The sequence below is a fragment of the Labrus mixtus genome, chromosome 11 (genome assembly GCF_963584025.1).
Source record: "Labrus mixtus chromosome 11, fLabMix1.1, whole genome shotgun sequence".
NCBI lineage: Eukaryota > Metazoa > Chordata > Actinopteri > Labriformes > Labridae > Labrus > Labrus mixtus.
In genome coordinates, this window is record NC_083622.1 from 24,162,153 (window position 1) to 24,306,331 (window position 144,179).

The following is a 144,179-nucleotide window of genomic DNA, read 5'->3' on the forward strand; positions in this document are numbered from 1 at the left end:
AAACACAAGCAGGCCATACTGTAGTAACCATTGGGAATACATGGCTTCTTCCAATTCTCAGTTTGTCTATAGTTTATCTATATCTTCCCAAGTCCAAATGTAAGATGTAACACTGAAATGATTTAATTCAAACGGAGTAAACCAAAACTGTGTTCAATGACACATCCAGCACACCTTAAACAGAAAGTATATTGCATTGCAGAAAACATAATCCACATTCACTCCATAGAGTAAGATTTTTTTGTTTGCTTACCAATAGCACTGTATGTGTAAAGTATTGTCACATATTTCATTAGTTGCCTGTATCAAACAATCCTACAAACCAACATAACAGTGGACCTACTGCTACTTGTATTTCAATGCAGACTCCACAGAAGTGCAGATGGTAGTTTTGTTGGACTTTATTACCTCACAGACGTCCACACAATACATCTTATTGCAAAGAGAAGAAGTGAATGTGTCTAAGATGTTTTATTCTGACATTTCTCTCTACCTACACAGACTGTACCTCAGTGTATCTGTGAGCAGATAACAAATGAGGGTGCCAACTGGGCCACAAAATGCCGCAGAGATAATCTGCTATCAGTGAGCCTCACTGATCCCGGGGAAAAGAAATAGGGCTTAGAGGGCGAAGTGTCAACACCTTAGATATCTGTACATACTTAGCCCTGGAATCAAAGCTAAGGTGGCAGGGCCTGCTCACTGCTTAGCCTCATATCTCCACAACGGTGACATCCCTGCGCAACAAACCAAAGTGTCTCTTGACTTTCAACCCTGGGAAGACAGTGAATACTGTTTATACAACTGAGGTGTCTCTGAGATGCAATATCTTCATATTAATTTACAAATTAAGATCAAGAAAATGTTTTTTTTCCACACACTATGTCATTACTGTGTTGCTTTTAAATTGAGTTTACACTCAAATGATGACCAGACTGGTTTGGCTTTTGACCCAATCCTCCATCTCTGTGACCTTGTTACTCTTGTTATTCCTTTGATGAGGCCAAAATCTGGTGACAAAAAAAAACCACAATGTTTTATACCTTCACTTCATTGTGAAAGAAACACAAACACTTTGCATAATTAGTGTCTAATTATGCATAGTCTGCTTACTGAAGTGCCTCACATGAGAAGAGATCAGGAAAAACCTTGAACTTTATATCCACTCCACAATAAAGGGAACATTTTACAAAGACAGTAAGGATTGTCGCTTGGGAGAAATCCAATGCAATACATTTCTCCCATAATCCCTCTCTTTGAAAGCCTGTTGCAGTGCCCATTTTCTACAAATCATTTCCTCTTTACATTTTTTGTAAAAATGTTTCTAATCCATGCTGTTGTGTATAACTGGATTCTTTTATGAAGGTGTTTGATGTGAGATAAATTTTAACATGTGATGTTCAGCACGGCACATTTCTGTCACTTTACATACTTTACAATACAGTACAGTTTAAATTGTAATATTGCTGTCAGCTGCAATCCTAATGCATCAACAACAACTACAAAAACTAGCACAACTGGAATTTATGTGTGAAAGAAAGATATATAAATACATTGTTAGTTTAATTCATGTATAATGCAGTCTGTTAAGGTAAACTCTAGTTCATGGATACAGTAAAAAGATTTATTCTAAAGCCTCTAGAAATTGGTTTGATAAGAGTAGAAAATAAATGCATGAGTCATATCAAAGTTTGATGTATTCAGTAAACATAGCCATAGCAATGGTATGTCTCAAGACATTGGATGGAGGGCACAGAGTTTTAGCATCATGTTTTAATAGACATCTCGCTCACATCAGACACACCATTGGCACAACATACAAACAACATAGTAAAGGTTATAAGGTTTGATCAATGAGATTAACATTCAAAGATGACAGCCCATGATCTGCCATCCGATTATAGTTACTTTCACTTGGCCATTGAAAGGTGAACTGCAAAATGCTTTGCTAACCATGTGTCTCCCGAGTTAGCTGGCATACACCTGCAGCCTACCTACCAACTGATGTACCTATTTGTTCTAAAAGATGTCACTAATGCAAAACTTGGCTCTATTGCGTTAGCTATAGTATTGTTGAAGTAAACGCCCCATCAATATTCAACACCTGATGCTATGATCACTCACCAGGAGGTGGCGCTCACACTGATTGTAAAGTGGAGTACTGTATTCCAGTCTTATGATTGTTGCACAAACTTAGCTGCATATCTATTGGAATGCATTTGCAGGCATGTACAATTCAAACCAAATAGCAGAGGGTTTAGATATATTTTAAAGACAATATTTCAAATTAAGATTGAAAAAAAATCTGCATGGCTTTTAAACTCTTTCTAGGATGATCAAAAAGCATTACATTTACAATTCCTATTTAAAGGGAAATTTATTTTTTCCAATGTTTTCAAGCAGCTTTTAATGTTTTGTTTTGTGTGTTGCTTGCTCTACTCCTGGATGCTGGATGTTTGGTAGGAATGGTTTCTGAATATATCATGTGATTCCCTGTATAGGCTTATTTTTGCTTTATTCTAAAATGCATCCATTTGAAAAAGTTAACGATACAAATGTGTGTTTTTGAACATCAAAACACATTAATTAGTTATTGTGTTGGACATTGTTCTCACCAAAGACAAACATGTGTTGATAAAAACATTTAAAGAGTCAGGGTTTGTAATCAGTTGATAAAATCCCCAATACATGTAAGGAAGAGTGATGGTACACTCTACATCATAAACAACTAGTTCCTTTTTTGTATGAATACTTATTTCCAACATGAATCAGTCATATCCTTAGTAATATCAGTGATGTGCTTGATATCTGCAGAATTATGTTGGACAGCACAGATTGAATATGTATCCATATACACCTGTAAAATGACTATGGCCAAATGTTTAATTTCATTTTTTTATGCCTCTAAGGTTTGAAGACTGTATAAGTGTATGCCTCTTCACCCATGAGCTTTGACTGTTCATTCATTATGACTCATTAAGCTTCATAAGGTTTTCATGAGATCTTATGTCCTTCTCTCCTATATTGAGATCCATGCAAATTCCAATTCCACTTGCTGCAGACATCCCAAGCTAGTGGAGGTCCCTGTGGTCTTTCTTTCCCTATGACTGGGTTTCCTATTGGCCATTAACATATTTTTTTTTCCTCTTCTCCCTTAAGGAAATGGAAGTATACCCTTATTCATAACTTCCCATTATGCTACTGCCTTAACATGAAGATACACTAGAGCACGTCTTTATGGATGTGCATAACTGTGTAGTTTTGTTTTTTTAAGATTTAGACAAAAATATGTCAATATATCAAGCATGAGTTTTCCTTTAACCAGCTCTACATTTTCTATTGATATGAGTTCAGTCAGTTTAAAAGGCCCAGAGAAACCCAGGTGAACAAAGCAGGACTCAACCCCTCCTTTATATCTGAGGGACAGCATTGGCCCCAGATGGAATATCTCTCTCAACTTGACTCTGACAGACCGGCCTGGCTTTATTACCTGCTGGTTTGAACTTGTACAGCACAGAAGGACACAAAATATCAAATTGCCATGGGCATGAAACTTTTTGGCCATACCTCACATCGGTGTCAGTGTCTGTCTTTTCCACTTTGTCATTCTCTTTTTAATTCTACCAGTGTGTGTCATGTAAAGCCTTAAAAAAAGTGATTGCAGAAGCAGCCATCTTGAAAGCTATTTAGTCTCAACCATGATGAAACCTCTTGGAATAACTGCCAATTATTTAGGGCTACACATGTAACAAGCATTATTCAGTTCATTGTTCACTTCAGTTCAGTTCTAGGCCAACACCTCCTGTTTCAAGCACTCATCAATGTTCAAAAGTTCAACTATAGCAACCAGTTGGAAGACGATGTCCACAATGTTTTTTAGAGATTAATGAAAGGCTAAATTGGTGCCAGACACTAGCTGATGGGCTGGTAGTGTATTTTACTCTAAATTGACTGTTTTTTCTGCATGCAGCCAAAATTGTCTGAAACAGTATTAACCAATACTAAAATCCATAAATTACATAAAATCTACCCTGCACATTCTGTTTGTTTGTTTTTGTAGAATCTGCAATTGCAGTTTACAGTTAAAATGAATATAGAGTATCTTTATTCCAACTCATCTCCCTTGTTACCTCAACCTTAAGTTGGGCTTTTTGACCAATGCCACTGCTACACAGTAATAAAGGATTCATATCGCTCTGTTCCCCATGCAGCTTTGGGACTCTCTGACCACTGTCTGATTCACCCCATCCCGACCTACAAGCAGAAGTTAAAAACTGCTAAGCCTGTAGTAAGGACTGTTCAGAAATGGACAGAGGAGTCAAAGCAGGAGTTACAGGCATGCTTTGATTGCACTGATTGGAGTGTTTTTGAAGCTGCATCAGCAAACCTCGACGAACTCACTGACACTGTGACATCTTACATCAGCTTCTGTGAGGACATGTATGTGCAGACTAGGACCTTCTGCACATACAACAACAACAAGCCCTGGTTTACACCTCAACTTAGGAAGCTGCGTCAGGCCAAGGTGGAGGCCTACAGGAGTGGGGACCGGGACCTGTTCAAGCAGGCCAGGAACAAGCTGACGAGGGGGACCCGGACAATCAGCACTGGCGCCCCCCAGGTGTGTGTTCTCTCCCCACTGCTCTTCTCCCTCTACACCAATGATTGCACCTCAGGAGACTGAAACTCCTGAAATTTGCAGACGACACCACCGTCATCGGTCAGATCGAGGACGGAGACGAGTCTGCTTACAGACGGGAGGTGGAACAGCTGGCTCTCTGGTGCAGTCAGAACCATCTGGAGCTGAACCCGCTCAAGACTGTGAAGATGACAGTGGACTTCAGGAGAAGCCCCCCTAGGATAGCTTAAGAGAGAGGAAATGTTGAGGATAGAGTGGGGGATGATGTGTAGCGAGGGGCCGAGGTAGGGTTCGAACACACAGTGACAAAGAGTAAAGCCTCCATGGGGTGCGCAACATAACCGCTAGGCTATCCAGGGCCCTTAGATTACATAAGTATTCACGAAGACTTTGAGACAAAATTAATCCAGATATATACATTTACATTTTCACCAAGCATTTGCTCATAGATAATACTGTATGTACCTTCACGGAACTGCTCACTATCAGCCATTTTCACTCACAGACACCACAAATAAACTCACTGCTACCTCCACACACGTCCTCCACCACCTTCAAATTGCAGCCCAGCAGCTCGATCTTTAGAAGTTCTCTTAATCAAAGTGCAGCTGTGAGGCTAATCAAAGGGCCCTAAATAACTCCATCTCCCAACACAGGCCATAGGAGGATTAAAAATCCACTAGCCAGAACTGGGTTTCTTCGATCTTGGGGCTGCTAACGCCTAATGAGAACTCCCCAAAGCCCGAGATCACAGCTGAGCTGCTGGGCGCAGCATGCTGAGGCCCCTCTTTAAATCCTAAAGAGATCCTATCAGGACCAGATGAAAATAGATATTGCCCTCTCTGGGTGTCAGATGATTAAAAGAATGGCAGAGGATTATAGAGTCCAGTTTGGACGTTAGTTCTGGGAGGGGGAAAAAAGAAACTCAGAGTGCTCCTGTATTAGTGTGTTTTCTTTAACATGGCATTACGGCCCTCACAGATAAGACTTGTCTAAGACCAAGGGTGAATGTAAAGGCAGTACTTTATTATGCGGACTTAGAAGCCCTACATTTGTTTACTTAGATCTCATAGGGATTACAGAAGTGTTTGCTGTGACTCCATTAAACAGACAGCCTCTTTGTTCTGATGTGAGGCTTGCTGACAGTTGAAGTACGTTTGTCTTCAGAGAACTGCTATCGCTACATAACTGTTTGCCTCGTCCCTCAGATGAGTGGATTTTCTCATTGGTATGCTTTCGACATAGGATAGTTTGGAATCATACGCTGTGATAAATCATTTGAAAAGTTCACAAATAAAGAGAGTAACCCCTTTATATATACATGTATATGTATATATATATATATATATATAGATGTGGATTCTCTTTGATTTGAATCTCACCAAAAGGTTGCCATGGATTTGAGAGTAGAGTTTACATGCGCTTATTCATTTAGCGGATAGCTAAACTTATGACAAACAGCAGGCAATTTTTTTCCTTAGACATACTAACAAAGTAATACAACTGATTCAAAAAACCACTTGTTTTTTTCTTCCATTCACTTTGTAATAAAATCAAACATGTTTGTTGATCCATCAGAATATTTTTTTTGAGAAATGTTTTATTTTCATGATACACAATGTGTAGGAAGTACATCCACCAAAACACTGTCAGCTCTAGGTATGACAAACCTATCCTTTACTACCACGCAATACCCCCTTAAAAACTGCATGCAGGAGTGCAGATGGCCAAGCGGTTATAGGTTGCACCCCATGTACAGAGACTATAATCCTCCAAGCGGACGGCCTGGGTTCAACTCTGGCCTGTGGCCCCTTTCCTGCATGTCATTCCCCAATCCCACCCTGGTTTCCTCCTCCATCCACTGTCCTATCCAAAAAAAGGCAAAAAGCCCAAAAATAAATCTTACAAAAACTGCATGTAAAACCTTTCTCCTTCTGAGTTAATTGGGACCTTCATATCCCTAGTAAAGACAGCTTCTAGAGAACAAGCAATCTTAAATATTAGCATGTTGAAAAACTAGAACCCCTTTGATTGCAAATATGCATACACATTCATATTTACATATTTAGTTAATTAGTCAGCCATTCCCTTCTCTTTTTCTGTTACGCACACGCTGCAACCTATCTTCCTGTCGCTCTCTTCAGCATGGAGGACCTGTATGCTCTAACTAGACCAACACAGATCTGACAAGGTTGTGTGCACCTGTCATGTCCCGCTCTCCTATAACTTTAACATGTTCATGTCTGGGCCTGGCAGGTCATTAGAATAAATGAGGTGGGCTTAGTGGACAGCCATGCCTCGTTCCTCTCCCCTAATGGGAGCGGAGAAATCTGCAAACCAGTACTTTACATTGACTGATGCTGAAGGCTCAAGAAACTAGTTAAAGTGGACAATTAGAAGCGCCGGGGGGGTTGGGGGTATATCTCTCCCTGCCCAGTCACATGAAATGTCCCTTGTTATTTTAATAATTCAGACAGCGGCTAATTTTCTACAGCTCGACTGTGTCAAGGTAATGTGCAGCTCACATGTCCTAGATGTGTCACTTTGAACTTAGTCACTACAGCTTTGAAAGTAATGCAGACAGGTTCCATGCAGGGGAGACGGTGTGGACTTTCAATTAAATCAAGAATAGAGGACTATAGGGAAGGGGGACAAATGCAAGAGGAAGAGCTAAAAAAAAAAAAAAAAAACGCCTTGTCTTTTTTTCCTGATGTGAAAGCAACCGCTCAGCACCACCCTCCACCAATAATACGTAGCATTGAACACATATAAGGCATAACTTGTATGAAATGTTCTCCCCTCCTGGGCCATATCCTGCCCTCAGTGCTTACACAGTTCAACAACAGACCTACACACATACCTTGATGCTCCAGTCTAAGGCTGTTAGACCCTCCACTCACATCTGAAGTGGCTTAGCACAAGTGCAAATCTCTCCAAACCAGACCCTGAGGACTCTATTTCATACTCGCAGCCCTGCTCTGCCTCTTCCTCTCCAATATGCCTGACCCAGACATCTGCGCTTCTTTCATCCACATTCCCATGGAAACTCATTTAGCCTAGCTAGAGGGAGAAGGCAGCCCTGGGTTCAATTGGCTGGATTTACACTTGAGATATTATTCATTACATTAGCTGCCATGCTGATCTCTTGCTCGGTTGTTCTCGCTCTCTCTCTTCCCTCTCTCTCTTTCTTTCTCTCTCATTGTCTGCTGCCAGGCTTCTCAATATATTCCCTGTCTTAAAATTCATGGACTTCTACTCAATACATACCTACATTTGTTTTTTTTCTGCTATCGTTACCCAGGCCATCTCATCGCCACATGGAAATTGCATTCTTGAATGTCAAGAGCAATATTCTCAAGGACAAATTAAAGCGACGGCACAAAGCTGCCGCATAACAAAGTAAACTTGTCTTGGATTTATTTGAACGTGTGCCGACGATTTTTAACAACATGCAAATACAGAGATTTCTCTTTTGTCTTTAAAAAAACAAATAAATAAAGAAAATAAGAATAATTGAATTGTCGACGCTTGTTAAGACAATTCAACATGGTGTACAGACAATGTAACAGTGAGAGGATTTTTTTATCTTCAAACGCCAATGTGTGGCTATCAGTACCGTGGAATGTAATGGCTAATTGTCCTTGCTACTGCAGATTTTATGGTCTTTAAGCTTATTATACAACTGCTTGCCAAACCCTTCTTCCTGCAGTGAGCTGATCCATAATGAGCGCGCGTGTGTGTATGTGTGTGTGAGCATATTAAAAGAATTGCAGGATAGCTCTTACTCAAATTTGCACTCAATTCTCATCCACATTTCTTTTGCTCATTCTCCACTCGTTCCATATTTAATAATGTGACCGGTGTGTTGTACAGCAACTGTCAGGAAACAGCATGTGGCAAATGAGTGGACATTAAGCAACTGAAAACGAAGCTATTGTTCAAGAGTTAGCATTAATAGCTTTAACTGCAGACAGCCACAGGACAAGTAACATTACAATACATTAAACCTAAGTCTTGGTATCACAGGAACATGTGTGGACCTACACATAACATATACTGTCATTTTAAAAAAAAAGACTCATCCTCACTCGTACCTGACAATATTTTTTGACTTTTTGTTTTCTGGTCAGACTTGTTTGTGTGCTTGCATCTAACATGTGCATGTTTGTATTTCTGTGTATGTCTTTGCTGCTTTAAGATACTATGTACAGTATACATATACATTTTTTATCTGTGCTTGATGTCATAGTCATACAGTATCTCACATGCACACAGGTCTATCTCTGCCTATGTGTGCTCCTACATGTCTCACTGTGCACATCCACATATACTGTGTGTGTGCACACATGACTCTTTGTCAAAGAGAGAAGGGGGTGTATCCATCTTTCTCGGTCCATTTTTTTGGAGATAATGACGGCCATTTCTTCTTCTCAGTGACTGATGACAGGCAGAACTAACCGCTAATGGCATGCCAGTGCTGGAGCGTGCCACTTATGTTATTTTTCCTGACAAGGCTCAGGGGAAGGCTTCATTTTTTTGACATTTGACCATGCAAATTCACTCCTGCTACATTATTCCACATTTACATCCATCTCTCTCACCCCCCTCCTCTGTCTCCATCCACCTTAACCAACCCCAACGCTCACCCGCTCTCCCTTTTTTTCCCTTCAGAATCTGCCAGTGGTTGCAGACAGCAAAAGCTGGTGCTAATAAAGTGCCGTGAAAAAAAGTCACTTAAATAGCAACACAAAAGGAATTCTGAATAAAGAGCCCAACCTTTTCTATTCCATTTCTTTCCATCTCAAGACCTTTTTTCAAAGCAAATGAGGCACTCAAACAGAAAGCTGGTAAATGCAAAGTGATGTGGTAAATATGAGCTGTGCAGAGAGTAGTCAAGGTGAATATGAGCGCCACCAAATTATTCATCGACACAGGAAATTTCAATTTGTGTCTCCGTGTATTGTTCATTTTTTAAGAAAAATCTCAGGTTTTAACAAAGCCTTGCGCTGCTGTACATCACAGATGGAACTCATGACGTTGGAAACCACTCAGATGATTTGCAAGATTTATTATCAAACTTTTAAAAGGAGGTGAATTATGAGGACAGCTTGGTAGAAAAGAGCCACGTTAGGTTAGATTGGAAACAACATGTGAGGGCGAAAACAAAGAGGCACAAAGTTGAGACTAATGCACAGGCTGAAAGAGTGCAAAAGTTTACAGATGTTTTGATCCCTGGACAGAATGAACCTCTAGATCCAGCCATCAGATTTGTATTTTGAAGCCGCAGATTTGTTTTTAATGACACAGTTTAGCTCTTTCAGAGTTTTCTTCAAGTATTTTTAAAGATTTAATCTCTTGACTTTTTGTCCTTGTAAATCACTGCTGTAAATCTACCTGGTTATGTTTAGGAGCTGATTGTTCTCCTAACATGTTCAAACTTCAGAATATACATTCAAGCACCAAACATCAATATTCAAAACTCCTTAATTACAAAAAAATATCAGGTGTGACCGCATCCACTGATAAGTTAGTCCTGTATTCCATCATTTTCCAATGAGTTAGATTCAAGACTGCACTCTTATTAATGCAACAACTTTATCTTCCCATGATTTAAGCAGCCATCTTCTCCATGGGTGGTATAGTTTTTGTGTGAGTGTGTGCATGTTTTATTGTTTATACGTGCATATATGTTTGCATATATGCATGCAGTCAGAAATTGCGTGTGTTTGTGCTGTCCCAGCGGAGACATAAATCTCTATGTGTGGGTGTGTGCAGGCGTGTGTGTGTGTGTGTGTGTGTGTGTGTGTGTGTGTGTGTGTGTGTGTGTGTGTGTGTGTGTGTGAGACAGTGAAAGAAGCAGGGGGTTGATGGGTCTTGGTGGGTCAGCACACCTGCTGCGGCTACAAGCACTCTGGGACAGCTAATGTTCTCTGAGCTGACAGGAATCTCCCCCTCCACCACTCCGACGCCTGGCCCCCTTCCTTCTCCTTCCCCCTCTAGTTTGAGCTCGGATAGATTGCCCTTGTAACGGGGGGCTAATAATGTGCCACAGAAGGCTTTTTAATGGGGGGAACTTTGATAGGTTTTCAGGACGCCCAAAGAGCCACACAAGAAGAAGACATATGCATGGCATGCACATGAAGACAAGAGAGCGGGGACACACACACACATTGATGCACACATGCATGCTTGTGAACTCACAAACTTGACTGTCCATGCACACATCCACAGACACACACACACACACACACACACACACACTACCTGTCGGCTTGTTTTACCACATTATTATGGCTGGCAGGGGGTCTCTGGCCCTCTGCTGTTCTCCAAATGCAGCCTGTAATGTGTCAAGAGAGGGAAAATGAGGAAGGAGAGAACAGAGGGAGGAAAAGAAAGAGGAAGAGGAGGAGGAGGTAGACTGCCAGCTGACAATGAAATAAAGCCCATTAGAGAGAAGTGAAAGAACGCAGAGAAGGAAGTGACAGCAGGCCTGTTACACTCACAGCTTTACTGTCTTTAACTACTGTCAGCCCCACTGTGTGACAGCAGCTGCCATCCCTCACACAGACACACACACACAAACTGTAAAGGCAGGCATATACACATGCACAACATAAGCATTCACACAACAGAAGGCTTGCAATCATACATTTTCTACTTGTAATCATCCATATGCAGGCATGTGCAAATAAAGGGACACACAAACACAAACATTAAGTATAGAAACAGAATGCTTGAAACAGAGCTGTCCTGACATGCACAATGTGACTCACAATCACATAGAAGATAGTTTTTGAATTATATTTCTCTACTGTATAAAAAGACAACATTGTATCCTGTTTGCGTTACCCAGTCTTGGACCTTTAACCTGAATGTTTTTTTTTTTTTACTTTTAAAAGACCTCTGAAAACATGCATGAACTTTGAAAGGAAATATATGAACAGCCTGTTGTTAACCTGTTGACATACAGGAGCTTCAAAATAGCTTCACCTGACTGCTTGATGACATGTTTTGCTTGTCTTGACATATTCATCCTGTGATAAATTAGAAGTTATTGAAAAAGCCTTCATGTAAATTTCCATGGGAACACATGTTGGCCCCAGCAGCAGTTGGTAGCTGAGCAGCTCCAGCTGCTTGAGGATGATGAGATTGGATTTGCCAATGGTGTATTTGACATGGCAGGGATTGTTCTCCATTGCCACGCATTCACCTCGACATAGTCGCCCAATGCCCTGAGGGCCTGGAGGCCCTGAGAGCCTCCATCACACAGAGGAAAGATGTGGTAAGAGAGGAAGGGAATAAAAAACGTGTACCAGGGATCTAATAGGTGTGTGGTGGTGCATACCAAAGTGAAATCAAAAACTAAAAAGCGTGTTTACACTTGTTTCTGATGTTTGTTAAACTAAATAAAATATGAATATAATATGACCCATTGTTTCATGATCGAATCAGTCACCTAAGAGATGAACCCCTCTCACCCTGCACTAAACACAGATGTTATGGTTCCAGAAGAAGTGGGCATAACCAGACAACAAAATTAGCACAAGTTTAACATGGGTTGTTTGTTTTGCAAAGGAGAATATTATTTTCTTAATTAATGTTATTTCAGTTAAAGAAATGTGCTGATCTTTATTTGTTTAAGAATCTGTCTTTAGGAAACAGCCACTGCGATCAGTGGGTATCTCCGTTTTTACCTGTTTGTCAGAGGCCATTGAAATAGGTGATCATAGTGATATGATGCCAATCCTTTGGAAATGAAATGGATGTCATGTAAAAGCAGATTTCACTAATGTTCCAGGCGCTGTGGTCATCATTCAAATGCATGTTTTAAATTGACATGAGGCTGACCTGTCAGGAAAAATGGACTTCTAAATGATATGGGCCGAAGACTTGTAAAGCCAGGTCTCACTAATATTCTAAAATATTTATGTGTATTCCATCAATGCATGAGTGAGGCATATTCTAATAGATACTCAATTATTCATATACATAAATAAAACCTGCTTACCTAGATTAGGACTAAAAACCCAACTCTGGTGGTTTATGAGGACAGGCTAATAATGTATGTATGCAAAGGTTTCTGATGTTCTGCTGTATCTGCTGCATTCACTTCAGCCCACAGTTTGAGAGAAAACGCTACGTCGAAAGTATAGCCATTAGATATATGCTTATTGCATATTCAGGGAACACCACTTTCAAGACCTTTACAGCACTATTTGCAAAAGGCAAGACACCTCACGTACGTACAGTATGCACAGTAAATGTATGGTGAAGGCCAGTTTGTTCAACTGTCACACCAGTACATCAGAAGTTTGACGAGAGAACCATGTTGCCTTCAGGTACACTCGCTGCAGCAGATCCATGCAGCCAAGTTTAGCCTTCAGAAAGCCATGCATGATGATACTATGATATTCAAAGGTATGCATCATAAGATTTCAACCAAGCAATCAAGGTGCAGTAGGACATGACTAAGAGAGCTTCAGATTCAATGTTTGCGATGTAAAATGAGTTTTAGCATTTCACTTAAATTTACTTATAATTACAGCAAAATGTACTCAAGTAATAAAATGAAAACAATGAGAGCTTTAAAATGTAGATATATTTAATAACATGTAATCATATCTGCAGAAAAATGTAGTCATGCCACCATTAAAATGTTCTCCTACAGTAAAATGTATCCATACTTCAGTAAAATGTATCCATACTTCAGTCAAATGGATCCATACTACAGTAACATGTATCCATACAACAGTAACATGTATCCATACCTCAGTAAAATGTATCCATACTACAGTAACATGTATCCATACTTCAGTCAAATGTATCCATACTACAGTAACATGTATCCATACTACAGTAACATGTATCCATACTACAGTAACATGTATCCATACTTCAGTAACATGTATCCATACTACAGTAAAATGTATCCATACTACAGTAACATGTATCCATACTACAGTAAAATATATCCATACTTCAGTAACATGTATCCATACTTCAGTAACATGTATCCATACTTCAGTAACATGTATCCATACTACAGTAACATGTATCCATACTACAGTAACATGTATCCATACTACAGTAAAATGTATCCATACTTCAGTAACATGTATCCATACTTCAGTAACATGTATCCATACTTCAGTAACATGTATCCATACTACAGTAACATGTATCCATACTTCAGTAACATGTATCCATACTACAGTAACATGTATCCATACTACAGTAAAATATATCCATACTTCAGTAACATGTATCCATACTTCAGTAACATGTATCCATACTTCAGTAACATGTATCCATACTACAGTAACATGTATCCATACTACAGTAAAATGTATCCATACTACAGTAACATGTATCCATACTACAGTAAAATGGATCCATACTACAGTAAAATGTATCCATACTACAGTAACATGTATCCATACTACAGTAACATGTATCCATACTACAGTAAAATGTATCCATACTACAGTAACATGGATCCATACTACAGTAAAATGGATCCATACTACAGTAAAATGTATCCATACTACAGTAACATGTATCCATACTACAGTAACATGTATCCATACTACAGTAAAATGTATCCATACTACAGTAACATGTATCCATACTACAGTAACATGTATCCATACTTCAGTAACATGTATCCATACTACAGTAACATGTATCCATACTACAGTAACATGTATCCATACTACAGTAAAATGGATCCATACTACAGTAACATGTATCCATACTACAGTAACATGTATCCATACTACAGTAAAATGTATCCATACTACAGTAACATGTATCCATACTACAGTAACATGTATCCATACTTCAGTAACATGTATCCATACTACAGTAAAATGTATCCATACTTCAGTAACATGTATCCATACTACAGTAAAATGTATCCATACTTCAGTAACATGTATCCATACTACAGTAAAATATATCCATACTTCAGTAACATGTATCCATACTACAGTAACATGTATCCATACTTCAGTAACATGTATCCATACTACAGTAAAATGTATCCATACTTCAGTAACATGTATCCATACTACAGTAACATGTATCCATACTTCAGTAACATGTATCCATACTTCAGTAACATGTATCCATACTTCAGTAACATGTATCCATACTACAGTAAAATGTATCCATACTACATTCAAATGGATCCATACTACAGTAAAATGTATCCATACTACAGTAACATGTACTTGTGTAGATAGTAGTATAAGTATGCCCATAAAGACAGCTATATGTGCTAACAGTATTCATGCATACAGTTAAATGTATTCATTTACTCAGTGAACAGTACTTTACCTGCTGTAAAATGCTTCCAAATGAACAGAGAAATATACTTACTTAATACCATAAACAGTTATAATAGGTAATCATATCATGTACATATATTCAGTCAAATGTACTCTTAAACCTCAAACAAAGTCTTTATACAATGAATAAGAAAATGAAGGATTATATATTATAAGGAAACGAGTGCACTCTCTCCATTCAATCACACTAAAGTAGTAACTTTCCTTTTTTCAACAAGAGGTTTTTTTTTTTTCTTTTCTCGACTGACACGTCGTCTTTGTTTTATCCTCCAGATCTGTTGGACCACTTGTGAGAAAGAATTAACTGCTAATCACTTTTTAGTCGCAGGCTGTTAATATTTAATTGAATAAACAAACAGACACAAACAACTTAATGGGGAGTGTTATAATAATGTTTTGCATCTTGGCTTACTTAAAATTCTGTCATGAAAAATGTAATTATTGTTGACTAAATTAATCACATTATAATTAAGCTGAGGCAGAACACAAGAGTAGAAAAGTAGGTTAAACATGAAACACTTTTCTTGAAGTTATAACTCAAACTTGTTTTCTTTTCCTGTGTGAACAGTTGACGACCAAAGCCCAGGATCCGTGTTGAATTTGCGTATACTATTTGAAAGTTACGCGTGCCATTGTTAAAACTTGATGCATCTGCTGCAATTGAAGCATCTTCATGATACTTAACATCATACTACAGTAAAAGATTCCCCCACACTCTCTCTCTCTTTCTCGCTGAGACTTTGGCTAAAAGAAAACTCCTAAAAAACCTTTGAACCCTGTTTTTTTTTATTTTCCTACTGACTTTTTTCGGCAATATCATGATCATGACAATAAAGAAACAACATAACATTTAAAAAGGTCATTTAAAAGTGGATATATTCAAAGATCTTTTTTTTAAAGCAGCACTGTCTGCTTGAGATGATGATGTGAGTTCTTTAAAACCACAGTTACAAGTGTATGAATCAATCAGTTTTAGCTGCTGTTCATTTGTGTCTGATCAGTTTTGACACATAACCAACATCTATAAATCATCAATAAAAACTACTCAGTATAACTAAAAAGCATTGTATTCACTTTGTTCAATATAATGGAGGTGAATACTTTCCTTGGCTGTGTAACCTTTTGTTTTGGGCACGGAGCATTTTTAGAACAATTTAAAGGTTGAATAAAATAAAAATGTTTCCATGGGTTGTCATAGCGATTTTACCATAATGAGATGTAAATACAATACATGCAGAAAGGCTTTAGTAAAACATGGTTGTAGGTCTCAAAGTATATGACCAAACTCATGTACGATGGAGGACATATTGTTATCAGAACTATTCTTTCCTTTCATTTACTAAAGCAGCTTTGCCATGATGCTGTTGATTCAAAGTGGATGCTCTAATAATCAGTGATTACTTGCAGAAAAAAAAGCAGGTTGATTTGATAGAATAGACTGTGACTGACTTCCAATGAGGCGTGCACAGTACGCCTGTGGAGAATCTGAGAGGAAGAATCCACAGATAATGACGTCCTTAGCTGCTGTTATGGAACACAACAGCGTGTGTATGTCTGTGTATAATGACCCCAAATTGTGTAATTAATTATGAACATGTCTGAGTAGAGGAGAGACTTCAATAAAGGCTTGGGATTCATTCAGAATGAAGGGGAAAGAGATAAGATTGTTCATTCTTTTGAGTCGTTTCTATCTTAATAAAGAAGCAGCAGGGTGAGAGATGAGCCTGCTGTGCCCTCCTGTGGCCACAGCTGTGAAATATCTCTCTGTCCCACTTCTCTGTCAACGCCTAATTGGAGTCACTCTGGATTCTATTATCTAATAATAGGGCTGAATCATGATGTTATAGAAATTAGTGGGTTATTTTCTTTTATCTATATAGGACAAAAACTTTTCAATCAGTGTATAGTCTCACAAATCAGTAAAATAGGGTGGATAGGAAAACTTCCAAAGCGATGCACATTCAAAATTCACCATTAATTTGTGTTTAAAAATGTGATGACAAGAAAACAAGGAATCAACTGTGTATTAAATCGTGGTCACTTCCATGTTAAAGAAGATTGTTTGCTTGATGAAAAATAATTTGCTATCTACAAAATCTATCACATAAATATTAATAATAAATATCAGTAGTGGTGCTGCATCCCACATGAGGGAAAACTCCTGGGGTATTGTGGGATAAACAAAAACAGAATAAAGAAAGGCTGTTAAATCACTGGTTCTTAAGAGTTACCCAGGCCAATATCAAATCTTCTTTAAAAAGAAAACAAGTAATGCTTACTGTATGACCTGCACATTTTGAGTAAATCTGATTCATTTTAGGTTAATCTTATCCATTAAGAACAATAAGCAGTTGGTTTCCTCTTCAGTGTTTTGCCGCTGAATTGGGCTCTGCGAGCCGGCGAAACGACGAGTAAACAAGCCAGCCACAAACAAGGTTTTTGTATTTGGGAGACAAACAACCATCAATCCAGTTTGTCAGACGGTCGACCAACAAGCCACCCAGACAGACGTCTGAGCAGTCAGTCAGAGTGACAGTCAGTCCACCAACAAGTCCATCAGACACTAAGCTTATCCTTCAGGCAGTCAACAAACCAGTCAGCCCTCCATCAGTTACCAAGTCAACATGCCAACACGTCTACCAGCCGTTTAATTTACCCGCTCACAAAACAGTCCAAACTTCACATAACCAGTCCGTCAGCCAGACAGGAAAACAGTTAACCTCTGCCGATGAGTCAAGCGCTCCATCAGTTTAAACCAGCACCCTACCTGTCAGCGTAGCACAGTGTATATTTAGTAAGGCTGCACAGCACACATGACCTTTCTCACTTCTACTGGGGAAGGAGACGAATCATTAATATCACGATGGCAAACCCCAGGGCAGAGACACAAACTGGGGATAAATAAATAAGGCTGAACCATTTAAGGATGGCCTGGTTGCACAAACATATGTGCAGTCGCATATGCACAAGGACATGCAAAAACACACATACACACAGTATGGGAGCTGACATGTGCCCGTCTCTTCTGTTCTGCCCTTGGAGAATCTAAATGCTAAATGTATGTGCATATTTTTTCATAGCTAGAGACATATTAGAATTTTTTCCAGCGACCCCCACTTTCTCCATCCCCATCCGCCGTCTCCCATACGGAGGACATGAAAGAGTCTGAAGCGCATAATGCTGCAGGAATTAAGGGATTCCTTGGTGGCCCTGAGTACCAGGGGCCATCGTAATGACGAGGAGGCTTAAGCGCTTTGTATCCTCCCTTTTACCCTGCTCTGTCTCTGCCTTTCAAGAAGATTCCATTTTTCAGATTTTTTAAGGGCATGTGCGTGCGTCATTAAAAATTAATCACGAGGTAAAGTAATGATCATGTGTTTGTTATTGAAAGAGGCACATATATTAGAACACAGAGGAGGAGATTTGTTGAAATTATTTTCCATATTTTTCTGTTTTTCTTTATAATAAATGGGCTATCATATACACAAAGGGGCCGACTGCCAAAAAGACACAATTTCTGCACATTCCCCTGTGAGTTTACAGCAGATGAGCTCACTCATCTCTTTTATCTCTTCTTCTCCAATGATGGCTATTGATCGGGGTCAGAGGGAGCAGAGGGAAATTGATTGAGAAACTCTAGCATGGTGAAAGAGGAAGGATTCCCAGCAGACCTTCTGGTTGGTGTTGTATGCTGCGTATGGATCTTTGTCTCCATCAGGGGCCACTTACCATCTCACCACCACTGTCAAACATTATAACTTAGACAGACGGATACCCTCTTCCATGTATAGTTATCCAAAGAGTAAACTGACATTCTCCAAGAAAGGGGGTGACAATATAAGAGTGTTTTGGTTTCTGACAGGATATATCTTTCCGCTAAAGGAAGGTATCAAAAATGGATAGATGACAAAGAAATGTGTTGTGACAAAAATAAATTGAATTAGCAATAAATGTTTTTCTTGCAAAACACTATATGAAAAATGCTGACAACATGTATGCATTCATTAGTAAGTCTCCAGTCATGTTTCTTCCTTCAAGCTGAGAATTCATTTACAGCAAAGATCCACTAGAGGGCGGGATTGGACCTTTGTTACAAAACATAAATCTCAGATTTTGGATTAACATTCATTAGAGAGATGATTGATGACGTTTTGCCTTTTGATTGACTTCAGACTCTCTTTATACAACGTTTGAAAATTAATTTGTTATTGCCTACCTTTCTTTATACTTTTAATTACTGCTTAAACACAATTTACTCTTGCTCTTACATGTTTCATCCATAGAGCCTGCTGTGAGTTGTCAGTGTGTTTCACCTTTTAAGGCTTTTTGTTTCATGTTGTAAAAGCCCATAGGCTATTACTCTCTGATGAACATGAGAGTCACATTTTTACCTTAAAAGGATCTTTGCCTGTCTATTAGTGTGATTTAATAAGTTAAGTTAATCTCTATCGGTAAATTCTAAAGTTTGACAGTACTGGTTCTTCTGGAAAAACTGCACTTCTGTGACCGTATAAAAAACTGAGAAAGTAAAACTGATTCTAAAGAAGACAAAAAAATCAATATTTTATCATTTGAAAACATTGATCATCACACTATGGGGGTACTGTACCTATTAACACTTATTAATTAATTTTGAATCAGTTTTCATCCTCACACTTTCCTCCCCCTGCAATGCGTGTCCAATTCCTTAAAATGAAGCAATACTAATTTGAAATAAAAACAGGTGTAATTGTCCCTTTTTTTTGTTAGAGGCAAGAGAAGGTTCAGTAGGATAAAATCTCAGTATTCTTTTTGTATGTGATTATCAAGTTTTCTTTTGGTCAGCTTTTTCATTTGAGCAAAAGTAAATTAAACCATAGCTCAAATCTTTATCGTGGGACAGTCTGAAGAATCCAGTAAATTCAAACATGAATCTGGCCATTAGGGATGGTTAGTCCTGTAAACTCAGTATAGAATGGCAGGTCAGATTTTTTGTTGAGTTAGTTTTGGTGTTGTGTGGAGAAAAGTGAACCTCTGTCCAAGTGTCACATTCAGACGACACTTGTCTTGATCAAAGCTGGCAGCCGACTGACCCAGATTGATCCAACACAAGCGCACACACACGCACACGCACACACACGTTGAGAGCATGTAAACACAAGTACAGTACACACACATACAACAGGCAGGGACTTTCACACAAGTTCAACAAAGCACATGCACAGAGAAAAAAAATAGGGGCTGACACACGCTCACTGTATAGGCCACACACGTTTTAATGCACACACTCACACAGAGCAGGAGAGGAATACCTTTTGAGGGAGAATAAGGGAAGCCTCGGGGAAGAGTGTTAATCCCCTTTGTTGTTATCGATGTTAATTGAAAGAATGAGCTCTATAATACCGTCCCCTGCTGAGCGATTACTTAGACAGAGTGAAGCCCGGCACGTCTCAAAAACACTTCCAGGAAAGACTAATTTACAGTCATTCTCTGAACTATTTCTTTTAATAAGGTGGCAAACCCCTCACTTCTGGAGTTGGACAATGTTTACTTGAAGACAGTGATCTGCTCAGCTGTGGGTGTTTCTTTGTCATTTGAGAAACGAGAGATGAGAGGAGAGGAAACACAGCGACTCACCTTTCATTACTGTACTTTCATTAGCTTCAGGGTCAAGTAGAGTTCAGTGACAGTTCAAAGACAGTGTCAGGTGACCTCTGAAGTCATCCAAGGTCTCTGTCTTTTTTATTGTCTTAACCCCCCCATTAAAGTCTTGTGGGGACTATGACTGTAACTATAGGCAATGTTCACATCACCAAGGTTTCAGGGTCTACTTTAAGATCAAGAGTTTTTTCATGGAGATCAATGAAATCAGTAAATCTGGTGAAAAGAATAATTAACTCTCCAGAATACATTTTATTGTAGATCTTTTTTCTTTTTTTAAATGCAGCCATTTTCATTTAAAGTAAAATAAGGCTGAAACTGAAAAATGAATATAAATACTTTATCTATACTCCACACTTCATCTTTCTTTCAAGAGAGACTGGTGTGCAAATAATCAATAAAAACAGTTTAAAATATAGGCCAAGATAATACTACTCCACTAATAATAATAATAATAATAATAATAATAATAATAATAATATGTATATGTATATGGTCCTTTACAAAACAAGAAAAGTGCTTTACAATTAATTGGAGCCCGAACTGCAAAGGTTTGGTCACCTTGTCACAATTTATACACATCCATCATGCATTTCCAAATTCAGAAAAATTAGAGATGGAGGGGCATGTATTGATCCAAAATTGCAAATGTATAAATGAAAAAGTATAAAATACTCAAGAAAAGTTAAATAGTTCTAAACTATAAACTTTTGGAGCTCATTCTTCGTGTATGCAGCAAAGTATTTGGAACTACTTTTTTTCAAGTTTAGTGTGAATAAGAGGTTACATGTCCTGTGAGCTGCCACCTGACTTTTTAGTTCTTAATAATTAAATTAAAAAAAAAAATGTATTCCTGGCATGAGATGATTGACGTTCAAAAAGTGTCAGTGCAAATGTCCACATATTTCATACTTTAATGACCTGAGGAAAATTGGCCTGATATCCGTTCTCTGGCTTATATTTCTGTGGATGAAGCTTTATGTGCCTCCACAGGGAATCTTATGTGGCTCCAGGGGGCTCGCAATGTAAGAACAGCCCCTGACCAGCTGTTCACCAGATCTATAGCAGAAATGGGAAGTATCTTCCCTGGCAATTTTCACCTCATGGAGCAGGCATGTGTTGCACGGAGGGAGAACGGTGCAGGGAATTCCCCCCAATCAGCTTTAATGGTTTTGTGGATTTCATCTGCTTTCTTTGGGGTTGTTTTAAATTACCAACACAAAAAGCCCCCCTTCCCCTCTATAAATATAGGAAATGATTGCGCCCTTACCAAACCAATCAAATAAAAAAAACAAATAAAACTTAAGTATGCTCAGCTTAAGTTAACCTTAAAACCTTAAATTAGGGAATAATTGAAAAAGCAAAGGGATAATGTAAAATGTAAATATTTACGCCCTCTGGTGGTCAGAGGTATACATGACTTCACTAGAGTGATCACAAATGAGCACATAAACACGTGCAAAAATACAGCACAGCATGCACACTGTCAATAATTGACCGATGATCAGCAGTCAGCAGGCGTCGACTTGCCCTGGCTTTTGCTCAGACATGAAAACCCCTCATCTAAACCACATTACCCAGACTGCATTTACATGTCAAAGTGGAAATGTTTCAGCTGATGAGTTTACACCAAGGGCATGTATCAAGCATTATCAGTGATCTCCAAATTGCACATGCAAATGATATGCATACACTGTGCACGCATGCATAACATCTAAGCAGGTGCCAGTCATTCATCTTGTCAGTCTTTTTAAAGTACAGCAGCTTTAATTAGCCAACAATCACAGAATAATATTTTCTTCTTTGAAAGCTAAATTAGAACCCCCGCTCTTTTTTTTAGACATTTTGGAATGCTGCCTTGGCTCAATGTGTGTGTGTGTGTGTGTGTGTGTGTGTGTGTGTGTGTGTGTGTGTGTGTGTGTGTGTGTGTGTTTGTTTAAGTCTGTGCGTGTGTGCATTAAATTGTAAAATCAAGCAAACAAAGAGTCTGTCAGTCTTCAAACATTTGGCGCAGGCCCTAGATATGTTACCGTCTTAATTAGGTTGATTGAAATGCACTCTTGGATTATCACGTAAAGGTTTCCACTCATTAGGCAGGGGTTCCTTGTTGCAGATTGAAAAGCATGAATGTGGTTCTTCCATCCTAGTTTCCATTCAGTCTCGCTAAAGCAGAGAGGAAATCTATCTGCAAGAAAACATCCAAATACTGTAAACAAGAAGATATAGCTGAGCATTATTTCAATAAACTAAACTAGCAGCAAGTCACTGAATTGTGTACAACAACGTTTGGTAAATGCTTTACAATGAGCCTAATTACTAAATTAAGAAATTCTACCCGGCGACACTGTAGGCCTTTAATTTGAAACAGACACAGGAAGTGTTCCCATAATGAAGTAACACACAACTAAGCAATCAGATTTAAGGCATCTTCATATTGTAACGGATCAGATTTCATGTTTTGTTAGTTAAGATAACGACTGTTATGGCAGTTACTGAGTTCTCCCTAATGTCAGTCAATGTGTTAGATTGACAGCAGAGTTCAGAGAGGTCGTAAGCCTGTCAGTTATTTCAAGTGCCTATGACCGTGTCTATGCAGGTTGTCAAGTGGGTGATTGGTCGAGAGCTTGAGGAAAGGTGGGACTGCGGTGTGTGTGTGTGTGTGCGTCTGTTGTGACTAGGAGAGAGGCTGTAGGTTTGTTATTTTTGGCGTTGGCTACGGCCTACAGTAGCCTGTTTTAAGTTTGGAAATAAACCCCCCATGCAAGCTGAATAAGGTCTCCTAACATCATTGAGCAGAACGCTACAATATGATGATGACCAGATATCGATAGAGAGTGAATAACATAAAGTCATGCCTGTTACAGAGCTCTGCTTCAGATAAGGGCCAGGTTCTCTCTGCAGTGTAGATAATAAAGGTTAAACTGTATTTTATTTTGCTGTGTTGTACACTGAAAAATGTCAGAGCGAAGAAATCACACTCGCAAAATAATACACAAATAATCACAATATGGAGGATAACCAGGGGCATGCTGTACCGCATTGAAGCTCCTACATTGCATAGCAGCTTGGGCTTCAGCCTTCTATATTATAATGGTATCAGCTGTAGAGCGCATAGAGGGAAAGTTTAGCACAAGATGCAAGGTGTCACGTCTGACTGATATTCCCACTTTGAGTTAACAGATGAACAAATGTGTTTATTCCTGATGACACTTGGCTATTGCAACTGTACAAAAAAGAAAAGATACGTATTAAAAGTAAAAGGCTTAAATGAAAATGATGAAGTAAATTGGTGAAGAATGGAAATAGAAAACTTTCAATAGCAGCTGTATGTAGAATTATAGAGTCAAGTGAGAGTATGATCAATGGCATGTTGAACATCCTGACATGTGGCAGCACATTACAAAGCTCAGTGTGTTTTGGGGTAAACATGTTCGTTTCAGAATCCTAACAATATGATGATAGATCAGAGGCAATAACAGGGGTAGAAGCAAGACTAGGGGTGCAGAAATGGCAGACGTTTGAGTAAGTGCAGAGATTTGAGATGTCTGTTCGTGCTGTCTGATGAATGAATGATGGGTGGCAGCAGCTTTACCCCTGATGTCTTGCTTAAAATTGATATGGGTTCAAGAGCAGGGTCTGGCTGGTGTCCAAATCTCCCACTGTTTTATAGCAACCAATCATCTCTAAAACATCTGAAATTATCATTGATGTTTCTGAGAAAAATCAACATCTGACATCTCTAATACATTTCCATTCCTGATAAATCAAGTCCTCAGCATCAACAGGAACAAGGGCGGATATGATAAACAAAGGATTGTCTTATATGTACATACATGGTGGTCATCACAACAGTGGCCTTACTTCAAGCCCATGTGATCTGTTCTGTTGCTCTCTCAAATCACAAAACAATGTTGATTTTGGACACAGCTGTTGAGAATATTCACATCATTTGGTGAGTGATGTCGGAAGCTTTAAACGCTCAAACCCATTCCTCCGTCACAACATCTGTTAAACTAATCCCCATATCAAATACATTTACAACCAAAGATGGAACAATCTACTTTGTAGTGACAACTTCAAAAATTAACATAAAACAGGATGCCTAAAAGGAAAAAAAAGGGAAAATCACCTAAATTTAATCAATTTAAAATGACAGTCTTGAAAGAAACATTTCAAAATTTGTAACATTATGCTTAGAATACCAATTATTTCACCCTGCTTTTTGCAGTGGAGATACAAGAGTGCAGTGAAGTGCTATTTAAATGTATCTGTATAAAAACACAAAGTTAAGGATGCTGATGGCCTTACGGTTTGGTTGCGCCCCATGTAACAAGGACAGTCCTCCAAGCTGCGGTGGCCCGGGTTCAAGTCTTACCTGTGGCTTATTATTCACATGTCAATCCCCACTTTTGCTCTGGATTTTCTATTCTATCCACTGTCCTCTCTAATTAAGCCCCAAAAAACATCTTTAAAAAAAACACAGTAATTTGTAAAGGGTTTACAACTTGTAAAACCACTCCAGATACTTGTATCATGACAGGCCGTGTCCCGAATGAATCTGCACACTTTGGGACTGAAACCGATTTGTCAGTAATATGGCCACTTTATCTATCATGCCTCTGCTGCAAAGCAGTCAGGGCAGCTGCTACCAAGGGAGGCTGTTTCCAATGAAAGGGATTAGTGAAAACCAGTTGCCAGTGGATAAATGAGAGCCATGGGAGCACAGGGGTCTCCCAGAAACAGTAACGCACACACATGCATAACTTCACATAGCCTACAATTTACATTGGCACATGTTGGCCGAATGAAACAGAAGCACACACTTGTCCTTGTCTCTACATGAGACCATGTATGCAGAGAGAGCACATAAACTTTATTCTTTTTCATTCTTTTTAATTCTCTCACTCCTCATATGGACTTGCTTTATTTTAATTTCAATTAGCAATTTCCGAACAACAATACAGAGTGCTGTGCAAGAAGGACACTTTCATCCTTTACAGAAAACAGGTGTGGTCATTGTTCCGTTTTTTTGTTGTTAGAAAATTAATCGTAAAAATATGATGACAAAATTGTAACTTCTAAAGGAGGTACTGTTAGCGATCTAGAATTATGTTATCTGAACTTAATCCAAATCATGATACACATGCAGCTGTATGACAACAGAACGGAAAAATGTCCATGACAATGCTGTGCACCTCATTGAAAGGCAACATTCGTTATCACTCAGTCTTGGAACAGTACAGTTGGCCCATGATTACGCCCAATGATGGAAACTGATTCATATCACGCAGACGAGATTAAAGACAGGTACAACTGTCATGTTCAGGATAAAAGTTTTTGACCGGAAATATGATAACAGAAATTAGGCCACAGATGTTTCTGGGGGGACAATGTGATCACATCCCACTAAAAGCAGTTTAATGCATGCAGTGTGTGGGCCTATGTGTGCATGTTTAAGGATGGCTGGTGATGGCAGAGAGCAGAAAATTCCACTTATTTGCTGGAACATTTTAGCAACACTGGGGTTTGTCACCGAACACAGGACAGATGTACTCTCTGTCTTTCTTCCCTCCCTGACTCCTCCTTTTTTTCCCAGCCATGTTAAAGGTCTAATTTTTCTCCCCTCTCCCATTGCTGAATCCACAGAGACAGACTATTCATGCCAAGAGACTGACATTTTCAGATAATAGCCTTTAAGTGGTCTGGAAGACATAGACAACATGAAAAGTAGTTTGGGAGTGCCCACATGAACATACTTTGTGGCTTCACATGAGGACTGACTTAAAGATTCCGCTTTGGTTGACTGACTGATTGTCTGGGTTTTGTCTGGTTTGACTCTTGATGTTTTCATTATGGCCCTTTGAGTAAATTAACTATTGGATGAGACCAACAATTTCTTAACCATGACTACAAACAAAAAAAACCTAAGCCTGAAGCCTTATAAAAACTTAATGTACAAATGTTTTCTAGTGAGACTCTTTAAGGTCTGGTTTATATTTAGAGGCTTAGCTGACAAACGCTGGTCTAAATGAAGTGCTGTTACTAGTTTGATTACTTGTAGTGGCGAGAGCTTGTGATGGTCCTAATGCTGAGTAAAAAAAGAGTTAGGTAGACATTGGGATAAGGTTGCAAAGATAGAAAGGCACATCAGCCTTGTTTGACAGAATGACAGGAACAGCCAGCCAATAAACCAGCTGACAGAACATTTTGCAAAGAAACCTCAAGAAGGACAAACAACAGACCCCATTATAAACAAATAGATACGAGAAGTTTCCAAAGCATGGTTTCCATTTAAAAGATTAAAATCGACAAGTTTAAAGAAATAAGATGTACATCAGCCTTGCTTCACAGAAGGATGGTGAAACTAACCGCTAGTCCAACTAACAAAATGACTGACAAACATTGCTTGTTCGCCTGTGTCCATCTGTGGACTTTTGTGAGACTACATGCAGTTTTGTTGCTCGATCTATCACTGGTACTGTGTGGATTTAGTTTGTGGCAGTCCCATTGGTTAGGCATAAGAGTGGGTACAGGCTTTGAGTCCCCACAGATAGATAAGCCAGGAGGCCATGTAAGAGAGAAAGAAAGAATACCAACCAACAGATAAATCAACACTCTGTTTTTTTTATTCAGGTTTTGCAGGTCTCAGTACAGCACAAATAAAAACTTGTATTCAGATATATCTTGTGAAAATCACACATTTTCTCTCCCTCCTCCCCTCTCAGGATCAGCTCACAGACCTGATTGGTAAGTACAGCAGGTATTTCTTTCTACAAACTGATCTCTTACCCTGACCCTCTGGGGATTTTAATCATGCCTCTCTCTCTACAACCCCCCCGACTTTTCACCAATTTGTCATGTGCCCTACCAGAGACAATAAAACATTGGATTTACTGTATGCAAACATACAGGATGCATACAGATCCACAGCCCTCCCTCCCCTTGGTAGGTCAGACCATAACCTGGTTCTGCTTAGTCCCACCTACTCACCCATTGTTCAGCGGCAACCGGTAACCACGAGGACAGTCAGGAGGTGGTCTCAGGAAACCAATGAGCTCCTGCAAGGGTGTTTTGAGGCTACAGACTGGGATGTGCTCTGCGAACCCCATGGGAATAACATTAACTCCATGACGGAGTGTATAACTGACTACATCTCCTTCTGTGTCAATAATGTGGTACCTACTAGGGAGGTGAGGTGCTTTGCAAACAATAAACCCTGGATCACCAGTGATTTAAAATGTCTGCTAAATAAAAAGAAGAAGGCATTCAGGGACGGTGACAGTGAGTTGCTGAAGAGTGTACAGAGGGAGTTGAGGGTGAGGCTGAGAGAAAACAAGGAGGCATACAGGAGGAAGCTGGAGAGCAAGCTCCAGCAGAACAACATAAGGGATGTGTGGCACGGTATGAAAACCATAACCGGCTTCAAGGTGAAAGGAAATCAGGCAGAAGGTAGTCAGGAAAGGGCCAATGAGATGAACGTGTTCTTCAATAGGTTCAGCACGAGGCCTTTGGCTACCTCCCCGGCCCCTGATAGCCACACAGACCCTACATTGGCAAGTTACCTGGATGGCACCCACTGCCCCCCCAACATGCTCTGACCCCCACCGTGCCCCACCCCTACCCCACACTTCTCTGGCCTGGTCTGTCTGTCTCCAGTAGCCAGGTGAGAATGCAGCTCGAGAGACTCGGCCAGAACAAGGCAGCAGGTCCAGATCAGAGAGGCTGAATGAGGGAAGCAGCAGCTCTTTGTAGGCCAGGGTGCTCCAGGCCCTGGTGCATGTGATCCTGCTGATGAGGACACACCTCCTGCAACAAACACACACACAGACAAACAGCAGCCAGCCTAAGACTACTCGCAGCTATGCCACAGGGTCGTCACACCATTTCAATTACGTCATGACTGAAATTGAATCCCAGAAAGTACAGGGATCAAATAAATATTCTTCCAATAGTGTTGAAAATGTTAAAATCACAAACCATTTCTTTCAGATTTTTGAGATCAAGTCAGTATTTGTCACAGTTAACCAAAGAAAATGACCCATTTATCGACTCTCCCTGTCTCTAGATGTTTTTATTGTTAGATTCTCAAAATGTCCACTAAATGTGGCAGGTCAATTTTGTCCTTACAGGCCATTTCTGTATGGGCCAGTCCATAATTAAATACTTTAGTCAATTTATGATAATGTTAATTAATATATGAAGTAAATAGTTTGAATGCTTAAACACAGTGGATAAGCTTTCTTTCTCTGTATTAATTCATCTTTTGTACATTTGTCCACCTGCAAAAAAACATTAAAAATCAAAGTGCACAGATCAACATGTATAAAAAAAGATTCTACATTATCCTTCCATTTCTTTATTGTGCTGTCTGACTTTGACTTTTGTTAATAGAGGAATTAGTTATGACACATATCATTGAATAGACCGTTTTTTAGGTGTTGAAATAAGAGTTTTCTCCTCTTTACTTCAGATCAGAAGAGGTTCCTTTCTTTTAACGGTTTGATACTGCTGACTTATTTTACACGATCAGTTACTGCATCAGCTCGTCCTAATATGTCTAAAGGATCAGATTAGCCAAGACTGTCTCAGTGTTTTCTGAAAGACTGATTTAAGATACTCTCTGTGTAAATTGTATTACAGAGTTTCTTTAAAATCAAAAACTATTTCCTGAAAGGAGGACAGGACTTCAGATCTATAAGTCATCAGTTACAGTAGCTCAGTGGTTGACAACAGGGTTATTTGTGGACACCCAGAAACAGCAGGAAGATGCTTCCAGCACTTCTGTTAATGAAGACTCTCCTAAATCAAACCAGTGCAATGCTAAGATTAACAACCAGCACTCTCATTTTGTTTCAGTTCCCAACAGAAAAGGCAGTTTAGGCAAAAGTAATGTGACAGATTGATTTGCAATAGGTCAGAAATGTCACACGAGGATCCATTATTAATTTCGTTCTACTTTTAGGAAGCCCGGATGAAAAGTAGCTGCAGTAAATTATTTGACACATTTCTGTCATGATGAAAAATGGAAAATATGTGAAAATATTCTAATTTTACAGTTTTTGTTTTGTTTCTCAGCTCTTCTGAACGTCAGATGTGTCTCGCCTGTCAGCATCAGATCTCTGTCTGTTTCATCTGTGACCCAGATCGAAGGTAGGAATGTAGTTTTTACTAGTGGAGTCATGGATATGTAAACTCCCTGCACTACAGGGTCAGAGGGCTCGCCACATTCCAAAGGAGGCCCTTTTTTTGAAAAGTCATAGTAGTGACAGGAGTAATAAAAAATTGACTGTTTATGGGTGCTGGTTTTATCGCTCATCACTTAACAGAACAAATTGATTCTTGAAATGAAGTAATTCAAAAGTTGGACTTTTCAAGATTTCAAAGTTTGTTAAAAGATAGAAACAGATTGAATATTTAAGTATTTATGAGATGTAATGGTTGTTCACTTATGGGGGGGGGGCAAACATACTCTGATAATAGAAAGATACAAGTAAATTCAGCACAACATGTTTGAAATTGGCCAAAAGAATATGTACTCTACACCACACTTTAATCGTTACGTTAAAAGGTTTATGTTTTTTTAATTCACCACAGCGTTTCAGTTTTCACCCGTGGGTTTCTCTCAGTGTTGGACGCTTCCAAACAAATATTTTCAGGTTCACTGACACAGCCACTCAAGCGGCCATGACAGCTTCTGTCGACCGGCGTCTCAGGACCTTTGAACCTCACAACCAAAATAAGGCTTTGCTCCTTCTACAGATTTTCACCTTTCCTGTCACTAATGGGGACTCATGCTGACGGAGGTGGTGACCTGTGATCATTGTCCTTTTTCACGCAGAGTGTTGTTGTTGTTGTTGTTTCTCTTAAATTTGAGTGTGTGAGCGTGTGAGCGTGTGAGCGTGTGAGCATGTGAGCGTGTGAGAGATATGTGACCCATAGGGGGATGCTGTTATACTGGGTGAACAACTGGGAAGAGGGTGTGTCCAGCTAAAGGCCTTTTGTCCTGCATGTTACTTGCACATATAAATTGACACCTTTTTTTAACCTTAAAAGAACATGTTATATGCTCTCTTTGCCCACCTTCACACCTGGAAGCTACTCACTTCAGCAGACTGGGATTATATTGTTAGGGTCACCTATATCACCTTCATATATCATTGGGTCAAGGTTACCTAAGTGCTGCTTGTGTACTTCTCTGATGTCGATTTATCCTTCCAGTTTGAGGATCAAACTCGTGACCTCTCCATTGCAAAACCTTTGTGTGGCCACCTCATGTTTCGGATAAGAGTCTTAAAAGTTTCTGAAGAGTCCCTAAAATTCATATTTAAGTAAAGCTAAGGCTTGTTCAACTGTCCTACATGCAAATACAGTATGTAAGCAAGTTGTGTCAGTGGAGCTTTGCTACACTTAGTGTTTTAGACAAAACACCATGCCTGTATTTAAAATGACATAAATACTCATTACTGTTCTTAAATATTTATACTTCAAAAGATGACTGTGTGGGGCCTGAAATATGCAAACGTTACTAAATATTTAACCTAACAATAGGTCTTACATAGATGCCCACATTGTTTCACTTTTTAGAGGTTACTGTCAGTAACACATGGGATATTGAAACACATGTATCTTAATTTTTCTTCCTTTTTTATCCACAGTTATTTCCTCATACATCACCTGCTAGGTCCCTTTCAGGCTCCTTTATGTAGAGTAGTTTGTTGTTAAACCCTTACTATGATTGCATATGAGTATACGGTTGGTGGATGTGTCTGCACTGGCTCCTAAAGTGGGAAGCTATAGGGTTCCTTCAATCCTGCAAGACTTTCTCTACAATCATGGCTTCAGATGCTGTCTATAGAATCAATGGCCTAGTAGTTTAAAAACATTAAGGCTTTGTGAGGTTGAGGATAAAAGTAATTTAGATCATTGCATCAACATATTTTTGTTGTAACGTTCAGTGAAGATGCTTTAGTTTTGAGATTTCACTAATTTCATAATAATAGGTGAAAAGAAAAACAACTGCAAATTCTGCACCATGCTAAAGTAGATTACACTGTGGTGTGTGTGTGTGTGTGTGTGTGTGTGTGTGTGTGTGTGTGTGTGTGTGTGTGTGTGTGTGTGTGTGTGTGTGTGTCTGTGTGTGTGTGTGTGTGTGTGTGTGTGTGTGTGTGTGTGTGTGTGTGTGTGTGTGTGTGAGAGAGAGAGAGCGAGAGAGAGAGAGAGAGAGAGAGAGAGAGAGAGAGAGAGAGAATGAATGTGTGTATTCCTGGGTGGTCTGTGAGATTTCCATACTTTGATTACCCTTGGGAGGTGAAGCAGCAGGTTGTTTGTTTAATGTGTCTGGTGGCAAATTTTAAGTTTGTCAGCATTCTGCGGCAACAAAGGACTTTTTAATCCATATCAGCACCATTTCTCAGTTCAGATTTGAATATTGCTGCTGGTAAAATTGTTAAAATTCTTGATGCACAAATACTTTGAGGTAATGTCATCACTTAGATAATATGAGTAACAAGTGTAAAGTATATCAGCACAATGTAATTAGTATTAGAAATGTGATCAATTTGGCCATCAATAGGGACATAATGCAAGCGATGGGTGGTCAAACTGAATAAATACTGTTCACTTAGGTCTGTAATCCTCAAACTTAAGAACACAGTGTCTCAATAGGCAAAAGGCACTTCTCAAACTTTCCCTGACCCACATGAGTATATCAGAAACTGCAGCGGTTACAGTGAATTTACTACAGTGAGTTATTCCTCATGTACTCAATGCTACATTTTCAGGTAGTCTCTCACTGTTAAGTAGCAGTGGTTAAAATAGAGATGTTATATTCATTAATCCATCTGAAGAGAGGTTAGAGGTCAGGTTATATGCTTCATTCTAATCCCATTAAAACAGTGTCATGGACCACCTGCAACGCATTGCTTTGCTTTAATACAATAAAGAAGCTACATTGAGCTACACTGACCGATTTTGTGAATTCAGTTTGACTCAGCAATACTTTTGAACATCCACTCATTGCCTGCAGGTAACTGAGGACTGTTGTACTTTTCCTCTTTGCCCTGCCAGCAGGTCCACTTCCACACCACAGTATGGACACTGGTGGGTTGTGTGGGTCAGAGACTCTTGGCCAGACATCACTTTACCACTGGGTGAAAACTCCACCACCAGTTTGCAGACATGCAAATGTTTGAGTGCTGAGACAGGAACACTTTCCTATTGGTCTGGCAGTGTAGAAAAGAGCTACTGTACAGGTAGGCTGCACTTGTGTTGAAACTGGCATCACACTGATGCTACATTTGAGCAAGGCTTACACTCAAGGAGATACAGGCCTCAAATGCAAATTTACTGCACAAACGATACAGTTTATGACTTTTTTAAATAAATGGAAGGTTTTTTTTTCTTTCATTCATTCCTCCATTTAAAATCCCTACCTCCGTATGGGCTAGTTTTCTTTCAGTTACAGTCTCTCTCCAGGCCAACATGAAGGCAGTTATTATAACAGCGCTGCTTACACAATAGAGGGGTTGTGAACTTTAGCAGGCTCTCACCCCTGCAGAGTGTCATAAGACTAGCCACTTTGTTTTTAGGTTTCACCCCTCCAGAGATGCTCTTTCTGCCCCAGCGCCCACATACAGCTGACTACCAATAATTAGCGCAATTCCTCAGCCCTTCATTTTCAAGGGCTCCCATACCCAAGAGAAAAAGAGAGAGAGAGAGAGAGAGAGAGAGAGAGAGAGAGAGAGAGAAAGAGAGAGAGATATGTTGTATTAGAAAGAAGTTAAAAATGTCTCTTTGACTATAAGGAGTAAAAATCCATGTATTGGAGTTGAAATGTGTTTCAGTGGTTAATCTCTTAAAATCAAAGTAGAATAAAACATGTTATCTTTATTACTCACAATGTGGGAATCAATGACCTTGACCGTTCACTTTTTTGTGTTGTAATTCAAGAACTTCATGCACTCAAAGCTTCATCAGTGTTTTCACAGGACACTTGTTGAGGAAATCAATAATACACACCTGATTAGATAAATAGCTTGGTCAGCAATAGATCAACATGATGATTACCACTATAAATCAGATTAATCAGCAATGTGTCAGCTTCATGCAGTATTGTGTCCCAATGTGAACTATCACTGCTCACATGATCAAACAGGATAAGCACAAGACCTCCCACACTGCAACACTTGTCGGGCCAGCCGATGCAGAGCATTGACATCAACACAATAACTCCACGTATCAGGGGTTTTAATGAAGACTAATGCCGGGGTCGCTCAGCCATGCCCAATATATTATCTAGTTCAGTGGATGCGGCACAGTAACAGAGTCCACGTGCAACTTTCCACTGGAGTGCTGTTGAACCTGCAGAAGCAATAATTTGCTGTTTTGTGCCAGAAAACAGAAACTACCATGCCTCCATGATTTGGCTCAGGCTGATGTTATTGTAACCCACAAAAAGAACTGACCTATTTCTTTTTGGGGTTTTTTTTTCAAAAAGTGTGTTGGATTGTTTCAGAAGGATTAGCTTATCAAGGAGTAATAAGAGAGGAGACACGGTGGAAGCCACAGCAACATGCGCAAAGATGTGTTGTTGAAAATGTATATGCATTCACTTTCAAAGGAAAACTGTTAACATCTTTTACAGACTTATAAATTCTGCTATAGAAAAACACCGGAATATTTTTGTTTCATCAAAATAATCATCCCTGGACAAAAGTTGTTGCACCTTCTTCCCTGTTGCAAACGCTACAGATCTTTAAAAGAAATGGAAACTGGCAGTTCCTTGTGAAAGTCTTTACATGTAAACATGTATCTATCTATTATTCTGGGTCTCGAATTGTGTTGTATTTGGCCAATAGGTCTGACCCTAAAGAAAAAAGCTCCCCTGTTATTTGCTTCTTTCCACATCTGACTTTGTTTTATAGCTACCCCCTGATCCTGCTCAGCTTCAGTCACACTGAAGATAAACCATGTGTAGCACACTGCTCTGTTTGGACAATGCAGACGGTAGCTTTGCTGACAGTAGATGATCATTTGTCAAATTGAATTTGATTGATATTGAACCTTTATCCAAAGTTTACTCTTGAAACTTGTGATCGAAACCAACATGATAGGGATCATTAAGTGGTTTGTCAAACTGAGGTTTGAGAGACTTGCATCCTCGATAATGTGACAATTTATTCAAAATAACATGTGTTTCTGCTTTCTAACCAGAGGTTCTGTGCAAGACTTGTACATATGCAAAACCAGTGAGGCTGCTGGTAAGAAGCTGATCTTTAGATTATTTGACACTTTTTTTTAGTTTTTTCAAGCTGCTACCAACTCAGTGTGGATTCATTCTCGTTTCACATGACAGCAGTTTGGAGGCTCCACAACTTTTATCTTTAGTTTTTTAACCATACAAGACTTTTATTTTCTATGCTCTGTTGATATAAATGTATTTTCAAGACGGATGATGTTTTATGAGTGATAATAAGAAGTGTTAGGAGTTTATGTATTGGATTTGACATGATGAAATAATGTCATAAAAGAAATATGAATAGTACAATAATCAGATAGGCTTTTAACTGCAGTGAGGATAATGGTGGCTTGAAAATAGTATTTAAAAGGACTAGGTTATTTGATGTTAGTTTGAATAAAAATAAAAAAAAGGAATACAATCCTATGACCTGTTGTCAATCTGAGATTTTGACAGTGGTGGGCAGCGACTGCATTTGCATCTGAAATAATCATAAATTAGGATTTAATAAGAAGTCTATGCTGAACTAGTAACTAAAGATAAATGGAGAGGGAGTGGGATAAGATAACTTCAAGCTTCTTCCAACTCCTTTTTCGAACACGTATTTAGAAGTGTCTGTTGTCTTTTGCACAATTCTTTTGTGGGTTTTTTGTTTGTTGTCTTGGTGGGAAAAAAAGTACATGTTCAAAAAAAGACTTCAATCAATCAATCCAAATAGATTATACATTTAATGAGACAAGGCACAGATTATTGTTGTAGTTTTGCACATATTGCAAAAGTCTTCCCTTTATTTGCAATGTATTGTTACGCCACATCATGAGGTGGTCCTATGGGGCTAACAACAAACCCACAAATTGACCCAATAAAACCCATCATACACCTTACCAAAATCAAAATGAAGGGATTTCTTGTTTACAGACAAATGTAATCATTAAATGAAGATCAACTCAAATACTAATCTAAGTAGAGACAACAACAGCCAATCCCTGGCTGGTACACCTCAATCAGCAGCTTCACCTGGGCTGGAGACAACAGACAACAGGAGGGGAGAAGGGACAAACAGCACAGAAAACATACAACCGTAACATGTATGTAAACGTTCTTACTAAAGTGCCAAATTAATATCCTAAATGCACCAAAATAAAAATAGAACAATTGTTTTGTCATTGATTGAAATCTAAAGCCTGTAGAGCATCAATCTCTTTTTTAGTAAACCGGCTGCATATATTCACACATTAACATGAACATTCAATAAAAAAGATTTATAGAAGATAGAATAGAATAGAATAGAATAGAATAGAATAGAAGATTTGATGAAGTAATGCATTCTAGGGTATAATAGTTTCAAGCTGAAACTAAATAAACCATTTTCTTCAATATAGTTATATAGACAAACGGATAGCTGGGAAAAGGTCCAGCAGTGGCTGAAAGCAAGACTTCAGCCCCAGCTGTAGATACTTAAAGGAAGCAGTTCTTTCACCCTGAGCTGATACATCCAAGGTGTATGGGTTACATTGGATAAGGTCAGGATAATAACCATAAAGACATAGTTATTCTTCGACAGCAGCTCTGATTTTCTGCAAAGCCAGACCAAACCTTCGATCATCAAGCTAGCTGCCAACCAGCGTCTCCCCCTGCTCCTCACTCACCTTCATCTTCCTCTCCCACCTCCTTTCACTCTCGCTCCCTGTCAGCTCCTATCAGCCTCCCCTCTGTGATGCTCAGAGAGGAATTTTACAGCTGCTGTCAGCTTACCAGTCACACACACGATCATAAGGACCAATACAAATCACACAATCACAGGGATCCGTGCATGTCCAGGTTCACCCTCGTTATTATTATGCACAAAGACACAGAATTACATTGATCACATCAGAGAGCATACAAGTTGAATCTATGCGCACCACAAGTTGTGTTAAAGCTCATAAAATGAGGAAGCAAGGCCATATAGACTGCATCAAAGATTTCAATTCCGAGAAATGTGTTGCTTCTTCAGAAACCAAACAAGCTCAAAACACATACAAAAGTCTAAACACACACATATACATAACCTTTATTATAACAATTCCTCCTTTGTAAATATTTGATCTATCAATATCACATCTATAGGAAGCTACTGCCAGCACTGCATAAAGACAATTGCTAAAAATCTATCACTAAATCAACAAATAAAAGGTGATCTGGGTCTCTCCAGAGGTAAGAAACCAGCCTGACAGCACACGTCTCAAAACAGCATTTAGTTATTTTACATCATGTGTCAAAGATGGGATGGTTTTGGGGATGTGTTTACACTTTTGGGACACATGAAAACAAATAAGAATTAAATCTTTAGCAGTGCCAGTAGGCAGATTTCCATTACCTTTGCAAATAGCCAGGCTATAGCTATTAACCATATGTTACAGTATTTGTGCAAAGCATATCCAACTACTGGTAATTGCTACATATACTGTATATGAACACACACCTGAGTTAAACCAATCTGAGTATGATAGTGAGTAAGCTCAATCACCAAAATGTTGAACTCCACCATCTTCTTCTTTCAACAAAGCCACACATTTGCACATAGATTAAACATTACGCAGATGAATGTTGAAGGTGCACTATGGGAGTTTTGGTTGAGAAATGTGAAAGTTGGAGAAGTTTACAGATTCTGTGGTATATGTTCATAAAATGGGTCCAGTGTCCCAGGGAACCATTTTTTCCTTTGAATAAAGTTTGCGTATTTAGTTCAGAAAATTTAGCGTTAAATTGTTGCACTTTCAAATTCCACTACCAAATCTACATAGTGCACCTTTAAAAAGGGGGGGAGAGGTATTTGTTGCATTTCTTCCTTATTTCAAACTAGTTCAAGGATCAAACTGTTCCTGTAATGAAAAGTAGAAAGAAGAATGTTTGCAGCTTGTGAACTAATGCACTGTTCGTGTGAGACTGCATGCGTCAGTGTGAGTGGAAATAACATGCGAAAGATCCCTTTATGTGCCGGCTCTTTGTCTTTGTGTATCCCCAGATGATACTGAAGACAGGCAAACAGTGAAAGAGAGTCAGGAAAGCAGGCAGTCAGGTAGACAGGCAGATAGACAGGTAGACAGACAGACAGAAAGAAAGGCAGACTACAGGAGCTCAGAGGTACAAAGGTCAAATCACTCACGGCATCCAGTTCAGTTCAGACCACAGGGGGGTTTTCTTTCTGCTCAACTTCTTCAAACAATACAGCGACTTCTCTTTATTCCTAAACTGCTGTACCTGCTCACCCCCTTCTCCCTGACTGACTCACACACTCACACACACACACACACACACACACACACACACACAATAAAGCACATAACTGTCAGGGTGTTTGATGGTCTGACAACACAACACTGTCACAGTGTTTCGAAGTTCAAAGCTTTGGAAACGTTCCAAATCAGCTGTGTGCGCTTCAAATTGCTGACCAAACATACTGACCCATGCATGCTAGTGCAGTGTGTTGTGGTTCACAGACAGCTAGGTGCATGTGAGCATTGTGTTGTATTGCAGTGCACGCAAACATGTGTGCAAAATGTAAGGGAAGAGGGGGCGATATAACCCCAGCAGCAGCTGACACTGTAAAGATTTACCGAGTCTCCAAACATATGGTAGGAATTGTCTTCATGATGGTGTTTTATCACTGATTAAATCCAGAATTGGCAAACTTAGGCAGGAATCTGGAAGAAAGTTTTGTATATGTATCAGTTTTAAAGGCGTAGAGCATATTACTCTAAGGATGCTTACATTCACATTCTTATCTGCAGGAGTTGCATAAGGAATTATTTGGTTGTTTGGTTTTGATTCTGCAAAGTTATCTCATCTTTTCTCCTCAAATAGGCTAACGCATCCTTCTTTGTGACACTATTGCTAATCCAACATGACACATAGAGTTTGGAAGATGCATCAAACACCTTGCACAAACCCTCAGGACTGTCATAGAGAGCCCATGTCCTGCCCCATTTTTAGGTTTAGTTTCTGTTCTTTTGGCATCCATCACTCACTTGAATTTGTCATTAAGGTCTTCACTCTTCACTTTTTCTAAATTGCTGAAGCATGATTCTGTTTTTTTTCCCTTCGATATCTCTGGCTTAATGGCTGTGTACTACTTTTCTGGACACTTGAACATCAAATACACGTTCACTTTTTGTTTGCCTTCAATCAGAATAGATGTCACACTTCAAACCCCATCAGACGTGCTGTTGATAATTTGTAGTCAGATGGTCATGTTTAATTAAATTAACCTTATGATTAAGACAGAAAATCATACATTTTCTAAAACTTTTATCTTGGTAGGAATCAAAGAACTCTTTAAAAGGAGTTGAATAATTTGACGTACTGACACAGAGGCTATGATACAACAACAAAAAGGTAGAACTCCATTGAACCATCTCACTCTCTATCACCTCTGATTCCTCTGACTCTCTGCTGAGAAAGTTCACACCGTAAACCATCACACGTACATTTCTGCAGCAGCACAGCAGAAAACTCATCTGGTTTTCTTTTGGGGGAGGATGAAATGCTCCAGAATATGAAACAAGCGCTCCCTATCCTCTGGCTCCCACACTGCTAAAGCACTTCCATGAATGATTGTGGGGAGTTTAAAAATGTTGGCAACATGCCTATCAGTGCAGCTGCAGAATACAGGAGAGATGGGGAGAATGAAGAGTGGAGTAAACGGGGGTCAGGGGTTACATTTCAGCCCCTGATCCATCACAAATTACTGATTACCTGCTTCAGGGTGTAATCTCCAAGTCCCGTTTGGGTTACAGAGTCCAGACTACTGGATGCAATCAAATATTATTTCCTGTGATTTATACTTTAAAATGCATCATTCATTTAAAGTGACCGGATGTGGAACAAACACAGCAAACAGTTCACTCACTTTACAGTGTATTTGAGGATTAGGGTTTCCCTGCAAGAAAATCAAATATACAACCTGTTTTCTTCATTTTCACACACTGATTCTTCCTCCCAAACATCCTCCTGAAACCTGAGAGATGGACCAACACAAACCCCATCTCTCAGCACAGGTGTCAAATGTGATTGGCTACAGGCTGTACTTAACCCCCCCTCCCCACCCACACACCCCTCCTCAAAACACAAACGTACACACACACAATCCTCGGCAGCCAATGTGTTCAGTGCTCCCTCGTCGGACTCCAGTGGGGGGGAACAGATTCGTACTCTGTGCGTCTTTCATAGAAGTCTGTTTCTGCCAAGACGAGACGCAGCCTATTTAAGACAATCACATGATTTCACTGGGAGTCAAAATGGTCCGCGGGGGTCACTGGGGAGAGAGAGCGCGGTAGAGTGAGAGAGATTTTTTTTTTTTTGGTTCTGGTCGGTCTGTCTGAATGGAAAAGGGGAAAATGCTGACCGGGAGAGAGAACTGGAGTTCAAGAGATTTTACGCGTTGGGATACTGCGCACGGAAATGAATGGAAACCAAAGGAAAGAGAGTGAAGAAGAAACCTGCATCTGAAACTGATTGATGCTTCTTTCAGCTGTAGATCTGCTGCTGCTGGACTGGGGTTTAAAACTATTTGGACTTTTAGATTGCAGCTGGGTGATTGAAGCTTCAGGTCGTGCGTAAAGGTGATCTACGGAGATGGCTTTCTTACCGGTTTGTGCAAAGTCGAGACGGTGGACCCTGTTGCTCGTATTGTATCTTTTTTGCTTTTTCAAACTGAGCAAAGTAAGTCAGTTGTATTATCTCACAAGCATGCAAAGCTTTTGAAGTGGTCATCGTTGAATGATGATTTAAGTGGCTTTATTTATCTCTGCATTCAATCATATTTGCATGTTTTTTTTTCCTTTGCAGAGCATACTTTTGAATAATGGTGCTGATAGTGTTGAATCTCAGCAAGAAGTATCGGCCCTGCTGCGATCTCTTAATTTACCTCAACATACAGGTAGGCTCATAGTATGACACAAACGTGTGTTTCAGATTCATCAGTGTTTTTTGTGAGTTTGATATTTTCATTATGTTGGACACAGTGGTTTATGACTTACCTGGCTATTTCTTGCCACCAGTTACAAAAAAAAAAAAATGAAACGAAAAGCCACTCACTGTATCTCTCAAAAGTCCAGTGGCATCAAACATTGCTCACCTGCGCTGTGTATTTTCTCTCTTCACCGCTAGGGAGCGACCTTCACCCTGACAGAGCAATCAGTGTCTGCTGCAGAAAGTGGAGCTTAGATTGAGTCCACAGAATTATTTCTAAAAGACATTTAGTAACTCTAAATTTACTAAACTTTGTGAGTTGATTGACAAATAGTCTGTTTACAGATCAAAAATATCATCATAAGTAAAGGCCTATATAGCATTGCTGAGAAAATAGTTCTTTCATTTTAATACACTTAGATTTTTAGAACCCCCTGGGGAGTCACTAAATCTTTCAATAAAGATAAACTGAGCTTCTCAGAGTCAATACACTAATTAGTGCAAGCATCTTGTGTGACACTTTCATCTGTTCTTTGTTTTGTAGATGTAACCCCATGTGGTGCTGAGTCAGCAACTGCTCTGGCTGCGCACTCTCCCTTTGTTTTAGTTTTTTTTTTTTCTGAGTTACCATGAAAAGCACACATACAAACAAATAAACAAACATCAAAACTCCCTTTTTCTGTGCACATGTGGGGATGATATGAAGCTGAAAAAAGGGGAAGCCCTTTCTGTTTCAGATCATCTCACAGCCAGAGCTTTAACAGCTATTTCTCAGGCTTAATGTGTTTAACATTCATACAGGCTGAGATAGAATGGGGTGAGGAAAGAGTTCACAGTGTTCAGTCTTTTGTTAAGTTTAAGCCTATAGGCACCCACAGGTTGGACCCCCTATCAGTGCTAATGGCACTCAGGAGCCACTAAACCAACAAACTACCCACTGCAAGATCTTGTCTCAGTCCATCAGAGCAGCCATGTGTGTGTGCGTGCACTCTGTTCCCGCAGACTCTTGTTTGTATACTGTCAGACACGGGTCACTGCAGCTGGGTTTTGACTTAAGGCGGAACAAACATAGTGGACTAGGTGTAACTTTGTGTGTGTGTGTGTGTGTGTGTGTGTGTGTGTGTGTGTGTGTGTGTGTGTGTGTGTGTGTGTGTGTGTGTGTGTGTGTGTGTGTGTGTGTGTGTGTTGGGGGCAGGTGGACAAAATGACAAAGAATGAGAAGACCATTTTCTGTCTACACAGAAAGTACTTGAGACTTGTGTGTTTGCTCTTTGCAGTCCTATAAAACTTCAAGGATTTTAGGTTTTTCTCCACCCTTCACCACCCAAGCTTAAAAACATGCAGTCGTAGTAATGCAAGGTGCTTTAAATAAATGCATCCATACGTATATGTCATGCTGTGAGAAGGGGCTATTACCCAGCATCAAGATTCATCAAATATCCAAGTTCCGACCTCAGCCATTCACACTGCCAGTGATGACACACTGTCTGTCACCCTGCATGTTTCTCCCTGCTCTGGCAAAACATGTCTGTCTCTGTGCTATATTTACTCATTATTCAGTCTTGCTAAAGCAGGTCATGTACAGTAACTGACACTGGCTCTTGTTGACTGTAAGTCCAAGGTTGCTTTTATTTCTGTGTGCTCTAAGCTGATATGATGGTCATGCATCATTGGCAAGGCTGATAACTGTTTCAATGGGCCATTTCAACACTACTGCAAGGATATGAATTACTTTGTTTGCTTAGAGGTTACTGGATCTAAATGGAACCCAACAGATCACATCAGCTGAATCCCAGAAGCTAATAAATATCCCTCAACCACTATTTATGCTTTTTTTTAAGATTCTCTTTAACAGATACATGCATAGGTGCAGCCAACAATCTGGTTGTAGACATAATCTCCACTGCAGCTTTATTATCAAGTATCAATTAGCTAGATGGTCAAAAATCACCAGTGCACATGAAGTAAGTTTGTGTCATGAGCTGTGGCTCGTAGAGGCTTTATCACCACCAGACTATGCTGATGGTGTCCTAGATTATATTGTGAATAATGTGTAAAGGTGTGTGATCACCTTCATGACCACTAAGATGACACTACAGTGACTTTTAAACAATTTTTTCCTCCTGGCATCAGTTGGAAAAAATACATGTTATATATTACTGCATGCAAGGGGCCAAACAGTGCTACTCAAAAGATTAAAAAGACATCAATAACTGTTGTGATTTTCTCTGAAAAACCATTTTGAGTGAAACTCAAGGACTCAGCTTTTCTTTTCTTTGGACCTTTTGTAGAAAGCCTATCAGTTTCTGTGGCCAGAGTGCCATTAGTCCTTGAACAAATCGTAGAGGCCAGGACAGTGACCTGCCACCATCGCCTTTTATGACCTGCAGTTATCCAGCCTGCAGCTGGAGCTAAAAAAACTGTAGTAAAACACTGAGGTCAAACATGATTCACTCTCCACGGAAGGGCCTGTGGTGGAATCGTCTAAAAGCCTTCCTTTTCTTGTAACTCTTTCTTGACCCTGCCAGCAAAAGTATATGAGGCAGGTCAAGGAAAACTTACAAAGGAAGGCTGGGGGTTGTAGTTTTTATTCATTCAGTCATTCATTCAATGGTAATGCGCTCAAGGTAAGAGCTGACTCAGCATGCAATATATCACAGTAACTGATCTTGGCAGATTGAATTAGCAATGAGGGACTACAATGACTACAAGGACAATGTGTCTTACTTTTGCCAAGTTGAAAATTGTCCATGAGAGAAGCAACTTTTTCTTTGCAATGTCTCCCATAGATGTTATTCTATTTATTCGGTGTATCCAAAGTGTAGAATATGTTTTTGGTTCTCTCTATCATTTCTGTTTACATTTAGATTTAGCGTCTTAATTAGCACAGATTTTACAAAATGTTCCCGGTTATCTCCTCATATTTAACATTTTCTCTCTCTTCTTCCCCTTGTCTTTCTTCATCCCTCATCCAGAATATGAGATTGTGTCTCCATATGAGGTCAACCACCAAGGTGTTTACATCTCTCATGAAGTCGCCCACCACCAGCGCAGGAGGCGACGAAGATCTCTGAACCCAGACGCAGACTCACCAAACACCGGCAGCAGTAGTGAAACAGTTCACTTCCGGCTGAGTGGTTTGGGGCAGGACTTCCACATGGAGTTGAAGGAGGCCTCGGAGAGCCTAATCGCACCTGGCTTCACCATCCAGGTCCTGGGAAAGAATGGCACCAAGAGCCTGAGGGCCTACCACAAGGACGACCTGTGCTTTTACCAGGGGTCACTGAGGTCAAGGATCAACTCCTCCGTGGCACTGTCCACGTGCATGGGGATGGTGAGTCTGAGCATGCTGGGAGTTGTGGGAGGGTTTGGATAATAAAAAAGGAGTAGTCTTATTAGGATTGACGTGTGTGTAGGACTCAGAGGTCGGTTAATTAGAAAGGGCATATCCTGGACATTTTATATTTTATTCGAATGTTGGCAGCGCTGGGGCTGCACCACCAAGAGAGTACTGTAATTACACTCTATGACAGAGAACAAATGTTGAGCCTGGGAGCCAAATTTAAGAAAATTGGCTCATCCTGGGACCCATGATAATATAAACATAGCACGAGTGTTTTTGTCATGCTCAATCTGAGAGAAAGAATACGAAAAAAATAGGTCATGGTCATTTTGGATTTTAACTGGTCATTGAAAAAACACTGAACAAGGGATGTGTGAAAGGAGAAGCAGGAGGAAAATCAGATAACAGCAGTCCAGTTAATCTAGATATAATAATATTTTTATAGACGTGGCACTCATTAATTGACACCTAAACATTAATCAACTAGCCCTTTGGTTTGCTAGTGTGAAACTGCCTTTCAAACACAGTCAGAGCATTGGCTGTCTGATCTGGTCAGAATATTGTTGTGCTTGACTTAATTAAGTTGACTTAAAAGGCTACTGGGTAGTTAAGTAACTTCTTCCTTCATTCTGTTGTGCATCATTTGCTCTGGCTCATCCCTCATGGAATGCACTTTGCCTAAATCAGCTAATGAATAGCTAATGAATGGAAAAGTCAAGTCTCGGAGCAGTTCGGAATGTTTGGTTAATTAGCCAGGAAAATCCCCAATATGAATTCATGCCAGAAAGCAATGTTTTGTAGGTAATTCATCACTTTCATGGATTGCTGTATACTGTTCGACCAGCTCTCATCACAGTCAAATGAAGTACAGATCAGGGATATCATTTTGGATTTCATATTTCCGATCCCTGCATTGCATTCCTTTTGCATAGATTTTATTATTCTCAGATCGAACACAGCTGTCACCAAAAAAAGGGAACTTATTATGCAAACAGCAAAATAAAATTTACAGAAGATGCAATTGACCTAAATTGTCATGGAATTGAGTGGATGGGATGTAACTTGTCAGCAAAGCTGACTTGTAAATTATGTTCATATTAGTATGATGTAATACATTATAAAAGTTATTAAACTTATTTGGATGATACCATAATCCAAAGTGAGCTGATTTTTTTTTTTTTTACGTTTAAAGGGACAGATTGATGATTTTTGTGTGGGATGGAAATGTATGAACCAAACCTCTGTTGTTGATGTTTGTCTTTTTTGGAAATGTTCCTTTTTTTTTTATCTCTTAAACATTTAAACTGTCCTAACAAAACTATTTTATTGTTACATTTTGGCAAAAATTGCAAAATGTAGTCTTTTCTGTGGACAGTTTTGGCTCCAATCTAGGTCTTGCCTTGGTGGTCCCTCCTCTTCTGCATGAATATAAAGGAAACATTACTGTAAGATTGACACTAAGTAAGCCTAAGTGCTCCACCCCAGTAAAACCCCAACTTCATACAAGCCCTCTAAGCAGTCTGGACAAAACAAAAGACTTTATGAATGCACAATAATCCTTTTAGCTCTGGACTAAAATGGACACATTTTCATTTAAGATTCAACAATCACTGGAGATGGAGAGCAGCAGGGCAGGAGGAAGAGAAACACTGAGATCTTGCTTATTTACTTTAGTATGAGTCTAGCAGTTCATAGTTCAAAAAAGGTCTTGAGAACATTAAAACTTGTGGTCATATAAACTTTTTTTTATTTGGAAGACCTTGTTGTAGCAGAAAGAAAATGATTGAATCTTTCAAATTTACCCTCTTTCATCATTTCATCAAAAGAAATGCCTTGAAAACCAATAGGAGCCCATTTCATTTTTTTGCTTTTTAGCGTTTTTAATCATATTACATTTCAGACCTGTCTTTGTTGGTTCACTGTTTGTGTTTTATTGTGGAGGACCACTGCTGTGTCTGAGAATTCCCCCTTTAAATGCAGACAGAGAATGGCACATCTCCAGGGATGCTTCTTCTTTTGTGTGTGTGTGTGTGTGTGTGTGTGTGTGTGTGTGTGTGTGTGTGTGTGTGTGTGTGTGTGTGTGTCTTTGTGTGTGCATGTCTGCATCTCAGACCAGATCCCAATAAAACATTCAGCCAAAAGGTCCAGGGTTGCAGAGACTGTAAATGTGGTTCTCACGACTGAGGCTGGCTAGGATGGACTGGGTCAGTGCATCAATGAGAATCTGAGGTTTTTTTATGGAAATTAGGGAAAACAAAGCTGGTTTATCAGCAGACAGCAGACTCCTTAGGAAAGCTAAACATAGTTAGATTTTTTTTTTAAAACGTCCTTAATCACATGCTGAATTGCTCTTTATACATTTTCGCTGCTTGACCTCAATACTCCTTAAAAGATGAATTTTTACATTGGTCTTCTGATTGTGTTAGTGTATGTATGTTGCATGAACTCATATACACATACTATTATTTGTGTACTTCAGATCTTTCACATTATTTGTCTATGACTGGTCAAAATTGGGAACAAAGTGCAGTAGGCCACCGTGGAGCTTGTAGGAAACCTTGTACTTTGGTCAGGTTTCTCTTTGGCTAGAGGCAGGTAAATATTGACCCGGGGGTGAAACCAGATCAATAGCTGTATCAGGGAGAGGACTGGGCCTCCAACTGCAGCCAGACACTGCCTAGTTGAAATCTTTTTTTTCTGCAAACTCATTGTTTGAGAAAGTATTTATTTGATATATTATTTATATTTTCAGAATGGAGCCTGGCCACAAATCACATACAGCAAAGTGCTATGTGCATGAAGTAAATGGGTAGTTTATGGTAGGTTAAGTACACTTCTGTGTACACAATAGATAGTTTTTTGTTACAGTATACTATAAAAGTTTCTTCAATTTCCTTGTTGCTATTTTTGGCCCAATATAATCTCTAAGTGGATTAGTTATGTTTAAATGTTAAACCCTCAATAGTTAAGAATTGTTTTTAATAGCATCTGTTTGTGAAAAGCTTGAAACCTTTGTAGCTGTGGCCAAAGTCTATTTTTGGAGAGTCATATTTGGCCTCTATGTTACTATTTCTTCTCAGGCTGAATGATGAATGCAGAAAGAAAGAAGTAGAGATGAAGGCTATAAGGGTCATTGTTTCCTCACTGGCATTTTGAAGTGCTGAAAACCCCCCTTGTAAATTGTGTTACATTGTAAAGCTTAGGCATAAGTTGCCTTTTCAACTCCCCTCATCTGGCAGCCCATATAGTGGTTATCCCCCTTTTAATGACAGTAAGAAGTTCAACCATAAAAATCTCCTACTTTCAAGCAGGGATAGAAGAAGCCGGCCAATCACTCTGACTCTGTTCACCTGCCAAAGGGTTTGAAATCTGCACAGTGACACACATGTGGAAGAGGGGATCATAAAGCAGCTCCTTCTCTGTGTCGACTTTATGCTGCAGCGTAATCCTCTTTAGTCTGGCTTTGATGGGGGTGAGGGAGTTGAGGGGTGAGGAGAGTGCCATACAGGCATTGAACTCTGGCAACATGAATAGTTTTTTTTTTCCCATATAGGACATCTTGTTTGATTTTTAGCCAACTTTAGCAATGACTTTGTTGGGCTGATAAGTCCACCATCTTGGTCCTGACTTAAATATACAGTATAGACGTACAGGATGGTTCAGCACTAGCCTAAGTTTTGTACAGATATTGAAAGTCCCAAGAGGATAGAGTCCATTAACTAGGCTGATCCTGTAACTATTTAGCGGGATCTGTACAATACTTTGATCTGACTCAATACTATATGGCCAAGCAGGTACTGAACTCTGAAGACATAAATTATAATATTTTCCATGTATAGAAAAGATTGTTTTAGCAATAATTCAAACTTTCCAACAAATTGGTCTCCACATATTGTATTTTTTACAAAGTTTGGTTCAAACATTTTAAGTCTCTTGAAGGTAAAGTCAATCAACGTTTTCTTATTTAACCCATGAAAAGAAACATTTTGATTTCATTACTTTCAAGTGACTATATACAAATTAGGCTACTCCTGGAAATTCCCATTAGCAACAGCTGAACTTTTTGTTTATAAAGTATCATAAAATGTTAGACTGCTAACAAGCTTAACTCTAAAAACATTTTAGCCACCTCCTTCACAGGCTAGCATAGTTGTGAGTAGCATTCTGACAGGTTGACACATCAATGTGCTCTGTGCGTTCTGCTAGCCTGTCATGCTAGCCCAACAGAAATAGTTGGGCTTTCAAAGCTCACTTCAGTAATAGATGGGTGACGTCACTCTGACTTCGTACATTAATATTTACAGTCTATGGCTTTATCTAATTTCACCCAGACGTTTAATGCACCTGTCTCTTTTGTACAAAAGGGAAGTGCTGTATGTCCTCCCTCTACAAATCACCAGAGATCATGTGTTTTCCTCTTGTAAAAGGTTGGGTGTGTTTCTCGCCTCAGGGCTGTGTAGTAGTAGTAATAATAGAATGAACACACTCGTCCCACCTCTGGGATTTCCAAGAATATATGAAGGATGGTTCATTGATGTGATGAAGCTTTGAAAAGCAGGCTGTGTGGTCCTGGCAGGTTGCTAAGATCAATTTTCAAAACATATAGTTAGATCAGTCAAACGATCTTTAAGGATTGTTAGTGTTATCATGCACTTACATTACTCAAACGATTTTCATTCAGACAAAGAAGAGTTGGTTTTAAGTCATGTGCATATGTGAGACTTTGGAAAATGTGTTGTTTCTGATATACATCCAGTTTGTGTAATGTGTGCACAAACTGCCAACAGATGACTAAAGTACAGCTTGAAGTGAAACAACTAATTGATTAAGGATTGGTGTCTAGCCGTGAGGTTCAATGTCAAAGTATCATTTCCAATTTTCCAATAAGTCCTGTCAACACTAAGTCCGAGTTTGAACTCCTGTCTTCAGTTGCTTCAAACGTGTCCATCAGAGAGCCAGTTTCCATGATGCAAAGTAAAGTATCACGGCTGTCAAAAAAAATATTGTTTGGGATAATTCTGAGATCAAGTTGCAAAGCTGTAAGATAGATTTGTGGTGCAAATTCTCCAGCTGTTATTTTACTTACATTCTTGTGGAGCTGCTTTTTTTTTTCAGCAAACATTTAACTTTAAATGGTTAAACAGTAAAATCTGATTTTTTTTATTTTTTTCTGAAGGACACTACACTCTCAAACTTACTGTGCTTCTTTGTTGCAAACAATTTAAAGAAGACAAATGAAACTGTAATATCAGGTTTGTTATCTCTTTTGGTTGCCACTGGAGAGACCACTTAAAAACAAAAAGAAAGAGAACAGTTACACAGTCAGGTGCAGCTTGTAATGCACTGGTTGCTTCCCCCCTCAGTTCCGTTTTCCTACCGTTTCTTTCCCGCCCCCCCTGCCCCCCTTCATGTCACTGCCTGCCTGGATGCGTCTGACTCCAGAGAGTCCAGCTGTTTGCACCCTCCCAAGTAGTGTTTCAGCATTTTATGACTGCTATTTGCACCTCGTAGAGCGCACTGTGTAATCTGATGACTTTGGCTATTTAGGAAAGGCTCTAGCTGACCTAATCTCCTAACATAGGGGCTTGCATGCACACAAACTCCTGGGTATAGTGAATGCTTGTTGTTTTATGTTAGGCCGGGTTGAAGCTTGAAGACTTGAAGATCTGTGGTGTTTGAAGGCTGGTTAGGGAGAAAGATGCATGTTTCTTTGTTTAGGAAGTCATATACATTCTGTGACAACATGTGGTTTTCTGTACAAATTCTGTCTGGGTTTGGTCTATGAGGAAAGACTTTTTCTGCACACTAATCAGAAAATGTGCATGCTTTAGAAGAGCACCACATGTACCAGCACAAGTAAAACTATACAACATCTTTATTTAATATCTGATTGAAGGGACAAGAGACATAAAGACAAAATACCTAAACCAGAAAAGTCATTTCAGTTTCTGTGACAGCAGATGCAGATGAGAAGAAACAAAAGGATGTTTAGAGAGTTACTTGTGCTTCTTGTTAAGATGGAGCCTCAAACATGAACCAAATCAGCTCATCCTTTTCTTCACTTTGCAACAAACATGGTTTTGATTTACTTATGGTCACCTCACATGAAGTGTTCAGAAATCATGAAAACCTTAAATTTGACAACAACTTTGAAAAGGAAACAATGTTTTAAAAGAAGTAGGAAAGAATTAGCAGTTGTAAAGAAACAGAGACAGTTGTTATACTGTAAGGAATAACTTACATTTCCTATACATGCTTAAGAACAATGCAGCTATGTGTAGTATATACATAGTTGGCAGTATGCAGATGGAAAAACACATACACAGTCATCTCAATGAATCCTGTATTTTGTTAAGGGACCATGGTATTGGAACCTCATCAAAGACTGCTGAAGATCTCCAGAACCCTTTCTGGTTACAAACCAAACATTTGTACATACAGTACAGCAGAACCACAATTAATCTATTTTAATTGTGAACATGATAACATGAAAAAACAAGAACTTCAGCAACAATTGCTAAAAGATAGACCAGACTAGGTATAGAAACTGTGGAATGTAACTCATGCAAGCTGTGCTTAAGAAGAGGAGACACAAACGTGGCAGTCAGAAAGCGAACATCATCATAAAGAAACAGTATCCATCATGATACTCAGGCATGTTGAAATACCTCAAGAAAGACGGTAACTGCCATATTTTAAAGAACTGAATTTTCTACTTGAATTTGTTTGCTTTATACATTTATACATTTTACATATAGCTCTAAATAGTTGTGCATCCTTGGGAGTTATATAACTTCACTGAAAGCAAAACTATGTATTTCCTACAACATGAGATGGATGTAGTTTGCAGTAGTTGAAAATAATCTTACTGTAGGTAATACAGCTCTGTGCATATCTACCGAGCTTCTCTTAAAACTGAACATCAACCAGCAGACCTTGTTGACTCCAGCCTACGCTAAAAAGAAATCAGAATATGACAGGTTCTGTAGGAACTCCAGGCTGAACAGACCAGTCCAAAGGCTGCAGGTGTGAGTCCCACGATTGTATCTTTCCATCATGGATTTCCTTTTCTTTATCTTTCCCATCTCCTTTTTGTACTGCCATTGGAATGAGCTGATGAAAAATAACCTCCATGATATAAACAACATGAAAGGAAAATTATTCATCTCCTCCAAAATTCTCAAGTCCCCGGTGTACAAGTGAAGAAGAAACCAAATCAGCCGAAATATTTTTGTCAACTATCACATAGCGCCCTTCTGTAGCTTCATACTAATGCTCGCAATACAAAACAACCCTAATACAAACCACCCAGACAGAAGAAGCACTTAACATGGGACATTTGACAGCAGCCCAGTTCAGGTTAGAGGCCTCACCGTGACTTGGAACCAATTTATGACAATTGCCTGTGATTACACATTGCTGGGGCGAGTGCCATGCGGATGATAGGATCACGCACTGGTTGTCACGTGTGATTGTAACCAATGTTCCTTGCCGGGCTTCCCAGAGAGGATTATGTCTTGTCTGCTGGCAGGCCCGCTACAGAACAGAGAAATGTGTGTGCAAGCAAGCCCCTCTATGCCTTCCTTTTTCTTTATTATTGAATACCCCACCATCTTTTTGTATTTTCACTTAAGAAAACTGGACTTTGTATCAGGGTTAAAAGTCTGTGTTTTTATAGGACATTGCTGTGGTTGCTGAGTAAAACCAGTCCTGTGCTTTATAGAGGTTTTAACATGGAGAAAAGAAATGTCTACGCTTGCAGTTTTTGGATGTAACAAACATATACTCTGTCTGAGGCTTAAGCACATCACTTGAACTATCTATTGTTTTGTTTTTGCATGTTTTTAACCTTTTTTTAAAAGGGGCCTAAAAGAATGTAATCATAGCAATAAGTACTGGGCCAAAAAGTAGGTTTCCGGCTGTAAATATGTCTCCAAAGATTTCTGTGGTTATCTTTTGTCTGTCAAACACCAGTTACTGTACGCTGGGAAATGATCATTACCTCACGCATGCACACCTGTAAACAACAACTGCTCTCCGCTGGTGTGTGGTAAGGGCATGAAAGTTAACAGTAGGATTTACACAGGAACATCCCCACACCGAAGCCAATTGCATATTTGTGACTTTGTACAGATGCATTCACAAGTTCAACACAGTTTTATCTTTTCCTCCTATTAGATAAGGATAATGTGCATTCATATTTTTAGAGCATATGGGACTGAACAGATTCAGCTGCTGCAGAACCAATAACTCACAAAATGCAACATAAATGTGTGAGAACTTTCATTTTCACAATACAAACAGCGTTTAACGATGCTGTCATTCTAACCGCACTGTGCACATCTGTGTTGGCTTTCATTCTTCGATTTCATCATTCTCAAATTCAGAGCTTAATACAGTCAAAGCACTTTCCAAGAACTCTGTTTTGCTGGTCTCCTGATCTGTGCCTGACAGGCTGGCGGAGGTAGAGGCTTGTGTTAGTAAGTGATGATGACGTGGGGAAAATCAGTAGTGAGGATCATTCTAGCAACACCAAATACATCTCTTGTAGAGGTCTGCTTGTGCAAGATTGACTAATTCGAACAAGAAACATTCCTAATTGAATGCACACCAAGGTTTGACACAGGTACATTCACTTGCACACATGCAGTACAATATCTTTTTCCAGCTACCATACTCACCCTGGGTCAGACTGAAGTCTTAAAGGACTCCATAGTCAACATAAAGTGACCAAAAAAACGCTTTTGAAGGACTGTTATTTCTGCAAAGAACAGTTACAGTTCAAACGCTTCTTGCCAGTTGACTGTCAACACAGATGTGATGTGTGTGTGTGTGTGGTGTTTGAGGGAAAGAGAGACTTTCTGAATGAGCTGTGTGGAAAGAGGTTTATTGAAAACTGTTAGTCTTCTCTCTTTTCTTAAAAGATTGAGAGAAAAAAGAGGTGAATTGAAGGGTCGATTGAAGAAACCAGTGCTGAACCAGTAGAGATTAATAATGGGCAAGTCAATAACAAGCCCAAGGCACTGATGCTTAAAGTGGGCCTCTCTCCTTCATGTGGCCTCCCACAAGTGATGTTTCAAGAGAAAGGGACAAAAAAAATGATGTCTTAAATGTATTTAAATGGGGTTGCTAATTACATTTAGATGATTCTTTCGGAGCAGGGACTTATTATGTGACTCCTAAAGAAAGCAACCTTGAAGTCTATGGACATATGCATTGAGAGAGACATGCTACATCCTTTTATCCTCACACAAGCCTTTTTGTTTGAACTCGTCCATTCTGACCAAGTCTCATTTAGATTGTCCTGAGATAACGTCTGACCCTGAACCAGCTAAACAGATGTTGAACATGAAGAAACACGGCCAGTAATTGAGCCACACAGAGGTTTAGTGGGGTCACGTACACAGTGACCTATGACTGAAGTCTTGACTAATTGCTGACAGAGATAGATGGGGAAGCTCAATGAATCACTAGAAAGGGTTATTGTTTTGTCCGTTTTTAAAGTATGGCTGCAGCCCTTGAGACTATTTGTCAGGGGACAGAATTTATAGCTGATACCTTAAAGGCAGTACAGGTAGATTTAAATATGTTTTGTTTGGGTCTCCATAAAATGGTTTAAGTGCATACAATCTAACACAGAAGGTTGATAAAATAAAATATTGCTGTGAAGCTAATGACTCTTTTTGTTTTGCATCTAGTCAGGTTTGATCAGAACACATGATGCAGACTACTTCCTGAGACCTGTGCCAAGCAGCCTCGCTCAGACAGAGAACTTTACAGCACCCTCAAGCCACCAGCCGCACATCCTCTACAAGAGCAAGACAACGGCCCGGGCCGAGCGTAAGGGTCAGGGGCCTCAGGTGCTTCAGGAGTCATCAACTCTTCACAAATCACACGAACACTCCGTCTCCAAGAGATCCACAAACTCAATGACAGAACCCATGGACAGCACAGTAAACGGAGAGCAGCAAAAACAGCACCATGGCAACAACAGAGGCAGCAGACATGGTGACCAGGTGGAGCATCATCATAGCAGCCATCACCATGAAAACTACAGACATAATGAGAGGCACAGGCAACACTTCTGCGGGAGAAGGAAGAAATGTATGTAAGGGCCATTTCTCATTCTAATCCTCATGTAGCAAACAGCATTAATACAACCTAAGATTTTATCATTAGGTTAATCTACTGTAATGCACTTTGTCCTACCAGGATCTTTTTTAGTATGTAACAAAATATGTTGCTCTGAAAATGACCATGTAGTCCTATTTGCCCCTAACAGCCCCTCAAATAAAATGAATGTTTAAAACTTAAATAATAAAGTTCACAGCTGGACATATATCTCATGTTACACATGATATATATAATGCTTAACTCTCCAGATGTAACTTAATTAGTCGTTTCGAGGAATTATCACAGCACTTACGGTGTCAGTGAGGAAAAACAAATACTTGCTTAGCATAATAGCTCTATTTATTGCCATTCCCATTTACTCTGGTGGCAGTCAATCTCCAAGTATTGTGGTTAGTTCGTGTAAGCGGAGACACCATCATGAATATGTCACCATATTAATTGTATCGCAATGAATGCCGGTATTATCATAAGTGCTGCAAAGTTCAGTGATTGCATGAACAACTTTAACAGAAAGTTCAACACATGATGTATCATTTTTTATAACTTTACATTTTACACATTATGTGCTATTGTACTGTCATTGACCCATTTTTACCTCCAGAGAAGTATTTTTTACTGATTAAACCAAAGGCTCAATTTCACATATGCGCATTTTTATTCCTATAAACACTCGATTGAAACGTTTAGTAAACTTCCTTTGGAAGTTATCCTCAGGGTGGGAACCAGCTGGAGGAAGTTTTGATTGGTATCTCGCATGATGAAACAAAAGTTTCCACTTAAGAATATTATCTTGTTAAGTTATTGCCGACTTTTTTGAGGTAATGTGTGACATAACCTGTGACAGGTTTGATATCCATGTTACGCTATGATAAATGTTAGCTTTGAGAAATTACCACAAGATCAGATAACATTGCCGAGGTCACAGGGGTCACTTGTAAGAGAGGCAGGCAGGAACCGGACTGGTACCACCATCACCCTTCAGAACCACAGCTGTCTGTCCCCTGTGAAAACACACCGATGTTTACATTCCCACAGGATGACATCACTGAACACCTGTGCCATGTTTCAGACAAAAAAGCACTTTGGTGTCTTACCTGCTTTCCGCCTATGTAAGCAAACTTTCTAGTCTTTATTGTTTATCACAGCCAGGCAGTGATGGGTGAAAGTTTTGACAACCTAAGAAAACAAAGATGAGGAGATTAGAGGTGATATTGTCACATCTTACAATACTTTAGTTTTTGCTTTGCTTTGACTTGTGTGTAACATTGACCTCATATCAGAGAGAAGAAGTGGACATGGCTGTGTGACGTTTTTCCCAAATGCAAAGCAACTTCAAAGAGTTAAAAAAAAAAAAAAAGGCAGAGATGTGCATTTGATGTTAAGCGTATGTCCAGTTTATCTGAGTCACATGTTCACTTAAAGTGCTGACAAGTTCCCCCTCTTAAGATTGTATTTTGGATTCAACTTAACTTATGTCATTTTTTTCTAAATCAAAGCTCTCCCTTAAGGAAAAATGATCTAATCTGTGACACACTGACATATTTCTAGTCACCTCTTAAAAACCCCCATTATTAACAGTTTGAAAAGTGAATTAAAACACATAAAGGTGAATATTTGAACTCATTTTATTTCTTATTATGAGTTTAGGTTTGGCTCCAACACTATGAAACATTTTGTTATGTCTACAATATCTCTGAAATTACTCGGGTATGTATTTGGCAACTACACTGATGACAGAATGTATTAGTTTTTGAGTATGCAGAGCTCATACAACCATCGCATAGAGAATATTCAACTAGCTAAATGCTGCTAATTTACAGCCATATGCTATGGTTTTACACTTTACTAGGTACCATAACAAACAGACCGCCAGATTCAACAACAGAAAAAAACTAATTTTGCAGTATATCCATGACATCAGATCATGAAAGAAACAGTATAGTAAATCACCCATTAAGTTTTCTCCTTTTTGCCAGGATCACTGGCTAACACTAGAAGGCAAAGCTATTTTCTATATGTTCATTACAAATATTACACATCATATAATCACCTGTGGGAAGGAGGTGTGGCATATTTGTAATGGGTGTTGTAACAGATATTAAATTGCCATTAGGCCTGTATGAATTGTTTTTTCTTTAATAAATCACTAGCAACCCACAACACACTGAAAAACAGTTTTGTTCTGAATCATTTTGACACCAGTTATTGAATTTTCTCTTTCCTGTTTTAAACAGACATGCCAAAACCTCCTGAAGATGATGTATTTGTTCTACCCGATGAGTACAAGTTCATCCCCAGAAACAAAAGAGCCGTGCTGATGAAGAATCAGGTCAGCCAGAGGCTCAACGTGGAAATGCTAGTGGTCGTGGACAAGAAGATGATGGACAACCATGGCCACGAGAACATTACCACATATGTTCTTACTGTGCTTAATATGGTGAGGAAAGCCTGATGAAAAGTGACGCACTTGTATGAGCTAAAAGAAAAACAAAAATAGAGCTGCATGGATTTAAGTGCAATGTGGTTACTGCTAGCTATAAGCCATATTCCTTAATATTTGTTATATGACTGAATTTCAACCTGCACAACATTGAGATATTGAGATACACTGGAAATGAACGTTGAGTATCTTAGCATGCTAATGTTATGTGGCTAGCTAATAGCTGAAACTTGCCATGTGAAGTTGCTGCAAGATAGGGTTTATAACTGCAACAATAGATACAAACATATTAATCAACCTGTGCAACAGGAATAGGAATTATTATTTCAAAGTAGAGATTTGTTTTTGTTCAGTAATAGCAGACAGATAGTAGCATTTATCTCAAAGTACTGCTTTTCTTAAGCATATAGCCACATGGAGTGTTAGCATGATGGCAAGTAGCAATTTTGTAAAGTTCAGCTTTATGATAGAAAGAAGAACTGCAATGCATGAGTAAAATAATACATATTATTTTAAGTGGATTTAACAAAAGTTCAAGAAAGCCTTCATGTCATAGAATGTTTTGGCATGTTATACCAAAGCTTAAGCCTGACTTTAAAGTAACTCTCAGTTTTTGCCATTATATTACATGTAAAGGGCAGTATAGATTGACTTAGAGGTACATAAATTAATTTAAAGTTTACCATAGCTCAGGGTTCAGTGACTAAGAGCATATCTAAACACATGAAACTGATATCTGGGTGAGATCACAGTGTCCCCGGCTTCTCAGCTGATCTGCTAGCAGATTCCGTCACCCTCGTTTTGCTACTAAATGACTGACTGACAAATCCAAAGATAATCCGTCTATTTTGAAAACACAGTTCCCTTTAGTAGAAACCAAGCTGGAGCGGTCACAGCCCGCCTCAGAGGAGTCGCCTAAATACGGTATGGAGTTTCACAGAAAACACCCAAGCCCCTTCTCCCCACATGCCAGGTCTCATGGGTGTTGAAAAAAGTGATTTAATATTTGCTGAGAATTAAATATGATATGCCTTCAGAGGATATTTTCAGATTTATTTTTTCTGTAGCAGAGAAAACGTTTTTTAAATTACTTATCTTAAAAAACCATTTCACATTTTGTAACACAAAACACTGAAACTCTATGGAAACTGGTGATTGTTTCTTTGCTGAGACAATTAAAACAATCTGTTGAATTGTGCTTATCTTAAATTCTGTCAAACACTGGCAACTAGGAGATCTTAGCTTAAGTAAGTGGTTTTGATTGCCTCTTTGACCTCCAAATTTAGCTCCAAATCGGTAACAAACCACGGCCATGTGTCTTCCCTTGAGTCAGGTCAGAGGAAGACCAAACATCGGGAACATAAGGAACGAATGAGAGTGTTCCTGAAAGGGGAAAAAGAAAGGCTTAGTGAGTGGCACCTGAGGTATTCATAGGGCCCGAGAGAAAGACAGAGCGCGAACAAGAGCAATAAGATCAGGAGTCCATTTTCAAAGCCAAAACTGTTATGATTGATGGTCAGATATCCGTGTGAGTATGAGATGTTGAATTGGAAACAGCAGTTGTGGCTGTCAAACATCACTGATACCATCAAAAGGGGTTTAAGGTGTTATTTCTACAGGAATGTCAAGGTGTGTTCCCTCATTCATTTGACACAGACCTCTCTATTGTATGTGTCCGCCTGGCGCAAGAAGTAAGAGATTAGAAATAAAGCTGTAATGCTTAATTCAGTGACTCTTAGCTTGATCAATTAGTAAAAATAAAAAGGATGTAGCATATTTATCAGATCCAAGGGACACTTTGAAAATATAATTCAGTAACACCTTAAGGTACACAAATGACATAGCTTCTTAGCATGTACAAAAATGCATAAAGCACTCGTTAATGCCTTATTCAGAAAGACTTTAACTTCAGACTATGCCATTAATGTAACTTTAACCTCAAAACCTTCAATATCGATGGCAGAAAGTTTGGAAGTTGTGTGTTAAAAAACAATCTCTGTATGCTTCACTCAGTATAAGGCTTATATTTTGATCCATTATTTGAAGCATAGCATATTGAGATTGTTACCCATTTACAAAAACGTACATATCGAATAGATGTTACTGGGAACTCTGCAAAGTATATACAATTAGGGAAATATCTTAATTTAAAAAAAAAGTTTCTGTAAGGGAGTTTTCTGGGGGGGGCAGTAAGCATGTCTTTTATTTTGTTGAGACTGAAGTTGTGTCATAGCAGAGGGTTTTAAAGAGCTTTATGATACTTGGAAGTTTTAATGACTCAACATGTCCGTTACTTCAAAATAAAACACTTCAATTGTAGTTGATCCAGTCAAACAATCCAACACTTTCTGAAAACAAAAGCTTTGCCATTCAAAGTTGAATTTGCAGGATGCCCTCTTCAGGTTAAACTGCATGCTTTATACAGTTGGTATGGGTATATAAAGCTTTTAAGGACAGACTTTAAAAAAAATGTGAACCTGTATTTTACCAGTTTTCAAAGTCGTAGAAGAAACACTACCCTTCTTGCTGCAAACTTTGACAAGTTGATTGTAGTCAAATTAAATAATTTTGTCTTCTGTGTGTTGTAGGTCTCCAGCCTCTTCAAAGACGGTACAATAGGGGGTAACATCAACATCGTGATAGTGGGCCTCGTGCTTCTGGATGAAGAGCAGGTGAGCACCACAAAGCACCATAAGCACTGTGGTATGAAAACCTTCATGTTCTCAAAGAGCCACCCTCTTCAATCTTTCATTATTTGCTGCATTTTTTTTTGACATTTTATTTCTATGTTATGGATGAAAATCCTCCTCTTGAAAGGCTTTGTTATTCTATGGTCTCTAAGAACAACAAAGTACTTAAAATGTAGCTGAAGGGCATGCTATATACAGACCATTTGTTTGTTTATTTGTTTGTATGCCTGAAGGATCAGATCTCCTTGTTCTCCCTGAGATTTTCCCGCAGTGGTCCTAACTACTAAGCACTTTTACGGTGGTTAATTATAGGGTATGCATTCCCTTGGATCTTTTCCAGATTGAGGAGGGAAATTCTCATAGAGGAGGGGAAAGGTGAGCTTTGGTGCGAGAGACAGAGAGAGATAAGTAAATGAAAGCAAGAGGGGGGGTTCTGTCAGGGAAAAGACGCGATTAAGGATTCTGGTTTCCATCCACCTGTGATGTTAAAAGATTTAGATCTTCCTTAAGAGAGAGTATCAGCTTGAGGAATGCCAAATATTGCAAAAATGTCCCAGACACTTGTCCTGCTAGCAAAAACACTTTACATTTAAAATCACTTTCATCAGTGTCCTCGCTCAAACCTACATGTTGTCCTTCACTTTAGCCTGAAGAGGAAGGTTATGCCATTTCATTTGACTGACATTTTTCTGAACGATAACACCGTTCCGCAGAGCTTCCTTTCATAAAGACAACATTACCTCTTTTAATCTGCTTTATCTCACAGGACGGTTTGGTGATCAACCACCATGCAGACCACACACTGAACAGCTTCTGCCACTGGCAGTCAACGCTGGGAGGCAGGGAGGGCCAACACCACGACCACGCCATCCTCCTCACAGGACTCGACATCTGCTCGTGGAAGAATGAACCCTGTGACACACTTGGTATATCATCTTCTTCTTTTTGGTAACACCCATTCAGTTTGTCCAAGTCACTTTAACTTTGATGCAATCTGTCCCTATTTTGTGTTTGTTTCTTACTCTTGATATGAATATTTGACTCTCCCTTGCCCTCTGTCCCTCTCTGGGAAGCTGTTCCTGTCCCCTGTCACATGGTGTGACCAAGCATCACATCTGCTAAAGCTGATGTTTAAAAATTGTGCATCTCCCAAGATTTTTTTTCACCACCACAGTATCATTCACTTTTGATAATGCAGAAAAAATAATGTCACATCTATATGGTGAAAGGGCATAAAAACACGCATGATCATCTGGACAAATCTGCAACATATCATTGATGGCTGTAGAAAAAAAAGATCTATAGAAAATAACATGCGTTATTGCAGATGGAGTACCGGCAGTGTACTCGTACTAACACACCAATCATGTTTCCACTTAAATAACAGAACATTCAGGGCCCTTTAGCTATCATCTGCACAGACCAGGCTCCTCTGCTTTAAACAAACACAGTCATTGTGACTGTATGCCATCTAACAAACTAACAACAGCTTGTTTGTGGTAATGACCATGCAAACACACTGTTGTCTTCCCCACGGTGAGAAAAAAAACGACAATAATGTGTTCCTGTGAAACACAGAGTGACGCACACTCAAACACCCCCCCTCCCACACACACACACACACACACACACACACACACACACACACACACACACATTTGCAAAGAGACACACACTACCTACAAAACCCAGACTTAAGTTTTGACTTCAAAGTGCTGAGGCTAGCATTAGTGCAAATCATTGCAACGAGACCCCAGTTCAAAGGTATGTGTGTTTGTGTGTGTGTGTGTGTGTGTGTGTGTGTGTGTGTGTGTGTGTGTGTGTGTGTGTGTGTGTGCATGCATGCATGCATGTGTGTATGTGTGCGTGTATGAATGTGTGTTTGTGTGCATGTCTGTGTGTGCGTGCATGCATGTGTGTATGTGTGCGTGTATGTATGCATCTGTGCAGTCTAAAAAGAGTAAGCTCTGACTTATTCCCAAAGGTGCAATGCAAAATGACCATTTTTGCTACCAGTCTGTATATAACACAGTTTATTTGCATTACTGTAACAGCCCTATTCCATAATGTTTTCCTCCATCCATCAATACCAGTATAAAATATCAATGATTTAACTCTCTGCTGACACAAAAAACTAAACTAAATGGTAGTTCTCACAGTCAATCTGCCTGCTAAAGTCTTGTGTTATTACGCACATTAGTTATGTACATGAGAACATTACTTTGTGCACTCTTTAACACATGACTTAGACCTGTAAAATAACAAAACACAAGACTAAATTTCCCCTTCAGACACTGAGACAAAAACACTGAGTGAGGCCCCTATGGCTATTATCCTTTTTGATTCAGAGCCAGGGGGCTGTGTGTGTTTGTAGAAGTAAGTGTGTGTCTGACTGTGTTAAGAGGAAAGAGGCATAATGGGAGCAGAATAGTAAAAGGGAGTTTAATAGACAATGAGAGATATGAGGAAGAAGTGAAGACAGACTCAGGGTGTTTAAAGTGAAGTGAAAGGTGGCAGGGGGATCCAGGAATGTTCCCACAAGATCCCATATTTTAACATCTGGAGGAGGTTTAACCCAGATATGGTGTGTTTGATATTTTCTTAAGCATTCAGTCCAAAGGTAGCCCAAACTGCAATAACTGATGTTATAATTAAAGTTTTTTTTATTGTTATTCTATCTTTGGTTTTGCAGGGTTTGCTCCAATTAGCGGGATGTGCAGCAAGTACCGGAGCTGTACCATTAATGAGGACACAGGCCTGGGTCTCGCCTTCACCATCGCCCATGAATCTGGACACAAGTAAACATCTCAAAATCTCTAATCTATTCATAATGTATGATTTGTTCCGTAGATGATGTAAAAACTGAGCCCATAAAATAACAAAATACTGCATTCAGCCAACTGTTATGAAGACACGAGGGGGATGGAGTAAAACGGGTTTATTTACCATAAATTGTCAATTAAAAATGTAACATCAAAGGTAGATTTCAACAAATGAGACTGGCAGGAAAAGAAAAACAGGATTGGCTTTTATTATAGGGCTTGGAGAGGAGGGAGATAATGGCCAGCTGACTCTTAATCTCTAATTGCTGCCAGAACCAACCAATCAGGAACCAGGGATGCTGAAAAGACAGACAGCAACACATATACCATACCCGGGCAGAGGTTCTCGGGCCATCACAAAGTGCAAAATTGGCATAGCATCTACCAACATGTGATTAACTATGATTTTTATGCAATGTTTTTTTACTCTCCTTGTGCAAAAAAATCTTTTTTTTTTCTACTTTAGGTACTCATACTAATGCTTTCTGTGATTTCTGCTTTATAGTCCCGGTAAGAAGCACATAAACAAGATGACTTTCTTCATTCCACAGTTTTGGAATGGTCCATGATGGTGAAGGAAACGTCTGTAAGAAGTCAGAGGGCAACATCATGTCTCCAACATTAGCCGGTCACAATGGCATCTTCTCCTGGTCCGCCTGTAGCCGCCAATACCTCAGCCGCTTCCTCAAGTAGGCAACCACATTTTCCTATTACTCGAAAACGTTTGCTGTGGTGACCAATGCTAAGAGAGTCGATTTAAGAAGCAAAGTGGTTGAGAATGACATTAATGGGTATTGCTTTTTGAAGAGTCTTATTAGGTTTTGGGGACACAACATCACATCCACATGGATCGTTGTTGAGTAATGAGCAAATCCTCATGCAACAGTGCTATTGCAACAAAGGCATAGAGAATTGTATCAGTTTATACAACAAAATTATTAAGGCATGTTTCCCCCCAAAGTGCCTTCAAACATGCATTGTGTTTATATGTTTCTACATGTGTTACTGATAGATGAACATGTGTTGTAGAGAAACATGTCAGTGGGAGATGTATCAGTTACAAATGCTGCTCTGATCTAAAGAGTGCCGAGAGAAAAGCTGCACTGATGTTAGAACTAATATAGGACTCGCTTTATTTTTCTAAATGCAAGGAAAAACAGACCTAATGTGTGTGTGACAGACTGAAATATATAGGTGACATTGCACATGTGTGATATGTGGGACTGCTATTCTTCTGTAAGTGTTGTTTTACAGACCGCATACTGTATGTTTTGTATGTCAAGGAGAACGTACGGGCAAGGCAGAAAGTTTTGTGTTTGCGCAATGAGTGCATTCTCATGCATGCAGCCTGCTAATCCAAGCGAGGAAAACAGGCATCACAGACATAGTGTCTGGCTGTGTTTCCATGTGATGCATGTGTGAGTGTGCGTTTGTTTGAAACCAGATAACCCACGGCCAGTCCACTCCACTAAATTTACCAGGGTGTTAACCGAACTATCAGGTCTCCCCTCTCAGAGTGGTGGAGACGGACAGTGTATTTCCTCGCTGAGTTATTAGAGCGGGGGTGACCTCACCCTTGTTAGACCTGTCAGCTTTATATTAAACTCCCATCACCCCTGAGGCCACTTGGAGGGGATCTCTGCACAACTGAAGCAACTAGGGGTTGTCTTGCTGTATAATCACTACATGATTTAAAAAAAAAAGGTGAAATGCTGCACGTTTTCTTAATTGCAATCAACAGAATGGGATGATATTTGAAGTTGTATGTCTCATTGTGTTAACCAAGACTCCTAAATTATCTGGGTATTTTTCTGCTATGCAGGGGACTGCTGTGTTAGCCAATGGGCTAAACATCATACTCACTCTAAATCTGCCTCTCCTCAGTCAGCTATGACAGAGAGGTCTAAACAAACTCTCTATAAGTATAGTCAGATACTTTATCTGAGCTCTTTGTCATGCATAACATAGATGTACAATTTTCATGGCAAAGTAAGAACCCCTTAAAGGTCACTTGAAGTTGTTTTTGTTTCTATGGCCACTGGTGAAAGCCATTAAGAATGCAGTGATATATGAAAGTTTGACCCACTTTTCCCAGAGTCAGAAACATGCAACAAAGGACACAGCATTGTGCTTCTTTTGTGAGACAGGTAGATATAACTTTTGAATCTAAATGAAGTGTAGTGTAGCTATGAAAATGGTAGCAAGCATATTTTTCTTGTGATTACAATGAGGCAGGTGGGCTGTTCCTATCTTTATGCTATGCTAGCTGTTGAAACTCAGTCCATCCATCTGTATGTTAGGGTGGTAAAATGTGGAGAGATTTGATTATTACTCGTTGTCTTTCTTCAATGATCACATTTGGAGCTTTCGTTTCAGTATTTACTTTGATAAAGTTTGGGTATGTCAGGTGAGAAACCAAAATTAATTTAAAAAATCACCACAAATCTGTGTTTACTACTTCAAGGCTTTTCTACTTTTTTTACTACTTTTTTACTTTTCTTTTTTTATTTGCATACATCTGTTGTCTTATTGTTATCAGGGCTATTGACAGCAAAATCAATGTTTTGCCTCATTACTATTGGGTCTGGAAGAGATGAGTCAGCAGATCTACAGTGAGTCCTTGAAAGAATGGGTGCCTGTTTTCTCATTTATTGTATTTATTTATACCCAGCTGATTATAATCTTGTGGTGTAAACTGCTTACAGCTTAAATTTTGGGAAAACATTTTGTCCTCAGCCTCTTGCAGATCCGTCAATGAGCACAAGAAGCTGTTTTCAAACAAATCTGTCCTGAGGTCCTGCACATTTGCTACATTGTCCATGTAATTTTATGACTGACTGCCTGTGCTTGCTGACAGGCCTTACTCATGCGCCTGCTGGTGTGTGACCACTGTGAACGTAATGTATTTTTCAGAAACTTTAGAATAGGAATAATGTATAATATCAGAATATTGCACTTGCAGAACAGACATTGTTCTCTGTAGACACAAAGGACCCATAAAGCTACAGAAAATCTCCCGTACACACACACACATATATATACATACTCTGCTAAAGCAATCAGGACCACTCACTAACACAGTGAATCCTTCCAACATATTTGCCTTTTCATGCACTTTCCAGAATATTCTTGTATTATATTCCCCCGACTGCAGTGTATAAGCATAAGAACTCTCTGTATAGTAACCAGTGATATCAGTTAACATTGGAAACCCCCCCGCTGGTGTTAGGATATGAGCGATAGGGGTAAGGATTTTTTATGTCTGTCATAATTAAGTGTGTGATGCATTAAAAACCATTACACAAAGGGTTTGAGTTTGGCAGCTTGTTTTGTCTCCATGGCAACACTTCACAGTAATAGGGAAAATGGGGAACAATGAAACAGAGGAAGATGGAAGCCCTACATACTAGCTACTTTACATTTATAAATGCAGGCACTGAATCACATCTGTTTGACTGATTATGTCTACATTTATTTTATTTATAAACAACGTTTTTGATGAATTCTGTTCTCTTGTATTGGCCTTTTCCCTACTTACCTTTCTTCTTCTTGCATCCTCTCATATTTTCTTAACTCTTCTTTTCTATACCTACTTTCCACTCATTCCTATTGTATTCTTCTCTCCTCTCCTGCAGCTCCGCCCAGGCTCTGTGCTTATCAGATGAACCCCGAGCAGTAAAGGAGTATCGGTACCCTGAGAAACTGCCTGGCGAGCTGTACGATGCAGACACGCAGTGTAAATGGCAATTCGGGGAGAAGGCCAAGCTCTGCACCCTCGATTTTAAGAAGGTAAACAATTATTTTAAAATGAAATCATGCCATCCCATACCATGCTTTAATACTCTCAGTGGGTTTCTCAGCACATGCAGTAAAACAAAGAGAGGCAATGAATAAGTGGAAAAGGGGAAGAGTGAAGGAGAGAGGAAGGAACAAACTACTATGTTGGGTTGCATGTCCTCATTTGGACACACACACACACACACACACACACATGTTCTGATATTGTAGATTCTCTCACACACAAAAAATAAACAACGAAAGTTAGAATGATGCCTATGAAATACTCACTGGGATAGATGACTAAATATAAACTGGAATGTTGCCAATGGGAATCTCTCCCCAATGCTCTCCCATTGTCTCATTAGTGCTGATGTTACTCTTTGAGACTATGTGCATTAGAACAGACATGGGGTTAGAATACTTTATGACCCAGTTAAGCATTTGAGGTTTTTGGTGATCTCACATGTGGATACCCTAGTGCCTCCACGTTCTTTTAAAGAAAGAATACAGTAGATTTTGTTTTAATGAGGTGGAAGTATATCAACAAACTCTTATTCCAGACAGTCAAATACCAACACCATTTCAATGTGAATAGGATAGGATAGGATAATACTTTATACTTTTGATCCCCAGAGGGGAAATTTGGGCGTTGCAGCAGCACAGACAAGAAAGCTGAAAATACACATTAAACAGAATAGATAAGATAAATACAAATAAAAACAGGGGGTATATACAGTACAAAATGAATGGTGAAGTTAACTATGCAGGGAATTGAGACAGTATTTGCAGAGAATGATAAGATAAAGTGACTTGGTATGATAAATAGCAGCAAGTAATGTAAACAGCAGAGAAGAGAGGCAGTGTTGTACCACAGTAATGCAGAGTGCAGTTATATAATATAATGTAGTATAATATAATATAATATAATATAGTGCAATATGAACAATATAGTGTAATATAATGAAATGTTATATAATGAGGTCAAACACTCCTTTCTGTTAAGTTGAGGGGAAAAAATACATGGTTTAGGTTAGGAACCTTCATCACTATCAGCAGTTTATCTGAATTGCTAATTGCTGCTAAAGGTTTAACAAAGTATCAGTATTGTAGTAAGAGAGTAATTACTTACTAAATTAGTAAATTGAGAGTAATTACAGTCTTGTGCATTCTAGAAAAAGCTCTCAAATATATCAAGCTTTATTAAGTATCCTCAACATCACTGGATTTGTTAGATACCAAAATCAAGGTTAAATCAGGAAAAAGGACAACGGGGCCTCTATCTCAGGATCCCCATGGAGTAAGGATCCATGCATGACTATTTATCTAACAGGATTTGATCATTTATTTGATCTATACAAACATTATGATGCAAGAGTTAGAACACATCCAGGTACTTTTAAAAGAGAAAAGGAGCTGGCAGGTTAGCACATTGTTTTGTTTTTTTAAGTGTCGGCTGCAGTAATGTACAGTTGTCCTTAATATGCAAAGTACATCATTCCATAAAAGATCATTTGGACCATAGAATACAATTTTATTTTGTGTTGATGATTTTTATGCAGAGATGGAAAAATGCCCTAAAATGCACCAAAGATTATTGACTGGATTTCAGCCAACAACATCAGCACATGGTATCCTCCTTAGGCTTCTCTCTTGAACATCGAAACATCCGTGCATTATTTCAGCAACAAGATATTTGATAATTGCTCCCTTGTGGTTTTGTGTTTGGTCTTAAACTATCCTTTCTCATGCACCTGGTAGCAGCAAGGTGTGCAGGAACCCCAGAAAAATTCCCCAAGCAGCCGTCACGCTCACCGTCTTTCCAGACACTTGTTACTCATAAAAAACACCTCAAGAATCGGCCTCAGCGGTGTCATTCATCCCGTCATGATTTCATTTTTCACAAAACTTTTTGGCAGGCGTCGTCAAGATAAGGTGGAGTTTGACAAGCAAAATGATACTCTCCATGGTGTGTGTGGTTTGATAAACCTGGCATATACAAGCAAAACGTAAAATGATATGTGCTTCTTTTTTTTGTCCCTTTTCTTCTCTTCAACTCAGTCTCTGTCTCACTCTGTCCATCATATCTCTCAGCCTTTTCCTTCCATTGCTCACTTTGTCTTTTCCTTCCCAACAATTGTATTGCTACAAAAAGGCCTGAACAAGCAAAACAGCTGGACAAATAGGAATTGGAATGGATTCCATGGTGGTTCTTGGCAGAAACAAGCAGAGGCCGAGGTGCTTGTCAGCTTCTGCACTGGGTTGTCAAAATCTGAAATAGCCATTCGGATAGTAATGGAGTGGACAAGTAGCCCGCCTTGTGTCTCAGACAATGTGCTCCCATGTGAATCTTTTAGACCAATGCTGAGAAACAAGGCCATGACATCATAAAGGCTTGGCTATGCAATTAAACACTTTGATGTCATTATTTTAATCACTGTTTCCTCGGTTTATTTCCTTTTTATTTTTGTTAGTCAAATGAAGTGTTGGAAAATACTGATTGCAAATTCTTTCATTTTATTTGTCTGTCATCATATCACACAAATGGGTGTGTATTTTTATGTTCATTCATGCATTTCATTGCCTATGGGATAATGTCTTGGACCAGATCGCATGATTTTTTGTATTCCTTTTTTTTCTCAAATATCGTTATCCTAGCTACTGAAGCATAAATATTTGGTGCTGCACACTGATAGCTAGCCAAAGATTGTTATTAAGACGAACTCTATTTCAACACATCATGTTTTCAAAGCTCTCTTGTGGGCGATTAACAATGCAGTCGTAATTCATCATCTGATCTATTGCTAGATTTGTTTACAGTTGATGAGATGTAAAAAAAATCATCCTGTTTCTGAAATAAAGATCAGAAAAAAAAGCATGTCAGTATACATTTTAACTTGCTCTTCATCTCATTTTTCCAGGATATCTGTAAGGCTCTGTGGTGCCACCGTGTTGGGAGGAAGTGTGAGACCAAGTTCATGCCAGCTGCTGAGGGCTCTGCCTGTGGACCTGATATGGTGATTCAAAAAGTGTTGTCATGTGTGTGTGTGTGTGTGTGTGTGTGTGTGTGTGTGTGTGTGTGTGTGTCTGTGTCTGTGTGTGTGTCTTTGTGTAAGAGGTGTGGGGGGCTGGGTGGTACTATCAGCAGCTTTGTCACCTCAGGAGTAAAATCACATGGGAGCCATCACTTACATGGGACTTTTTCATTCACGGCCTTTGAGGCAACTCAAGTAGTCACACCGAGGAGGTATCTAAAAGCTAGCAGGGACACGTAAGCTTCCTTCAGGATGTCATTAATCATGTTTCAGGCAATAAAAGAAAGAAACATGCTTTTCCTACATGGGACAAGGGATCACATATCATCACTAAGATAACTTTTGTCGTTGCAACACGAGCAAAATTGACTTTGCAGTTGATTCGCCTTTGTGATAGCTTAGAGCTGTTTAGTTAAATGTGGACAGCATGTGGTTTTTTTTAAATGAGTGTTGCCAGCAAGCTGCTCCTTTCCAACATTTAACCAAATTAAACACAAATGAAAGACACCAAACAACAGCCTTTTTTTTTGCAAACAGTTCTTTGCAGCTTCGGTGAAAATGTCCCCTCCAGCAGACCAACACAATTCAAACAAGAACATTGGAAGTGACAGCTTTCAGATGCTGCACAAACCAGATGAAGTGAGTCAATTCTGAGTGGATTTTCCCTTTAAGGCATCAGTCACTACACAGATTTTTTTTTTCTATGTACTGCTCAGTATTATCAACTGTGTGACATTCAGTTAAAAGTATTTATTGCACACAGATATCTACTCCAAGGGATACCACAGACCTCTAAGTGGGTAAATTGCATAATCAAGACTTGTAGTATTTATAAGTTGAACCGGCTAGATTCATGGATATACCAGTATAAAAAGTCAGATTTATTGGACATTTTAGTGTAATGCTTGTACTCCCAATTAATTTGGTTGTTTGAAGACAAAAAGCCTTGAGCTGACTGACGCTGCACTTTTCCCAGCATCCTTATTCCACACTCATGTCCGTGTCCCAGTGCAGAGCAATAAATCAAACCGTAAGAGAGATGCTTGGACTGACTATACATTTTAGATTTCAGTTCATTTGAGTTCAGTGTCAGAAAAAGACTCTGTTTTTCAAAGGTACAACTCTCTTTCTCCATCAGTTTACCTCAGGGAGCAGCTGCGATCTGTTTGTTGCTGACATGGCGAAAAAAAAAAAAAAGATCCCATTGGAGTTTGAGCCAAAAAGCAATCTGTGCTCTATATTTATTCTTTGTTTCTTTCACGTACTTCTTTCAAGATGATTCTCCCCCAAGGCTTGCTCTCCTCTTACCCTCACTCCCCCGACAGCCCCTCATCTACATTTGCTTCTCAATATATTGGACCTGATGGTTTAATCCCGCCCTCTGCCTCGACGGGACAATTAAGTGAACACAAACAATGACAGGCCCACTTCGGAATCCGTGGCACTCAGCCGCAGGGGGAAAACTGAGGGGAAATCAGCTGTTCTAGCTCTTAGTCAAGGACCAAGATTAGTTAGATGGGTGGGTGTGTGTGTGTGTGTGTGTGTATTATGGCTCATGTGCAGGCATGAACACACAGTGAGAAGCGGGACAGCTGACTATATGTCCCCCCCCCCCTCCATCAATGCTAATGCATTCGTGTGTGTGTGTGCTGGCAAAAAGGTTCCTGAGATCACTCCAAGCCGAGCAGAGGAGTATACTGTGACTGATGTCATCTTGACATGTACAAATCCAGATCAATCTTGTGCCAGGAAAGTGATTGTGACATAATGTTGCTTTAAGTGAGTCTACATTTTGTAAAAGTATTCTCACGTTACATTTAGGGATTTTGAGCTAGTTGCTTCTTAGTTTGAAACATGTGACATGTTGGTTGCTTGATGACTCAGCCCTTTTCTGGGGACAAATCATGAGTTTAAGATTCATGAGGATTGTGTGTCCTGTACTGTCTCCATCACCACATGCTGTAAACAGCGAGTTATTTGAATAAACTGTAATTACATGACTTGCCATTTGGTTTAAAATCTTCCTCTGCTTCGCCTGGTGGGAAAACATTTGGCTATGTTCATGTGTGGAAAGCACTCTGTACAACAATGAAGTCTCTTTCTGAAGTGTAAAATGAAGCAGCTGGTGACTTCATGTGCTAATTTATCTGCATAATACCAGTAAAAGTTAGTTATGGCCTTATTGTGAGGTCAATTTGCCTCAGAGAGAAAAAGCCTGCATGTTCCAATTAAATTCTGGCAATTTTTTTAAAAGGAAGGAAACTATACTTTTTTAAAGTTTGTAAATTGCTTTTAACTAAAGGCTGTCAGCATTACCTAGTTAATCACGATTAATTAAGGTCTGAAATAAACGTATCAGTTTTTAAAAATATTTACTAATCGCATGCTATTTTGTCCCTTCAGGCGCACCGTGGATAAGTCTCTGCAGTGTCTCACTCTCACAGGGATAGAAAACAATAACTTTTCTTCATCTTTGAATGTCTCATTTCACTTTCAGACAGTTCAGTTGAGCTGTTTTTTATTTAGTATTACAATGTCCTGTTAATGTTGTAACTTTCGATCTACAAGAAGGGCCTTTCTTTATTTCAAAATAAAAGCAGAATTCAAACAGAAAATAAAGTACGCTCAGCTTAGGACAGTACAAAAAAATCAAAATAAAAGCCTTCATTAAATTTTAAACATGTGATTAAAAAATGCAATCAATCACGATTAACTATAGAAATTCAGCAATTAGAGAAATTAAAAATAATAATTGCTTGACAGCCCTACTTTTAACTCTTTTTCCTCCAATATACTGCTTTTAAGGAGGAAAACTGTGAATGAATACAAATATAGCTGTATAAAACGATGTTTGAGTGTATTTGTTGTAGGAGAAGATCTTTGTCGTTTTTCCACATTGTGGTTGTGTTAGATGATGACAGCTCGAGGTAGAGTCTGACTAAAGGGCAGCGCAACAGGAGTTTCACTGATACATTGTAAGTACGAAACCAGGACTGTAGCAGGAACTTTTGGGTAGCAGTTAATCTTGATTTCTGTTTCTCAGACTTCCCATATGGTGTGACAGAGGCTCCATAAAGAATAAGCAAGGCACAGTCCATTAGAAAGACTACATATCTGAAACATTCATGGCTGACTTTCCTGGTGTGTGTCTCTCTTTCTTCTGTTTCCCTTTTTCTCCATCATAATCCTTGGTCTCTCTATCTTTCCCAGTGGTGTCGTAGGGGCCAGTGTGTGAAACAGGGTGACGAGGGCCCGAGGCCCCAGCATGGCCACTGGTCAGATTGGTCTTCTTGGTCTGCCTGCTCAAGAAGTTGTGAGAGCGGAGTCACCTATCGGGAGAGGCAGTGCAACAACCCCAGGTAGAGACACACACCAAAAGAGTACCTGTGAAGCACATACTGTGGCACTCGTTTGTGCAGATGAGAGCAACAAATGGAGCTAAAGCCAACACCAGGAAATACATTTGTCTTAGCTGCTCAAGAACATGATAAACCCTTCATTATATTTCCTTAGCCATACATAAACTTAGATGCATAAATGCACAACATAAATTTGTAGTTTTGCAATGAATGATGTACAGTATGTACACCTGGGAGTGGTGACTTGGTACTTTATAGCCTGTTTGCCAAGAAAAACTTGTAAGTCAGCATGTTGCTTCAGCAAAAATGATGAATTGTACTTTAGTAGTCTACAGGTGGAAAAGCAAAAGCAAATTAAAACAGCAAGCGGTGATGAAGGGCCCTCGCCCCCCTGTGCATGTCGGGGTGTGTTGCGACCGCGGGGAGCGCAGCAGCAGAGACATGTGGCCAAGCAGTGGGCTGAGCAGATCGATTTGTGTAGTAGTTGCAGTACTGGCAAGTTCAAACAGGCAACACTATAGGTTTACAGAATATTTAAATGCAGAGCAGTTCAGGCAGGCACTGTCATGATGCAGAGCTGCAACGTGTGCTGCTGCAGTGGCGTCTTTAGGCGTTTTCACTTATGCACTCCTGAAAATAGGTAGATCATATGCCGCGGCATATGCCGGTCCACTCATGTGCCGAGGCAGATTGGCACTTGCCGGCACATGCCGCGGCACATGCTGCATATGAGTGGCATACAGTATGCCGTTCTGGTCCACTCATGTGCTGTGTCAGAACGGCACATGCTGCGGAATATGCCGGTCTGGTCCACTCACATGGGTGGCATATGAGTGGCATCTTTCAGATAAACTTTTTCATGATCACATTTCAAACTATTAAAATTTGATCCATGCAAATAAAGAGCTCAAAACCAGGTTCACCTTTAGCTGACTTTGTTTTGTTGGTTGCATTACTAAAGGAAATAATTTGAACCACATCTTAAATTTGACATTTGACTTGTCACTACTGTGATTTTTAGCACACAGAAGATTTAGCAAGTGACTACACTTTGGTACAGAAGTAGTCTGCACGGTTTGTGATGACTTGACTCAAGGCTAAGAGTATATTAAGACACGTGATTTAAGTGGTGAAGATGGCTCACATGGGTCTCTCACTTCATCACTTATCTGTTCACTTAGTCTGCTACTCATCAGTCACTCAGGATTATTTGTACAGCCAGTCAGTAAGGGGGCCCTACCCCGAATGCCAGGGCCCCTTCTTTATCATGTCATGCCAAGATCCTGACAAGTGGCGAGATAATTAGACAGAGAGAGATGAGCAGAAAGGGTGAGAGAGAGAGATGAAAAAAGGAAAGATGGCAGGGGTTTGTAAGAAAGAGAGAAAGGGGGAATGAGGTATAGATAGTTGACAGAGAAGGATTTAAAAAGAGAAAGATGAAATGCAGAGATATGAAGGGAGAGAATTTGAGAGCGAGAGAGGAGGAGATAAGTGACAATGTGATTGGAGGGGTTATAGAAAGGTGTAGTTGTCCCACAGAGGGGAATTCAAAGAACATTGCCCAAGGATATACACCTGTGATTGAAGAGGACTTTCGACAGACACATCACACAGCCACATGCAGACTTACATTTTAGTCATGCCAATACACAGGCTTATAACTAAAATGTGTGTTTTGAAATTAGACACACAATTTCACCTCATTCAGATCAAATTCATGTTAAGTCATTGCAGTTTATTGTTTCATTTGTTAAACATTCTTCCAGTCCAGAGCCAATAGAAACGGTGACTACTATACTTCTTCTTTAAGTCCCATTAAAAGTCTCTACTTGGCTTCCAATATGTTTATATTGCTCATGTCATTTTGCAGAATAACAAGGAGTCATTGGAAGGTTGCTTGTAAGTGAATAAATGCAGTCTAGATGTAGAATTCAAATTAACCTATTAAAGGAGATCTATTATACTCACTTTCACTATTAATTATATCAGTCTGGGACACCTATTGAGTAGAGTTGCTAGATGTGTAGCTCAAAAACCTCTTTATTTATCTTGTACTGGTGTTGGTAAAATCCCTCCTTTCAGCCTCTGCCTACAAATGGTTCATTTCAGCTACTGTCTCTTTAAGTCCCCCCTCCCAACGTGCCCACTTTTCTCTGATTAGCTAGCTTTGTTTGAAGTTGCAGAGAAATTTGAGTGAGCTTCCAGGAGGCGTGTCCTTAAAAAAGCTGCCGGGGATGGGCATGTCCTATAACTTTGCTCCATGCTTTGCTCTAATACGTTGGCAAATTATTGTAACGCCTCCGACAGAGCCGCCGGAAACCAGGGATCCAGCAATTAAGCCAAAAACAGTGTATATTGTATTTAAAAAAAACTTTGCTGAAGTTTAGTATGGACATCCAACATAGTAACAATATATGTGTGTATTTAAATACAGATCAGAATAATAGATCACCTTTAAGAATGCAACAAAGTGTGTTTTTTATGAACTGGTAAGGTCAAATATAAAAAGTATGAACCAAACAGAAACACAACAAACTACAACAGAGACAACGTTTTTCACCCTTTATCTCACGCTTTGAATATTTCCAGTATTCTTACAAGAGGGTTTGTGCTACACATCTGAGACATGCCTCAGAGATATTTATTGTTCTTTACTTCTTTTGTATTTCAGTTATTTCTCTGTATACTATGTGAATCAAGAGCCCCTTACCTGATTTAATTTGAAAGTGCTTGGGAGCCAAAATGTTCAGTTTGTTTTGTATTTTCTTTTCTCTTTGCCTTTTGAAAATGCGATGAATATTGAAAGTACTAAGAATCAGACCTCAAATATAACACTTTTAAATAAACCTGTTGCATTGTTTTTCAAATGATGTTAAAATATTGTATTCCATTTAAATCAATCAATAATTAAAAAAGCAAATAAAAGGAACACATCAAACTGGTGTAATTTTTTAAGGTTTTCTGTAAAATTGACAGAGAACAACATCCTGAAAACAAATAAATACAGGAGGCAAAAAAATGGTACATTGACTCCACACAACTTTTTTTCCCAAGGCCAACAATTATGTGAAATAATAAACATGCAATAATTTGCATCAAGTCTAACTTCTCAATTCTGTTCTTCAGGCCTGTGTTTGGAGGGAAGTTCTGTGAGGGTTCCTCAAGGTCCTACAAACTTTGTAACACTCAGGATTGTCCTGCCAACACCACTGACTATAGAGCGCAGCAGTGTGCAGAATATAATAGCAAACAGTTCAGAGGATGGTTCTACACCTGGAGGCCATACACCAGAGTGGATGGTATGATACGTTTTTACCTGTTTTTCAAAATGTAAAAAGAAAAACTGAAATGATTAAAAGGAAATTCTAGAGGAGGCTTTTTCATGTCTAGCCATGTCATTCATTGTATTTAACTTTTTTTGTTACCTCATGTTCCTCCCAGACCAGGATGTGTGTAAGCTGTACTGCTTTGCTGAAGGCTACGATTTCTTCTTTGCACTGGCCAGCAAAGTTAAGGACGGGACACTGTGCTCACAGGACAGCTCTAACGTCTGCATCGACGGACTGTGTGAGGTAATAATTTGAAATGTCATGAAGTGAGACAGATGAAGAGAGATTTGATTGAAGAGTGATTTCAAACGGTTTGGAGATGAGACTTTGAAGTTAAGCTGTACATTTCAGAGAGGATTTAGCCGTTAGAAAACATCAGTAGACACCCTCGCCTTGCTCTGTCACACCCCATTTTTACATCATAAGGAAAAACATGTCAGCGTGTCACCATATTTGTAATTAACATTGGTAGTTTTCAACTGATGTGTTTTATTTTATAATATGATGAAATGTTGCATTCAATGTATACAATGTCAGAAGCAATGATGTTTTTCTCCCTAGAGAGTGGGCTGTGACCGAGTGTTGGGCTCCACAGCTGTGCCTGATGCTTGTGGTGTGTGCAAAGGAGACAACTCCACCTGCAAGATCTACAAAGGACAGTACACTAAGCAGCATTACACTAACCGTGAGTTGATCCACTGTTCTTTTGTTTCTTTCTGGTTTTCATTTGAGAAACTGTAGCTACTAGTTCTTTCTTTATCCTCGATGAATTTCATTGCATTGTATTGTATTTTCTCAAACACAAACCAAAATTTCTCCCAGAGTACTATGGGGTGGTGACCGTCCCTGCGGGTGCCCGGAGTATCCGTGTGATAGAACTAAATACGTCCAGCTCCTACCTGGCAGTCAGGGACACACAGAGACGCTACCACCTTAACGGACAATGGACGGTGGACTGGCCGGGAAGACACCCCATCGCTGGAGCTATTTTCGAATACAAGAGACCCTATAACCGACCAGAGAGTCTCATATCAACCGGCCCCACCAATGAGACACTAGTCATAGAGGTAAGAATCGGAGGATCCTGACAGTATTGTTTGATATTTATTATGATTATTTAATTTTTTTAATATCTAAAAACACCCTTTACTTGCTTGTATGGCTGTTAACCTTCTTTGGTTATTTTTGATCACTTAATGGTAGATATAGTTTCATGTATTTCATTTGCCTTGTTTCTCCTGTAGATCTTGTTGCAGGGCTGGAACCCAGGTGTACGTTGGGAATACACTCTGAAGAAAGCAGATGAGAGAAGAAATCACATAAAACACAACTACACATGGGCCATCATACGCTCCCAATGTTCATTAACCTGTGCGGGAGGTAGGTGTATACATGAATGACACCTAAACACTATATCCTATTACACTTGTGATAGAAATCTGGTCAAAATGTGACTGAACTTGGACCCTTTTAAAATGATGCACTAATGAAAAAGGACGGATCACCTTTAGATCTTCAATCTGGCTCAGCATCTAAAGCTCAGTCCAACCTCTGTGATCTATATAATCAGGCTTTTAGCTGCAGTTTAAATGGGGATGGGGAGTTTTCCCATCATTAGGGGACATTAGCCGTTTCTGGTGGGGCCTGTTCTAAGGGACACCTGCTATTAAATGCACACATGAACATGTACATATAAGTTAAGCACACAAGAACACGCATGCAAGGCTTTGACCAGTGACCTTGTCCAATCAGAGGCCCTGTTTTTGAACTCGCACCCACACACACAAACATGAAAAAGCTGTTGTAATGACCTGAGCAGACCTTGTGCTTGAAGGTCTTTGTATGTGCATGTGTGTATTTGTGTGTCTGTATGCTCTTGTTTGCCTGCATGTGAACAAAGCCCCCAGTGTAGAGTTCCTATTGATTGACACTTAGGGTTAAAGATCCCCACCCAGGCCTGTTGCAGTCCACCCTAACCACCTCCATGCCTTTGTGTCCTGATTGTAGGCCATGATGGGTTGGGGGTCATTTGCTTTATTAAAGAGTGTGACTGACTAACTGGCCTGTATGAGTTAGGATGTGCAGATTGACCATGCCTGAGGCCAAATACCAACCTGGGGATCCGTGAAGCCAGGATTCAAGTTTCACATGAAGAAAAAAAAAGCACTGTTGGCTCCTCATTTGTGGAAGGATTTAACAACAAACACATAAGGGCAATTTGAGATGTTTATTCAATTCTGAGCAAGTAAATGTTTAAACCTAAAATTACAAACAAAAGTTAAAGCTCCTGTGAGGAGTTTTAGTTAGGAAACATACTGATGCCTCTATATGCACTACAAAAGCAGAAGATAACATCAGTGAAGAAATTGATTATATCTACAGTATATAATTGTGTTTGAATGCCTGTAAATGCTGCTGCAGTAAAGGTGCCAGACAATGTGATAAACAGAACCCTGCCTAAACAGTCTTTAATACATTGTCTTAGGCAAATATTTATGGTGAGTGTCTATTAAAAAAAGCAAGATGACATTCTTCTGAGGTCGGAAATCAGTCCTCACAAATATGCTCAACAAGATTGGCAAAGAGCCAAAAGTTACCTCTTTGTGTCCACAGGGGGCGCCAAAATCGACACTAACAGAAAGTTCCTGAGATAAACTACATTACTAAAAAAGTAATCAAACTGTTCAAGTGTTGTCATAAGTTACAGAGCATCTCTTTTTTAAAACATGTGGAAGGTGTGGTTAGAAGGCATTTTAAATAGGGCTCACATATTCAGTATGTGCTTAAATTTAATAGCTTCTTGATACGTGGCAACAACAAAAGGAAATGCTGTTTTGTTTTAAATCCAAAATATATTTTTTGTCCGTGCTGTTTTCTAAATGGGAGCGTCTTCTTGTGTCAATAATATACAATGCCGCTCTATATCATCATCTGATTCAACATAGAGAATGTGAGCACATAGTTTTGTTTTAATGGTATTTTATAGCCTAGACACAGACTGGTTAGATTGTAACTCTGAATGAAAATAATAAGTTAATGATGTGCTTAAGTTTAATATTGTGATTTATAACCTGTAGGTCAGATGAGTACCAAGCCAGCATGCTACAAAGACTTGAGAGTGCAAGTAAATACATCCTTCTGCAATCCCCGGTCAAGACCAACCACTGGACTGATGCCATGCAACACCAAACCATGCCCTTCCAGGTAAGACGCTCTGCTCTTTTATACTGTATGTCAGTTTTGTGGTGGAGGTTAAGGGAAGTGATGGTTACTGAAGCTCATGTATCAGTTACTTTATTTATACAATCAATGGATTCTGAGTTGCAATTGTTTCAGTTTTGATACCTGCTGAAAGAATGACTTCCCATCAGCCTCAGACATCTTATATATAGATATCGTATATATCTTCTACATACTGTATAGTGCTAATAGCAAACGTGAGCATGCTCAACTAAATCAAGACAATGATTTGAACAGAAATATTCCTTTAAATACACCGTTTCTGTGACTTGAATCACACAACTCATTTATCAAAAACATTTTGTTATGTCAATGATCATTTGTGGCTTCGGACATTTTTCAGTGACCTCATTGATATGTCTGCATTCTTTTAAGCTCTCAACCTGGATATCATTAACAATTGATATTTGGACAGTGCAGACATTTTCCTGGTAATTTTCTGATAAATATTTTTGGATGGAAACAGCCCTTCTAGACTTCAAGGTATGTCAATTGTTCAATTGCTCAGTTGACACGCCCTGGTCTGACTGTAGGCCTGTAATGTTCTGTATGCTATGTGACAGCCAAAAACATTGTTGGCTGTTACGGCTCAACATTCTGTACATGCATGTTCATGCCTGGAACTAGAGGAGACAGTTTCATAGGCCACCAGCCAAATACGTTGATCCAGTAACTCAAACTCACCATGCTAACAGGGGGATTATTTTTCTGGACTTTGTCTTAATATCCTCTTTTCTGCGTATGTTCTTTCTGTATCTCTCCCCCGACTTCTCCATCTTGCTGTAGTCCTTTGTCTATCTACCCTGTGACCTTTCAACCTTCCATCTCCCTTACCAGTATGACTGCCATGTGTTACTAGTCTACAACACTTACACATCTGTTCTGTAGTTTCTTGACATGCAGTGTCTAAAAGAGCTGTTTAATAGTTGAGTCGATTCTTCCAAACTTCCCACACTATCTCCTCATAATAATAGAAATGAAAGGTGTCAGGCAGCACTGACTGTACTCTCCACCCTTTCCCAGCCTAGTAGAGCACCTGTTCAATGACGATGACATTTTCCCCTCCCGTAAATGAAATAATAACTTACATTTTGGCCCAAACATGTGTTTGAGGAAAATAAGGGGGAGTTCCAGTGTGTAAACTGTGCATGTCTTGATCCAGTTCAGCACGATACCTCACCAGCTGTCATGAATGGTTAGTGCCTTTGTTTGTTCAAGACAGCAGGCAAAGAATTCTGTAAACCTTTTTTTTCCTGTAGCTTCATTTTGGGACCCAAGCTTATAACATAAAGTTTTCCAGCCCTATCAAGACCCATTTCTCGTGTAAGAGTTGTTCAGTATACCAAATGCACGACAGCCTGAATTGATGGAGCATGTTTGTGTCATCCAATCATTGGTAATCCTCAGGATTTTCCTGACAATGTTGCACCAGAAACAAGCTCTATAGTCATTTTTAGTTGGGGCCCAATGTAAGAATCTCTAACCTATGATGAGGTTCACGTCCACGTTTCTTTGGCCAAGAAGGCTTTTTTCTTGATGTTGTTTAACGTCACTGCTGTCACTTGGAGTGACACAAAGTTCCTCTTGATAATACAAGACAGAAAGCGAGATCCACTGAAGGTTCTGTGGTTTCAGGGTGTGATTCTGTGGGATCTTGGCTCAGCTTAGTTGGTTGGTCACTGTCTTTACTCCTCACATGCAGGGCCAAGGCAGAGGATAAAAGATCAGTCAATGTGGTCCATTTCTACAGAGCGGACATCATAGGGAGTGGTGCACCCGTTGACAGTCCAGACATGTATGAACACACAGACATAAAGACAGACACAAGGGAAATGTCCGCCCTTGTCTGTGCTGCTCTGGACAGTGTCATGAAGGGTAAGAAACTTGCCAGAGAACCAATCAGTGGAAGACACTCTTTGGATAAAACTGGAATTAATGACACAGGAACTTGAGATTATGCCACAAAATATTAAAGAGATAAAATATGCTTGTACATGTTTTGTAGCATTTATGACCAGTAATAAGGCACAACACTTAAAAAAAAAAAAAATCAAGAGGCAGCGAGTCATTCCTGCGGCATCTGTGGCTTCCCATGAGTACATATTGAATGTGTGTTTGAATTCATCATTTCTCTGCTATCAGACCTACCTGATCTCCTGCGCCTTTGTAACTCCTGTGAGTAAAGGTCATCAGTACAAGATACAGAACGGACGCACTATCAGTTTGGTTTAACATTGCTAACTGTTCCAATAGATAATCTAGCATGGTGTCTACACAGGAGGTATAGTATTAGCAACATGTAAGCAGAGCAAAAGGTCACCATCTCCATTAATAATGAGAGACAATCACTGGAATATCTGATGGAGGTCTTAATAAAGATGGAGGTGCCATAGTTTTACAATGTTTCACAGAGATAAGGGATCGCAGCTGCAGACCAAATATTCCCATACAAGAAAGTCCTTAACCTCTCTGTCAAATTCATGGGTTAAATGTTTATTTTCTAGCGATAAAGTGTATGTATGACATGGATTCCCTTGAATGATCTGCTGAACAGTTTCAGTAGATTCCTTTCTTCTAGAAGCAGCGTTTAGTTTGAGACTTTTGTCTGCTTCTTGTTGAGGCGTCAATTCCTCCATGCCGCTGTTCTGAATATTCCTATGTCCACTCTTTGCATTGGTCTGAAATTACAGCCAAGTCCTTGCAAATGAAGTGGAGGCTGCTGACAAGTTGTGCGTTGATTTACGAGAAAGCAGCTTAGCTGAGGAAGTGGTCTCATATTGGTCAGTGTGACCTGTGGATGTCCTGAATAAATTCAGTTGTTTTGTGTCCAAATGTGACTTTTTCCTGTGCATGCAAAATCTGTTTTGTTATGCTGAAGCCAAGCCTAAAATATGTTTCGAACTGTCGTTACTTCTCCACAATAAAACTCAATGCCAGAGAGGAAAACAATACAGCCTTTTTCCCTTTTTCTACCAGGACATTAAAGCTTCTAGTATTATGATTCACTTCACACAAACTCATGCTTTATGATGCTACTGGCTATCAGCTGCTGTCTGGAAGACGGACATACACAAACAAACACAATTTTGCACAGCTATCCTTTTGAACACGAAAAAATAATCCCTCCATTCCCCCTCAAACCACCACACAGGACTACCTCACTGGACTGTAAAATACAATATAACATACATCACAAACGTGCAATATATTTATCTGTATAGTAATTTTACACATAGCTTTTCTTTTTATATCTATTTATATCTGCACCTTATTTTTTCTATGTAAATACTTGCTGCTGTTTTTATCCTGCACTACAACGAGCCAAATGCAACAAAATGTACAAGTTTGAATGACAATAAAGAAAGTCTAAGTCTAAGTAGGAGTTAACATTGACTTTCATTCATTGCGGAGAGCAAACGCAAACAGTTTACCATTAGGCAAAACACCTTTACGGTTATACCTAAATTCACACCTTACGCCTTACCCTCAACCAAGACATATGCGGACTTCAGGTTCTCATATGTTTGGTGTTTATAGCTGAACATTTTACAAATAGGTAACAAAAACACCATGCCACACACACACACACACATACACACATACTTGCAGAATCAGAGGAAGAAGACAATGCAGGCACAGAGAGGAACAGTGGTGGTGTCTGACTACTTTGAAACCCACTCCCATCCAAATTATCTCACCCCCTCATCAAGACTCCTAAGTGACACTTTGTCTACTGCACCCCACCAAAGGAACTGCAGTCCGAACTATTGTCCAAAACTATTGCTGAATTTTACTGCTGTTTCAGAAATACTTTTCTCAGTATTATGCAGGCCACCAATATTATGTAATCAGCACTGAAATCATGGAGACCCACTTACGTTGCCATTTATCTCATGTGTTATAGTAACCAACAGCTGTTTGAGAGGGGATTTTTTTTCCCTCTGCAGCATCAGTGTCTGCTCAGTGTGTGTTGTTTTGGAACAGGTATCCTAGGAAAAATCCTGCATAATTACTACCGAGCCATTTCATTGTCACTGACATAAAGTAACGATGGTGCTGACAGGAGACATATATATACACAGTGTATAAAGTCATAAGAAATAGGAAGCCGTGCCTTCCAGAGCTTTGTTAGCTCAGAGGTTTTAAGTCATAGTGGCATGATTGCTGTTCATTGTGTCATCATGTGTGGTAATGTGCTGTAGTCATTCCTGCTTCGTTTCACTGGTTTCCCTATATTCAATAAAAACAGATACTGTGTAAGCACAATGCAGCTCTGCCAGCTTCACAGATTATCCCAACACAAGCCAAAAACTTGGCCCTCTCATACAGTTGTGAGTCAAGCAAATGTTATGTTAGGATAGCCACCACTGTACTCCACCTTCAGACTAAACTATTAACTATATGGTTTTTATTGGAGTTATTACTGTTGCCATGGTGTCTTTGTGCTCAACAGCACATCTTTTGAGTTAATCTATAAAGCAGAATTAAAGCTCAGCATAAAAATACAGAGCGTAGAAAAAGCATTACCACTCACTGTTATCTGACAAGTTGACATAAGTGTTGTAGAACGTTACTGTGTATAGGGCTCTATATTGCCAAAGAGTCAAATTAGCTTTTACACATTCAAAAAAAAAAATTTTTTAAAGGGTCCAACTCCATGAATGAAGCTCCTTACCCCCTCTTGTGGCCTCCGACAGCAGATGTTGTTGTTCAGTTGCCATGGACATTGATTGATTGTAATCAGATGTCCTAGCTATGATTCTTTCTTATAGGGTAAATTTACCCACATGGGGGTTGATACAAAGGTGTTACACATCACACTTTTAGGAAAAGTCAAAGACTGACAGACTTTAAAATCGAATTAATACAAAGTTAAACAACAATTAAATTACATTTTAGCCGATGGTCATTTTAGTATTAAAAATGTATATTGGAACAATTCCGAAATGGTCTCCCCTATATATTTGTCAACTAGAAAACCAGAAATCAGAGAAGACATGCTTTACATTACATACACAATGTTACTTTGTAAATAATGTGTGAGAAAATGTATTTGGAGTTTCCTGTTTTTGTGTCATGCTGATAGTAGGAAAAGTATGTTACTTTTGCTAAATGGATTGGACTGCAGTCAGGAAACTAAACATTTCAGAAGTGAGGCTGGCACACGTCAATTAGCACCTCCAGAAATCTTTGCTCAAAAGTGTCTCAAACAAAGCAGGCTTTATCTGAAGAGTCGCAGTCTGTGATCACACTGGCATTATTTGATAGACAGAGACAATGACTGTTTCATTTCCAGGTTTCAGGTGGTACTTAGCTGCTTACTCATCCCTAAGGCAACTATAGGTACGACAGATGCTTCATTTCCCCTCAGCTTTAAACATATACACGCGCCCACACACACACGCACACACACACACTCCTCTTGTCTGCAAGGTGTACATCCATTTATTCCTTGAGCCCTCTGTCTTCCCCATACTGTAGTTTATCTTGGTCTTGCTGTCTGCCTCTGTCACAGAGACATAGGTGAACCCTTTGAGGTTAATTGTGAGACCTTTTGTCCCACCTCTCAGCCATCTACACACACACATACACACACGCACACACACACTCACTAAAGAGCAACAGCAGGCTTGGACATAAGACCTGCACTGCAGTGTCCATTACTGGGTGTCTTCAGCTGTAAACATAACCTTAGTGGCCTAGACACTTTGATGTGACGTTTTTTCTTTTTTTTCTTCTCAGTGACATGTCCAACCCTGTCCTACCATGTATATACAAACACACGCACCCACAAACACTTTCAGACTGATATCACCAAGCAGCCAGCCAAGGATGGCTGTCACTCAAACTGTGTAGTGCTCAGGTTGCAGTCCTACCCGTCTCTCAGCGAGGATTTGTCGTGCTGTGGTTTTATGACAAACATACACTCCCCCCTGTCTGCTTGTTTGTCTGTCTCGCTGTCTGTATCATTTAAAAGTCATTTATAAATATACTCAAATTAACATTCCCTTTACACAACATCTCCCTTGCTTCCTCCTGGTGATCTCATCTGAAATATTGATGATCCACTCTGATATCACTTTTAACTTTGCCTGCTTTTCTTTCTGCTACTTTCTCTCTTGTGTGACATTCCAGCACTTGCAGAGCCCCACACACACACACACACACACACACACACACACACACACACACACACACACACACACACACGCCACCTCTATCAGCGTTTACTCACTAATGGATTTGTGTGTTTACTCTGAGATGAGGAAGCAGTGATAATAGTGGCTGTAAAGTAATCTCACAACTGTTTACACTCATCTCTGGGGCCTATCTCTTTCATTATCCACAGCTGAGACTGCTCAGCTGTGCATGTGTGCTGACGTATGCACAAGAGAACCAGATATTACAAAATTACAGACCTATTTTGTTTGTTTTCAGGAAAATTTGACAGATTGTTAGTGTTTCAATACATGATATATTCATGTGTAGCTCTTGGGGACTGATAATAAAAACAATGATGAACTTGTAGAATTCAACAATCAATCTCTTAAGGTCAAATATTAACACTTTACCAAATATGTTTTTACGTTATAAGAGATGCTTTATGGATGTTGCAAAATTCATTCTGTCAGTAAGTGTTATCAGTGCATGATTCGACCGTTTCTTTAAAATCTTACGTCGAGATGATTTTATATTACATCTGACCATCACTCTATCAAAACCTTTATCATCTGTTGTGGAGTTCCTGGTGGGTTCATGACCCATCAAGCTTTAGATATACAAACCTTTGAATTTGATTAAAAACATAAAAGTTCTCATATAACAGAGTAAATAATAGGTAATCCATCTTTTTTGCAATTGGCTGCAGTCTAAACTTTCAGGCTGCATTTCCATGCTTTTGCACTCCCAATTATGATCATTTCCAGATCTCACATTTCATATTTAATGCTCATAAAATATGATATAATAAAGTTACAGTTATGTTGTACTGTTTGGTTTTCTGATTATCAAATTAATTTGTGTATCCTGGTATACTAGAGTTGCTCGTCATGGTGAAATCAACCAGAACTGATTTCAGTTGCACATCTGTCCAATGCATGCCTTGTATTTAGACCTTTTTGTTAAACTAAACTGAAACATATTGCATTTGTATCTTTGCACATGTGTTCATTTATTTCACAGAGCATCTGACACATTTTTGAGAATGCATCAGTGTCTTGCACTTTGTGGGCTCTCTCTGCATTCATAAACTGTGAGCTGAGACAAAACGTGTTCTGGACTCACCAAAACATGCAGGCCAGACTAGACAGTGGTCACCAGTCCATCCCTGCAGATCATACTATTCTGAGGCCCTGCACGTCTTTCATTTTGCTGCGTGTGCAACCACTAAGTAAGTCCAAACTGGCATTACATCATGGAAAAAAGGTATTGGATGCCCACTCTAATTTAGAGCATGATATCATTCTGTCTCAGTGTGTGGATGAACACGGATATAAGCAGAGAAACACCCAGACACTGACACACACGTGAAAGCTCACACACACACACACACACACACTTAGTGGTCCAGCCATAAACACTGGTCAGAGGTTATTTAATGCCCTTGGTGATAATCCAAACAGCGTCATTTAGACCACAGAGGTGATTCGACACTGTCCAAAGGATATCTGAAGAGTTGTGCTCCTGTGCACAGAGTCTGATGCTTACTCATCCTCCAATAACACTCACTGTAAAACTAGAGGCAAAGATCACAAGATGAGCTGTAACTTTATAGGGTATTAATCTGCATATGAGTATACTGGTGCCAGAGGGCTCATTAAAGGGATGCATATACACACATGCATTACAAGTGCAGGTCTTTTAGTATTAATTCAAGTTAGAATATGTCACCATCATCATCAAGCACATTAAAAGCTGTGAGGAATCTGATACCCAAGATGTGACGTGGTGGTGTAAGAGAGCCAAAGTAAGATTTGAATCAGTATGCCAGCAGTATGATATTATAATGTAGCAAGCTGTTAAATGTTCTTACATCACCAATCTATAATATAAGCTACCACACGTTAACAATTATGCAGGCCTAATGTCTCAAAACACGTCTCAGATCTTCATGTAAATCCAAACATTTGCTACAGTTGGTCTTGTGCTAGCATTTACTTGTGCATTGGGTTACCATCTTGCATTGTTGCATTTGTATGTTTTTCAAGTTCCCCTCAAATCTTCCCTTGATGCAATAGAGTGTATCTACATCCTGACAAACAATAACGCAGATGGAATGTATCCATTCATAATATTTACTTAGATCTGATTACTTGTATATTGTCATTTAAAGATGTACTCTTTAAACAAGATTCCAAGGGACGGGTGCAGCTAATTAATACAAATACAGTTTAGCTTGCTCATATATACAACTCTACATGCTGACAGTGTTGTTATGGGATTGTTTGGGGTAGATGAGGCTGAGATGGCATTTTTTGGGAGAGGATGACAGAGTGTGTGATGAAGGATGGAGTTGCCTGTATCTTGTGTTTGGGGTAACAAAGGATTGATGCAATGAAGCTTTGTAGATGATAGAAGAAAGAATAGGAGGCTTGGGGATTTAGACTTGTGGTGTACTGGGGGGGGGCTTTATAAAAACGGAACTGAGCACTCTTAAGGGTCGAGGGACTGTGTCTCTAAGATCCAGGTCAGGGGCTTAATAATGCTGGATCTGTCTGACATGTTCAACAATCCATAAATGATGAATGAAATATCTGGTGGTTTTTAGTATTAGTGGTGATGAGGGCCTAAGTTAGCATAGAGTGTGGGATATAAACTGCACAGTAAGGTTTAAGGTACAGTTTAAAAGTACAACGGCTGTCCTGACTTGATCTGAAGCCAGGCAGCCATGACCACCATGGGGACTTGGGTTTGAACAACCAAACTTCTCTTTGGTCAGCAATATCAGAACCCTTGTATTTGGAAACTAAGACAGATGCTAATAATTAAATATGTGTATTATACACATCACTGGTATCAATCTGCCAAGGAGGTTCTTATTAAAAATGGGTTTGGTTCTGAAAATAATAAGAAACAAAATTCAGGCTACACCGCACCTGGCAAAAGTACATGCATTCTTTTCACCTCAGTGTTTTGAATATACAAATTGTAGGAAGTTGAGAGTGTGTTTAAATGCAGGTGTTAAGAGTTAGAAGTTGTCAAAAAAAGTAAAGAGACCTGAAAACTCTATTTCAGTAAAGTAATTGTAATTTGTTTCTTCCCGTCTCTGTTCAACACAGGGTCTCCTCTACAATTGTAATCTTTGTAGGGTGATCATGTCATTTGTGAATTCCCACAGGCCTGTCTGAAAAAGTGATTGAGGAGTCGTGCATGTTGACTCAGCGGCCTTGTGTTGTGTTGTCCCAGCTGGTCTGTAGGAGAGTGGGGGGTGTGCAGCCGGAGCTGTGGAGGAGGGGAGCAGACGCGGCAGGTCCAGTGTGACCAGAGAACCAGCCAAACCAACGTAGACGCCCTGGCTGACTCTCACTGCGCTCAGCCCGTTCCTGCCAGGAGGCAAGCCTGCAACACTCACAGCTGTCCCCCAGTTTGGACCAGTGGGCCGTGGTCACAGGTGAGCATGTGTGGATGTAAAGTAGTGGCAGATCAGGAAAACTCTCACTGTGCCCACACTGAGGGATGGTAGTAAAGACATACAGCTGTTGAAGTTCTGTACCTCCAGGAAATCGAGATTGCAACCATCAACACAAACTCTTTTGCATTCTGTGAAACCTTTTAAAACATTGAACAGCCAACCCACAAAAAGAATACAATACTGAGTGTCTAATCGAGATTTTTACAATGTTTCAGTTTTGTCAGCTATAAGCCGTCCACTTGGCCACTTTCTAATGTCTTTTTGACCAATCAAAGTTACTATCTTTGCCCAAAGTAGCAAACGTTCCACCACAGACTTAGTTAACGATGTGTGTGTCAGCATCAACCTAAACTGCATAAATGAAGTAAATAATGGGAAAAGATTGATAACAGGGCATGCGGGTATCATTGCAATGTGCGTACACATTAAGAGATGAGACATTCCATGGCTGTTCACTTTAGTTTCATTCACTTTTCACTCATTCTATTTGTTATCTTGACTCAGAAATCGACTGGTAGTGATATCAGAACACAGAGAGCTTGCTCAGCCGACAGATGGTATTATAGGAATGTCCAAGGTCCACACAGAGGATATGTAATGCATTATACAGAAAAGCCTCCCAATATGCTTTTACAATTTTCTTTTTCAAAAGCTGCTACTAAATGAAGCATTTTAAGCTGTCACAATCACAGAAAAAGCCTGTGAGATCCTGAGGGGACTGGTAGTAATTCACTTCAAAGTCACACACTTGCACTCGGCATAAAGAACTTCACACAGTGTTGTTCAGTGAACTCGAGCATTGATGGCTTCACCACATTTTATGACTCTGATCTCAGCAGCTTTAAACTCTGAATGTACCCATGAGACCTCATGTTCTGTTCTCTGTCCAATCCCCATACGTTGTGCCTGGTGACTTGTCGCACTGTTAAACTTGTTTAACTGCCATTTCACCCCAAATATCCTTTACTACCTGCCACAAATGGTGTCCAGTTGACTTCCTCTCTGTGACTCTGAGGCCCGGTGAAGTGCGTCACAGCTCTGGTTTCTTGGCTGTGGAGCAACACCTTCAAGGTTTTGATTCAGGCTGTGCCATAAGATTTTGCGCGGGATTAGAATGAATATTCAGGGAGTTGTTGGACTATACCTCAAATGAATTATTAAAGAAGCAAAGCACAATAAGTGACTGTGTGGAGGATTTGAAAATATGGTATGCTGAAATGCTTCCTGTGCAAAGTTAAGATAATTGACCTTTGACATTTTTTTCTCAGCAGAAGTCATGTAACAGCTTTGTTATGTCAAACGGTGTTAACTTTAATCAGTCGTTCAAGGAGAAATAAGGTGGACAAGCTAACTCTGAAGAGATTTGTGTACAACTAATGTACCTGAAGAATTTTCATCTACCAGGCATAATGAGAAAGATTAAGCATCAAAGAACATGAAATATCAAAATGTTCATGTTTCTGTTTTTGGCAGTGTTCTCGTAAGTGTGGCAACGGCCTGAAGAAGAGGACAGTGTTGTGTACAAGCACCAACCCAGGTGCCCAGAAACAAACAATGCCAGACAGCGTGTGTGCAGGCCTGCAGAAACCTGCAAGTCAAGAATCCTGTTTCATCAAACGCTGCCAGAAACAACGCAAAGTCCAGTGGTTTGTCTCCACATGGCAAGAGGTAATTCAAGTTCTGTTTTTTCCCAAAGAACATCTGACTAATGTAGGATGTATTTTCTTTGGGCAACGTAACTAACTTTTCTCTCTCAATTTCCTGTATGTTCCTTCCCTCTTTGATCGTCCAGTGCTCAGTTACATGTGGTCGTGGTTATCAGACACGCTTCATCAAGTGTGCAGAAAAGGTGTGTATTGAATGTCAAAGTTAACTCAAGTAACCTTGCTTGTAAGTTCATAGTTATTAAATAGATAGTTTTATATCATCATAAATGCAACAATTCATTGCTTAAAGTTTTTTCTTTAATCTCCACCAGTTTGATGTGGATATGTTTTGTTTGCTTTACTGTGTTGAGGTTTTTTAGCCTGTAGTGGCATCTAAAAGTATTCTTTATTTATATTATAAAGGACACTGCGGGAAAATACAGAGAGCTTGCTGCCAAGAAGTGCCACCATGTCCCCAAACCCACAGTGGAGCTCCAGCGGTCCTGCTTTCTGCCTGAGTGCCCCGTCCGCACGACTCCACCAATCCACCGATGGAGCACACATCATCGCACCTATCCACCTCAACCCCTCCCTCAACCTCCATCTCAGCCAGATTGGCACTCATCCCCTTGGTCTCAGGTACATTACCTCAGAGCAAGATAGTTGAATACGGCAAGGAGCACTGACTTCCACTCCATGTTATTTCTGCTTTGGTTATTGTTACTTTGTAGAATCAACATCATTTGGAAAGTGGGGATGGACAGGGAATGCGTGATTTAAGAGACTCATAGTGCTTAATTTTTTACTCTACAGTGCACAGTGACATGTGGAGGAGGAGTGCAGGCCAGGACTGTCCAATGTCTGGTCCAAGGGAAGCCCTCTCCAGGCTGTGCTCTCCACCTTAAACCCTCCATGTCCCAGGCCTGCAACACCAACTTCTGCCCACAGCCTGAGAAGAAAGGTACTCAAGCTCTGATACTATTTAGTACTACCTTATTGCTACTGTACACAAAACTGAGCTTGGTATAATCTATTGTCTATAATTCAAGTCATTCCTTCTCTCTTGTTTTCTGCAGATGTTGCCTGTAGGGATTACTTTAACTGGTGTTACCTGGTGCCCCAGCACGGAGTCTGCAATCACAAGTTCTACGGCAAGCAGTGCTGCCAATCCTGCTCAAATTCAAACCTGTAAGCACACAGGGTGAGTCTGTCTGTGGCACAGACAGAGAGGCAGTTAGATAGACATAAGACATTGTTTGAAGCCCGGGCTTGAAAAGACAGCGTTTCTGCTTTAAGCGTGTGGCGAGCACTGAAGAACAAATGACATTTCTATGGAAGTGCAAAAAAAAAAAGAAAAGAAAGTTGCAGTACCCTTTCTTCTCCATGTGATGCCGGACATCTGGATACAAGAACATGATGCTGACAGCACTACAAAAGAATGTGATCAGGACAGTACAATTACAGGAGAGACATATGAGGAAGAACGGGTGTAATGGGGATCTTGATTAAAGCGAAGAGGTCTGACATTTCCAAGAGAAATGGAAAACCTGAAAAAGCCCAGTTTTGTTTCTATACTGTTTGTAATGAAACATATCTGTGCCCATGACACTAAACTTCTTCCATTCAACCAAAGGCTAAAGATGGCAGGCCAAGAGAAAAAACAAAATGCTTAACGATGTTTCAGGCATTGGCAAGCTACAACACATAATACGCCATGTTCTGCACTGCAAATTCTAATCAATTAGAAATCCGAAGTTTGGTAATTAAAATGGATTTCAAAGAAGTGAATAAGGCAATATAAGTTTTAATGGACGTCTTGATGAAAAACAGACCTGGAATAATCAAAGTGGGATTCTTTGATAGCGGGACAATAACAGGAAGCTTGGCTTTGTTTTGTAAAAGAGAAGAAAAAAAAAACGAAAGAAAATAAAATGCGTCGAACGAGAGAACGGGTCATGGCGGTGTGAACTGACTTTCATACTCAGTGGTGCTACGTCGTCTTGTGTCACATCAACAATGTGAAATCACAAGTTTCAGGAAAGAACAAATGCATTGTGTGACCAGTGTACAGTATTGTTTGTTTTTATTTATTGGCTTTACAATACAGCTTTGCTGAAAGACTGTATTAATAAGCAGTATAATTGTGTCCTTTTAATATGCTACCCTAAGCTCATTACCTTTATATTTTGTACTTTTTTCATAGGATTTCATGCTGACGAAACACACCCTTTTTCATTTAAAACATTTGTTTTATTTCTAAATACGAAAATCATGTGATGTCAAAAGTACAATTTAGCAATATTAACAATGACTGAAGTTTTATTTACATCTTCACCGATGACTAAAGTATGAGCATGATGGTTGAAGAGTCACCGCTCCACTGTCAGGTTTCATGGTCCTACATTATCACACTAGTCATGTTGAAGCATTGAGATGGCACAAAAATAATGCAGTATTTATTGGTTAAGGATTCAAAGCGATGAAAGATGACGGCTAATGCTACTCCAATGTGATTTGTACTGTGTAAGTGAAAAACAATAAACAACTGTGTGTCATGTCAGCATCTCAGCTGTGTCCTGTCCTGAATTCATTCTTTTAGCTGAGTTATTGAGGGAATTAGTGTGACAATTTTAAAACTAACTTCATATTTGCAAATGTAAAAAAAAAAAGCTAAAAAGAAAACTCGGGAAGATACCTGATTCCTTTACTCTTACATTTTTTGGCTGAAGTCTTAAGCATGCTGTCATTAAAGCCCAAATGAGTTCTCAACATACAGAAACAATACAAAAGTGATCGTGGTAAATCAAGAAAATTCAAGGATTCAACATTAAGAGTTATTGAAGCTTGTGCAGGCATAACTAGGTTTAATTCAAGCCCTGCAACTAGCTAGTTTAGAATATTTTAACCTGCTGTCACCATTTTTAAATACTAGGCACAGTGCAAATGGTCTAGTGATGTATATAAAAATGTACTCATAAAATCCATCATAATAAGCAGAGGTGGGACAAAGTCATTGTTTTTGCAAGTCACGAGTAAGTCTCAAGTCTTTGGTCTCAAGTAAAGACAGACAAGTCCCGAGTCAAGTCCAGAGTTCAAAACTTTGCGACAGTCCCTCATCTTCTCCTCACCTGCTGTTCGCCGGTGTCTCCTCTCGTCTCTGTCCTTGCTCTGAACACTGTCACCTCACTCCTCCTGATGCTTCACTGTCATCACATCTGATTGGTTGCGCAGCACACACTCACACAGCAGTGCAGTGCATTCAGTCAGTGCATGGTACACATCTCTGGAAATAACCATGTAGCCCAGAACAAAGCTCTAGTCTTCAGTATGCAATATAACGCAACACATAAGCCAGTGCCTTGACTAACTGTAATGCCAATATGGTATTAGCCATTTCAACACCTATGACATACTGTGTCTGGGATTTACTCTTTAGTCATTTCTCAACAAGTCAAGGAGACACAGATGCCCCAAACAGGATCCCCATTGTCATAATCCCAGAGGCACAGCCTTCAGGCCTACAGAGAGTCAGAGGGAGGAGAGGAGAAGGAAAAGAAAGGGGGGGGGAGTGAGGCCGGTGCTGTCATAGAAAAATGCTCTGAGAAAGAGAGAGGTGTGTATAGAGAGAGAAAGGGGTTTTCCTCCTCGTCAACCACCTCTCTGTAGTTGATTTATTGTTGGTCAGCTGTGGGCACTGTCTAACAGTGTGTCTTATGTGTAGACGCTGTATTACAGTATGAGTGTAGGCCAGGGCAGAAGTTGTTATTGTTTTAATCCCAAGAAAGTGTCTACAAGGTGATCAGAGGCTCAAAACTGTTTTCATTACTTAATGCCAGTTTGCTGGAAATTAAAGCACAAACAGCAAACATACATGCACACACACATTTATCTAACCCCCCAAGTTCTAGTCACTTTAAACCCATGTCAAGTCACACATCAATTATATGGAGAACAGATAAGAAAATAGAAATCTTGTAAACATGTAACTTTAATATAAACATTATCTAAATATGAATGAGTGAGCAGTGAGGTTGATGCTTTCTTCAAAATGGAATGTGAAAAAAAAAATCAGTCGGCTATGAAAGATGACTGATTGAAATATTTTTGGTGTTTTGTCAGCAAAATCTCCCCTCACTCTGCATGATTTGCTTCAGCAGCTTGACAAAGAAAAACTAGAGTAAATCCAACCACACAAGAAGAAAAGGATTGTGAGGATGAAGCCCTTTTTGTTCGTACAAAGATAGCGATCAGACGAAGACTTTCTGTAGATGACAAAAGTGATTGAGACCAATGGTTCCATCTAAAGTGTTACCTCACCCATGTCAGGTAACAGAAGAGATGATCTGTCAGAGAGAGAGACAGGAAGTGAGAAAGCATGCCCAACACTCCCTGTTTCCACTTTTAAAGAAACTATGCTATCTCTGATTGAATCTGTTTTTCAAGAGTGATGGCTCTTGAGCCTCGAGGCCACGCTCAGACGGTTCATCTGAAGTTACAGAGTTATTATCTTTCCATCAGGATGCACCTACAGCAAGCTGCAGCACCTTTTCTTACTTCCTCTCAGCTGTTGGAATCCCAAAGCTGCAGAAGAACTTCTGCCAAGGACCATCGTAGTGCAACTCAAATCTAACTCATTAGAGCTTCAGATTTATTTATTTATCCTAAAAGATTGTTATGACTTTTAAATTGTTTACTTTAAAATGATTCTGTTTTTTGTTTGTTTGTTTAGTTTGTTATACATTAAACTGGAAATTCACGGTCCAATTTTTTGCAGCCTATGTCTAGTAATAAACCTAAGGGGAAGGAGTAGCAGGATTTGTGTGTGTGTGTGTGAGAGAGAGAGAGAGAGAGAGAGAGAGAGAGAGAGAGAGAGAGAGAGAGAGAGAGAGAGAGAGAAGGCAGAATGTTATCTGTACAACGGCACCCTCTGCTGATTATTTCCAGATATAAAACGCTAACATTTCCTCTTCCACTGTATAGCTGGTGAGTGTTTTACTTCTCTTTGTCTATTGTTTTGAAAATCGCACGCCGGGCTTTATTTAAAAGAAATTGCAAATCCCACTTGGAGATCGTGATGGTATATATCTACATGTGCTGCCGGTCGAGCATCAAAAGGTAGTTCCCTGACCGGGAATCGAACCCGGGCCGCGGCGGTGAGAGCGCCGAATCCTAACCACTAGACCACCAGGGACCATACTTTGACTTTCGAAATATTTTTTTATATTACTGCCATTATTTACAGCAAGTATGTCTCATGATGACATGGTGTACGGTGCCAGTTACTCACCTTGGTAGCATTGGTTACATTTCGTTAAGTGACTGATGTTATGCCGTCTGTTTGAGGTGTCTACAATATATGCCTAAATGTGAATTATTTTTTTTTAGTTTTTAGTCTGCATAAGATCAGTTACACTCCACTGCTGGTCAATACTATTATAGACTGTATACAAACAATCAATACACGCTGAGGGTTGGAGCGCCTCACATTAACATTAACGCCCCCTTAAACCAGAGTAGGCCTACACTGCCTGAAGAAAAATCATTTCAATGGGAACATAATATTAGTCCTCCAAAAAATAAAAAAAGATAAACTCCTCAAAACCAGCCACACTCATATTCAGTTGAATACGTGTCAGAATTTGATCGTGATTACCACGTAGAGGGATTCTTAACCGGCTTTTCAAGAAGCACCTCAGTGGGGTCCTGGCTGGGTCCTTCGTCAACGTGGGAGAAGCGAAAATGTGAAGTTGTTTTGAACTTCTGTGGGAATTTGTGTTAACGATTTTGGTGTGTTTATTATTGTTTTAAGTTATAAAAGTTGGTCTTGTCCAGATCTCTGAGTGTGTTTTACCATGATGCCAGGGGAAAGTCAGTCCAAAGCGCTGGCTATAGCCGCGGAAGCGACGATCGGAAACTGTCAGAACTGCTCTCTTCTGCACCAGGTCAGACTATTTATCTGATACAGCATGTCAAATATGATATATTTGGACTGAATTAAACTGTGTATGCCTGTTGTTTCAAAATTCAGATGTTTTTATCTTATCAGCGAAAGTGAAAATGTTTGTAATTTTCAATTAAAATGTTTGTTTTTGTGTTGTTTCCTGTTTTGTCCTGCTGCAGAGCCTGAATGAATATGTGTCGTCTTTTCTGGCGCTGAAACAGAGGATAGCGGTTTCAGAGTGAGTACTGAAGGACGATCTGTAACCATGGTTACACATCACAGTCATATCTGGGATCCCCATTCATAGGGAATGTACTCATGTTTACTTGTGGTTGATGTTTGATGCAGTGACGCAATCAGGCTTCAACAACAGCTGGAGGAGCTGCAGATCAAATTATTGTCTCTGGAGAAAAAGACAGCAGATTATGAATCCTTGCGAGCACAACTGGAGGAAAAGAAGGTATGCCCTTTCTCTGTGACTCTTGTTTTTCTCTTTGTTTGTTTTCATTTTCTTCTGTTATCTTTTAACTCCCTCATTCAATCAGGTCTGCACCCTCTGTTCACTCTTTGAAGCCCCGTCTCAACACATACATTTTGACATTTTAGCATTTGAGTCCCCTGGTCCTAAATAGACCATTTCTTTCAGGTTCCTTTGTTGCTTTCTTTATATATGTTTACATATATATATTTCTCTGTTGTGGACGTTGTGATCTGAAGTTGTTTTTTTTTTCTTTTTTAATGCATTGTACAGCACTCTGTTTTTAAATGTGCTTTTATAAATAAATATCACTTGATTTAACTCCCATTGTTTTTCTATTTGAAGGGTGCTCTTAAGGCTTATGGACAGATGTCTGAAGAGATGGAAACATTGAAGCAGGAAAACAGCAGAACGATGGAAGAGTAAGACCTGAATTATATGAATTGTATTTTCGTTGTGTAATCATTGTGGTAAATTAATGACATCTCTTATTGAATCTGCTCAGGAATAAGAAGCTTCAAAACCAGCTACATGAAGTGGAAGGTAATTTCAATTTAGATGTCCTTACTTGACAGTGAACAGTTGCATAATTTGTAAATAAAAATGTGTTTAAAATACATAAAACGCACCTTTTTTTAAAAATAATAATTTGTCTTTAAAACTCTTTGAACTGACAGAAACACAGTCACTTGAAAGCGCAAAGCTGAAGAGGGAAAAGGCTTTTGTAGAAAATGATTTGCTGAAAGCACAGGTAAGCCAATCGTTTCTCTCCAAATACACTTAAGTCATTTTCTTAAAGCGACGTCACTGACAGTTAGTGGACCGTTGTACTCAAAAGGCTTCATTCATGTCTGATATCATTTACATTTTTGTTCTTCTCCAGGCGTCTTTGCTGAAGTCTCAGGCAAAGGCAGAACAACTTGAAAATTTGATGGAGGAGAACGCCAAGACAACACGCATGTAAGAAGTGAAATCTGCTTTAGAGGTGTTGTGTGTTTAATTGAGAATGAAGGGCTGGCTTTTCCTGTCATGGTGTGGTTTTTTTTGTGTGTTATGACACTTATATTATTTGTGAAACATTATATTTGGTTTGTTGATGATCTTCTGGAGAATCGTTGTAAAGTAATATGTTTTAATGTTCCACGTTGTTTTCTCATCAACAGAAAGGAAAACCTTGAAAATAAAGTGAAACAGTTTGAAGGTTGGTATGGACTGTCGTGTTTCAAACAGTTAACATTCTGCATTGTTGATATGTGTCTCTTACATTTGTCTGATGGGGGAGTTATATATCATTTATATTTGTTTTTTATTTCAGACTTCATTTGCAAACAAAACCAACAAATATCCCAACTGACTAAAGAGAAGATCCTGCTGGAAAGAAACATTGATGACCTCCAGGTACAGTATTTATCTTTATGAACAGCACATTGTCGGTCAAATCTTTGGTACTGTTTTATTGACCTTTCTTTGTGTTTCATTTCAATTTATCTACAGGCCAGGCTGATCAAACTGGAAAGAGAGAGGATTAAAGGTAACTAAGGAGCAGCTTCATTTCCTAACAGAGTGTTACAATGAATGCTTATTATTGAGAGAAAAATGTATATACATGTTTTTTTTTCATGTATTTATTTTAAGTTAATCCTCTGCTCAGTTTTGTGACATTAAGACTCTTAATCATATTTTTCTTTATGTTTATTCACAAGACTTTAGGAGCACATCAACTCAAGCAAGTGTACCTGGAGAGCCGAAAGTTAACAAAGGTATGTAGGTTGCTACACATATTATTTATTAAAAAAAAAAAAAAAAAATGGATTGGCTGATTAAATGTACTTTATCCAGACTACAGTTTACTGTTATTTAGTTCTCTGTGTTCACCTACCCTTGTTTTGGGGCAGAAAAGGCTTGACTGTGTGCTGTGAAGCGCTCTGATGAAGCGCTTGTGCTCTGAGAATAAAAGTGCTTCACATGCCCATTGTCTCTATGACAACAGTCTTTTAAAAAAACGTCCGCTTTATGACCGACTCTGCTCCGTTGCGTTGATATTTTAATTTTTAATTTTTATTACTTTATTGCAGGCTGTTTTACTACATTACAAGTTGTCATATTTCATCACAAATTGTGTTCATCCTGTCACATTTTTCTATATAATTTTTTAAACATACAAGAATACATACATGAAACAAAATAAAAATAAATAAAAATCCAAAGAAAAGGTACGAAGAGAAAAAGATAATTAAAATAAGAAAAAATAATACTAATAAGAAAAATAATAATAATAAAATTAAAATAAAAACGTAAATAGAATGGGGGAGGGGGTTTGTTCCTTCACTACTCTCTTAATTTAATATAATTTAATTTACATACCTGTTATTATTCCACTTTATCTGTTTCCTTTATCCATTTACTCCAGTAACACATGAATTCATCTTCTCTGTTTCTTAGCCTATACGTAATTCTTTCCATTTCTTTAATATCTTCCACTGTTAACTTCCATGCATTAATAGACGTTGCGTTGATATTTGAGATTGTTTTTTCCCCTTCACTATAAGCATCAAACATAAGATCTTTGCCCTCCTGCTTCGGACACAGAGCAAGGAGAATGTGGGTACAGGGCACGATCCGTAAAAGACAAAAAGAAATACGGCCAATATCATGTATTTTAAAAAGGAGCGCCCAGTCGCGTCAACAGCGCCTTTCTAAAAAGTTGAAATATTTTCCAACTCAAAGCACTCGAAAGCATCCGCATGAAAATGTGGAACCTTCAGAAAAAAGACGCTGGGTGCTGCGATTTTTCTCTGAACGACCACCTGCTGCTGCAAACGCTCACTCTTCATTTAATAACGATTATAAAAAAAAAAAAGTCACTGCTAGGTTGACACTGGGCCTCACTTATGCATTGTTTGAATGTTTGTCTGTTTTGTTTTGTTTTCCAGAAAAGATCCGGATGCTGTTGGAGGATGTGTGGGCCTGTGTAGAACCTCAGCAGGAAAACACTGCAAACATATTGCACTTCCCTGGTGAGTCCTCACTAAGCTTGTGTCTGTGTATTGACAGTCCTGGTTATTCATTTGTCTTTGTGCTTCTAAAAGATATTCCAGGTTTCTGAATGTCTGCAGTTAACTCATTATTCTTTTATTTTCAGAGCCCTGTTCCAATCCAGTCTTACCCTCCTCTCCGAAAAACAGTCTTCAGTGTCATTTGAAAAAGACGTCCCCATCTCCTCACAAGATCAGAGAATCCCACTGTCACTCCGTTCAGACAAATGCCCCTTTTACACAGATCAAACCTTCTCCTCTACGACAGAACGCCGTCAAGCGTCCAGCATGTCTGCAGTCGACAAGGTCCAGGAAGAAAACAGACGCGCCCAAAAAGAGCAAACGATTGTCAGAGGAGCACAAACCTGAGGAGTCATCCTCCGACTTTGGCAGCTCCGCAGTATCTGCTGAGGAGATACTGTCATTGTTCAAACCAATGCTTCCCTGCATCTCACCACTACCAGATTCGGTAAGAATTCTGTTTTATTTAAAGAAAATAATAATAGTAGAAAATTACAAGTTTATCTCCTAATATTTTAACTGTTTAATTGTATTTGTAAATTATCTGAATGAAATTATGATAATTTAGACCCCAGAAAAATCAGATTTTTGTTGTATAGCATAAGTTTAAGCATGCTTCTGATTATACATGGGAAATATGTCTAGGAAATGTAGCAAAGCACAAGTTTGTACCCACAAGGCACCTGTCATTTAGTTAATTCAGCTCTTATATGTTTCTGTTGTTTTCTGATCAATCTGCTTCTTCTTTTGCTTCTTTCTGCCAGGGCGCTGAGTTAGAATCTATGGAGACAGACGATGGAGAAAAAGAAAACACCAAACATTCTGATAACTCCGTTCATCTGCGACGAGAGAAGTCCTCGCTCATCACAACGTCGGTCTCAAGCCTGTCGACAAAATCTTCTGTTGTACCAACAGAGAAGAATGTGGACTTGCCAGAGGTCATGGCGCAGGAAGCAGAACAAGTGTCCAATGACAATTTCTCCAAAGACTTGGTACAAAAGTTTCCAAGTGTGGACGCTGAAATGAAGGACATGAGAAGCGCAGATGATGAAGAAATGCAGCTTGAAAAAGCAACGCATTCTGATCAGGAGTTAGCAACTGATCTATTAGTATCTGCATCAGCATCATGTGCTTCTTCCACATCAGATACAACAGTTATTGTTGAGTGTATGCCTCCAAATACCGAAAGTCAAAAGTCATCCTGCGGGGGAAATCTAGACAACTCAAAAACGAACAGTGCAAAGCACGATCCATCAAAGACTGCAGATGGTGGAGAGTCACCCAGAAAAATAGATCTAGCTGTCATACCTGAGGGAGAAGGAAAGAATACCGAGTGTCTTGGTGAAGACACAGACGTCGAGGAGAGGTGTTTGTCAGGCAGTAGCAGTGTCTCTTGTAAAAATGCTGAAGAGGAGCTTGGTAATGGTGTATCCATAAAACCACCAGCAGATGAAGATGGGACTGAAGTGCAGGGAAAGAACGTCGACGTAACAGCAAATGGAAATATGAAACTTCCATTTCATTGCGAGTCTTCACTGTTGGAGATTGAAAATGACAAGTGCGATCAGGATGGAAAATCTGGTCAAGCAAATCCTTCAAACAAGGATGCAAACTTCGAGACATTGGACACTAAACTAATAGATAATGGACTCTCCCTCTCTGACCATCAAGAGACAAAGACTGTGAACTGTGACTCTTTGAAAGAAAACACTCATTCTGTGTGCAGGGCGTCGAGTCCTTCATGTTTGTTTCCCACTGGCAAATTACAAGCCTTGGAAACTTGCCAAAACCCAGAACAATTGGATGTTGGTGTGAACATTGAACACGCTTCAATAAACAAGAAAACTCCACAGCTTGTGCCCAGAAGTGAGAAAGAGAGTGCTATTAAAAAGGCAAATGCCCAAGAGTCGCCTGAGGACGACATTGATGCAAGTATCCATAAAGTGAGTGAATGTAAACTGGGCGCTGTTAGTCCTACTACCTCATTCAAACAAAATGCAAAAGGACAGATTCAGTGTTTGGAGTTGGAGGAACAGCCTTGTCCAGTGGCAGGTTCAACTGCAGATCAACCGCCTGAATTCTTAGGCCAATTTTTAGCTAAAATGGGACCTCCTCTTCCTCCTGTCCTAACCCCTCTGAGCACTCCTCCAAAGGCAGGGAAATCAATCAATCCAAGGCAGGCCATTGGGAAACTTCTGTTCCCCTCACCCCTGGATAGACTGGCTTCACCTACCACTCCAGTCCAGACCCAGTTGACACCCGACAGTCGGCAGCAGAGTTCCTCATCTCTGAACAGTCCAGTACGTTCAAACGGCGTCCCCTCGTCGCCCCTTCAGTTCGGCTCTGCCACTCCAAAGCATGCTGTACCTGTACCAGGTCGCCTGCCCAGGACAGCCATGAATTCTTCCATGACGTCTTCCTCCAGTCCATCTCAGGAAAACTCCATGAGGATCCTTGACACCATGTATCCAGATCTGTCTGCCCACGCCCGCACTCTGAGCATCCTCAGAGGAAACGTCGGCCTCAGCATGTGTTCGTCAGACAGTGGAACATCACCTTCAACCACTGTGAGTCAGATGTCAGGCTTTAAAACGACAACCTCAACAGCCTTCACCAAGACTGAGGCGAAAGGAGAAAAGCGACGGGCGGACAGTCCGCCTCGACCCAAGAACAGGAAATGTCTCAGGTTGGATAACTGCTCTCCCACTGTCAGTCAACAGCAGGTACCTTCTGCCTCCTCGAACAGTGGAGAGGACACCGGCTCACCTCAGACTCTGAGGCTAACACAGCGCCGAAACGAGGCAGCTTCTCCAACCATGGAGAGCGGGGCGCCGACAGGGACAGATCTTATAGATACTTATTTAAAGAAAATCGAAAAGCAGTGTTTTGATCTGCTGCCTGTGATCCAGAGCCACCTGTACGTCGGTAATCTGCCCAAGAAGCCTGTCCTAAGAGAAGAGGAGAAGGAGGTCATCGCTGAGATCTGCCAAAGCTGCTTGGTGAGTCAGCTTGTTTTTTTGTGGATTATGTTTCATATATTCAATCTTCGCTTTTCAACACCTAATTCCGACCTTCTGATCACTTTTCATCGCTGTGTTTCAGCACGTCATATAGAGGGATACAGGCTTTTTTTGTATTAAATGAATGTCACATTTCTTATCTACATAACTAAATTCAACTTGACTGTGAAATAAGCATCACACATTGCTTTTGTAAGAACTCTACTATTAATACTTCGAGTGCCTGCCAACAAATCCCCTGATTACATTACTTGTAGACAAAATAGAAAGTGAAGTCTAGTTTGTATTCACAGTCCATCATGATTGAAGAAAACTGCCCACACCTGTTTGGGCATAAAAATCAAGGAGCCATAAAGATCTCTACAGCCGTACATTGTATTACTACAAAGTTTGTTTATGAATTATAATTCTTATTCAAAGAAGTAGCTCTATCCACCCTTTTTCTGCTATTGTTAAATAAAGAAACAAGAGATATATATAGCAGGGCAGGATTTTCTGGGTTAAGGAGGTAAAGATGTTATTGTATCAGCAATGGTTCAAATAAAGAAAGCATGCTTCTTGTGTTGCCTCCTGCTGAAAAAAAACTATAAAAGACAAATCCCAAGCAGTGTGATTTAAGAAGAAGCTTGTTGTTTTGTGTCTGTGTCGTTGTGATGGAACTAGTATGACTCTTTGGTTGATTTTCTCTTCAGGTTAAGGCAGATGATGTGATCCTGGCCATCCTGAACAAACTGAAATCGGAGAAAAGAGATCTGAGCACAAACTACATGCAGGCTCTGTGCAGAGTCCACACGGGGATCTGTAGACAAAAGAGAGACTGGGAGAAGTCTCGCATCCTGGCCTACAGCATTCTGGCAGAAGGTAAACCATTCATTCCATTCTGTTTTTTTTTTTTTAAGACTTCACAGACACTTGATATACTGCATACAGGTATTTGAAGTTATTGTGAACAAATAAACCATTTTTTGGTTACCTTAGGCCCCGTGTCCACCTAGCGATTGTTTGCGGGCAGAAAAGCGCTGGCTGTACGCTCAGGAGTGTTAGCATGAAGCGTTTCTGCGCTGAGGAAAGCGCTGCAAATCCCTCCTGTCTCTATGACAACAGCCGCTGTATGACGACACTTAGGGCTGGGGGATATGGACCAAAACTCATATCTTGATATTGTTTAGCTGAATGGCGATACTCGATATATATCGATATGTATTTTATTAACAGTGAAAACACATGGAAAAATAAACTACCTGTTTGTGAATTTAAAAAGTAATATTATAAAATAAAAATGTTCCTTAAATACAATAAAAGAGAGAGGAGGAGCAGGGTTAAGAGGGACAGACAGTCAGTCATCATCAGTGAGATGAGAAAAAGGTGACCTGGCACCTCTGTAATGTTATTTTAATGAAACATAAACTATATCCATATTAACAATATTGTCTTACCCGTTATCTTGTTTGAAAATATATTGATATATATCTTAAAAACTCGATATATTTCCCAGCCCTACCGACACTGCTCCGTATCTTTTTGCATGTTTTGTATGCGAGAAAAGACGCTGGCACACGCTAGGAGGCACACACGGGGGGGGGGCTTAGACTCCAATGTGATTTTTTGCTTCTTACTGTCTCTTCCTTACTGCAGATTTTCCAGATGCTGCTACGCTGATTCTGTTCATGGTGACTACATGGCCCGCTGTTCTGTCACACAGCAGTTCTTTGTGCCAGGCAATACATGCTGTCACCAAACTGAAAGCACAAGAAAACCTCCTCAGCTGCCTTTCAGCATTCCTCTGTTGGGAGAAGGTAAAGTACTTTAGAGAGTTATTGATTGACTGATGAATGTCCTTTAAATTAAACCCTGAAGTCTGTTTTTGCTCAATACAAAGTTTGTTTTGAACATTTGATAATATTTAAAGGCTTTATATGCGATTTTTTGATCCAGCAGATGTCGCCCTTGAGCACCAGCATGAAACCAAAACAACTCGCGGTGCATTATTGTGTTAGCATGATAATGCTAATATAGCTAATGCTGTCTTTATTATGCTCGTATCTTCACACTGCATGTAAATTTACCTGAAATGAGCGTGATCTAGAAACACAGTTAAGCAGTGAGTACAGTATGTTATTCTTCTTTTCTCTAGTCCCTCAATTAAACAACTTTTATACACGAGGGGAGGAGTCAGCCGGCCGTCCTGACGATGTTAACAAACTGAAGATAGGACTCTGAAAACATCACAGACAGTGGGACTCGGGTGTTACACCCATTTTAGACAGTCATAACTCACAGAGTTATTTTCAGAGGATTTACTTGATTTCTATTATATTTAAGTGTGAAAAATCACATTTAAAGTGTAATCCTTGTTTTGATCACATCATCTTGTCTTTCCTGACTTTACCGTCTCTGGCCTTTTTTTTTTTTTTTTAACCAATCAAATCATTGCTGCATTGTAAAACTAAATCTGTCTACCATTGCAGAGTCCTCCATGTGATATTGACGAGCTGATCTCCAGAACGCTGTCTGATATTCGGTCAGGGTCAAGCCCGTCTTTCACTGAACACGGTCGACACGGGATGGACCTGCGGACCGAGGCATGGGAACAAGTCTTCACCCTGCACCTCCTTTGTACACACAAGATGTGGAAGTGGACCTATGAGAACGTATTAGGGTATGTTTGTACGTTTGTGAAGATATCAGTAATCTTGTAAAACTCCATTAAAGGACTAATCCACTGTGAAGCAAACGCTCAGTTTAATCTGTTAATTTTTGTTTCGGTAGCAAGGAGCTGTGGCCGTTAATGAACATGTGGGTGACTCAGCCCAGAGATCAACAAGCACCTGTCTCTGATGTGACTGTTGCCACTGTACTTCGACTCATAGGTCAGTTGTTGTTTTTCATTTACCTGTGCGTCAACTAATCTTGAGTGTTCAGTCATTTTTGGAGTTATATTTGAATTTGTTGTGTTTTTTTTTTTTTACAGGGCGCCTCAGTCAGCTGGGAATCAGAGAGAGGAATGTTTCCTCTGTTACAACAGTGGCCAGCGTCATCAACACGTTTGGAAGGCATGGACACAGTGAAGGTAAGGAATATAAGAAACCTTGGTAAATAGAGAATGATTCAGCCCAGCTCTATTTGATACAGAACCTCTGCTGTGTGCCAAGAGTGCTGCCAACTTCTCCCACACCTGCCTTTCATTAATCACATTTTTTTTTTTAAATGTGTGTATATGCATGAACACAATGGCCTGTTTATTTAAGCAGATTCCAACATCTTAGCTAGGAATATGCACATATATTTGCATGTTTATATTTAAAATGTATGCTGAATAAACTAGAAACTAAATACTACATGAATTTGTATTAAGGATTCAAATGTGGCCATGTTTTCTCTCCCCAGGTGTGCCATGGGAGGTCCAGTTAGCAGCCATCTACTGCATCTACGACCTGTCTCCCATCAATCCCAAAGAAGCCATGGAAGCTCTTGCTGGGTGGAGAGGAGAAACGACTCGGAGCGTCCCCCCTGCTGTCACGAGCTGCATTAACCAGTTAGCCTCAGTCTGCAGACAGATGAAGAGCTGAGAGAGACAAAACCACATGGATTTTACATTTTAAAGACAGGATGATGTAAAAAAAAAAAATCCCATCATGCACCCACATTTATTTAAATGTATGCACTTGTAGTCTATGCTTAATTCCTGCTTCCTTTAGCATGGAGGCACATGTAGAGATTTTAAACTGAAACAAATCATCAAGGTCACTTTCAGACATGTTTGCACTTCTACTTAAATAATAAATAAATAACATGTCCTTTTGATATACAGTACTTCTTGTTTTCTGGGTCAATTTTCTTCAATTTTCAATGTTTGAGAAATTCAATTCAATTTGGTTTTCTTAATGTTTTAAATGTCCATACTGTAATAAATGTTCTTGCATAATCAGCTGCCTCTTTGACATACTCAGGTTATCCTGTAAAATATTGTAAAACATGTACCGGTAGATGCCTTTTGTTGTTATCTGTGGCTCTGTTATGTTTAGTTTTTCTTTCAAGAGATTGTTTATTGTAGGAATTAAATCTAAGATGTTTACAATCACGTGATTTGTACAGTTTATAATTTAAATATTTAAAATTAAAATGTCTATATATTGAATCTATGTATGTCCCTTTTCATGATTTCTTCCCAATTCTGCTGCAATGTTCTATATTACAAAGCCCTAAAAAATGTCCAGGGGAGTTAAATACTAAATAAAACGAAATGTGCGTCTCTCAGTCATTTGCCGGAAGGTTAGTCCATATTTTGGGGTAAAACGTTAATTGTAAACATTAAGTATAAAACACAGATGTAGCAGTGAACTCGCGGTGGAGATAGTATTGATCCTCCAGACAAATTACTACAACTCTCACGTTTTGTAATGACCGGTTTGGTCTTCATAAAGTGTAGAAACGCACAAAGGTCTGATTTCCGGGAGCGACCTTCAAAATAAATGTCTATCTAAATTGGAAACTAGGAGTTTTTTTGTCCTTCTTGATGTGTGTCAGATAAACATTACTGTTAAGAATATACTTGAAATGTTATGTATTAATTATATGGCGGGTATTGTGACTACATTTTAAGCAGACTGAAATATGTCTGTATGAAATACATACAGTGAAGTATATGGTAGAATATTGGAATAAATTACCAAACCCAAACTGGGAGAATAAATGATTCACAACACAACTACATAACGGGGGGCGTGTCATGTAACAAATGCAAAATGTCTTCAATTTAAGATAAGATAATCCTTTATTTATCCCACAACGGGGAAATTTACATTGTTACAGCAGCAAAGAGAAAATAAAAAATAAAAATTAAGAATGTACAAAAAAATTGATACTAAAAAATTGATTTAAAAAATAAATAAATAAATAAAAATTTGTGCTGATGAAAACGACTCTAGACTTTAAAAAGTATGATCATTTTGTGAATAATGCACGGACCTTAATATATCTATGACCCATTTCTAATATTTTATTTTGTGTTGTGTGATTTTATATTTCAAAGGAGAATTTTTAAATAGTTGGACTTCCGGCTTGTCTAAGCCTGTGTGAGGATGACTTGACGCATCTCTTGATTCTGAGGGGTGTGTTCAAAAGATTTAAATCCCTCACACATGCGCAGACGCTGATCCGTGCTGCTGGGTGCGCCATATTGGCTGGCTTACATGGGGAGTGGAGTTGGACTAGCCGCTTGAAAAACCAAACCAGTTTCCAGTCATGAAGTGCTTCGAGGACAGCAAGTAAATCAAGGCGGTAGGATTTATTTGTGTCCTGCAGTGCGACGTGTTTAATTTGCCAAATTGCTCGTCATTTCCAGTGCAGAGGGTTCTCGGTAAAGTCGACTCTCATGGACCCCAGGACCGCTTGGATCCAGCCGGAGCAGAAGGGACCTGCCAATTCCCTGTGGATGCACATTTGGGAAACCTCTCAGGGATTTGGAGCAAACCCCGGCATCGACAACCACCTTCACCACCAACGCAACTTCGCGGCGCATAATGCCAACTCCACGGACACGCACGGCGGCGACTACTGCAAAAACGTAGCGCAGCCGCCGCCGCCGCCGCCGGGAGGTGTGTTCGGAAAACTGGCGAAGCGAGACGGAGAGAGGGGAAGTGTCCGGAGGAAGGGCTCGTTGTCGCCGTCCTCCTCCTCTCTGGACTCGGAGGCCGAGAGCTCCTCTCCTTCCGGCTCCTCTCTGCACATCGACAATTTGAACGTCGCAGAAGAAGAGGAGGAGGCCCACCGGGTTTTCTGCTACGGCGAGCACGAGTTGAACGAGAACAATCTCCGGCGGCAACATCCCCCTCCGCCTTTTCACGCTGTTCAGCAACACTGTCGCAGCATGCAACAATCTTTCGGCCACACCCCCAGTGGGATGAAAAATCAGCACGGAAACAAGCACCACCACCACCACCACCACCACCACCATCAGTCCCACTCCTCCGGCCGCAGGAGGCATCTGAACAGAGCCAACACTTTCCACGGCATCAACCCGCTGCTGTCCTTCGGCTGCAGTGGACACTGTATAGACTCTACCTGTAGCCTGTGGAAAACCAGGCGCTACAGCCCGGGCATTAATGGGTGAGGACTTATTAGGGAGATATTTATTGAATTGAATTAACTTGTGATTTCAAAAAGTGAGGTCGCAGGGTTCTTGAAGGAGTCCCAGCAGGTCACCCAACAAAAAAAGTACATCTTGTACACTCACACGAGAAAATGTCACAATCATAATGTCCTCTTCAGATCTTGCATTATCAATGTGCAGTTTAGGTGCTTTAGAGCAGGGGTTCCCAAAGTGGGTCTGGACTCAACACATGCATATGAAAAATTACTTAAAATTGCATATTTTACCCATTATTGTGAACATGTATACAAAAAAATAGATCAAGAGATTCATTATTTTCTGCTTCTAGCATTTCTTTCAATACATCACTGAAATAATATTTGCCTATTAGTCTTCCCGGGTTTTTTTTAACCACCTCCGTGAGGGTCTAAATGTCTCAACCACCTTATTTTGGGGGTCACATGCTGAAAAGTTTGTGAACCCTTGCTTTAGAGTGTTCCTTCTCTCTGTTTTTAAGCAGTAATGTCTTACGGAGGCCAAGTCCCAACACTTCCCCACCTGACTCTCTCACACATGTCCAATAACCCTCACTCCCCCCCCCCCCTTCTTGTATATGAGGCTGTGATACAAGCTGTTCTGTTTCCCCTTGCAGTCTTCATGAAGAAATCATGGACTTTTTCAACTTCATGTCACCCCGGCCAGAGGAGGAGGCCATGAGGAGAAACGTCGTGAACAGAATAGAAAGTGTCATCAAGGACTTGTGGCCCACAGCTAGGGTGAGTGGTTGCAGAGAGGCTTGGAGAGGTAACTCCATCTGTTTGTGTGGGGACAGTGTACTCCACTCTCATCTACCCAGCATGTCATCACAACTCTCCGTCCCTTTGGGGAAAGTTCTTCTTAAGCCTTTTCCATGTCGTTTTTTAACTGCTTCTTCTTATCCTCTGAAAAATATCATCTATGATACTAAAATCCCTCTTTTACCAAAGTTGGTCAATGAATGCCTTTCGACAGGGGGTTGATGAAAGCTAACTCTCTTAGCTACAATTCATTTAGCACACACTTTTATCCGACTAGCATCAGAGAGTAAGTACAACACAAGCGAGGAGGTAGCAACGTCAGTAAGTGCGAACAGACTAAGTCTGATCGGACATACAGGTGATGACAGGCAGCACACAGGAAGAGCTCTTTTTTTATTTTTATTAATGAAGTTAATGTGTCGTCACTGACAGCTGTTCCTGAGAGTTCTAATCGACATTAAAACCATTCTTAACATCGTCATCATCAATGTCATTAAGTGGGTAGGTGTTAATGAAAGAGCTGGGTCTTTAGCTTTTTCTTAAAGGTGCAAAGGGACTCAGCAAATGTGAAATACAGGATTCAGAAGCTTAATATATATCATGGACTCTTGGCTGAGTTACTGTCAGTAAGGCGTATTGAACTTTGGAGACATTTAAGCTAGATATGAGATGTAGTGTGGATTTGTGCTTGTCTTTACTCATTTACATGCATGAGGCAGACTGAGGTAAATAACACCTTCTCCTGCGGTCTTATCACACTAAGCATTAACTGCATAAGAGACTCTTTGCTGTTAGTGTGTCTGGAGGTTGTTGCTCTTCATTTGAGTCACATCCACATTGAAGTCAAATGCTAGTCAACACTACATGTCAAAGAAGAGTAATCATATGTTTTGTTATTTGAGGCTAACAGTAAGTGACTTATTTTCCAGTGTGTGCTGCCAAGAAAATGTTAGACGCAGGCTTCTGGTCAAATAAACAGTCTTTTGTTTTGTTAGCACTGTAAACATTTTGAGCTAATCATGGTCCATAGAAGTCCCAGCTGGCTTCTTCTCTCTAAGTTTTGATATTTTTATTCTCTCTGAAGACCAATTTGTGAAACATTTTTCCACGCTGTCGCAGTGACAGTGGTTCATTTTCTTTTGGTCCCAGACCAGAAAGTAACTCTATTTAAAATGAAAGGGAACACATGAAAACCTCAGTCAGTTTAGTTTAACTACTATCTGCCGCTGTACAGAGGACGTCCATGTATCATACTTTAGTCAACTCCACAGTTATTCATTGTATTTGTGAGACTCTAAACTAACAAGTACGGACTTTGAAAAAATGTCTTTCATGCATGCAATATAATAAATGTATTCCCGATGTTCTTTCTCTTGTAGACATCTGACACAAGTATTTTCTTTTTTACTATTTGTAAATCTAAGCTTCCCTAGCAACACCCGCTCAGGCCTCCTGCATATTGCTAACCAGCATGGGAGTATTGCTGTTTGTCATAGGGCAAACATTGCTGATTCTGGACTTTAAGACTTATGTAAGCAGAAAGCTATATAAGTTGAAAGACATGTTTTTTTCCCCCCCAAAGAACCATTGCCCATAGAATATGTTTTTTGGTTTTTTTTTTTTAGCTACCTTAAAGGTGCACTGTGAAGATTTGGTAGTGAAATTTGAAAGTTGGAGAAGTGAAACAATTCTATGCGATATTTTCTGAACTGAATATAAAAACTGGGTCCCTGGAACACTGTTTGGAGCTAAAAAGCTACCAGGAGAGTTACGGTTCCACTGTTTAGGAGCCTACCACCACAACTTCTCACCATATCATAACATCTTCAAACAGTGTTCCAGGGACCACATTTTCCTCTGAGGACAGTTTGTGTATAGAGCTATGAACATATACCACAGAATCTGCACATTTCTCTACCAAAACTCCATAGTGCACCTTTAACTCCCTCCTGGTACATTTCCTCTGTATGTGAAAGTAGGACACGCATCAGTCAGGAAAAGTTGAAGTGACATTATTGTTGAGTTTGATTCTGCTTCATGAGCTTTTAAGAAACAAAGTGAATAACATGAATTCAGGGATGTAGCAGTGTTACTAAACCCGGTGACAAAACAGCCAATGAGCACAAAGGTCAAAGAAGTTGTGGGTGATAATCGTTACAAAGTGTTCTGTCTTACTTTAAGCTTGATTTGTGTTTGTGTTTAATACAGGTGGAGATATTTGGCAGCTTCAGCACAGGACTTTATCTTCCAACCAGGTAGAGTGTGTGTCTCCTCTTGTACAGTGTGACCTTTACCTCTTCTCAAATGTCTCATTAACACGTCCACTTCCTGGAAGTGGTGCTGCTAGCACTTTTCTTAGCTGGGGCATGTTTATATCCATTTTTTGTCATGGAGCTTAAATAATGGGGATACCACAGAGAACATAGAGTTAGTGTAGCAAAACATCAACCAGGTGCCTTTGACTAAGAGCTTACTTTAAAATGATCTAATGGTGTGTGTGAGTTCACCGTCACAGTATGTTTCTCAAGGTTGATAAAGAGGAATACCAAGTTTTACAGCTGAGAACTTTTTAAACATTGTCAGCGGCATTGTGCAAATAAACATAAACAGTCAGTGTTGGAATAAAAAAAAAAACACAGTTTAATGCTGTGGTTGTTTCTGCACCACACTTAACTTAATGCTCATTAAACTGGGCTTAACTTCACGATGAACAAAATGTTGACCATGAGTGAGAACTACAGGTCTTTAAGATGACCATATCATGAATCTAATTCCTGATAAGACTGCTTCTTTTACATTTCAAATCTGCAGAGTACCTGTTAGTTAATGTATCAAGAACCGTTTGTTAAACTCAGATGCTATGGACTTTTTCTTCATAGGAACCTAACGTGATAGTCACTTTTATCATTATCTTTCCTTCAGCCAGTCTTCCAAATAGGCATATTGTGCTTCCAGAACCTACACACTCTTAACTTAATTTACTAAGGTAGCATGGTAAGGGCTCTGAGTAGCCAAAAAACACACCAGTGCACTTTTCCAAAAGGCTAATTAGTTAAAGTCATTTGTCATTTGTGTGTCTGTTCTCAGTGACATTGACCTGGTAGTGTTCGGACAGTGGGACCACCCTCCTCTGCAGGAACTGGAACAAGCCCTGAAGAAACACAACGTGGCCGGCCCGTACCCCATCAAGGTCCTCGACAAAGCTACCGTAAGTTTCAAGAGGATGAGGCTCCTTTATTGTGGTCGACTCTTGTCATGATGACACGGGTTGTGTCTATAGTTTATGATTAAACAGGAAATGTTATTTTAACCTGTCCTCAGGTGCCAATTATCAAACTTACTGACCATGAAACGGAAGTGAAGGTGGACATCAGCTTTAATGTGGAGACTGCAGTAAAAGCAGCGCAGTTCATCAAAAGCTATCTGAAGGTGAGATTTTAAAACATGACTTCATCGGAAATGTTTTCCTTTTTTTTTTTGTGTGTGTGTTGTAAAAACACTAATGTTGTTTTTTTCTTTCTGTCTTGTAGAAGTACACAGTTCTGCCACCTCTGATCTTTGTCCTGAAGCAGTTCCTTCTGCAGAGGGATCTGAATGAAGTGTTTACTGGAGGAATCAGCTCCTACAGCCTCATACTGATGGCCATCAGCTTTCTGCAGGTACACAAACTTCTGCATGCATAAATATCTGCTGTATAGGACACACTTTTAATACCAATCTTTTCATCTAAAGTGGTGGCTGCGACCAATAAAGCAGCACTCATTACCGTGAGTGCAGCCACCACCATCGCACACTGCAGACGATGAGATTGAGAGTGTATTCAAGCGGCCGGTACATCTCTGTGCACGTAATTAACGGCTGCATAATGTTTTCTGCTCGTCATTAAGTTGTTCGCTCTTTTAGTTGATATTCTTAATCTGTTGAGGGCAAATATTCTCATTATAGCACCCACCCACCCACCCACCCCGTTGTGAGCATGTGAACAGCCAGGTCAGGAGAATATCTGGAGCAGTCCTCCTGAAATGATCTAGATATTTTCAGGAGTGCATAATGTGAAAACGGTTTAAGAGACCCCAAGAAACAGACTGCATCTTATATACCGGTGTGACTTTTATTCCTGATTTTTCAGTAAATGCTTTCATGTTCAACACATTTTCTAATTTGTTTGGTCATTCAGATAGACTTCTGCCTCCTGTTTCATTGGTTTCAATTTCTGTTTCTTTCATGTATTGAAATAATGTCATTGTAACCAATGCTAATCTTATATGTATACTGAATGTACTACTTGTAAAAATGTAATTTCAGAAATGTGACAGAATTAGTGAAGTCATATAATCATAAGTTCACTTTAATAACTCACTGATAGTGTTGAACTTAACACAGCATTAAATATGCTCGTACGTTTGATGTTTTCTAGCTGTGCTGTTTGTCATGGAAATCATTGACAATGATGTTTGTTATTTTTTTATTACAAAAATGTAACTTGAGTAAACATTAATGATCTCGCTCTGTCCTGCTTATCAGTTACACCCTCGGATAGACACACGACGTACCAACATCAACCTGGGCATCCTCCTAATCGAGTTCTTCGAGCTGTACGGCCGCGATTTCAACTACATAAAGACCGGCATCAGGGTGAAGAACGGAGGGGCGTACCTCTCCAAGGAGGAAATGCTCAAAGCCATGGGGAGTGGAAACAGGCCATCCATGCTGTGCATCGAAGATCCTATACAACCAGGTCAGATAGAATTTAACATTTTAAATTCACCTTCTGGTATACAGGATGAATGTGTCATCAGAGTGCTCAGGGATGTCAAAAATAACCGTTTTAGACTATTCAGAAATACTCTTATTCCTACATGACAAGTGTTGATACACATTTCCCTGCGGTTTCATAACCAGGTTGTTCCATACTTTGTTTTCTCTGAAGTTGCTTTAGTTTGTAATCCCAGTTGCCAAATCTTTCTAAAGTAATCCAATAAGATAAAAGCTATCAGGATCAAATATTGAAATTGTGTTGTTTCATCGCTAGAAGTACACTAGTTTACCAGCTAAAATATGTAGAGATGTCGTCTCTCAACCGGAAGGTCGAGGGTTCGATCCCCAGCTCCTGCAGCAACATGTCCGATGTGTCCTTGGGCAAGACACTTAACCCCTAATTGCTCCCGCTACTTCGTTTGCGGCAAATTAATGTAATAGTAGTGACTTCTGATGGTCTCACTACATAGCAACGTCTTCCATCAGTGTGTGAATGGGTAGGTGTGACATGTGGTGTAAAAAGCACTTGAGTAGTCAGAAGACTAGAAAAGAGCTAAACAAGCTCAAGTCTAAAAGTAAAAAAAAAAAAAAAAAATCTTGATCAAGTCAGAGGTTTGGGTTATGATAGGATTGTAGGGGGTTGTAAGGATACTTTTAAATAGTCAAACAATACAACATTTTTACTATGTACTATATATTTTATGACATTTCTTTCAATATATTGCCCTAAAATGCCGTATTGCTTACTTAATAAAATATTTCACCTCACAGCATCAATATCAAACATGAAAAAACTAATTGTATTTGAGTTTTTCCACAGGGGGAGCAAAAATCCACACAAAGTATATAGTGTGAAGTCTCCTTTTTGATAATCCAGTTTTTTTTTTTGAAAGAGCATAATAAAAGTGTGCTCTGGATAAAATTTTAAAGAAGTGGATCACTAAGTGTGGATTGCTCTCATCCTAAATAAACCTTTTGAATAACCATGCCCATACTATTGTCATGTTGTGATATTCTCAGGTAACGATGTGGGCAGGAGCTCATACGGCGTCCTGCAGGTGAAGCAGGTGTTTGACTTCGCCTACATGGTTCTGAGTCATGGTGTGTCCCCTCTTGCTCGTGCCTACCCCAATAAAGAGTACGACAGGTTGGTTTCTTCAATGGTTTCTTAGCCATGTCTGAGTCATTTGTTTCCTGGATATCCTGCCAGCATTATCTACTTCACCTTCTCTCTGGTTTGCAGTACTTTAGGCCGAATAATTAAAGTCAGCCCAGAGGTGTTGGCCTACAGGGACTGGACCATCAAGAAATGGGGACTCAGGCAGTACGCTAAGCTGGAGAACCACGGTAACTTTGTTGCAACCTCACCTAGATCATGTAACTCTGATCTACTGGAACAATGGATTCCAGATACTGTTGAATCAGTTCACATATTTCTTTATTAAATGGTCGAATACTGTTTGGTCCCTAGATGTGGACACTTGTGAGCAGGACCTCGCCCGGCTGATGCTGGTTTCTGTTGAAGATCAGAGAGACACCTCGTCCCCCCTCAGCGCTGACTCCCCCTCACCTTCTCCGGTCTTCCTCCCCAGTCCTCAACACCACTCTTCATCATCATCCTCTGCTTGCTCGCTCTCCTCCTCCTCTGGGAGTGACATAGTAAGCACACAGGATTATTTTTTATTTTATTTTTTTACAAGAGATGTGTTTAATTAGTTCACGATGATTCCTCACACTTTTGCAACACACGAAATGGCATAAAAAAAAATCATATCAACTCTGGCTGAAAATGATTTCTACTAGTGGCACTTTGTAAAACTGTGTCTCTTCTACAGGAGTCTGATTCTCCACCCATCAGTAATGCTGCTATCCAGCTCCACCCTCTCACTCTGGCCTCAGTCCAGTCAGTAATCCAGATGGCTGCTGACCTGCGGGCTTCTCATCAGGCAGGCTTTATCCACACTGCACCTCAGGTAGGTCCAACTTTTTTCCCCCCACAGGTTGCAGAAAAACAGGAACATTGACTTAAATTGAAACCAGAAAATATACAATGTAAGAATCGAACCTGTTGCATTTTTCCCCTTGGAATAGTTCCCCATTCTTAATCTCTTCTATTTGTTCTCTCTAGGTCCAGATGTCACTCCCAGAGAGCCTAACCATCCAACCACTCTCTAATTGCCAGTTCTACCATGAGAACCTACCTTCCATCAGTGTTGTGCACCGGCACACGTCGCAGGCCGCACATGTCTCCCAGCACACCAACTCCCCGAGCCCTCTCCCCAGCCCCCTCCACCAGCTCCAGCATCCTCAGGTCGCGGGGCAGCAGAGCCACGCTTACATCATGAGATCTAATTCCCACGGTTCCCACGAGTCTCACAAAGTTGGCTTTAAGCACAATCAAGGTGGGCCCCGAGGTCCAAATCACTCTCAAGGTACCTTCAGTCCCCTGCGGCGGTTTGCTCAGCAGGGTCATAACGCAGCGGCGGGTTTCAGGAACCAGCAGCAGTACAACCAGAACACGTGGAGACGTAGGAAGAGAGATGACCCTCCTGCTCTCAACCAGAGCAGATGAATGACTGACACTGCATGACTTGACTTGGCATTGATTATTGAGAAGCTGTGAATGAGATGTGGGACACCCGTTTTTAGTCGGAGGCTCCAAAGACACACCTACTACATCCAGGAATCCAGAAGTCAATGGAAGCTGTCTCGCAGGGTGTGGAATAATCGTCTCTGCTCGCTTTGTGCGGGCTACGCTCTTGCAGGAGAAGACAGACTTTAAACAACCTAAAACATAAACGGTGTCAAAATTCAGTGTGGGATTGAGAAGCCGTTCCTCTTCATTTGATGCACACCAGCACAAACTTTGAGTTGATGGAGGAATAACTGATCTCCCGAAACTGGCTCTTTTCAGCAGTGTTACTTCCCAGCTGCTTAAAAGCCGGCTGGAAGACTGGAGAGTATCAAGTTTAACAGCTTGAATGCAACATCATGTGCCATAGTACTGAACTGGTTTATCAAACCTGGTCTGTCTTGAAGTTCTGGCCCTTTTGATCAGGTTTTGGGCTCCTTTGATCTCTTGAATGCAACTCCTTATTGGGCGACGCTCTTCGATTCAGAGCTCTTACATCTTGGACTATCACCTACAAATTGTACTCTGAACTGAAGCGAAGCACTACCTTTCTACCTATGCAGCGCAGCGCTGACTTGATGTTTTCGGTGTGACGGCACAAAACGGACCTTGTCTCAAGTGCTTAAACTGTGATGACTTGTTTGAATGTACCAAGTGTTACTTCCTTTGTGTGTTGGTCATTTTCTTTGGTTCTCTTTGTTTTTGTCACTGAGGGATTTTTTTTTTTCTCGTTCACATTGGCACTATTCTGTTTTTTTTTTTTTTGTATCGTGAACATTTCCACCTTATTTTATATTTGTTGCGTTAATGTGCAATAATGGCTTGCTTTTATTTAATTTATTTCACATTTTTAGTTTAATTTTATGGGTCCTCCCCAGTCTACGTTCTCTCCTGTTTATTTCTAGACTACATTGATCAGTGCAATAGATGGATTTAAGGGCCTTGAACGAATGTGTTTGTGTGTGTGTACAGCTTTCCAGCAGAAGGGGGAGCTATGGTATTGAAGCATGAGAGATGTGCCAAAAATCCTATGATGCCAACATTTTCCTCATGCATCACTTCCCATTGCAATATGATCTCTTGAGATTTTGCCAACTGCCTGTCCAAAAGGTTTTCCCACCACTTGTTGTCATTTCAAACACTTAAAGAAGTTAGGAGGTGTAGTTTCTCCCATCAGACTTCAGGCTGTACTGAGGAAATGCACCTTTTAGCAGTTTATAGTCCATATCATTTCAAAAAGAGTTGGTGCTACTTATTACCAGCAAAGTGCTTGTGTTTTTGCCTTATATCTCCTTTTGGATTCTGTTGAAGCAACAGGTTACTGCCTTCTTAAACGACCAAAATTTGCCCTTTGTCCTGTACGTAGCCAGCTTTCTGTATTTGTTTCTGTAAGCACTGCCAGGTTTACTTGGCTTTTATTTTCTATATGCAGCTTCAACGTGAATGCTCCAGGAGTAGACCACCTACTGCAGTAAACGAATGTTAGCTTGTCACATCTATTTTTTTTTATTTTTTTTATTTTTTTTTTTTCTTAAGAGTTAAAAACTGGTTGTATAAGAGATTTTCCTTTCCTATATTTAAAAACAAGACAAGGTTTCAAAGCTACATTTACACAACAATCCATAACTGGCCATGGAATGTAAACAGATTCACCTATACAAGAGTTTTGGTAGAGCCATTACAACCAAAAGTCCTACATTTCAAAAGTCTGCAAAGGCGACTCCCATGCAAACCAAACGATGGACGGACTCAACTTGATACTGTTGGCGTTATCCCCTCGTATTCAGTGCGGCTCTTAGTGAGCCGTCCAGAGGATAGCCCTTGGGTTGTTGCTTCGCAATCTCACAAACCAAATCCCTTGCTCATGTGTGTGTCATTATGGATGGGTTATTATGTGTATACGACTGACATATAGATGTAAACCTTGTTTTTTTTATGTAAGTTTTTCTATTTTTTTAATAAACATTTTAAAACTTAATTTCCCTTTATTGTGTGTGTTTTGATGGCTGATAGTGGAGAAAATGCTGACGATCAACCTGTCTTTATCTGGACTGAAACTTCAAGTTTATTTATGGATATTATATCAAACTTAGTTTCTTAAAGCTGAGGATTGTATTTCTTTCTGCTGCATTTGTCCTGTAGTATATTTATAGTCATTTAATTTGAACGCCTGAGATGTCAAATCTTGCTCTTAGTTCTTCTGTCAGGAAACTTAGGAACACACTCTGGTGTACTTCCTCTCTGACTCTGATGGTGGCACTGTTGGATCATCGCTTGGCTTATCTATCTCTAATCCATTACTTTGCAGACTGTGAGCAGGTTGCAGGAAAGTAGAGCGAGACACAGGAAGAGGGCTTCGACAAATCACTCCTCGGAGGGTTTGTGGCTGGAACCGATGTCATTTTATTACGATTAAAAACCGTGAAGAAAAATGTCCCCATGAGACCCCGTTGACCCTTTCCTGTCTCAAAATAGCTGACTAAGGCACAAATAAATTAGGTCCGCCTCCTTGCCATGACCTGCTTTTTTTTAATCTGTCGGGTTTAATGTTTAAATAATAGTGATACTTTGGCCCAGGCTTTGATTTGTAATCTTATTAAAAGCTTCCTCTTTGTTCTTTAGGGATGTATTGATTAGATAAGATGGGCAGGGCTGCATTGAACCTTTTTCTGAAAATCTGCAGACAAATGCACATGTGGCGTGCAGACTCTTTAATCTTGGGCGCGGTGGTGCAAGTGTTCGAATAAGAAATCCATTTGCCACTGTGCACAGCAGTCGTCCATACCATCTCTTATGTTGTTGTGTGTCATTTAAAATGCAACTGAAAGAAGCACACAGAGTCCTGGGGGGAGGGAGGAAAGAAGCGAGCACCAGACATCAGCCTCTGGTAGAAAAAGAGGACACGTCTCCTGACAAATTTTACACATTCAAGCTTGGTTTGCACGACTCAAGAAAACACAACTATCAGTAATTAATCTATTAAAGAAAGAAATATATAGCCAGTGTTTATCAGAAGTGTGTTGTGTTGGAAATATTCCCTCCTGAGAAAGCAAGGACATCTCTCTGTATAGTTCACCCTTCTCTTCATCCTACCTTCACAGGTTATGAAGGAAAACATTTCACGACTTTTTCCTTTTTTAATCGATACTGAAAGAGAAGGTTATTTAAAAGAGATCTTCCCTTTTTTAATCCCACCAGCACGGAAAAGAAAGTTCTCATAAGAAAAGGTCAGTGGTCTTCCCTTCAGGCTGTGTGTGGCTGTCAGTCTCTCACAAGTGAAACATTTGCATCTCTGTCTCTTCAAGTCCCACACACAGAGCCTCCACAGAGTGAGGCATATCAGTACGTGGATGTTGTTATTATTTGCAAACAGTATTTATTAAGTGACACTCAGTGAAGATGTCAAGTCTGAAGTGTTTTATTGTCAGATGGCTGTATTAATATATTCAGATTGACAGACCTACTTGTAAACAAAGGCCATTTCTCAGTGTCCTCAGTTTCTTCCTGAGGCTGTGAAACTGAATATGTGATGCTGTGTGACTATTTAATACCTTTTGGAAAAAAAAGATTCAAAAAAAATTTGAAGGTGAAGTTTTAAAATAAGTAGTAAAGAGTCGTAGTAATTCCAGAACAAAACTATGTTCACCTTGAGCAAACATTTGTCTATAGCTTCAAGGAAATACCTTCTCTTCCCTGGTGGAAACCCTCAGCAGAACAAGAATCTAGATATCTGTTCTATTCGCTTCGATCTGTTGGTATAAGATATTTAAAAATCAAAGCCTCTCTGTGAATGTTAAAGGAAACCACTGTAAATATTTGAAATGTAGTGCATGTAGGACTTTTATGTGGATGCCATGTGCTCACTGGGTTTCCTGCCAAGATACACATTCCCTTTCTATAAGGCAATATAGTAGCGACAGCACATCATGCCTCGTTTTCCCATCATGCTCTGTTGTTTGTTAGTGCTGAATGTTGTCCCTCCGTATTTGAAGTATTGTCTTCTGCTTTGCTGTAATATGATGATGATGTTTGGGCAGCGTGACCTACGGTGGCCGACAAGGGCAATAGCACTGTAGATAGTTTAGTTCTTATAGAGGATGATAGGAGGTTTTTGTATGGGCTTTTGCTCTCTCTGAAGTTTCTGTATAATTTGTGTAGAGGAGCGAGAAAAGGAGAAGGTCTCTTTTATTTTTTTAAATTCAAAAATACATGCAAAAGTAAAAAAATAAAATGCAAAGATGGAAATGGGCTGCAAATGAAAAACTGGGATTGCTGTTAGCCCTTTATTGTTGCCATAGATCACCTCAGGCTAGTTTTTTGAAAAGACACTTTTTCTTGGTCTTTCTTCCAATTCCTCCTCAGGACGCCCCCTCTGTCTTATGTTGTTCTGTTTGTTGTGCTCTCAGCCTTATGAAAGACCCATTTTTTATTATTACACTATTTACTGTGTGCAGCCATGTAGACGGATAATGAGATCACAAAGTAGAGGTGATGATGACAGACATGCTGTATTTTCAAAACAACGAGGACCTTCGAATATGTATGGTATATCAGAAAGTCAAGAAATGGAAGCAGGTCTTCCAGTGCTCTGTGGGGTTCCGGTCACATGGATTGTTTTACAGCTCTTTTTTCGTTTTTTTTCCAACACATACAGAACTGTCAGGCAATCATGTTCTTCCACATACAGACATGGCAGCCTTGGTTACTTCTTGTCATGTCCTGATTCTGTCTGCCTTTCTTTGGCACCTCATCAGAACATGTCTGTCACACTGATGATACATGGTACCTGTCACATCTTAATCAAAGTATATACAGTTTCTAACCCTGTTCTGACTTTATAGACAGACTATGAAGCAGAGGTATCAACATTATCTCTCATCTACTACATGTCAATCAATATATAGTTGACAGTCCGATTAGTGGGTAGCCGCAACATTTCTTACACTTCTTACATTTGACGTATTTCAAGGAGAATCTTTATTGTTTTGTATATGTCTTTGACTGTGTTCACCCTTACATCTAACTTGGCCATTGCATGTTGTCAGCGTGTCTTCATTGTACACATTCTTAGACGGCTGGACATTAGAAGTCTCCTTTTCTTTTACTGTATAATAGAAAACAAAGGCCATGCTTTCGAGGACATAGCTATCAAAATGTGACTGGGCCATTATTTCCCTCTTGGAGCACTTTTCCATTCATGTTGCAGGAATCCTAAAAGCGTTGCTCTCGTATTTGTTTCCAAAGTCAAAGCATATCACTCTGTTTGCTCAAATCCATCGCCCCCCGTGGTCTAGATATCTTCACTTACCTTGATTTCATGCTCATTTACAGTTCGATCCACAGCGGGTTCACTTCACATATCTTTTCTTCTCTGACTCAAAGAGGCCTGATGGATTCTGTGCTCTGTATTCTGCCTGGTAAAATAGCTCCATTCAGCCTCAAGCCTAAATATCAGTAATGACCCTTTCAGGTGCTTTACACACACAAAAAAAATATTTTTCTGTAAATAACGGACCCTCTTTTTTCTTTGCAGCTTTAAGAAACATACTCATCCTCTAACGACTCTTGTAACACAGAAGAGTGGACAGCAGTTGCATCTGTACTGCAGCTCGGGACTTCATTTTTAAAATATTTTTCTTTAAGTAGGAGATGTTCTTTTTTAAAAATCTTTTACAGATTAAATATGTCAACAAGCACCATATCTCATTCCACTGAAATATTGCCCTTTAAAGAGCCCATATTGTGCCCTTTTTGGGGTTCATATATTTAATCTATGTATCTACTTTTGTACGTTCACAATAGCTAAAGTCTGAAAAAAGTGTCTGTTTTCATGTACTGCTCCTCCTTGCTCCCTCTACGCTCTGAGTCCGTCAGCTACGCTCTGTTGAGCCCACACTGTTAGACCCCACGTGGGCCAAGTCTGCTCTGATTGGTCTGCCGATCCGCTCTGTCGTTATTGGTCGGTTGCTCAGCACGCGTCTCGAAAATTTCTACATGAGCTGCTGGGCTTGCCACAACAAGCCAATGGACTTAGATCAGTGATCTCACATTGACAATGACGCCGCACTGACAAATTTTTATCGAGGGGGTCTAGAACCGAGCGTTACATGCGGCTAATGCTACAGCTAACAGGAGGAGGTAGGAGAAGCCGCGTTTCCGCGGACTTTGAATTTATGCACATAGATGTGCCTAAACATGCACAGGACACTTGGAAAACACACTAAAGAGCATATAAAACAAGAAAAAGTATAATATGGGACCTTTAAGACCAGCGACAACCTAGACCCATATGAAGGATTTCTGTCTGGATTCTTTCTTAGGATGTTGCCTTGATTTCTTTGATCTTGACTTTAGGTTCATGTAATTTGCATAAATCTAGTTGGAACTGATTTTCATACAAAAAACTGTAATGGCTCAGCAGAAACAAAACACCAACTTCCAGACTACATTATAATTCAGAGAAAAGCCCAGCAACTGAAATTGAAAAAAGGCTGACTTGACGTTCTTATAACTATATTTAACCCCTTACAAGTCACAAATATGAATTTATTTGTATAGTTTAAAAATGATTCAAAACTATAGACAGTTGAGTGACATATTTATGTAAAATAAATGTATGGCTTTACATTGCAAATTTTGCACAACATCACATGTAGAGGTGGTAAACACATTTCTTCAATCTTTTCATGCTTGTTACTTTATCAACACCATTTTTTTCACACTGTGTATGTTCTTTCTGCTGTATGAATATCAAAATGTATATGAATATTTTACATGTTTTCATTGCATCTCTTTAGAACTTAATTTACCCGCCGCTGTATTTGATGTTTCTATCATTAATATGTATACAGTATGAGCTTCAGAAAAGGCCTTGCATATAACATGCAGGTGAATATGTATACTATGTGCACAGGCTTTTCATTTTCGAGTGTTTTTCACCTGTAGTTCACATCTCATCAACACTCCAAAACAGTCCACTGTGTCTGACAAAACAAAAACACAGCAGGGGTTCAGTTTGTATGAATCAGCTTCTATAATATGTGGATTTTTTTTATTCACACTGTGGAAGGTGTTTCCCAAAGGGGTTCCTAGAAAGGCAACGTTTTATAAACACAGCAGCACAGATTTACAATCCCAACTTTCACTGCTATCATTTTCTAATGGACAGATAGATTCAACTTGCATCTTGTATCCTGAAACAGTAGTATTGAACTGGCAAATTAATAACAAATCCTTAGCTCAGTATACATCAAACTCTGCATGTTACTGTAAAATGTTTCTCTCTAGGTTGGGATGGATTGGATGTTTGTATCTTGGATGTCTGTAATTGCATGACTCTTTTGACAACTAGCTCATTTAGTATTTAGAACTAAGCTGCCCTCAAGATGCAAACATATTAAATGAAATCAATTCAAATTTAACAGGAAAAATTCAAATGGCTATTATTCACCAAATCCACAAACACTCAATATTTGATCTGAATTTACACTCATTGTGTTAGGAAATGTGATAAAACATGATCTTGTCTCTGCTTCCTGATTCATCAGCAACTGAAAGATGTTAGATAAATCCAAAGGGATGTTGGCCATATTTATATTGGAGAACACTTTGCTATGCTGCTCGTCATCCCCACTATCTCTTTTCTCCATATTTCCTGTCAATCTTCGCTGTCCCATCAAATCAAGGAAATCATTTTCAAAAAAGCATCAGTAAGATGTTTGGACTTAAAAATGGACTTAAAGTTGGAGTAAATATTGGACTTTAATTGCCTCAGTTGAGTAAAAACATTACTTTACATCTGTAAATAAATTAAGGTTTGCTCTATATCTATTGAATGCTTATTTAGATCACAGTGTGCGCACAGTGTTTTGTTTTAAGCTAATTTCCCTGCTCCCAACTGGCCCAACATCCAGGCCATTCAGATTTGAATCATGAACTAGTATAAAAATGGGACATACACTTACTTTATAGCACTGTGCACTCATTAATGCATCACATGTTGCCTTTAATGATGTGCCAAATAAGTCATTCTTACTGATTGTGAGGGGGAGAGACACGCTGCCTTATATAATATTAACAGAAGTTTAAGGGTCTTGCTGGTAACATCCTTAAACTATATAAACAAAACAAACAGCAGACTTTGATGAGTTTAATGCAAATGACTCCAATCTCATCCAAATGCAAGACCTTGGGTGAGATTAAAGGCATCACAGTGTGAAAGAGAGGTAGTTCTCCGACTATATTTCCGTGTGACAATAAACCCTGCAGCATTGAGATCCTGCAGGAGAGTGACAGGTAAATTGACTGCTGGATGATTAATTTTCTCTGGCAACGATCCAGATCTTCATCAAGTGTCACCGAAAAGGAGTTTTTCTGACAGCAGTGGATGGCTTTTAATTGCTTAATTTCCATCTCTGCCTCACTCACTGCAAGGAGGCAGATTAAAAGATAGAATAAATATATGGAAATGCTCATTAAATTACTGACTGAGGAGGATAAGATAGGATCGCATTCAATATCTTGAGGAGCAAGGGAAAAGTTTTCAGGATTTTGTAAATCATGTTGTACCACAGAGGACATTATCTGGCTCTAAATATGTTGGACACAGTGATTACAATTGGTTTTATTGCTGCTTTTTTAATTGTCTTTTATCGTTTTTACCATCCTCATTGTTTCTAAATGTCTACTTAATTTTTTTTGCCATTTCATTGCTAGTGAAATCACTTTGAATTGCCTCTGTGTTTTAATGTGATCAATAAAACAGTTTTGTCTTGCCCTCGCCCATTAGGAAAAATGTTATACATAATCTAATGCCACATTTATATATTTAGCATTCTGCTTTTTTGCTCTTCTAGACCTGCACTGTAGAAGCAGATACACTTGAATGGATTGAAGATGGAGGCAAAAGATAAAAATGTTTTCTCAAACTTTGAGCAAACTGATGACTCAGCTTTCTTCTAGATTACTTATTTTGTTTTCACTTCTCCTCCAGTTCAGGGACTTTGGTGACAGCCAGAGTCTTTTAATAAAAACTGCCTCACATCTCATTCTCGTGTCTATCACCTTAACTCAAACCTCTAAAGTGACGACAGGGTTTTAATTACACACCTTGGTTCATTAACACATACTGCTTCACAGGCCTTCCACTCAGCTGGGTGCCGTTTTTTGCGATAGGTCAAATAGCGCGTGCGAGTGCAAATATCCCATCACACTCTCTTAATGGCTCTTCATGCTCCATCATGTGGTATCAGCAGGTTTGCAGTTATTGCATGCACAAAAATGTAAGTATAAGTAAAGCTTTCATTATATGTCTGTGCTACTTTTGTCTTCTAGGCTAGACTGCAATGAGACAGAACTATCTTTTTTTGTTAGTGTGCTGTATCATTTATTTGTCCAATTCAATAGATTTCATTCAATTTAGAATGATGTTATGTTTCCATAAAGATCTACATTAATTATGTGTTATATCTCACGTAATAGGCCTAATATAAAAGGCTACGTCACTGGTTTTATTGATTTGCTGCTGTGTCTTTTCTCACAGCCACAGATATTAAAAGTGTGTTTTTTTTAAAATGCCAGATTGACACATTTGATAGATGAAGTAAGTAATCCTATATTCCTTCTTCTAAGAAGGCACTGCTAATCCTCCTGACATTTAATTTCTACGTTTTCTGAGAACAACCTGTAACCATTAGAATGTACATATTAATGACCTGAGGGACGTCACCCGTTTGTTTCTGCAGGGGGCTTTGGAAGCCCTTCGATGGTGGTCACCGTGCTGAAAGTGCTGTCTCACAACTTCAGTCAATTTAACCTACAGGCTGAGAGCTGGAGCTGACTTTTAAGCCTCTTGACAAACAGCTACACCGTGCACACCGTGTCAATCGAGTGAGATTGTGAATAACATTTTTCCTTCTTAAAATCAAAAAATTAAATCCTGTACAGTGTGTGCCGATCGAGACTTGACCTAATCAACCAATTTTGTTTGTTGTACAGTACATGTCAATTTCTTCTGTAAATTTATTTTTTTTTATTTATTTTTTTTATGGGTGTGTATGTGAATTCCAATGCTTCTGGCCAGACGATAAACTGCAGGATTTTGCTCTTCCACTTGGGCTTAATTTTTCAACACTGGAGGTTGCTGCTGGCCTGTAACATAATATTTTCCTTTATTTTAAATCAAAATGGTATTCATTTGCTAAGAGAAGATCTTGTTCTTGTGCTACAGTATAAGTATGATCACACACTCATATTTATTAACCCTGTGTATGTATGTACGTTTTCATCCCTCCAACATGAATAGCAAAGTAGTAGCGCAAAGCACATGGGACTAGATCATGTGTCTGGGCTTAAACTGGTTTAAAATGAGCAGTGTCCTCCTATAAAGACGGTTATACTGAAGGCTTGAACAAAACAATGTCAGCAAGACTTAACGGGCTATACTTGCCGGCTAATTTCAACCAATCATTTTCATTCTTCATGCAGAGGACTTCTGGACAAAGGCTTAGAAGAGGCTTAGAAACATAACTGTAACAAGAGTTTGCTCTTCTGTGGGTTTGAATCTGGTTATTTTTGAACATTTAGAGGTCATTCACTCTGTTTTGTTTGGAATGAATGAAAGTGGTTGCTAAAATTGGCTTATTTTAATAATTGTCAGTGGACTTTGGGACACAAATGAGAAATTAACATGGCAAGAAAATTATTTTGAGGTGATGGCAGATAATAAAATAGTGTCAGAAAACAAACTTGAGCGTGCTGCACAAGATCTTTTTTGTCCATTTTCTTTTCTTTTCATTATTCTCTAAAACTGCCACAGCTCAGGGAGAGGTGAGAAACATGAATAAATATTAGTGACATGCAATCTATTTCATTGTCATAGAGACTTGGCATATAGCCACAGCAGGTGGTGCGTATATTTATCAGAGATTTTATTTCATGTTTTTAGTTCTTCTAAAATGCCACAGCTTCTAAAGCTGCTCTGATTAATAACTTTATATCAACACTGGATAGTATTACTACATGTAATATGAAATAGCTCATCTTGTGGAGAAGCTTTGATGAGAATCTCAGCCACTGTCAGGTCCCTTTTATTGTGTTTACCGATTTATAAATTGTGAATTTCCAAAGTACACCTATTACATTGTGAGAAATAAAGATATTCGACGTCGAAGGCAAACAAGACAAGATTAGGAGACAAACAGCAAAGGACCAGACGGACAAGATGAACAGGATGGAACTGGAGAGACAAAACAGGACCAGAAGGAAAAGACGGAGGCAGATAGATTGGGCAGTTGGGACAAACAGCACACTGTGATTTTGTTTTTGTTTCTTTTGTTAAAATAATTAATAAATAAAGCATTTAGGGTTAGGGTTAGGGTTAGGGTTAGTAAAAGTAATAATAGTATAAAAACCAACATAAATAAGAATATTTTTTATCACAAAAGATGACAAATACTTGACATACTGATGTGAGACACAAGAAACCATTTGAGGACACAAAGAGGAATCAGCATTGGAGGTTTTGCAAATAGATGAACCAGACGTTTTCATAGGGAATGATGTTATTTCTCCAAGATGCTGTTAATTTTTTCCGGATTTGACTGGTTCTGTGAGCAACTGAGCCAGTGGTATATTGACTGGCTGCTGTTTTTGGTATAAAAAAAGAGGCATGATATAACCTTCTGTATAATACCTACCTGATGCCAATGGCAGATAGACAAAGTTGAACTTAATAGAATGATCTGATCGTAGAGACATGGGCCTTTCCAGGGGGAGGCATGACCCCAGCTGGTCCACCCTGCAGGTTGCACCCCATAATCCTAATCCATAAATTGCTATTTATCCTGTTAGAATCTGGACTACAGTTAATCATGAAGCAACATATGCAAGGTTGCAAGATACATAAATTATCTTTACTGCAAGTTCAAACTCAACACTCACAACAACCAACAGTACACACAGGATATCATATTTTTAAAGCAGACTTGAGAGAGACGAATGTTGAAATGAAACACTTTGTTTTGTGACATTTAAACCAGTCCTACTAAATGACACCGAAAGCATTATTAAAGGTTTTACTATTTTTCAACCTCCAGAGCTGATTTAATGTGGAAAACATCCCTAATGGAAGACTGTTTTGATTCCCATTGCCCTTATATCCACTAATGGGTTTGATGTTGAGGCTGATTAACAATTCAAACATGGACATAATGTCACTCAATGACAGAATAAAGCTAACTTAAAATTATGGCATGCACTTTGTGGAGACCTTTCGCAGGCAAGGCCAGGGAGCAATTTATATTGATCAGTGCAGATACATAAGAGTCTTTAAATGAATACTGACTTTTTGTGATGCTTTTAAGCGATGCTTTTATTGTCCTCTGGGGAGTCTTTAAGCAACCTATAAAGGCAGATATGTCTTGTATCATGTGCTACTGAACCACATCCACCTGTATCCAAAGCCTTTTAGTGGGCTTTTCTAACCATTGCAAGCATAAACAGTAAGGTTTCATTTTCCTACAGTGGAAATGTCCTGTCTTTTCTAACCCAGCATTAAACATTGATACACCTAATGTCCTACCTTTCCAGGGTTTCCAGCTTTACCTGCTTAAATACAGCATCTCATACGTGTGCTGTGACATGTATACTCGAGAGGATGCATTTATTAGAAAAGATGGACACTTAAGAGGAAAATTCCACATCATTAAAAAGGGGAAAATGGGATCTTTTAGACACTTGCATACATTTACATTTTAAGGTGAATACTAAACTAGATATCAAATACATGTAGTATTCCAGTTCAACCAACTGACACCAAAAGGCAGGTACTGTTATTTTGGACCTCTAATTTTCATAGACTTGATTTGATTATTGACTGCTTAATTTAACTTTTTCTTTAAAAAGCTAGATTGTTTTTGTCTTCCTTCGGGTCACCATTTACTTACCCTCCAATATGGTCATGTAAGAATGTAAACTATAAATAAACGTTGCCAAGGTAACTTTCATATCAGTGCTGAAGGGTTTATTCTTTGTGTGGATTGATAAACATATCTTGTGCCTTCAGAGAAAGGAGCTAACAATCAACCTGCAGCCATGACTGTCAGCGTAGAAAAGCAGGAACAATGAAGATGTCATATAGCGCTGCTCTGAGGAGAGATAACACTGAAGAGCAGGCAGGATAATTCTTCTTTTCAAATACAGGTGACTTCAATGTCAACAAGCAAATAACATAAGTGCAGAGAAGTGCCATAGCTGCAAAAATAAGTCTACCACACTCTCGATCTTTTAAAATCTTTTTTTAATACAATGTTAAGTAAAATTCTCACAAATATTTTATTTTCTCTCCTTGAAAACCTGGCTTTTATTGTGTGCTTGTCCTGCTTCAAAAACGTTTCAACTGATATGACCTGTTGAAAAGCAGAAATGATGCTAAGAAATCAATATTTATGTATCATCAAATCTCACTGTACATCAGTCTACAGAGTCATCATGGACTCACACAAGCAGGCACATTGCAGCTATCTGTATTTCCACTTACACAAAGGACTCATGTAGGCTGATGACCAAAAACATAAACATAAAAAAAAAAAAGTCCTCAACATGCGCCTACTGTATATTATTCCATCTAATAGGCTCACTTTGCAAATAAAGGGTGTACCACATTGCAATAGCAGTTGCCCCCTGTGGATCTCATTTTCAAGCAACAGGATAGACCCACCTCCATTCATCAGCAGCCTGTGACCAAAAGGGTTAGTCTCGAAGTGAACATGAGAACATTTAGAAAACGGAGAAGAACAAGGTGGGTGACAAATTGAAAGAGAATAAGGGAAAGAAAGAATAATATATGCTAGAAAAGGGATATACTGTATACTACATGTTACAGGTCAATTAACAATAGAGAGGGAACGGGATAGAGACAGGTACATGAAAAAGGGTTAAACTGGAATTGCTGTAAAGGCCATCAGCTGATTGTCTCCCTTTGTGCAACGTAATGCAATAATAATAAGACGTTGGAAGTGAAATAAAAAGTCCCATGACAACACTGCAGCTGTTCTCATTCTGTCAAGACACACACACACACACACACACACACACACACACACACACACACACACACACACTGAAGTACAAACATTCCCTCACTCTTTGTTTATTTATGCGTTATTAATATTTGTGTTCCATGATTGATGTCAACGCTATGGTTGCCACACAGCCTGGTGTTATCAATTCCCGGTTGGGGATGGAATTGGAAGAAAATTGAGCCTCTAATTAGTTGTTAAGGTAAATTAGAGGATAAAAGGTGGATCAAGGTTTAGGAAGAATCTGTCACACTCTCCAAATAGTGAATGAAGGCCCTTTCCCCCCCTCTGACAGCATGAAGCTGTGAATAATTGAAGTCATTTTCAGAGAGAAGCAGTGTGAAAATGATGGAAGCAGGAACAAAAAAAAAGTCTACCCCAAATTATAAGCTTCTTTGATTCTTTCTTCTCCAGCTCTGAGTTTAAGTACTTGCACCTTGCATATCTTTACCATAGTGAATGAGATATAATTGAGATGGTACATGCAAATTGGCAGTCCTCTCCCCTTCCCTCATCCAGAGAGCTTTCACTGATGAGGCACAGCAAGAAACATCTTTGGTTAGTGTGTGAGAAAAAGAAAAGAAGGTCAGTGAGTCCCCTTGTTAGGTTTGTTGCTCCTGCTGCAAGTAATGTCAGATATGTCCAGGAAATTTGATGAGAGATAATACATGTAAGATGTTGGGTTTAATTAAGTCTTAACTTAAGCCACCTTGCTATTTAAAAAATGGGAGGGAAAGGGGACACAGACCCTTTTCGACTTATGCAAATTAAGGAAGGATGGTGTATAACACATTTTAGAACACAGGCAGCTATTTGTGTAATTCAAATGAGATATAGTCTACATCAAGATGTATTCAATCAAATATTCATTTGGCTAATTCCCCCTCTGTATCTGACCTATCTAATCCAAAGGTGTGTGTTTTTCTTTGAAATATATTTACTCCCAATTTTGTACCAACAATCTCCATTTATAGGTCAGCCAAACCCCTTCATTTTGTTTGGACTGCACGCCCCCTGTTGGACAGTAGCATAGGCCTACTAGAACATAAACAGGCTGCTTCATACTATTGACTTTAAGGCTCATATGAGTAGGTAAGAAGATGATGGCTGCTTAAATTTCAATTAAGGCCCGTGGTTTGGGGTTAATTAAGTCGCAGACGCGGCTGTGTCCGAAACGGCGACATCTCGACCGACCAGTTTGGACTTTTTGAAAAAGGAAATTTGGCAACTGGAGCTCAAGTAAGACTTCCAAACTTCGACAAAACACTGCTTATAAACATGTACGTTTTTTTTTTTGTTGTTGTTTCATGTGCAAGCCACCTGTTTTATATGTTACACTGTGTATACAGCTCGTTTTGTGTGTAAATTAAATTAGCTCAACCTCTGCTCCTTAGGTAACATAGAGAGTAGCTTTATGCTCATATTGATTCCAGATATCTGTACTGAGGTTGCACATTGACTACTTTTCTTGAAGGTCATGCATTAAACAAAATGTAGGGAAGTAGTAGAAATAATTATTAGAAGTGAAATATCTTGGGAGTCATGAAAAATGGTGCCGGGTGGTTAATTAGGAGGCGAAGCATTTGTTTTATTGTTGTTTCCAGAAGAATCATGATTATGTCACCACTTATCGATACCTTTAAATTAACAAGCAGGTTGATAAAGGGCTGTATGAAGATCTTTAGTGTATTAAATACTTTGGATTTAAAAAAAAAACATTTATTGGTCTCGGACATCAAAAAACTCAAATGAATCGTATACTTTTTCTATTCAATTCAGTTCAATTCAAAAAACTTGATTTGTCTCCGGGGGGCATTTCAAAGGCAAACAGAGCAGAAAATGAACAACAGTGCAGGTAGACAAAACATTTTAACCTAAATATAAAGTGTCAGTTTAAATACAACTTAAAGCTTAAACTTTACTTAAAAATACAAAATATAAAAGAGTAGATATGAGTGGACAGTGATCGGACTAACAGATGTAAACAGATGTAACCATAACTATGTGCAGTAATGACCAGATGTAAACAGAACTATGTGCAGTAAACGAGAAATAAATATATGTGTGTATATGTATATGTACAGAGCTATGTGCAAGTAACTTTAAAAACTTCATACAGATCTATTAAGTGATGTAGTAAAGTTACCCAGATGGATTCAATTAGGTAATTAGCACAGAGCCGCTGTCTTAACAGTTGTCTTTGTTCAGTCTAAGTAAGGATGTTATGAACTGCACAGTTTTATATTTGTGCTTTAAAGAGTGTTGGTTTAAACGTTATTATCCTTAATTTATTTTCAGACTGATCAGTTTATATATTTCCCAAATTAAAGTTAGGCTACCAAAATATTAACAACATAATATTCTCCTTAAAACCAAAATCTTTCCCAGATTGTGCATACTGAGAGTTTAAAATAAGGACACTTGATAGTTCACTTTTTCCCATAATAGAGATCAAAGAAACCTCTGCCAGCTGGTTAGTACTTAGATTGGTCAGGGGGAATTCATTCAGTTATATGGAAACTCCCCGATCATCTTGACTGTAAAGAACTGCTGACTTGGAGAGTTTTCTTATTTTCTCCCTTGGGTAAGTGGCCCTCTTAGCTTCTTCCTAATGAGAAAACCATTAGAACAGTAGGCTATCCCAGGATGTTGCTCAAAGGGTTCCTTTCTGTGGGGAGTCCCTGCAGAGAATGCAGACAAATTGACCTGACAATGAAGAAAACAACCTCTAGGCCTATATAAAGGAATATATTGATCTTCGTACTATCTGCCTTTGACATGGAGCTTCAGCCAATTATAGCTTTTTAGAAGGATTAAGTTAACTTGTTTTCTGTAAGCTTATTTAATTTAAGAATACGGCAAAGGGGCGGTGATCAGCTTTGAGTTTTGCATTGACAACTTGAGGCTGTTTGGTGATTAATCAGGAACAATCCTTGCCAGCGGTACTGGAATATGTGTATTTCTGAGTGTTTCTGTGCAGTCCTGTGTGGTAGTTGAACATAAAAACACTGTCTGAAAAAAGACTGTCTGTTTGTCTTGACCTCCACTTAACCCTGAATAGGTCAATATCTGCCAGCTGCTTCTCTAGCTCTTGTGTGCATGAATGTGTTTGCATTCATCTCTCGGCCTCCCTCACAGTCTATTTTAGACGCTGCTCTTGTCACCTTGGCAAAGAAGTGAACGAACAACGTCACATTCTATTATCCCAGTTAGAAAACTGCACAAAGTAATACGCATTTAGGAAGCATGGTGACGTGTTGTTTTTTTAAACGAGCTTTTTTAAGCTTCAAACAGTCCTTCAAACCCTTTATGAATATCCTAAATTTGATGTCACCCCTAAAAAACAAATGTTAAAATCTGCAACAACAATCTGGTTAAAATCTGTGACAGCCTAACCGACAACGGTTTGCTGTTTCAAAGGCGCGACAGTTTGAGGAAAACATCTAAAAAATTGCTTGTGGGGGGATTTTGATTCAAAATCTTACTATAAAGATGACTTAATTTCTTATATCAATCAGGTCCAAGTCTTCATGATCAGCTTGATCGCCCTAGACATTATTCTGTAACAGCGAGTCAAATAGCCCAATTCATGTCCGACAGGACGGCAGATTGTGTATCAATAATGAGAGCAGAGAGCAGAGAGATTTGTGTAATGAAACAAAAGTCTTTATACTCTACCATGTCACACCATGTCAGGACCAGAATGAGGTTTTAATCACACCCTGATTCGTATCAGATAATTGCAGAGAAAAAAAGGAAAATTCAGTATCAGATAAAAGAATGTCTTCTCAGTTTAGATGAATAATTTCCTCACAACATTAATAAGATGTATAGCCCATTTTTTTATACACAGAATGAGATTTTGTGTCTTGCTTTATTTGGATTTGACATTTGTGCAAGATAGCCTTTCTTTGCATAGATACAGAAATTATTAGAGACACTTGCATTTTTCTTGAAGCTGTCCTGACAACATCAGACTAATCATCTCTTCTTTAAAGATAATGACGCACATGAGAGAAGCCTCAAGAAAAAGAGTAGGGCTAAGATGGAAATGGCTGTAGGCAGAGGAAAAGGAAATTGTTGACATGGAAAGGAGCTGCCTTTGCAGAGAATCACGGGAGGATGGAGGAGGAAATTAAAAAATATGTGATAAAAGAACTGGGGGGGGGGGGGCTGAAGTGGAAAAATGGTTTAAGGGGGGAATATTGGATTAAGTAAGCGGTTCTGTAGCTGAGTTTTAGAGGAAAGTTGCAAAAGCCTGAGTGTAGGAAAGCGAATAGGATTTATGGAGGAGAAAGTGAAATGTGGAATTATAGAGCAGATGGGGTCAGAGTAAAGGGTGTAAGGACAGAAGGGGTTAAATGAGGATGAAATGGAAGAGCAGAGAAGAGATACTGGGGGGAAATCACAGTGGGAATGAGGTGGAAGGATGAAAAAAGAATTAAAGTCAGAGAAAGATTTTAGAAAGGGGGTGAAATAATGTGCACGATGACATGAAGAGATTCATGAAGATGCAGAAAGAGGGGAAACATTGTGGTGCTGAGAAGAGGAGGGGCATTGGTTTTTTTACTGAGGCACACAAGTGCTTGTAATAAAACCATCACTGCCACTCCCATTATCTCCATCATCAACTGCAAGAGGAAGGAATCAATATCATGTTTTCAAAGCTAGTCGCTGTGTTTTGACAGCTGCTCTAAATTAGTCATAAAACGTACAAAATAGATTATTTCACTAATTAAATCAGATAAAATTAAGCTGTAATGATCTGCATGGAGGAACAGGTTCTCTGTAGGAGCAAAACAAAGGAAGTAGATAAGACGGTCTATACAGAGCATGGAAGATAACAGGGAAATTACAGCTCAATGCATTGAGATAACAGTCATTTCACTAACAGCTTTTTGTTGATCTTAAGTGAAAATATTTTGAGATAAGTATGTGGGGAGTCCCAAGAACTGGCCTGCGACACTCGGGTCCCAAACACAAACTCTGATTGTTGAATAGAAGTGCTGGCATGCTGTTAACACACTAACAAAAGCCAAACCCCCAAACAGACTTGTAAATATTCTGAATGAATGTTAATATTCAAAATGATGGTTTGTTGCTTGTGTATTAATCGGTGAAATTAGATCGTTCATGTCCTGAGCGGTTTTCAGGATCTTGAAGTCATTGTGACTCATCCTTATAATAACAACATTTGGGGCAGCAGCACTTAAAGTATTGACCCTTCTTTGTGTAAACTTTTTCTTCTAAGCGATTGCACAAAAGATTGTAAGAGCCATCATTCAGTTACTGGTCTGTTTTAAAAGGTATATATAAATTTCATATATAAATTACATGAAATCACGTTTTTTAAGACTTTTAAGTAATGATAGTAACTAAAAATGTAACCGTCCTGTCTTTTTTTTATACATCTATCATAAGTTGAGAAGTGTTTCACCAAACCAAATGTGTTAAAAGGCTCTACAATCCTCTAGAGAGATACTGAAGGGGGCGATTATAAAAAAAGTTAAGGTTTTGTTGTGTATTGGTTGTATAAATTCTGAGAATCATCATTCTTTCTTGGATTAAGCTCAGACAGTTTATTGTATTGTGTTCACCAGTTTCTAAGTTCAAATTGGTGCATTGCATTATTAATCCCGAATGCATATTGCATAAATACCATAGTCATTTTCTTCTCTCACTCCCTGACTTCTTGCTGTGGCTGCACCTTCGCTTCCTTCCTCCCCTCCCCCTAGTCCTTTCTCCCTCCCCTTTCCCTTCACTTCCCTCCCACTTTTCTCTCTCACTCTAAAGAGCTCTCACTCTCTGCGCTCTCCTTCATTTCCCGCTTCAACATGTTGGCAGGAGGAGAAAGAGGAGGATGCTGCGCTCTACCCTCGGTGCGTTTTTGCCACCTCTCCGGTCAGCTCATGCTGCCTCTGACTCAGACTCAGTCTCAGCTTTTAGTTGTCTCCGCCTGAAGGACTTCAGAGAGGAGGTGGAGGAGGATCCAAAGGATACGCTGGAGATCAGAAGCTCTGACACCGGGGTCCCTAATAGGAACAACAACAGCAGGGGAGCGGAACGGAGCGACTGCTCCCCGTCTGTGGTGGATACTACAAGTACCTCAGGGGTGAACACCTCCTCTGACTCCTGTAGTTTCTCTCCCTCCTCCATCTTATCGGCTCCAAGATCCATGTGGCAGGAGGCAATAAGGAGGAAGCGGTATCTCCTGGCCCGGCCAGGGGAGTCTGGTGAGGGTGATAAAGGAGGAGAGGGAGGTCAGCAGAGGAGGAACAGGTCTCCGGACTGGCTGTACCAGTCCTACTACTGTATGAGCCAGCAGCATCCTCTGATTGTGTTTCTCCTGCTCATTGTGATGGGAGCCTGCCTGGCTCTGCTGACTGTGTTCTTTGCTTCAGGACTGGTAAGCTGCTCATTCACAACATTCAAACACACACGCAAACACACATGGAGGAATTATGCAATATAAGTTTGAAAAAAATTCTGGGACCAGACAAACATTTTGAAGGCATTAAGATCATAGCAAGAACAATTTTGACATCCTTGTTTTGGGGTTTTAATCATGTGTAAAATGTGAAGACAATTCATATCAAGTCCATGCAAGTCTGAAAATTCTGATCTGATACCTTTAAACACATCTTGGGTACTCGTTCACACTTTTGTAGACTCGTTTTTTTTTTTTACAAGCATGTGTAAAAAAATAAGGTCACAAAAACTGACTTGCCATTCCTGTACACACAAAAGTGCATACGTGTGCACTGACACTCCCCTACCCTCATAGACTCACATACACAAACGAACGTGTACACACACAAAAGCGTGCCTGTGCAACACCTATGAGCACGCACAGAGTCCCCAGCATGCAGCCCTCATCGCAGCACTAATGTGAAGAGAAGGGTGAGATAAAGTGAGGGAGGGAGGATAAGGGGCTTAGTTATTGTCTGAGCCCATGGTTGACTGAACTACAGAAAGGAGATCTGTTTTGCTCTGTCACTATTTTGACAGGGTTATCTTTGCTCTAAAAAACAGAAAAAATCAATGCAGTGAAGGCAAGCTGGTGTAAAGTAAAAAAAGACATCGCAAACAGGGGGAAATAGTGAAATACTTCTCAGTGCACAGGGTCTGTGGCTGCATTTTAACTGTTGGATCATTTGCCTGACTATATGCACACAAAGAAAGACACAATGAGCATTCATCAACAGAATCGAATGATTGAAGAGGATAGACTATCACAATCGTATTACAGCTTATCACTCTTGTGATTTAGGGAGTGCCTCTCCCATTCCTTGCCTCTTCTGAGTCTTCAGTCAAACAGAGACTCATTTAAAACACAATGAATGGGACCGAAGGAGCCCTTACACATACACACATCAGCATGCACATCCCAAAATTAACCAGAATTCAATAGGAAAACGTGCATTGTAACAACAGAACTGAATGAAAATGGAACTCTAACGTTTGCATGGTCAAAGTGTTTCAATTCAAAAAAACAACATTGCATAGACTCATTTCTGCCTAATTAATCAAATGATGTCCCTTCTTGAGAGGATTACAAGCAACAGCAATCTTTCTATAAATCATATTTAATCGTGTAACTTTTCTGATAGTTGATTGCAATTTAATTATGTCCTAAACACAGCAGTAATTTTCATTATAGACGTTTCTCATGCTCTTGCCCTAAAGGAGATTTTTAAGAGGCAATTCATCATTATTTTGACTCATCACCTAAGCATAACTGGTGCTTTTACACATGAATCTCAGTTGAACATTGGATTTATTATCGCATCCAGCTGTTAGTATTTGTGTTGAAGCTGTGGATAAGTGTGAGAGTAAGTTAACTTAGAGCAGGAGCATTAAGTATTAATGTAGAGTTAGGAACAGGATTGCTGCAGAGAAGCAAAGTAGGGCTTTAAAAGCAGTCTGTTTTGTATGAAATATTTCCCTACAATCTCTCCACTAAGAATATGATATGTACAGTCTGGAAATGTTTGTGTGGGCTCACAATGAAAGAGTGTCCCAGTAAATGTTTCTTCCTGTCAGGCTTCTGCTCAATCTGTCCTACATGCTCTTTTATATTTTTTCCATCCCTGTGCTGGATAGCCATGACTTTTGCAACCCTCTTGTTTTTTTCCCCCTCCATCATCTCCTATTTCTCTCTCGTGTATGTGTCATCTCTCACCTCCTCATATCTCAGTCTCTCTCTCTCTCTCTGTCTCTCTCTTTTGTTTGTATCCTATCATCCCTCCATCCTGCTGGCTGGCTGACCTAAATCCTGCGCTGTTTTGGAGCTCTGCTCTGGGCGAGACAAACTCTGTGGCTTTCTGCAGCCACACATATCCTCCCCTGTCCCAGAACACTGACTGTGCGCATGAGAGACGGAGGGGGCGGGGCGGGGGGGGGGGGGGGGGGCTTAGAAGGAGAACGAGGGAATTGGAGAGGAGGAGGAGAAATGTAGAGTGAAGCATCATGCATTAAAGTGACATTAAAATATTTCGATTGTAAGGTCACTTCTGGAAGCTACAATGGAAGAAAACATGTTTGCAGTGATAAGTGACTACCATGAATGAGCACGACGTATCATTCAGTTTAAATAGAGCATCATATTTACAACTCTAATTCAGAAGAGACCTTAAGATAACCCATCATTCATTTGGATCACTCAGCTGATATTTGGATTACCAAATTCCCCCCCTCCTCTAACGTAAGTCAACATGGTGGTTTAGCTCACAAAGTCTTTGTTGGCTTCGCACCCTCTACTTGTCAAAGAGCGCATGTCGTCTAAGAGGGGTAGTAGTAACAGAACTGTTTTTGTCTTACAACAGAGCAGTTGCACTCAGAGACCTTCGGTGGGAGCCAAAGCGCACCAAAACAATTTCCTACATATTATTGCTTTTAAAAAGTATAACATGAAAACATGTGATAGTAAACTGATATTTTGCTAGCTTTGACTGATGCTGATTAGCACTTTTATTGACTTAAAAAAAAAAAATACTTTTAAGTGCCACCGATTTCAAGTAGGGCCCAGGCCACGATGACCACCCCTGGATCTGTCCTTCCACCCAGCCAAAATTGCCTGAGCTAATCCAGCACATTGTGATTACTGTTAGCATATAGAGGCGTTTTACACAACTGGATGTATGCAAACACCGGACCACTCAGAAAACTTTCTTTGCACTTTTCATAATTTAAGCTTAACAGTTCCAAACAATAACATATGAGCGTATGATCAGCCAACCATTACTGTGTGATCATTTAAAACAAAGAATGGCTTATGTAGTGCAACAGAAGAAGCCTTTTGCTCTGTCTGGCATGGATGTTCACCATCTTCTCAAGTGACAGTTTCGAAGTCTGATCACTCCATTATAATACGTAAGTGGGAGATGTGACCTGCAAGATTATGGTGTGCAGTGTGGTGAGGAGACAGATGTGTCAGAATGAGGATCTGTGCCGTAATGACACTGATTTTTCTGTCTGTTTATGTTTACGGTCAAAAGAGATTTGAGTCTGCAGTGAAGCTGTTAGATTAAAATCTAACGTGTGCCCATTGACAGCCCGACTATAATCTGCCCTTCTCAACATTAAAAAAAGAAGTTAAGGGAAATCCATACTATTTTTTTTATTATTGCCTATATTTGAAAGGAGAGTGGGTAAAGTAGGAAATCGGAGAGAGAGAGACAAAGAGTGGGGAAATGCATGCTTGGGGCACTTTAGATTCCATAAATGGGGAGCGACCTAACCGCTAGGCCATCTGCACCCCTATCATACTCTACCTTATTCTGTATTATCTGAAAATAACAATGAGACCCTAGCCCTATTCAGACTGCTGTTTCAAGGCACAATATTTAAGCCCCTGTGACGTTTCGCTTTCAATCTGAATATCGCAGAGGCGTAATTGGGTGGACAATGTGATCCCCCTCCGTCTTCAGAGGCGTTACAGAGGCGAGGTGGGATCAGATGAGCCAGCGCAGAGCTGTGTGTGAGTGCATGTCTGACTGTGTGTATGTGTAGCTCTGGCTGTGCCCTGCTCAATGAAGAAATGCAATGTTGCAGTATCAATATGAATGAAGACATGATGACGGCTGACCTTAGTTACAGCACTTTTGCACAAAAAAGAACGGTCTGAAAAGGGCTTTTGACTTTTGAGCCTGGGTTGAATTAAGCAGGAAAGATTTAAGTGTGTTTCAGAGACTCCTTTCACACACATCCTTATGAGCAAGTATGGATATGACACATCTACCTACCATATCCATATCCTGACATATTTCCTTTTCCCTGTCACTCTCTGGAAAAGCGATGATAGGATGAAGCCTGGCAGTACAAATGACTCATTTCACTGCACGTTCCTCCTACATCCACCTTGAAGAGTCTCCTTAAATTTTTATTAGACTTTCAGATGTAAGTGTTTCTCAGAAAAGCTGCAGCAAATCCATTATAGATGTGGCTCTAACTTCGCACTGGAGGCTTTTTAGGATTTTTCCTCAACCTATAAGATATTCTCTAAGTGCAGATGTGTTTTCATCTCTAGTACAGTTATTCATTAAAAAGAGGGGTAGGATCCCTGAAGTGTACCTTTAACCATAGTTAAAGATATTTGACCTTAATCTAATAGTTAACCTTTATTACTTAACACATCATTTTTATATGATTTTATAAGAGTGTGATTCTTGTGTCTGAAATATGTGGGTAAAAAAAACGAGTTTCAGTATTAGTAGTATTTCAATTTAGCTTTTATGAAGTAGTTGTCGATTATTTCCAGGACTCCCTTGAAAAAGAGGTTTTTAATCTCAATGGGACTTTCCTGGTTAAATAAAGGTTAAATAAAATAAAAATTATGTGTTTAGTATTTACAATTAAAAAAAACACAGACGTTGTATATTGCAATTGCAAATAAAATACATCCAGGGATTTAACTAATCAAAAAGGTGTAGGTTTAACCTTTATTATACCTAATGTTTTTAAATAACATATACTTAAAGGAAAGCCCTGTTTACACCTTGTATTAACATCCATCCTGCATGGGTAATCGGTTTACAAGTGGATAGCACTTAAGGACCGGCGTTTAAACTTTGCATTAACAATGTGTCTCCTTACTTGAATTCAGACCTCACTTGCCTGCCTCTTATGCAAATAAGGGCCTGCCGTGTTGAAAAGACTGAATGGGTCATCTTTTACACCCAGTGAGTGGCAACATTGATCTCCCCAGTTGAGGGGTTGGTCTTTAGTGCTGCCCCGGATGCATTTGTGCTTCCACTACCAAACCATTCTGGATTCATGTTTCCCAGACCACCTCCGTATGTGCACTGAGCTCTTTGAATTCAAGCGTCCGCACTATGCATTGGGGTGCTTTTCCCTTTGCATGTAGGCTATCATCCACTTGTTATCAGATCACCCAGGATGGATTTTACTGCAAGGTATAAACAGGGCCTATGTCATGCACATCATGCGCACAAGTCATGCACATAAATTAAAAAAATAAATTACCCTACAGAAATAAAGTCCAACATCTAACAGGTTTTTCTAGTAGGACATCTGGTTAATTTAAAAGATGAATAAATACATTACTAAATCATGGGAATAATCATTTAAATGGCCTTTTTCACTTTAATAATATCATTTTATTTTCACATTTTGCAGTTCTTTTTGTTTTTCCACCGCAATATTTTCAGTTTTCTCAGTACCTCAAATACTTAATATTTCTGTCCATACTGAGTCTTAAACGGAAAGCAAGCAACAGATGTACAAAGCAAAATGGCATCTGCAACATCATCATCATCCTTCCTTTCTCATATTACACCTATAGCAATAATGTTCAGATCATCGTGGTGACACATTGTTGTATTGAAAGGAAAGTGGGAAAAATAAGGAGCGGATCAGTGTTACGCTAGTTTTACAGGTTCCCTGGTGGAGTCACATGTCTGAGTAGTTTGTATTTTCAGGAGACTAGAGAAAAGCTTGAGCTAGAGGAGATGCTTTTAACACTGTTGGGCTGTTTCACGGCCCCTCGAGATGTCTCTGTCTCCTCAGTGTGCGTCCTTTCTCATTGACCTCTCTCACACAAACCATGATTCCTCCTATACTGATAAATAACACACCTACCTCCCATCTAGAATAGTCTGTCCACATGTATAACTCCCTTATCCTTACCCTGTCTCTTTTTCAGAACGTGGAGGACCACGTGGCGTTTGTAATCACTGTGCCCACAGCGCTGGCTATCTTCCTTACTGTGTTTGTTCTCGTCTGCATCGAGTCGATCTTCAAGAAGCTCCTGCGCGTTTTCTCCTTGGTCATCTGGGCCTGCTTGGTCGCCATGGGTTACCTTTTCATGTTTTCTGGAGGGATTGTGTGTCCATGGGATCAGGTAAGACACAGATGTATTCAATGTTTTTCTCCTGTTCTTTTGGGGTCATTTAAGGAGAATTTAGTGGCTAAATGAAAAGACAAGACAACATACCGGTACTACACGCATAAGTAGGTGTAGCTCTTAATAATGAAATCTTTTGTAGTTCTTCAATAAGCCAAATTTTAAACAAATGTAAGCACATAAATTAACACTAGGGTAGAAACCTAGGCCAGTGGATTTTGGAAATTGCTGATGTTCTTTTCTCCATTCCTTTGCTGTTGTCTTGAACAAAAATGAGGTCTCTTGTGGTGAATCACAACATCTTCTGTAATTTCGTTGGCTTTAGAGGTGCATATTTGTGAAAGTTACCAGATTATTCCAGCCATGTGTGGACCTTGATAATTTCCTCTTGTTGGAGCACATATTATTTTTCAATAGTCTTGTGAATATGAAAGTAGTCCAAAAATATTCTGATTGCCAAAAAATATAGTGCGATCTAGTAGCAAGAGGATCAGGGGATTTGACTTGGCTTTCATTCACTTGTTTTCTGTTCAGCATGAGTTAGCTTCTGCATAAATACAGCTGCTCTCTTGGTCAATGTGGTCTAGTAGGTCTATGAGTGTGGAGTGTAAAATTCTTGTTTGGTTTCATTTGTGATGATCTTGGATAGATGTGAAACAATAGTTAGCGATTCAGTTGGCCTGAAAAAAAAAATCTCTCCCT

General features: G+C 39.5%; 4 protein-coding genes and 1 non-coding gene across 6 annotated transcripts in view; 4 read left to right on the forward strand and 1 right to left on the reverse strand.

Annotated features, from left to right (window-relative positions):
- Window positions 1-40,005: 40,005 nt before the first annotated feature.
- LOC132984255 (A disintegrin and metalloproteinase with thrombospondin motifs 16) lies at window positions 40,006-92,830 on the forward strand. Its single transcript, XM_061050996.1, has 24 exons — window positions 40,006-40,567; window positions 40,694-40,784; window positions 43,792-44,150; window positions 53,858-54,263; window positions 56,528-56,730; window positions 59,322-59,405; window positions 60,190-60,349; window positions 62,116-62,221; window positions 62,797-62,934; window positions 65,881-66,034; window positions 68,944-69,039; window positions 72,268-72,416; window positions 75,543-75,715; window positions 75,858-75,988; window positions 76,307-76,430; window positions 76,568-76,812; window positions 76,990-77,125; window positions 78,823-78,949; window positions 88,391-88,595; window positions 90,090-90,284; window positions 90,409-90,465; window positions 90,686-90,901; window positions 91,076-91,223; window positions 91,339-92,830. Exons 1-24 carry the CDS (start codon window positions 40,481-40,483, stop codon window positions 91,452-91,454), a joined length of 3,906 nt encoding a protein of 1,301 aa, XP_060906979.1. The 5' UTR covers window positions 40,006-40,480; the 3' UTR covers window positions 91,455-92,830.
- Window positions 92,831-95,381: 2,551 nt separating this feature from the next.
- Window positions 95,382-95,453, reverse strand: trnae-cuc (transfer RNA glutamic acid (anticodon CUC)). Its single transcript has one exon. It is a non-coding gene; the product is annotated as a tRNA-Glu (tRNA).
- Window positions 95,454-95,975: 522 nt separating this feature from the next.
- ice1 (KIAA0947-like (H. sapiens)) lies at window positions 95,976-106,899 on the forward strand. The gene is made up of 20 exons (XM_061051021.1): window positions 95,976-96,204; window positions 96,383-96,441; window positions 96,552-96,663; window positions 97,027-97,103; window positions 97,187-97,224; window positions 97,359-97,432; window positions 97,565-97,641; window positions 97,845-97,882; window positions 97,997-98,079; window positions 98,176-98,212; window positions 98,385-98,441; window positions 99,615-99,698; window positions 99,824-100,185; window positions 100,502-102,736; window positions 103,450-103,618; window positions 104,393-104,553; window positions 105,226-105,416; window positions 105,527-105,627; window positions 105,729-105,827; window positions 106,145-106,899. Exons 1-20 carry the CDS (start codon window positions 96,115-96,117, stop codon window positions 106,324-106,326), a joined length of 4,326 nt encoding a protein of 1,441 aa, XP_060907004.1. The 5' UTR covers window positions 95,976-96,114; the 3' UTR covers window positions 106,327-106,899.
- Window positions 106,900-107,914: 1,015 nt separating this feature from the next.
- Window positions 107,915-119,013, forward strand: LOC132984256 (terminal nucleotidyltransferase 4A-like). 2 transcript variants are annotated; one of them, XM_061050997.1, is made up of 12 exons: window positions 107,915-108,865; window positions 109,501-109,624; window positions 111,854-111,900; window positions 112,733-112,853; window positions 112,967-113,074; window positions 113,176-113,304; window positions 114,170-114,383; window positions 115,424-115,550; window positions 115,647-115,750; window positions 115,875-116,062; window positions 116,239-116,376; window positions 116,532-119,013. In XM_061050997.1, the coding sequence occupies exons 1-12, from the start codon at window positions 108,132-108,134 to the stop codon at window positions 116,973-116,975; spliced, it is 2,478 nt and encodes an 825-aa protein (XP_060906980.1). In that variant the 5' UTR covers window positions 107,915-108,131; the 3' UTR covers window positions 116,976-119,013. The 2 variants fall into 2 exon arrangements, with proteins under 2 accessions (XP_060906980.1, XP_060906982.1); XM_061050999.1 differs by having other exon boundaries at window positions 115,424-115,541.
- Window positions 119,014-136,923: 17,910 nt separating this feature from the next.
- Window positions 136,924-144,179, forward strand: part of adcy2a (adenylate cyclase 2a) — a 57,545-nt gene continuing 50,289 nt past the window's right edge. The window contains exons 1-2 of the mRNA XM_061051001.1: window positions 136,924-137,519; window positions 143,277-143,474. Of these exons, the coding sequence (XP_060906984.1) occupies window positions 136,974-137,519; window positions 143,277-143,474 (744 nt within the window). The 5' untranslated portion in view covers window positions 136,924-136,973. The remainder of the gene's footprint in view (window positions 137,520-143,276; window positions 143,475-144,179) is intronic.

Bases quoted from the DNA above. Each gene is read 5' to 3' on its own strand.
- LOC132984256 (XM_061050997.1), top strand. From the start codon at position 108,132: ATGGACCCCAGGACCGCTTGGATCCAGCCGGAGCAGAAGGGACCTGCC. The intron at 109,625-111,853 runs GTGAGTGGTTGC...TGTTTAATACAG, and splicing joins ACTTGTGGCCCACAGCTAGG to GTGGAGATATTTGGCAGCTT. The intron at 111,901-112,732 runs GTAGAGTGTGTG...GTCTGTTCTCAG, and splicing joins GGACTTTATCTTCCAACCAG to TGACATTGACCTGGTAGTGT.
- ice1 (XM_061051021.1), top strand. From the start codon at position 96,115: ATGATGCCAGGGGAAAGTCAGTCCAAAGCGCTGGCTATAGCCGCGGAA. The intron at 99,699-99,823 runs GTGAGTCCTCAC...TTTTATTTTCAG, and splicing joins AAACATATTGCACTTCCCTG to AGCCCTGTTCCAATCCAGTC. The intron at 104,554-105,225 runs GTAAAGTACTTT...CTACCATTGCAG, and splicing joins CATTCCTCTGTTGGGAGAAG to AGTCCTCCATGTGATATTGA.
- LOC132984255 (XM_061050996.1), top strand. From the start codon at position 40,481: ATGGCTTTCTTACCGGTTTGTGCAAAGTCGAGACGGTGGACCCTGTTG. The intron at 72,417-75,542 runs GTAGAGACACAC...TCTGTTCTTCAG, and splicing joins AGGCAGTGCAACAACCCCAG to GCCTGTGTTTGGAGGGAAGT. The intron at 91,224-91,338 runs GTACTCAAGCTC...TGTTTTCTGCAG, and splicing joins CCCACAGCCTGAGAAGAAAG to ATGTTGCCTGTAGGGATTAC.